The 139,533-nt window shown below is 41.2% G+C and overlaps 13 protein-coding genes, 1 long non-coding RNA gene and 1 pseudogene across 24 annotated transcripts in view; 8 read left to right on the top strand and 7 right to left on the bottom strand.

Moving 5' to 3' along the window:
• LOC145658025 (uncharacterized) overlaps positions 1–21,528 on the top strand; it is a 27,473-nt gene extending 5,945 nt beyond the window's left edge. Inside the window, exons 2-5 of the long non-coding RNA XR_014123993.1 lie at positions 19,039–19,208; positions 19,559–19,654; positions 20,315–20,530; positions 20,652–21,528. This is a non-coding gene — a long non-coding RNA (uncharacterized LOC145658025). The remainder of the gene's footprint in view (positions 1–19,038; positions 19,209–19,558; positions 19,655–20,314; positions 20,531–20,651) is intronic.
• Positions 21,529–25,765: 4,237 nt separating this feature from the next.
• On the bottom strand, positions 25,766–30,962 carry hscb (HscB mitochondrial iron-sulfur cluster cochaperone). 3 transcript variants are annotated; one of them, XM_027010609.3, is made up of 6 exons: positions 30,542–30,962; positions 28,245–28,341; positions 26,971–27,060; positions 26,531–26,675; positions 26,161–26,208; positions 25,766–25,988 (listed from the first exon to the last, which is right to left on the bottom strand). In XM_027010609.3, exons 1-6 carry the CDS (start codon positions 30,877–30,879, stop codon positions 25,894–25,896), a joined length of 813 nt encoding a protein of 270 aa, XP_026866410.2. In that variant the 5' UTR covers positions 30,880–30,962; the 3' UTR covers positions 25,766–25,893. The 3 variants fall into 3 exon arrangements, with proteins under 3 accessions (XP_026866410.2, XP_081571290.1, XP_081571289.1); XM_081715164.1 differs by lacking the exon at positions 30,542–30,962 and adding an exon at positions 29,377–30,498; XM_081715163.1 differs by lacking the exon at positions 30,542–30,962 and adding an exon at positions 28,769–29,350.
• Positions 30,963–31,008: 46 nt separating this feature from the next.
• imp4 (IMP U3 small nucleolar ribonucleoprotein 4) lies at positions 31,009–39,050 on the bottom strand. The gene is made up of 9 exons (XM_027010615.3): positions 38,688–39,050; positions 37,440–37,548; positions 37,223–37,306; positions 35,912–36,021; positions 35,656–35,788; positions 35,382–35,536; positions 32,875–32,969; positions 32,576–32,649; positions 31,009–32,200 (listed from the first exon to the last, which is right to left on the bottom strand). The coding sequence occupies exons 1-9, from the start codon at positions 38,688–38,690 to the stop codon at positions 32,088–32,090; spliced, it is 876 nt and encodes a 291-aa protein (XP_026866416.1). The 5' UTR covers positions 38,691–39,050; the 3' UTR covers positions 31,009–32,087.
• An 83-nt stretch (positions 39,051–39,133) lies between these two features.
• LOC118241974 (uncharacterized) lies at positions 39,134–42,191 on the top strand. Its single transcript, XM_035529704.2, has 5 exons — positions 39,134–39,242; positions 40,785–41,075; positions 41,240–41,329; positions 41,511–41,530; positions 41,687–42,191. The coding sequence occupies exons 1-5, from the start codon at positions 39,203–39,205 to the stop codon at positions 41,723–41,725; spliced, it is 480 nt and encodes a 159-aa protein (XP_035385597.1). The 5' UTR covers positions 39,134–39,202; the 3' UTR covers positions 41,726–42,191.
• Positions 42,192–43,279: 1,088 nt separating this feature from the next.
• On the bottom strand, positions 43,280–53,624 carry rabl6b (RAB, member RAS oncogene family-like 6b). 5 transcript variants are annotated; one of them, XM_027010612.3, is made up of 18 exons: positions 53,492–53,624; positions 52,897–52,962; positions 52,485–52,795; positions 51,760–51,894; positions 50,840–50,887; positions 50,347–50,376; positions 49,619–49,671; positions 49,377–49,468; positions 49,088–49,228; positions 48,851–48,956; positions 48,195–48,298; positions 47,114–47,517; positions 45,993–46,155; positions 45,588–45,797; positions 45,004–45,325; positions 44,607–44,790; positions 44,384–44,442; positions 43,280–43,985 (listed from the first exon to the last, which is right to left on the bottom strand). In XM_027010612.3, the coding sequence occupies exons 3-18, from the start codon at positions 52,615–52,617 to the stop codon at positions 43,785–43,787; spliced, it is 2,385 nt and encodes a 794-aa protein (XP_026866413.2). In that variant the 5' UTR covers positions 52,618–52,795; positions 52,897–52,962; positions 53,492–53,624; the 3' UTR covers positions 43,280–43,784. The 5 variants fall into 5 exon arrangements, with proteins under 5 accessions (XP_026866413.2, XP_026866412.2, XP_026866414.2 ...); XM_027010611.3 differs by having other exon boundaries at positions 52,485–52,962; XM_027010613.3 differs by having other exon boundaries at positions 50,353–50,376; positions 52,485–52,962.
• A 9,191-nt stretch (positions 53,625–62,815) lies between these two features.
• tcn2 (transcobalamin II) lies at positions 62,816–70,798 on the bottom strand. Its single transcript, XM_027010620.3, has 10 exons — positions 70,554–70,798; positions 70,385–70,458; positions 68,758–68,938; positions 68,325–68,494; positions 66,949–67,101; positions 66,441–66,613; positions 65,794–65,968; positions 65,433–65,613; positions 64,196–64,314; positions 62,816–64,009 (listed from the first exon to the last, which is right to left on the bottom strand). Exons 2-10 carry the CDS (start codon positions 70,440–70,442, stop codon positions 63,948–63,950), a joined length of 1,272 nt encoding a protein of 423 aa, XP_026866421.2. The 5' UTR covers positions 70,443–70,458; positions 70,554–70,798; the 3' UTR covers positions 62,816–63,947.
• Positions 70,799–70,910: 112 nt separating this feature from the next.
• Positions 70,911–74,899, top strand: ccdc117 (coiled-coil domain containing 117). The gene is made up of 6 exons (XM_027010621.3): positions 70,911–71,054; positions 71,629–71,801; positions 72,180–72,230; positions 72,423–72,698; positions 73,212–73,355; positions 73,595–74,899. Exons 2-6 carry the CDS (start codon positions 71,662–71,664, stop codon positions 73,842–73,844), a joined length of 861 nt encoding a protein of 286 aa, XP_026866422.1. The 5' UTR covers positions 70,911–71,054; positions 71,629–71,661; the 3' UTR covers positions 73,845–74,899.
• Positions 74,900–74,954: 55 nt separating this feature from the next.
• Positions 74,955–89,963, bottom strand: si:ch211-102c2.8 (uncharacterized). Of its 4 annotated transcripts, none has more exons than XM_035529757.2 (30): positions 89,865–89,963; positions 89,451–89,552; positions 89,187–89,244; positions 88,739–88,848; positions 88,041–88,101; positions 87,537–87,659; positions 87,284–87,453; positions 86,942–87,047; positions 86,142–86,240; positions 85,456–85,540; positions 85,112–85,268; positions 84,870–84,953; positions 84,423–84,535; positions 84,032–84,224; positions 82,739–82,864; positions 82,284–82,409; positions 81,871–82,056; positions 81,644–81,706; positions 81,466–81,561; positions 81,231–81,332; positions 80,561–80,719; positions 80,110–80,217; positions 79,584–79,816; positions 78,883–79,009; positions 78,684–78,767; positions 78,341–78,552; positions 78,018–78,044; positions 76,758–76,833; positions 75,853–76,071; positions 74,955–75,566 (listed from the first exon to the last, which is right to left on the bottom strand). In XM_035529757.2, the coding sequence occupies exons 3-30, from the start codon at positions 89,239–89,241 to the stop codon at positions 75,492–75,494; spliced, it is 3,375 nt and encodes a 1,124-aa protein (XP_035385650.2). In that variant the 5' UTR covers positions 89,242–89,244; positions 89,451–89,552; positions 89,865–89,963; the 3' UTR covers positions 74,955–75,491. The 4 variants fall into 4 exon arrangements, with proteins under 4 accessions (XP_035385650.2, XP_081571285.1, XP_081571286.1 ...); XM_081715159.1 differs by having other exon boundaries at positions 89,451–89,548; positions 89,865–89,929; XM_081715160.1 differs by lacking the exon at positions 78,018–78,044.
• A 1,706-nt stretch (positions 89,964–91,669) lies between these two features.
• Positions 91,670–93,382, bottom strand: paxx (PAXX non-homologous end joining factor). Its single transcript, XM_027010660.3, has 7 exons — positions 93,153–93,382; positions 92,982–93,042; positions 92,841–92,890; positions 92,549–92,733; positions 92,428–92,475; positions 92,211–92,301; positions 91,670–91,965 (listed from the first exon to the last, which is right to left on the bottom strand). The coding sequence occupies exons 1-7, from the start codon at positions 93,245–93,247 to the stop codon at positions 91,917–91,919; spliced, it is 579 nt and encodes a 192-aa protein (XP_026866461.1). The 5' UTR covers positions 93,248–93,382; the 3' UTR covers positions 91,670–91,916.
• A 4-nt stretch (positions 93,383–93,386) lies between these two features.
• dph7 (diphthamide biosynthesis 7) lies at positions 93,387–96,386 on the top strand. 2 transcript variants are annotated; one of them, XM_035530169.2, is made up of 10 exons: positions 93,387–93,478; positions 93,673–93,831; positions 94,035–94,168; positions 94,252–94,339; positions 94,458–94,552; positions 94,640–94,797; positions 94,982–95,054; positions 95,182–95,247; positions 95,320–95,492; positions 95,642–96,386. In XM_035530169.2, exons 2-10 carry the CDS (start codon positions 93,691–93,693, stop codon positions 96,082–96,084), a joined length of 1,371 nt encoding a protein of 456 aa, XP_035386062.1. In that variant the 5' UTR covers positions 93,387–93,478; positions 93,673–93,690; the 3' UTR covers positions 96,085–96,386. The 2 variants fall into 2 exon arrangements, with proteins under 2 accessions (XP_035386062.1, XP_026866460.2); XM_027010659.3 differs by lacking the exon at positions 93,387–93,478 and having other exon boundaries at positions 93,492–93,831.
• Positions 96,387–96,727: 341 nt separating this feature from the next.
• mrpl41 (mitochondrial ribosomal protein L41) lies at positions 96,728–97,774 on the bottom strand. Its single transcript, XM_027010623.3, has 2 exons — positions 97,643–97,774; positions 96,728–97,281 (listed from the first exon to the last, which is right to left on the bottom strand). Exon 2 carries the CDS (start codon positions 97,279–97,281, stop codon positions 96,874–96,876), a length of 408 nt encoding a protein of 135 aa, XP_026866424.2. The 5' UTR covers positions 97,643–97,774; the 3' UTR covers positions 96,728–96,873.
• Positions 97,775–97,776: 2 nt separating this feature from the next.
• On the top strand, positions 97,777–111,768 carry pnpla7b (patatin-like phospholipase domain containing 7b). Its single transcript, XM_027010636.3, has 36 exons — positions 97,777–97,858; positions 98,588–98,629; positions 98,777–98,851; positions 98,970–99,054; positions 99,175–99,257; positions 99,371–99,459; positions 99,569–99,709; positions 99,821–99,980; positions 100,117–100,197; positions 100,328–100,456; positions 100,621–100,701; positions 100,819–100,954; positions 101,049–101,144; positions 101,251–101,303; positions 101,444–101,599; positions 101,741–101,818; positions 102,090–102,295; positions 103,082–103,213; positions 104,087–104,210; positions 104,288–104,401; positions 104,495–104,570; positions 104,662–104,811; positions 104,913–104,976; positions 105,085–105,253; positions 106,002–106,184; positions 106,477–106,595; positions 107,906–108,062; positions 108,147–108,263; positions 108,841–108,910; positions 108,997–109,113; positions 109,325–109,473; positions 109,853–110,005; positions 110,096–110,212; positions 110,439–110,523; positions 110,604–110,749; positions 110,835–111,768. Exons 2-36 carry the CDS (start codon positions 98,591–98,593, stop codon positions 110,907–110,909), a joined length of 4,005 nt encoding a protein of 1,334 aa, XP_026866437.2. The 5' UTR covers positions 97,777–97,858; positions 98,588–98,590; the 3' UTR covers positions 110,910–111,768.
• A 199-nt stretch (positions 111,769–111,967) lies between these two features.
• On the top strand, positions 111,968–120,370 carry LOC145658024 (uncharacterized). The gene is made up of 8 exons (XM_081715158.1): positions 111,968–112,544; positions 112,752–112,844; positions 112,968–113,090; positions 113,212–113,437; positions 113,968–114,131; positions 115,865–115,987; positions 116,088–116,258; positions 116,476–120,370. Exons 1-5 carry the CDS (start codon positions 112,503–112,505, stop codon positions 114,021–114,023), a joined length of 540 nt encoding a protein of 179 aa, XP_081571284.1. The 5' UTR covers positions 111,968–112,502; the 3' UTR covers positions 114,024–114,131; positions 115,865–115,987; positions 116,088–116,258; positions 116,476–120,370.
• A 4,843-nt stretch (positions 120,371–125,213) lies between these two features.
• Positions 125,214–126,617, top strand: LOC113577782 (leukotriene B4 receptor 1-like). Its single transcript, XM_027010648.3, has one exon. The coding sequence runs from the start codon at positions 125,258–125,260 to the stop codon at positions 126,149–126,151; it is 894 nt and encodes a 297-aa protein (XP_026866449.2). The 5' UTR covers positions 125,214–125,257; the 3' UTR covers positions 126,152–126,617.
• Positions 126,618–130,906: 4,289 nt separating this feature from the next.
• Positions 130,907–135,387, top strand: LOC118241989 (uncharacterized; annotated as a pseudogene).
• Positions 135,388–139,533: the final 4,146 nt, after the last annotated feature.

Genomic DNA, 139,533 nt, shown 5'->3' with positions numbered 1-139,533 from the left:
TAATGATCGCAATTGCAAAGATGTTTACGAAAAGTTATCACCCTTCCCTCCAACCATGTGATGTCTGAACACCAGCCCACTGATCCACTCATATTGCAGACAGTGGTCTAGCTGTGACTCCAAAGCGCAATCACTTGCCTGCAGTGCTAGTGACAGGCCTCTTTTTTCTCACATTGTTTTTCTCATGCAGTTGATAATTACTGTTGTCTGGAGGGGTTAGATGGTACAACTGGTGCATTCTCAGGAAATAGATACGTCCTCTGCATGTGGAGAGTCAGTAGATATGGGGCTCCGGATCAAAACTGCCCTGTGTCTCAGTGTGTAATGATGTGTGAATAACGTGTGATCTCTCTTTCTCTCTTGCTCTCTCTGGGGCTTTTTGTCTCTGAAAATAACCACCCCTAAAACACTTTCCTACCCTCTTTTTCAAATAATTTCTCTGTTTTCACAAATCATCACAGGAACAATCTCCGATATGCATGATTATTGTGCGCCAAAATATGAAATGCATTAATGGTCACATAATTACTGGACAACACAATCATTTGTAGATGACTTGTACAGCTACACTCGCCTGAGTCACAAACAAACCAACAATGCATCATAAAGTGTTTTCAAAAAATACGAAATGCACATTTTGTGCCCGTTACAACTAATAACATGTATCTTGGGCATTAGAGAACTGTGGTTTAAACTGTTACATTCAATTTTCTCCCCAATGACTTTAAATTTCCTCATTTTATTGTGTAGCCCTGCAGCCAAGACAGGCTATACATGATGCATGAGAGAGAGAGAGTGAGAGAGAGAGAGAGAGAGAGAGAGAGAGAGAGAGGGAAGTCATCATGGCGGCAATTGTAGCATGCACCGCCACCAAAGGTGACATGGCGAGGATTAGCAGTGGGAGGGGGGTTAGCTGGAATAACCCCACCACCACTACCACCGCTCATGATATCTACGTTATCACAGTTTCCCAAGAAGCTTATAGATGGCAGAAACAGAAGGATAGTCTATATCTGGAAGCCTTACAGCTGAAAATAAACCACGGAAGTTAGCATGTTGTTCTTGAGCAGTCGGCAGAAGGCCCCGACGACCGCAGGCAGACCGTGATGGATTCGTGGCGAGGTTTTCTGGAGGGAGGTTTTCTGACTGTTTTCTCTTAGAAAACATTTACAAACCACCTGATACAAATCAAGGTTTTGTGAAGGTTCCAGCAATTAAAAGGATTTCTATGACCTGTCAGTGCCTGTAAACTCAAAAGTCTTTACTGTGATTATGTTGAATGCCACCGTGTTAAAGGTAAACGTTTTTATTGTAATTTTATTTTTCCCTACTGCTTTCCATGAGATTTTGATTACCTTTTTTACCTATGACTTGCAAGCAAGCTGTAGTTAATGACTAATCATTTTTACTCCTCAGTGAATAACACTATTGTCACAATCCATTTAACAAATTGTATTTTTCTATGCGAGGAAGACTGTAAAGCATTAGCCTCCTGCATTCTGTTTGCGACAATATAGCATTTTTCCCCCCGCTTTCCTAACAACAAGTAGCGACGTGCTGTCCTGTGCGTTATGCAAATTTCCTGCAGCCGTGGCAACCCGAGTTCCCTGCGTTGACAGGCTCGGCAGGAAGCGATGCTGCGTGCGGCCTCACTCGTCTGATTAATCACAGCGGTTCCTGCTCATGCCAGCCAAGTCACAATCATATCACTTATTGTATAATAATGAGTCCTGGCCTGGGTCTAGAGGTTAAACACCCATTTAGACACCGATAATGTTGGCATGAGGGGGACACTGGCACTTGGGGGAGGCAGTGTAACGGAGCTGAGGATGTGGATGTGCTTCAGGTAAAGGCCATGGGCCATGCGCAAGGTGTCACTGATTCTTATTTTTGCCAGCATGCTGTCAAAACAGTGCTCGTGCACGGAGGTGCAAAACCGAAAAATGAGACAACCTCTGCTCTGCAGTTCCTATAGTGTTTCAAAGAGAGGAAATCTAGCATGGTGTTATCTTTGCTGGAGAAGTTCATGTTCTAAATGGAGAATGCCTGCCATGATTTTGGATCACCCTGTTGGTTTTTATTCAATAATTCTCCCTGCACAAAAATGCAGGCATCTGAATCAAAATCCTGGGTAGAATCAAAATTCTGGTTTTTAGAAATAGCTAGATAACCTCTTGAACAAGAAGAATGGGCTTGTACTAAACAATTAAGTATTTCATATTCACACCAGCAAAAAATGTAGCGTTTTCATGGAACGTGAGGAGTTTGAACATTTTCTGTACAGGCAACTGCCCAATCTCACAGAAAATGATTCTGACAGGTCTTGATAAAGAAAACTCCCAAACCTGGTGAATGTATTTCCGAAACAGCTTTACATTTGAACCAAACTAGAGTTCGTCACTCTCTAGTTGGTTCAAATTTAAGCTGTTTTGGAAATCTCAAACCACACAAGAGAGGGAGAGGCAACAGGTAGTTGTTCTCCCCTCCACAGAAGCAGTGTCACTCAGTACTGCTGCTCCATATCAGCCGTGTGTTGACGCATTTCACCTCTCGATTAATGGCCACCTCATTTTTCAGATTTTCTTTCTTTTACATTTTTTGTTTTGGTTTCCTTTTTGATCCAAGTGTCCTAGTGTTTCCCCAGTGTGTCATGAATACATAAACGAGGAATGCCCACACACACTGCCCAATGCAGTCCGGAGGTTCTTCAGCCACTTCTGCCTCCGACACAATAAACAGGCAGGTGTGACTGGGACAGAGCCTGGAAAAAGAGTCTCCATGAGACAGGAAATGGAATGGTTTTTGGCACTGTGACTTGGCAGCACTTCTCTGCAGTGCTACAGGAGGGTTTGGGCCGTCACTAATAAATGACCCTTAAAGGAGCCAAAGGGCCCACCCACTCCTGAATTATAAATTACTTTGTTCTCCTTCATCGGAGCCCATGCCGGGTCCTGTGCTTTTTGTTTTATGAGAAATCTGGTTTATTCACAGATGAGATTTAAACTTCTGCTCACACTGCAAACAGGAGGATTGTTTGCATTTTGCTTGGCATGGGGACTCTCTTTCAACGAAAGCAGATGGGAGAGAGGAGGAACTCCGAATCAGAACTGATTGTGAAACTGTGGAGCATGTGGGCTTTAAAAACTCTAATTATGTCTCGTTAGCACTTTGCCACAAGAGAGATTCTGAGGTTTTGTTTTGCTGTTGTTTGCCGAACTATGGAAAATATCTTGTGCTGCTTCCCATCCACCCTACTTTGACTTTTTATTATTTTATTATTTTATAATTTTATTATTAACCATTATTAGATTAGTTTATGGCAAGAACATTGGGAAGAAAAAGATGACAGGTGTGTTCCAGGCCCATTTATTCATATGTAACTAGTTTCAATGACTTTCAAATTGTAACTTGGCATAGTATATGAAGACACACAGCGTTTCATTACAAAAGAGTAATTCCCACAGAGCCACTGATGGACAATTCAGCAGCAGTGAGATTAGTAGGCTTGCTGTGGGAACTCCTACGGGATCATCGGTAGCACTGAAAATGATGCAACTGGGAGAAAGCTCCATCCCTCTTATGTTGGAAACACTGGCTTTCAAAACAACCCACGAGGATGAGGTTCCAACCAAACCCAAACAGATAAACAAAAGCCACAACACAAGAACAAACATGTCTGCCTGGAAAATTCAAGGCTAGTCTCAGTGTATTTAGGCAGATCTAAGTGAAAACAGAGGTTTTATAATTATGTAATTGGGAAATGAATAGTTCTGCTCTGCTACATTAATTGATAAATCTCATGTAACATTTAGTTTACAGAAGTGTTCTAACTTTGCGGGAGGTGTATATGAGGCCCTGGGTAGACTTTGAAAAAAAAATAATGACAGAGAAAAAATATGATGGCCAGTATGGTATTTTCAAAGGTTATGATGCACTTTGTTCAGCTATTATTTTCACTGGGTTTATTGATAAAAGGTTGCACTTGTCAAGGATAACCTGTCTACAGACAGATCCCTACCCAGCACGATTCAGCCTTCGCTCCATCAGCGAAGACGAGACAAAGTTCCAGCCAAGGTACTGTCTGATCCACACAGCAAATTAACCCCATCCAAATGCCCAAGGAAGACCAACAAAGCTCACTTGTCAATCCTAAGTTGACCTATACTTGAATAGCGAGTGTAGCTTTCTAGAATGTTCCAGTAATGGCAGAACAGGTCACGATCAATAGTCAGAATCAGTTATGACTTAATTGGTGATCATGAAGAAAGCTGAAATAGAACATTAGCAATTGAAATAATTTCCTCCAGTGCGTCATTGCTATGTGTGGCCTTCAGAACTGACAGAGTTATGAACATCATTTCATCCTAATACAAAAAATGTACAAGTTTTCACATAAAGATGAATCCAAATTTAAAGATATTTTCAGGTATACATTGAGATTAAGCATATTCACTGTTAGCAGATGTGACATACTTCTTCTTGCATAGGTCTTTTTCCAAGTCAGGTTGTCTTCCAGAAGAGCTATAATATACCAGAGAGAAGAAGGCTTGGCCTGCCGTGTCATCATTCTGTTATTCTGCTGTGATTATTTACCATTCCAACCCTTTATTAATGCGCTCATTTGAATCAGAATATGAATTAGCACATTTATTATGTGTACACAGTAGGAGGAGAAACATAAGTCAGCCTGAGGGGAGCATCCACTGTGACAATACACAAACACATGGGCACAATTACAGCGAGGTTAAATTTAGACAACACAGACTGTATGCTCTCCTTTTTACACTGTTTATTTATTGCTACCAAGCCCAACAAGCACGAAGCTGAAAAATCAGTAGTACACAGGAAGCCTGAAAATCATGAGGCAAAACACCCGCAATGTCAAATCCCCCACAGCAAGGTTCAACCTATGTGGTCGAGGGCTAGGCTTCCTGCATGAGGTCACACCACCTGTTCCAGTATCACTTTATGACAGTCAAGATACAGTGATTTTTTTTCACCAAAGCCCACTGCTAGCCTAGTGAAGAAGACTTCTGTAGAGAGAGTATGTGGTTGCCATCTGGTTCCCAGAGGGGAGAGAACATCCTGCCCAACCTGCTGTCCTGAACTGCAGCACCAAACAGGACTCAGATTCTCCCCTCCCCTCTGTACAAACTCACCACACACTCAGAAATGCGACTTCAGAAGCACCTTGTAGGTGTACAGTTAGGTAACTCATCTGTTGCTATTTACAGGTTGTATTATAAATCTTCTTTCCCTACCTGAGTGGTCAGTTTCTGACCAAAGGCTCCTGTTGGCTGGATATTTGAGGGTGACACACCATGCTCAACCCAACAGACAAGAAAAGAAAGCCTAAGCTTAGCCTGATAAATCTGTACCAGGTGAAAATTGACAAACAGCTCTATATTCTGTTTATGTGAATTTTAATAATATCAGGACAAAACAAATATGCCTATACTCTGTCAATGTTAAAGTTATACTGATATAAAGTGTTTTGACAACACTTTATATTACACCACCACTGCTACAGCGTATCTATACCATTAAACACAGTGTAATATTCTACGTATAAATGTGCTCCAATGCATTGATACTTAGTACTCACCCTATACGCTTTTGCTGTGTTTGTAAGTTGATGTGTCATATACACTGTTAGAACAAGTAGCCTGTATGAAACATTGTGGTGGAATCTGAGTGTAAAGATCAGACACGAGACCCTTATGTGATCAGCAAGCATTACTGAAGCAACTGCTTAGTTACGACATCCAGGGGAGATTTAGAGCCCTGTTTCACTGCAAATCAGTCACAAATACTACTACTAATAGTAATGATGATGTAAATACATAATGAGAGAGAAAGAAGTAGAAATTAGCTTTGGGAATAACAGCAGTGCAGTTTTATTACAGAGGGTCGCTATAATATATGTATCCCATTGGCAGTCCACTCTGGTTCCAGTAGCAGCTGGTCATGAAGGGCTAAAGCAGACCCATTGTGGTATGAAACATAATGAACAGAATGTAGAGACTTTAGTCTATTTTGGGTGCAGCCTTTCTTGTTCAGCACTGTGTAGGGTAAATCACAGTGTTGGACTTAATAGGAGATGGTTTTGATTTCTTGGATACAAAAGCCATAGCAGTTTAACTAACACTGCCTCCCTTTCCGGCACCTGCAGATAAGCATTCCCCCAAACTCCACCTGGCCATCTTTCTCTCTCTCTCTGTATCACAATATGGAAACTTTACTTGCCTTCCCTGGCCTGTCAATTAGTGTGAGTGAGTGTGTGAGTGTGTGTGTGTGTGTGAGAGAGAGAGAGAGAGGGAGTAGCTCAGCAGTGTGTGCACTCATTAGCTAGGCTAGATGGTAGATAGAAAGCAGACATTTGGGAGGAGAGTGTAAATTTGGCAAGGAGTCCTGGAAAGAGTCCTGCAGTAACCTATGATTCACAGAATCAGCACCAGGTTGATAATGGCATCCACCACACTTTCAACTCTCAATCTGGTATGTAATGGTGAAGAACAATCACGATCTCATAGGTTGAAGATTACTGTGAGAGAAATGAATAGCCAATAATAGGTAGAAATCTGAGGGGATCACCTTCTCCTTAAGGCCTTCTGTGGTGATTGACACATTAGTTCTCAACTGGACTAATTTATCAAGTCATTTTGCTCATCCTGAATTTGCGCGTGCAATTTTAATTACACCAATGACAGGTGAATTTTGCCAAACTTTTTTGTATGATCAGGCCCTGTATCTCTCTATCATTTTCATTAATATTGCGTATACTTCTACCACATGCATCCTGTGGGTTGCCACCTGTATGTATACGCTCTGACATAGCTACCATAACCCTGGTATTGTAACATGCACTGTAAAGGCACTAAACAAGACAAGGTGACAGATGCAAGTGCAAAGAGAATTTAATTAAACTAAAAGTGTGTACAAACAAAACCAAAAATATAAACCAAATACGAGGCAACATGAAATGAACCACGAATAGCATACAAAGCATATAAAATAACCAACAAACAGGATAACAAAACACAGGGCTTAAATACACTAACCAGGTCTAACAAGACACGGGTAATCCAAAAAGGGGCAGAGAACTAAACAAGGAGGCAGAGAAAACCAAAACCAAAAAAGGAAGCACATGTAACAAAGACCAGGAAAAAAACAAAACAGAAGGGAGAGGGTGATCGTGACAGGTATACTAAAAGCTATGTAGATCTCCAAGCTCGTTGGTTTCTTCGACTCTCTGCTTGTGTAGATCACGGGTCCCTAATCGAGCAAAGGATCTTGCTATACACTGTTGGCTAACTAGCACCCCCTTGAAGTCATATTTTATGAGGGCATGAATCACTATGTATTCATAGGACCATTAGTGGCCAAGTTGTCTTAATTTGATTTGCACAGAGGAAAGGCTGGTTTTAGAACTATGGGATTTGTCTAACATGCCAATTAGAATAAATCAGTAAAACATGCATATTCATTTCAAATCTACATATTTACATTGCCTCCACGCTGCTGTAACCCTCATGCTCTGATACACTAATGTTAGCATGTGGCTCAAAACAGGCCTATGATGGAATCATCACTCAGCATTTCACAAACTGCTACCAGTTTCTTTTTTTCCTTCTTCCATCCCCTCTCTCTCTCTCTCTCTCTCTCTCTCTCTCTCTCTCTCTCTTGCTCCCTCTCTCTCTCCCTTCCTCTCTTTCTCATGCCCCAATGCTTTCCTTATCTCTGGCTTCCATGTAGTGGCTCCAGCCAAGACAAACACAGGAGCTTAAATTTCGGTTGGCCAGCTGCCTCGCCCACTCACCAACCCAAACATCACCAAACGCCCCCATCTCCCTCTACCTCTCCACAGGTTAGCAACTTCTGGTTGCCCCAGAGCATCCTGGCAGTCACAGGCAGACAGCAAGGTTATTGATCATTAGCCTGAAGCTTCCTAAAGATCAGAAGGTTGCAGCAGTATCAACACCAGCAGCCACATGTTGGCCCTGGTAAGATTCATCTATATAGTTGATCTCATTTCAAATATACTACTATAAATAGACTTAGTACTGAATACTAAATAAAGCAGCATCAAAATCACATGACTTTTCCTCATTCACTCATTCATCTCTAATACCAAAATTAAGATATGAGACTATGCATATGGGCACTGACTCATCAGAGTGTACAAAACACAAGCATGGCAGGCTAATCTGATGTTGTGTGTTTGTACTTTTGGGAATCTAATTAAAGGCAAAATCAGGCAGTCTGTTCTTTTTTCCCAATGGCATCTGCAGCAGAGGAGTAGACACAAATGAGTGTGCTTGTGTTCATGGCAGGGCTGAACTGCACATTCACACCTTTTTCTGCCTCAATCAAAATACAATTAGGCCTCCCACACCAACAGTAATGCCACCGCGCTCTATACCACACACTCGAAAACCTGGGTGTGCCACTGAACATAAGTAATACACAACAGAACTGTGCTTCTTTTGAAAGTGCAAAATGATTCATTTGTACATGTCAACCCCCCCCCCCCCACTCCCCCACCCCCCGCCCCCAGAGTCTGAGTCTCTATTGCCACCCAGAGGTCAAGGGAGGAATTACCAAGGTGGAGGGAAACAGTTAGGGCTGCTGGTAGATGACTGTGATTGGCCAGATGTCTGATGGAATTTGTATGTTGAAGTGGAGAAACAAGGCAGGTCTGGGTGGCCTGGAAAGCCCAGCAGTAAGGGGTGCTGTTGGCACCCCCCTCAGGCCATGGCTGGGCCCTCTGCTCTAGAAGCTGTGGGACACCAGATGGTCCCAAGAATAAAGAGTAGATGCGCTGGGCCTGGATCTCAACGGCCTGCCTGACACACGCAGTCATGCATGCTGTTTTATCAGCTTGTCGACAGAGACAAAGTCATTATCCCTCAGCTCTGTGGAAGCTGGCGACAATTGATTTTTTGGAACATTACACACACACAAACACATATACATACATCCCCTTATCTTCTGCACTCACCCTGTCCGAGGGTGCAGAAGGCTGGCTGTGACCCCCAACAATTATCCCTGAATGTCTACTTCTGCTTAGAATTTTGACATGATATAGATACATTCACAACTCGCCCAAAATCCCTGTGTTTAGTTCTGTCTTTGAAAAGAAGAAACGACTTTTCTCTAGCTAAAGCGACCTAACTCCTGAAGCTGATGCTCAAAACAATTCTCATCAGGCCTCTATCAGTCCAAATTTACTGATGCAAGCACTGTTACTGTTACTGTGTGCACTGACAGCAAGACTGACAGTGTAACTTATCTAAAACAATAAACAAAATGAGAGAACAACATAGGAAAAATATTCTCGCCGCAGGCTGAAGGGTTTAATCGCGCACAGAGCTGGTGATGATGCCTTTTTTTTTACCAGTAATATCCATTTCTTTTTTTTTTTAGATTAAAATCACTGAGCAACCTAATTAAAGTCATTACAGCTGCAAATGACATCAATTTATTGCTACATTGCCAATTTGGATAGATACAATAAAATTAATTCTGTCCGTCCAGCATGACACGTTTTCTGGGAGTCACCGTGGTAAAGTGATCACCACACCTGAACAGTGCATCATTTCCTTACATAAGAGAGCATGCTCAGTTTTAACCATGCCGCTGCCGAGCCCGGAATAGAATGCTGGGCAGAATATCCAGTATGTTCCATCAATAATTAGGAGGACTCGGGCTTGTCTATTGCATGCTTGGGAAGAGCATGAAAGTGTGGGCGTGAGTGAAAAGACGACACAGCAAAGCAGACTGGCTCCAAACCCAATGATTCAGCCAGGCATCACCGAGGAGGATTCATTCGGGAGAAGGGTGGAGGGTGGGGGGAGGCAGCAACTTCACAGCAGTCTTCCAGCGTAATGTGGTGACGTAGTCTTCTCGCTTTCGTGTCAGCTCGGAGCCTTCCTCTGAGGTGGGATCCTACAAGGTCATTTTAGGGGTCGATGATGAGCTGCTTGCGCAATCCTAACACAATCCTGGGGCTCGGTGTTGACGAGCTTGCACAACCCCTATGCTGCTCTCTCCCAGTCTTGCTCGTTGGCTTGTAAGCACTCACAAAGACTTGATTTAGTCATTAGTATGCGAGTGGTGTAGGGTAATGAAATGCAGTGTGACACGCCAATTTAATTTCAGCCCATGAGTGACTGTTGGATGATCTTCCCTCAAAGTTTAAATATTAAATTAGGATTTTCTCTTCTGCCTTTTTTTCACTCTACTTGCCTCCTTTTTACTCTCCTTTCATTCTTTCATCTCCAGTCTCCCTACTCACTCTCCTCTTCCTCTTCTCCTCCTGCTATGAACCCTCGATGTCTCTTCATCTGTCCCTGACTACTCACACCAACCCCCCACCACCCCCTTGCTCAGTGATCTGCAGCTTTTATGATACTTTAGGATACTGTAACAGACATAAAGAACATGAATGTGACAGCTCAGTGTTGGTTGCTTTGGAGTAAATAATGTTAACACATATGTTCTCTTCTCTCTCTCTCTCTCTCTCTCTCTCTCTCTCTCTCTCTCCCTCTCTCTCTCTCACATACACACACACACAAACAGACATGCACATGCATGCACACCAACAAGAAGCAGACTTCCACAGCATTGGTGCTCAACAAAACAGAACAGCACCTTGAGGAATCTGTGCTGATTCAGAGGGCCACTCATGTCAAGGAGGCAATGACAGACCCTAGCAGCAGCCATGATGTCTTTTCACCAGCTCCTTACACCTGCCATGGGTTCTGAGCACATGGATGTTCGAGGTGTGTGGGTGTGTGGGTGTGTGTGTGTGTGTGTGTGTGTGTGTGTGTGTGTGCATTAGCAGCTTTGTAACTTCACCACATCCATCTTTCTTAGAACAGGACAACTGTAAAACAGAAAGGGAAACAGAAGGACAGCCAAGGAAAAATGCAGCACTCTCCAGAATGATTAGCACCCTGGATAAAGATGAACTAGGGGTTATGGTTATGGAAGAAAGCCTTTCTTGTTTACCAGCTTGACCTTACACAGAACATATTTTAACTGAGGTAAAATTATTTTTTAAAAATCAATTCTCATTTTAAAAATTCCTTGACATATATTCCCATTTTTAGGTAAAGGATGCTTGGCTGAATCATTGGGTTTGGAGCCAGTCTGCTTTGTTGTATCGTCTTCTCACTCCCGCCCTAAGGTCAGAAACCTGATAATTAGATGCCATCTCAATGCCAACAAAATAATTTTAAGGCTTGCTACCATAGAAACCTGGAGTTTGCTTAACATCACTGGAATTTTTATTGGAATGGATTTTATGGTTAGATAATCTCTCAGCCCACAGGTGGGTATGGCATAGAAAGAGCCAAGGTCATGCATAAAAGAATCCAGTCTTCACTGTACAGATTAGAAGTTGTTCATCATGATCACCCTATGATTATTTTCTTCAAGAGAGCCTGGGACTTTTATTATGGCACCTCCAAATACACACAAAAATGATTTTATCACAGAATTTTGCAGTTGCCTTTCCAGTCCCCTGACATAAACCCCAGTGAAAACATTTGAGTTGGGTTAAAGAGGAGACTTCACAAGCAAGGACCAAGGAATTCTGGATGATCTGGAAACATTTTGTTTGGTCTCAGATCCCTTAATATAGGAATTATATTCAATGCTGGTAGCTTGGTAAAGGGAAATTCTAGTAGTAGAAGTAGTAGAAGAGCCCTGTAGTACAACCAGCTCTTCAGCTCATGCCTGTGGAATGGCTTTCCCAGCATGTGACCCAATGAAGCCTTTAACATGCCAAAGGGATGAGACCCAGTCCAAACACCACGTGAGGAGGCAATTCTGTGTCCAGGACAAGGAGGCCTACCAGTCAGCATGACACACGTTCCCGAACTCTGTGGTAATTTTGGATGATGATGATGATGACTTAATTAATCCTTGCAAAACTTTGAAGTGCGAGCAGAGGTTTAAACGGCTAAAGTAAGACAATTTACTGCCAATGAAGCAATCAAAAACAAGTGCCTTTGTGTGTCTGAATGTATGTGAGAGAACAAAGAACTAATATTTAAAGGTGTAGGTATATTAATTAGCTGAGTTTAGAGAAGCGTAGCTCCATTGTCTTGCGCTCTTTCACCCAGCTAATAACTGCAGAGCCAGTGCTACCTTTAAAATGACACCTCGCCAATTCCATCGTTCTGTCAACAGATCAGATCTGTGGGTCGCGAAGGTCTCCATTTCCCATTCATTTACTCACTCGGATTGTTAGAATGGAACAGTGGCTTGTGGAATCAGACAGCGGTAGCCTGGTGTGACATCACTACAGCTGACAAGAGCATGAGACGAATCGGAAGAATCAGGCCAGCAACACAAAAGGTCAAGAGGGCGTGGCTGAACCAGAGCTGCTGTAATCAGCTACAAAGCCGGAGAGGAGAGCGAGAATATTAATATTACTGGAGAATGCCTTCTCCAAATCTACTGCTTTCTTTGACTTTTTCGGATGGTGAAAGATTCATGTGTTATGATTCCATTAGCAGCACTAAGTGATAGACAGGTTGAGTGTCTGAGTGTGTTATCAGAAGCTATTAGAAATGTGTATTCACTAAATAGAAAAAGAAGGTCCGTGTTAGTGCAATATCAGGAAGTGTGTGTGTGTGTGTGTGTGTGTGTGTGTGTGTGTGGTAATGATAAAATGTTCAAATTTCGAACGGATCAGGAAGCACTGACTGAGCAGTTAAACAGCTAGCCACAGAGATTTTCTCCAGCCAAGCTTTAACTCTGTATGCCTCAAAAAATATGCTTTTATCCACAAATGGCACATGAGATATGGCTGACTTCACCTGCATCAAAAACAGCCAGAGCTTACACAGTTCAGATAAACACTTGGCATTTGCAATGCAGATCCACTGATTGAAAATGAACTCTCTGCGGCAAATCCACATTACAAGGAAAAAGGTAGTGTGTTCATCCATTCCCTCTCAGAGTGCCAGGGCTAGTCTTTCTGGTGGAAGTGGCAGAACACCTACTCCCTCAAACATTCAGGGCACATTCCTCTCAGAGCAGCTAAAAGGGTTGGGGTGGCTTCAGTGCTCCAGAGCAGTAACAAGCCGTAGGAGATAAAGGATTTATAGCAGTGCCTCCAACAGTGCTCAACATGATTTGGTAATTGTAATCATACTCCGTTCTTGGGCAGTCACAGTGCAGGTCACCAAGTCATCTGATAATGTTTAAATCCTCAATGAGTTGAATAGCATGTGTTAAGGAATATAACTGCCCAGTACATTTCAGGCACCACTGTCTTATAATATTAATAATATAGTTCTTTTTTTTTTCTTTCTATCCACCCCATGGATAAGCCAAAGTGTGTTGACCCATAACTGGAGGTTTCTAAGGATGCATCCTTTGGCAGAACACAGTAGGGAATCACAAGGCAACTCTAAATAGCTCACAGGGATATATGATGGGGCAGCATGGCACGGCCTTCTTCTACACTTCCCACGGATCTTATTGTGGGTAAATAAAGCTGCTGTTTTAGTCTCTGTTAATCCTAAATTTGAGTTCTCTGTATTTTAAACATTTCAAAATTTGTCAAGGCAAATTTAACAGCTTACCTTCAACCCATTTAATCTCACTGGTAGCAATAGTGACAAAAATTATGGTTTGATTTTTTAAGATCTAAAAGAGCTGTTTATGTGTTTATTAAAAAGCAAAGTTTTAATTTACAGTTTCCTTGATTTCGTTTTTTATGCAGGTCACATGACCAAAACTATTTATTTCAAGCATGTACCTCAAATTGGACATTTTTACATCAGAGCTCAAAAGAAAGGGTAAACTATGTTATAATACAGATACAACTACCATATTTGGTACATATAAACCTCAAAAGGTCTACTTTTGATATTTTAATAAGGTTATATTGTCACATTTATAGACGTTCTCTTGCGGGATGGGTCTTGGACACGCGCACACAGTGGGACCAGACTTGGACTTCTAGAAAACTGGACTAGACATTAAATGCTTATGTTTTCCTTTCTTTTTTTTTTCTTAAAAAGTTGCTACTATTGTGGTGACCACTGTCAGCCAGAGGAGGATGGGCCGCCCCCTCGCCTCTGAGTCCTGGTTCCTCTCAAGGTTCTTCCTCGTGTTCCAGGGAGTTTTTCCTTGCCACTGTCGCTTGGAGGGCTTGTCACTCGGGGCTTGGACATTTGTAAAGCTGCCTTGTGACAACATCTGTTGTAAAGCGCGCTATATAAATCCATTTTGATTTGATTTAATTTGACATTTATGTCATGCTGACAGGAGATGTAAAAATGTTGCCAGTCACAATTGTGCCAAATTACACAATTAGTGCCTCATTGCAAATATTATATAATTTAATAATATGCTAAAATATATTAAAAATATAATTTAAATAAAATATCATTTGCATGGATTACATTGCTGTTTATGCATTCATAAATAAAACAAATGTTATGACAAAAATGGCAAAAATTGATGTCTAGCTACTCAGTGGCTATTACATTTACATTTACGGCATTTAGCAGACGCTCTTATCCAGAGCGACTTACAAAAGTGCTTTGTCGTGGTCATGGTACGGCCCCTCCCCCCTCAAATGTACGTCTGTGTGTCTGTGTGTGCGTGTCCGTATTGCCACGCTCTCTTGTGTTGTGCACCTGATCCTTGTTGTGTGTAATTGTCATGAGTGTATATAAGTTTCGAAGTCGCATCATCAAAGTTGTCGGTGTTTGACCCACGTGGTGTATTTGTGTGTGTGTTGAGTTGTGCTTGTTATTAAAACGTATGTTCTGTTTAACGTGCCTCGTCCCCGCATCCTCCTTAACCCGTTAAACGTCACAGTCATTGAGTCACAGAATATATCCTAGCCAGTAGAGTAGGTTAGAGTCCAATAAATCTTAGATTTTCACAAAACATTTTTAAAAGGCATACTGTTTGTATCTTGTGCCTGTTCAAGGAGCATAATTCATGAAGTAACACAGATGGAAATAAATGTGAGATTAACTGCACTATAAAAGAATCACAATGAATCCACAGACCACACTTTAAATACGTTTGGCAGTTTCTGTTTAATTCACTTGCACAGATTGTAAATCAAAATGATAGTCCTGTGTATAGGACAGTTTTAGACTAATCATTTCACAGCAGAATTGAAGAACTTCCATCTTATTACTACCGACTCACAACCTTGACAATGGCGCATCATAGGAAACATCAACAGTAGCCTGATTTTGAGGCTATGGAGCAGCAATAAGAGTTCCTTCCAGGAACAGATGCTACCTATTCTGTCAGGTGCCATGTCTAACCTAATAACTCGCAGACTTCAGAAACACACCTCTCATTGGGAATACACAGTGCTTGTAATCCAGTTACATTGTGAAGTAAAAAACCATGTCCACCCTTCTAAGTTACTAGAAAATGGGTGCTCTTATTACAGTTAATTAAGGTGTGTTAAACATTCAAAAAGCAAAAGGCATTTTGGATTAGCTTGGATTTGTTCCAGAAATAAATTGGTTCATAGGAAAGAAACTGTCAAAGCTCTTTTAAGCTAATCAGTAGTGAGACAATGAAGTGAGTAGCTTGATATGTCATTCAAGCTTGCCAATATTATCTGATTCCTTTAAAAGATTATTCCTTTAGTAGACAAGCATCACTGTCACCCACTCACAGTGCAGATGGACATCTAAGCACCACCAAATGAATTAACGGCATCAGTTATACTAGATACATAGGTTCCTATCAAATCATATGTAATGTATCAAGAGTATTAAAAGTGTTGATAAATGAGCCCTTCCAATGAAAAACCATATATCAGCCATTTCCCCTTTTTAGTTTTTGATTTTGTACAACCTTTCCATTAAAATGCTAAAAATGCTTTATTTTGACTTACCTTACTTCATTCATGTGGGCATCTAAAAATAAAACTTGCAATAATGCTTTTATTGCTTTCATTTTGTAGAATGCAGAAGAATAGTATGAAGATATGTATGGTTTTTCGTTGCAAGTGTCCGCTTCCACGCTGACCACTTCCTTAACATGTGGGGGGGGAAAAAAATAAAAAATAAAAAAAAAAAAATCGGTGTGGATCTTTTAAACAATACTTCTTACGTAATTGTACTTATAGGAGAATGATGGTATTAAATGTATTCTTCAGACAAATGTAGCAACTGTAACATCAGTAATGACGACTTAATGTGTTCAGATACATACACTCTACAAATATTTATTCAAATATGATATCCAATTGGAGTCATGATATTAAATGTATCTTTCACAGGAATAAAGCATCACTATACCAGTGATCAAGTTTAAGGTTATAAGATATTATTTGTGAGGTGTATTAGACACTTATCAGAACAGCTACTCATTTACATTTTGTTTTTTGATAATAGTGTATCTAAGTACTTTATAAGTACTTTATGCAGAATCCATAATGCAGGTCTTACACTTCACTTCCTTGTTTTTGTTGATTTCCTAATTTTCTACAGCAGCCCTTTTTAAGTGCTCCCATTATTTTCTGTGAAGTACCTGTAGGGATCTTAAACTTGACTGAGAGCAAGAATGTCTGACCAAGCAATTGCATGCTCTCTCCTTAGAAATTAAACCCTCTGCCTTGTTGGAAACTAGGCGATGTTCGGCCTTCATAAATATTTAACTGTGTAATTTTGAGCATCTGGGATCTCGTAGTATAATCTTCACCTTGAGTAGGGGGCCATTCCCCTTGTAAACTCAGATCGAATGCCTAATGGCCAGACACTTGGAAGGAAACCCATCCCAATAATCGCAGGACAATGTAGTGAATTTTCTAGCGTGACGCGACAGACGCTGTCTGTTGCAGCCTGAGCTCAAATTGCCATGTGATTTACGCGGCCTGTAAAATGAAGCCAGGCCAGCTAAGGAGCACAGGATTATATATTACCACAATTACAGTGTTCACATTCCAGCAGTGGCCTTTATCTGTAACACAGGTCATGATCTAACAGGCAGCTACAATTGGCTACCAACAGTCTGATCGACAGCAAGAGGGGAACTAGTCCATCCCTCCCACCCGGAGAGCAGGGTCTATTATGTTCTCTGGGTCTCCCATCGACGACAGACTGTGATAGGACAGTAGTTTTATAGCTCTCCTTGTTCCAGAACCATCGAAGAGAATAAATATGTTCACAAAAAAAGCAGGCCACCAGGCTTACATATACTCTTTACCTAAGATATTCAGCTGTGCTCTTAGGAACCCTGGTCAGGTTTCTGACCAAACTCCTAACGTAGCAGTTTAAATCGGCTGCAGTAGACCTCACTCAGGATTCTCAAACTCGGGTGCAGCAAGCGGAAAAAGCACTTGGGAGGAGTGCTCTACCACCACCACCATGTCCATGAGCTAATGAAGCCTTCCACATCTTTAAGCCTCCAGTTAACCGAATAAAAATGACTTCCCCTCCGTCAGAGCGGCATGTTGTGGACTTGCCCACTGCAGCTGCTGACGGACCCGGCTTATGGACCCCTGCTTAGTAGATGGGTGGGGGTTGGGGTGGGGGGTTAGGGGCAGTATGGTGGGGAGACAACATATTGCAGCCCAATTACACTGGCATCTGCCTGCAGGTATATTGAAACAACACTGGCCTGGTTTGGCAGATATTAATGAGAGATGTGTTCAGAATTATGCTGACCCACAAAAAAGAGAACAGAAGCTGTTTTTTTTTCTCACAACATTATTATTGTGAGAGCAGGGGGTGGTGCTTTCCCTACAATCATCACATGTTTCTGGGGCTTAATGAGTTAGACAAATACATAAAGGAGGAACCTTTATCTCAGGCTTTGGAGAAAACTTTACCATCACTGCTGGATTACAGGAAGTGCCACCTGTCCACTCTTATGATGTAAGGATAATATAACGTTTTTTCTTATCAGATAACTACTGTGTTGTAGGATCTCTCTCTGCCATGCCTTTGGAAATGTCTGTGTTTTTCTAGTCAAAACCTCTGGAGCTCACCTTCACTCATAAAGCACACCTACCTGACATGTCTCTTGGCTTCTTCAGAAGTACAGCTTCTGTGGTAGTACGGCAGACACTCAAGCAGCTGCATCTATTCGAGTAGACTCAAGTCGTCTGCTGGATTGAGATGCTACTAACTCTTGGTAAAATCAAAGGGAATAAACACCTCCTCATGGGGATCAAGTTCCCTCCTTGAGCCCAGAGAGAACCATCTGGTTGAGAAAAATTACATTTTCAACAAGCCTCTCCTTCAACATGCTACTCACATCCCCATAAACCTCATTCCACAAGCACATGGGGCAACAGGCCTGCAAAGTGCTGAGTGCACGCCATAGCCAGGGGCATCTGTTCACTCAGACTGGCTGGCTTTTCATGCAGCCTACAATGGAACTAATGATACTACTTTAACACAAGCTCTTGAACTCTCAAAACCAACTTTTCAGTAGGAACTCCCCACAGACCAAGCAACCTTGAGTGAAACTCAATTACATTAGCACCAAAGCATGCTGATTGAGTACTTCTACAGTGGTAGCTATACAGACCCTTGGTACAATTGGTCTGTACAAGATGAAGTTCTAATCGCAGCACCTTAGTGGTTGTAGCTGTAATTGCTTCATTAGTTTCTATTCAGTCGGAGAAGTGACGTTCATGTAAAATCAGTCCATTCAGTTCAGTTAATACCATTCTTTGCAAAAGCAGACATATTGTTAGACAGTTTTTGTGTAGCAAAATTTTCTTGTGCAATTCACATTAATGGTGGTGTAAAGCTTTCTGCAAACATTATAGCAATTTGCAGCTGTTACTACAGCTGTCCTGCAATAATCATTAGTATTAAACCTTAGTTCATTGCTCTGTGCCAAGAGGTAAATGGCTGTGGTGAACCTGTCTTAAGAAAAATCATCCATTACACATCCTGAGTATTTCCAAGGAAAAGCTTAAAACTGGAAAACTGTTATGTTCAATAAAGTGTTAAATATTTTATATAATCTCTCCTTTGACTGAATTACAACATCAGCAGTGTTTGTTCACTGTTTTTCTTGTAGGTTTTATCTATGTCCTGGACAAAGAACTTTCTCCCTGTGAAAAACGCCTTCACAGAGATGAAGATGTGCTTTGAAGGACCCTTTTGAGACCTTTTTCTTCTTCTCTCGAGTGAGGGTCCTCAAAAAACCCTTTTTGTAAACAATTCTTCAGAGAAGCCTCATCCCTCAAGGTGAGTAATTCTCAATGATTCTTCACAGAACACCCCACCTTCACCATCACCACCAAAGAAAAAGGACATATACTCCACAGACACAAAGAGCACACCGCAGAGTGAAGGGAGCCTGATCTATTGAGCTTGCCAGCTGCTGCAGCCTGGTGCTCTGACAAGTGCGGCTCAGGGCTTGCTGGAGTCCAGACTTCAGCCCTCCACTGCCTAGCCTTTCCCTCCATCACTACATTTAGTGCATAACACACAATCCACGTAAGCCTTTTATGCTGTCCAATTACTGCAGAGTTAGGGGGCGTAAAGACAGGGGAGGAGAGTCCCATTAATCTGTCATGGTTTGATCTTTCCTCCAGCCATCTCAGACAGGGGATTAATCTAAAGATCAGTTCTTGCCAAATTACAGATGGGAGTTCAAAGACAGATGGGCCATCTGAGACATATACAACATGGTGAGATTTTTAATTTTTTTCTTAAATAGTGATAGGCACGACTGTAAATGCAGGATTGCATGTGATTTTATATATATATATATATATATATATATATATATATATATATATATATATATATATATATATATATATATATATATATATATATATGGCAGCCCATAACTTCAGGCTATAGTTGTACTATTTCATAAGCCACTAGCCACAGACAACACAAGTCAATCACAATTCACATTTCTGCAGGGCCTTCAATTTGGCGACTGACAGGATTGAGTTATGTGGTCAGTGTCCTGTCAAATGCAATAACCGTGGTAAGGCCAAGAAATATCCAGAGATGTTTTCCCTTCACTTCAGCCATGTGTCCTGTAATACATCAGCTCAATTCCAACCAGAGGCCTTAGCACAATAGGAAGCTTTGCTATGATCATATTCTTCTTGTGGGTGTGTGTGTGAATTAGAGTGAGAGGCAAACAAAGAGAAAAGGACAGGAAGCCAGAGGGATACAAAAAAAAATGTGTGTTGGTGTGAGTGATACAGTGACAAGGTAAAAGAGTGTAGCTTTCTTTAAAACGCAGGTTCTGCATCAAAGTTTGAATGGATATAAAATTACCCACCATCTATTTCTCTCTTTCTCTCTCTTCCTCTCTGTTTCACACACAGTGAGGATTAAAAAGAAATCACCCTGTCCCATCTAGTCTGCATTCTTATCCTCTCCTATCAGTCTCAGAGAAGAGCAGGATCGATAAAGGTGCGATGACTACAAAATCCATAATCGGCTTTTTTTGTGTGCGATTATTGTTCGGCAAAGTTGCTGGCAGAGGATGCGGTTGCCATGGAAACAGGAGGCCCGTCAGAGAGGTTGCATCGCCTAAGCAGGTGAGGGGAACACAAAAGCAGGAGCATCATTATCCCGGCGCCGTCCACTGGGGGTGGGGGGGGGGTGGAGGATGCGTTGATTGATTGTGCAAAAATCAAAATGTTTTCCATTGGTTGCCAGGTCGTAGGCCCTCAGCCCTGCACATCAGAAGGCTGTAGAGACAGTGCTCCAAACCCATGCATCAGATGTGTTGTGTGGGTGAGCGAAGCAGACCCATCCAGACTGAAGGATCAAAATAAATACTATCAGTGCATGATGATGAGATACAAGACAATACAAGTGTATTGTCCGTCAGCTTTCTGTGTTACCATATCCATTCTTCCATGATTCTGTCTTTCATGGATAGTTAACACTTCAGTTAGATTTGTCATTAGACCTGAACTGAGCAACACTGCCTTGATAACTGTAGCTTCCCATGGTGTCACTGGCAACACGCATAGGTATCTGTGCACACAAGTACACAATTTACTCGATCATTCCAAAATAAATTACTAACTTTGAAATTCAAATTTTCAGACATAATCTCATGTCTTTCACAAGAATACCATGACCTGTACCTTAAGTCCAGCTAAAGAATAACCCCCCTCAAACAAGCCCCTGTGTTGGTCAAAAAAGCTCAAATGTTTTCCACATTTGTTTAGTCTATGGCTAGTAACAGACAAACCTCATTGTGAATGGAGAGAAGCCCTTAACAGTAGCAGTAAGTATAAAGCTAAATCAGTATCCTAAAGCCCAACATTCTTCTTCAAACATGAACAATTTAAAAACCAGGGCCTGTCAACCTTACATTTTCCTGTAAACACAGTCCTTCTAAAACCTACAACACACTGACCGAGCGTCCTCCAACAAACATGAACAGTTTAGGGTGGGTTGTTGGTTTTGGAAAGTTCAGACAAGACAAATAATCCAGAAAGAGAAAGTTCTAAAGACCTTATGACAGAAACACATAGGTCCTGCACTGCAACGGTTTACTGGCGTTGAATGTGGATTCAGTATGCTCGGAGCTTAAAGGTTATGAACTGACACTCAATTAAACAATTAAAATTGGTCCTCACCTGAGAAAAGCAGACAACTTAATCTCATACAGATATCTCTAGCCTCTGACTAGCCAGGATCCAAAGATTGCTGCATATGTGTGAGATGGGTCGTGATATGTGAGTTTGCTGTAGAGAAAGTAATCTGTCTCACTCACTACTTTGTCACGTAGGTGGTAATTTCAGTTTACTGGACTACACCAGTCCACATATTCAATATTCCATTTTATACCTGTTCTATTTTAGATGTATTGAACAATTGCTATAGTTTATCTTATTTAAGTCTAATATACTCCATGTACTCTATGTGTATCCTTAGATAGTCCAGTGTCTTAGTGTATTTGGTTTATGTGCAGTAACAGTACAAAAGGCTCAAATGTGGAACATACTGTTCCGCAGTCTGAAATAAAGTGAAGCAAACTGAACCAAGAGGCCTGAATCTTGTGAACTAACAAGAAATTTGTAGTTGCAAGTCATGTCATTAAGCAGAGGTAAAGGAAGGATCTCTGAAAAAGTCAAAGAAAGAGCCTTCACTGTGAGTAACAAGAGTATGTGCTGGAGATGGAAATAAAGGTTTCGTGGGATTTGAATTAAAAAAAATCTATTGCAGTTGGCATATTGGATTATAGACCTTAATATGATAAATCAGTTTGTTTCGTATCCAGAGGTAATAACATGTATGAACAGAGATCAGAACACTTGAGCATGGCATAGAATACAATGATTATCCACCTATTCTTGAGAGAAAAGCTTTTACCAGAATGCTGTCTCAAAGTCTTCCTTGTTCCTTGGTTCTAAAACAATATCTGAGATAGGTAGGTATATTATATATATATATATATATAATCTGATATGCTAGAAATTCAGTGCTCTTCCAATCTTTCATTAACATCTAGAAATGCATTCCCAAAGGCCACACACATTACATAGGATGAGATGCTTCCCTGTTGTGTCTGCAGTAATCTGATACTTTCGCAAATACTGCAATCTCTGTCATCGTGTTGCAATTTCACTGCCAATTAATTCGCTTTTGAACAGTGTGTTTCCAGCATCAAATTGGATCACACTCTGGGCTTTGTTGGGTGTAGACAGCTTTGGAATAATTGTTAATAAAGCTGTGTGAAGGCACAAAAAGCACCTTTAAAAATTAAAGGATTTATGTATTTTCAGAGAGAAGCACAAAATTTGTTGTGATTACAATCATAATGACTTCACCAAGTTCCATTTCTTTCTTTGAGACTTCGGCCTGCTGTAAACCAGAGGTGCCCAGCTCTGGGCTGGTAGATGTACCATCGTGCAGAGTTTAATTCAGACGCTGCCTAAGCAACTTTGATTCAGTTAATAAAGGCCTTAAGGAAAATCTGAATATAGAGCCAGGTGCTGGAACTAAACCATGCAAGGAAGTAGATCTCCAGGACCAGAGTGGGGCACCTGTTCTATAAATAAATATAATATTCGTATACAACATATTGCACCCAGGTAATTAACTGGCGAAGTTCCTAAGATAGTCAAGTGCCTGGTGATGGCACACTAAAAGAACTTTTGAATTAGAATTTAGAGCTCAAAAGCCTGGAATGCTAAGGGTGATGGAACCTGTCATTCTTGAGACATGCTGTCCTGCCCTGCGCTGCATTCAGTCCCGCCTGAGTCTCATTTCCCAGAGTTCCTCCTGCTGTTCTCATATCAAAAGCTTAGAAAAGTACTGCAGTGAGGTGAACGCCTGCAGCAATACGATGTGCAAATGCAGCAACGCACTAGCACCACCTAGTTCTCCTGATATGGATGTCTCGTTTTAAAAATACAAAAGCAGATCTTAATAAAGAACAAAGAATGCGCCAAATTAAAATCTGTGGACAATGTCAGTCTAAAGTATACTGTTTCAAAACCAAGAGGAGACACACTCCCCAAGCTGCATCTGTTATCTGCTTACGTTGCTTTGAAACTTCTGTGCCTCCAATTAAGGTGGCTATTGCTGTATCCCAGGATTAAATCATGCATCCATATCCTCGATAGGCATCTAAGAAAATACAGCTACAACCACTGAAGCCACACTAATACATTATACTTATGCAATACATAAAAAGGTTATTTTATTTTTTTATATATACTGTTATGACCTTAAAATAGCAAATACTCATGTACGTTATAATAATGTCCACAACCATTAATGGCAAGCTTCAAACAAGAGCAGCACTGTGACATTCAGAGGATAAATCACCAATTAACATTTATAAGACCGGAGCTTTGGTATAAAGAGAGCCCCTTTTATCTAAGCTAGTCATGGTACTGTGCTGTAGTTTGGGCACTGTTTGACATTTATATAGTTATGGATTTTATTATTTACTTTGCATTACTTGAGGCTTTTTCACATTTGAAGTTGGCAGGCAGGGATGAAAAACTACTTAATATTCAGGTTGGATAACTTTCACCCATGTTTGTGGTGTAGCTAATGACACATGGTATACTGAGTCTCACATAAGGCAGTAACGAATACAAAAGTAATGCCTGTTGTGCAATGCAATAATAATAGTCAAACAATTGCTTTCACAATTGTAATCATGTTTCGCCGAAAATAAACATGGTCTTAAAGTCATGGCATGGAGCCAGCAGGAGAAACCTAACCGTGCGGACTGCCATCTACAAACACAACTTCCTGCTCTGCGTCCTTCTATGCAGCCCCAGTCAATTTCTCCTCTATGCAGTGTTTTTTTGAAGCTCGTTTTTCCCACCTCTCTCACACTCTCATTCACGCTCATACGCTCTCGCTCTTCTCCAAACTCAATTTCAAAGTCTCCGTGGAGACTGTGGTGGCGGTCAGGATTGGTCAATCACTTTTTCTCATTAATTTGGCAGGGTGGTACATGTCTCCCAATTATTGGATGAATAATAAATAGGCCACATCCCTCTACCTCCCTCCGTCTGTCTCCATCCAGTCTCCATCTCTCTCCCCGCAGTGGGCCGGCAACGTTTAATTCAAAGCCAATCTACATGTATTAAGGAAATGGTGTCTCCTCTGAGGAAAAACTCGGGTGCGTGACATTGTTGTTCGGGACTTAATAAACAAGCAGTCAAGTCTTATTACTGCAAGACGTTCTCAAAGCAGTGCTAGAGATGCATTACATGAATTCTGTTGGGATTCAAAAACACATTGTTGTCTAAGCTGTTTTTGTAAATGCGAAACACACCCCTTCAAATTCATTCTCCACTCTTTTGTTTGGTGATGTACCTTAACTTCTAGGTTAAAATCTAGTTTAGTATTTGATTTTGCTTAAAATCCACACAACAGTTCACTTATTAGAGGCCATGTTTGTTAACACAATTTCTTGCAAAATAATTTCACAGCTCTAAAATGAAAGAAGCTCAAACCAGTCTAACTCTGATAATGTATATTATTCCATGTCATATGTGTTAAGAAGCAAATGTAAATCCATTTCGGTGAGAAGGTCAACCATCTGTTTGCCATTATCTCTACTGCATCATTTTCAGGCAACATGGTTCCCTCTACAGCTTGAGTGAGGTATTCCAGTGTACCCACACATATGCAGGAAAATGCACACACACACACACACACACACACACACACACACAAAAACCTTGCTTCTCTGCCTTAACACTGGAACACAAACATTCACAATCACAAACACGGTCATAAATCCTGAATCAAGTAAATGGATTATTACATAATTTAGTTTATTCCCCACCCTAAGCGGCAGTACAAACTGGCGCAATAAAGCCATTTTGCTAAAGCGGTATCTAATAAGAGCGCGATGTTTAACTGGTTGTCCAGAGTAATGACACAATCTAGCAAAACTTGCTCCAATTACAGCCAATGAATCAGTTTACATTATAGTACAATAAGACGCATTTATCACAGACACTGCAAAGGGAAGACAGAAAACTGCAAGAGTGAAAGCTTAACTAAGAGGGATCTTTTTTTTTGTAAGGCTGTGAGCCAGCAAGATTCGGTGACATTTTTGTGCATCCAAGTTTAAAACAAAAGAGCTAAAATACACAAGGCATATATGTAGATAACATCTACAGATGGGGTCAATGGTATATTAAATGGCATTTACCAGATGGAACACAGTTCCATACAACCTTAATTCAGTCAGGCATGTCAAGCAGTGTGACTGAATTTCATGTTTGGCTCCATTACAGCAGGAGTTTTTTGTTTTTTTGAAGAAGAGGAGGAGAATAATGCACTTTTAAAAAATATGTTTTAATATAATGCATGTTCAAGTTTAAAACGACATGAAATTTAAACTGAAATCCCACCATGCTTTGTGTATGAAGAAGGAAGTGTGCGATAACAGTCCTTCGACGCCCCCTCACAAGCTCTCCGTCAGTTGCTCTTTTACCTTCTCCTCAAGATTGCTGAAGTATTTCATTCGAGCCAGGAGCTCTTTGGCTGACTGCAAGTCCCCTGCGGAAAAAAAGTCGTGAGATTGTCACAAAAAATAAATAAATAACCATCTTTCCACAGCGTGTCAAGAAAACATGCGAGACCTTCGCTTGCTCCCTCCTTTAGCAGCAGCCTTGGCAAAGCCAGTGTCAAATTTGGGTGGAAGGGGGGTTGGGGTGAAATGAAGAGATACCTTTGTTCAGCGCCGCATTTATCTGTTCATTCAGGTCCTTCAACGCCTCTGGAGACGGAGAGAAAGGATGGTGGTTATTTACAGCAGAACTGCGTGTCCTTGCGCTAAGAAACGGACACGGAAGCAGTGAGTCAAGGCTTCCAACGTGCAAAGAGCGCGTGCAACTTGTGCAATTGAATAACCCAGCCTACAAAAATAAGGACATCAAAACAGATTTTTAAAAAAAATCTTAAACAGCCTTGGGCATTTCTGTAAAAATACTTCAGGCCTTAAGAAGTCAAATGAACAAGGTCTATGATACATGAGGAAGCAATGTTCACTAGCTGGTTCTAATGTGCCATGCAGCAACAGTTGTTGGTTTCCTACTCACCTCGCACCGATTGGCCTATGGAAGCGACCTCTTCACGGCTTTGGGTCTCCCACAGCTTCTCGTTGACCTTCATGACCTCTAGGAGAAAGGCAGGGCTGACCATGGAGTCTGTGCCCTCCTCAAGATGAACTCCTTGCAGCTGTAGCTGAGGGTGATCACGCAGGAAACAAGTTGTATCTGAGGAGCAGGTGGGAGCTAAAGCCTTTATTCAACTGCCTGTTCACCATTTAATAACCTTTGGCTTCTACGATTTCGTTATTAAAACCCAGCCATACGAAATCCCTGACTAACAGATGAGTTCAGCAGTAACTACAGGAGGGTGCCGTACTAAGATTTCCCATTTATAGCACTGTAAATAAGTGCATGGACACAGCACAAAGCTCGTCAGTGCTAAATACATAGGAGAAGGCTTATATGAAATTAAAGGCTGGTCCTCTTACCATGTAGACAGCACGTGTAACAGGTTTCTGAAGAGTACTATAGGCTTTGTTTACCAAGGCTGATTGCAGTTCAGAATATCCTTGTTCTGTCTGAAACAAAGAATCACAAAACCTGCCCAAATTACTGCCCTCCTGCTCATTGTGTTCACCTTCTTAGCTGGCAACATACTGCCACATAAAAAAGTCAAGCCACATGGTCAACACATACAGAATGTCAACAGTGAACTCATGAAAAGCAATTTTCTGTTATAATTTCACACTTTACCATTCACAGAATGTGATTTACCTACAGTCAGTCAATCCCAAGCATCACAGTAAATGAACATGACTTTGTTTTGCAACAGTCCCTATGGCGTGCAGCCACCTTCTCCATTCAGGAATCCTTGGCAACGTCGATAATTGCATTTTCTTTTTACCCCTCCTCAAATTCTGAAGGTTTGGATAACAGCAGAGGTACTGAATGTTAGTTAGCTGTCTCAGGGAGTACAGAGCTGTGCAGGTGACAGGCAGAATAAGAGGAAAGCATTGGGGCGGGGGGTTGGTGCTAGAAGGCTTTTCAGCCGTCAGGCTTGGCAAGCCCCAGAGAATCCACATCGAGGCACGGGAATGTTGCCGTTAAAAAGCATACCCCCCAGTCTTGTAGGAAGACTGCACTGGCTTTGCTGTTAGGTTTTTTGTTGTTTCTAAAAAATAAATAAATAAATAAATTGGAAAAAAAAAACAAAGTGCTGACCTGCACACTCTGCATATATAGAAAGCAACTGGAATTAGGACACTAAAACAGGAGATCTGGGACACCAACAGTGCAACAAAACTGTCTTCACAGCTTAGTGCAGATTGGCTTGAAATACACGCCTCTGACATATGTAAGCAGACTAATATTCTAAAAGGAATAAGCATCAAATTAACACCAGTACCATTTAATGTGATGCTTTTGGAAGTGCTAATGTGGACGCTGCAAAATTTGGAACTGCATACAGATATTTATGACTGTCGCTTGCAGATTCTGCAAGTTTGAATCTTCCTGTACTGAAGAGTTTGTAAATGCAAATTATATACAGGTTCTGTAGTGTTCATGGAAATGATGAATTGCTATAAATTTAGCTCCAAAGTGTGTTGTCTTAATAAATAAAACATTTCGCTCAACAAAAAAAATAAAATGTTCTGAGTTCTCTGCAGCCTACCATGGCGCCACTAGAGGTCACTAGTGTTCTGTTTAATCTGGGTTAAAGTCATGGAGTAAAAGTCATAGCAATGCTTGAAAAGATAAGTACCAAGGACTTCAGGCTGAAGTTGTCAGGATGTAGGGATTTCTGAAGCTCAAGATACCGCTGCTGCAGTTTCTGAGTGTCCAACGCAAATGTCTGATCACTAGTTGAGAAAAGCAAAAAAAAAAAAAAAGTTACAGGTTGCACAAGGCAGATGTTGAAAACTAGTGTCTGGTTGGGCCAAACTGTAGCTAAAGCCAACACCTGGACTGTTCAGCCAGTAATCCATTCCCAGGACTATCTAGTCTGTCAAACAACCCAAACAAAACTACCCAGGAAATCAATGTTGCTATGCTAAGCAGCTAATCATGGCCACACAGCACGCATTTCAACAAACTGAATGTATTGTATGGCTCTTGTGTTTTTAAAAACACAACAGGGCCTGCGAAAAACACACTGTACAGCACCATACATATAAAGTCACTGAACTTTAAGAGCTTACTGAGTTTGTAAATCATGAACCACAAGGACCCAAAAGGCCAGAGGAGTGTGTATAAAATTATTATATATCTATATATAAAAGTGTTTACCGCAAGCTTCTCAGTTTTCGTCTGTAAAATCCCTCCATCTTTCAACATTTTAACAACTTTGAGGTTACATATCGAAGCAAAGATTCATCAGTTCTCATTGAGCAACCTTCCACAGCCTCCTCTAATCCCAACTGCAGTGTCTGGAGACTCACATGAGCAGATGACCCTAAGGGCCAGTGTTCTGAGGATTTGTCTAACCTTGTTGAAATGTACGTAAAGTATGTCGGGCCTACATAGCTAAAATCTAACTACTTCGGGCGATTTTGATCTCCGTGTACACTTATGGATTCTCAACAAAGGAAATAACACTGCACTTGGTTCAAACAACAACAACAACAACAACAACTACTACTACAATAATAATAGATGAAATAAAGCCGAGTTAATATTACAAATACAGTAAGGCTTTACAAATGTATACAGTGACTACATGGCAGTGAGAATGAATAGAATTGACTGTAGTATCTTATCTGTGCGGCAGAAGAGTGGCACAAGGAAACTTTCATGACTTGAGAATGTAAATGCATCTCTAGATTCTGGAAATTCATAGCTCAGAAAATTGGCAGAATCCTCAACATAAAACTAAAAAGAGATCTGGGTTTATTTACCATTGTTGCATCAAACTTCCTCACAACAAATTCTGGCTAGCAAATGACTCCCATCTGTTACTTAAGAATATAAAGAACTATTTATAACACTTCCTCCCAAACTATGGTGTAGTGATAAAGATAATGACATTTCGTTTGTGAAAATGTCGAGTCCTTTCAAAGAGTATTTGCCTTCCAATCTCAAATATTATCGTAACCTTTCATCCCAAAAGGTTAGTATTCTTTAGAGTGTAAGGCCCCAGTAGACCCACAGGGTGTGTAATTTGTAAAAAAAAAGAAAAGGCATCCAAAAGGACAGGAAGAGCTGTACAAAAGGTCATACATGGGTCAAATTATGACGTCTGGGTGTTTTTGGGACGTCTGGCTGACTTTTCTGACTCAAGCGTTCTCTTCGTGTTCTTTTGGAGCCAGGCCAACATTATTATTTAGCATTAACATTACTTAGACTATTATTCACGTTAGCTACTTGTACTAGACTTGTAGATAGTGCGGGGAACGGGTGAGCGTCACGTAGTGACCCATCTGTAATGAAGAGGTTTACATAGGGTCACTCTATAGGCATCTCCCAGAACCGGATATGGAAAGGACAGAAAAGGAATACGTGGAGATTGAGTGTCGAGGTACGCTAAAGACAAAAATGTAGAAGTGGCAATGAATGTCGGCCCACTTCGAGCACTGGGGACGGGGATATGCATGTTTGCCTGTGTACATGTTTAGTGTGAACTGTCGTTCAGTTGCGTAATCTTCCAAAACAAACTGTTCCACAGAACATTAAAATAAAAAATAAAAATCCCGCACACACACCGACAACACCACACCAAATATGATTGCTATGTCTAAAAATGCATCCAAAACCTGAAGCGAAGGTGACGTGCGCATGCGCAGCACTGAACGGTCCGCTGGCTCGACAAAACACCTGACCTAGAGGACTATGCTAGCTAACGCTATAGCTACACAACCAGGTGCAGCCACGCATTCGCGCTGGTTAGTTGGCTTTGCGTTCTAATACCCATCGGACGGTGTAGCAAGTGCACGTTAAACACGAACTAGCTGTTAATTAGCCCCCCAAATATGTTTATGCAACACATAGCTTATAGACCCTAGCCCCTGGGAGCATTTAGCAGACACGTTTAGCAACAACGCTGGCAGATATTTAGATACTTACCAGTTGAAAAGCTCAAAATAATTAACGTTCTCAATAGGAGGTTGTATAACTTTACAAGACGAGCAAAAGAACAACTGGCGAGAAGAGCCGCAACTCCAACAGTTTCTTACTGTTGAAGACGTACAGAAATTCCTCGTAGAGTTCTTGGAGTGCAGGGTCATGTGGGCTTCAAGTACTTTAAAATCACAAACGCCAGTGTTGCGCCGCATGTCTTTGCTGCAAAAGTTGAAAGTTTTTTCTGAAACGGCACTTGAATACAAGGCGGTACAAACATTTAGTAGGCATGGATCACGTCTGTGAGACCAGCACAGTGCCCGCAAGCTGTTCAGCGTCTGCATGTTTCTTAGAGCACAGTAACACACATGGATGGTAGAGAGCAGCGTTAAATACTTGCAGTTTAGCTATGGCCGTTAGTTTGAAATAGTACTTCCGGTTACGAGTTGGAAGAACGACGTCAAAATAAAGGCTTTAATCAGAGGTCTAGTTTTTTTATTAGTGACGGCAGTTGGAAACTTACACAATGTCAACAGCTCAATAAAAAAAGGTTCACGTTGAACAAAACCCGAGTAGGAAAGTTTGAATTAAAGTGTAACCTTAACACTGCATAGACCAGCTATCAACCTACAGCGAAAATAAAAAAAAATAACTCAGTCCACATTTCTCTGAGTGTTGAATTCATTTTAGAATGAAGGCAAGTCAGTCCGACTGGCAGAATGAAGTCTGATGAAATATTGATCATGAATGTGTTACAAATACCTCAAAATTCTCTCAGAATGCACATCAGTTAACTGCATACTCCATTGTGCTGAAATGACATTGGCTGACAGAGCAGAAGCCATTGAAGCCAAAAAAGCCAAATGACAAAAAAGCCTTTACTGTCCATTTACCTTAGAGTCTTATGGTATTTCTTTTATTGTTACTTTCAGTAGCAGAACACACACATGGTCCATTATTTAAAACAAAAACAAAAACAGTGACTATCAAAGCTTGGTGTTTAAGTGTTACTGACAATATTCAATAGCTTAGCATGACAACTACAAAGCACTCTGTGCTTTTGCACCACCATGTCTGATCAATGTATGTCATCAAAGTCCTGACAAAAAGATTAAGAGGAACATCAGAATATATGAATAAATACTGAGTGTGTGTGTGTGAGTAGCACAGGCTCTGTGTTGGTCCTTTGATCTGCATATCCTTTATGTATGTGCAGTGATCAATCCCAGTCCTAAAGAGACTATGCTGTGAACAGGGTTATGTTCTGGTTATTTTTATGTCATTCAGTGAGTCAACTCTATTACCCATCAGAACTTTCCTAAGGGTAAGACTGTAAAGTAAATCCTTTGCAGGTTTCCAGCACTACCAAGAAATTGGCATCAATTCTGTGTACCCTAAAAATATCCATGTGCTTGTTTTTGTTTTGATTAAAAAAAACAACAAATAAACAGTTTCTCCCTGCACTGTACTCTCACTGAGCAAAAATTTAAAAAAGCACCAGCCAGGTGACAAAGGCACATGTTCATCTCGCCATGTCCACAGCAGGACATGTCTACTCCACACTCAGGAACCTCCGCTTCTTGGCAGTACGCGTGTACGCATGGTGACGCCACTCCACGTCCGCAATGCTCTCGTTCTCCAGGGTGCCCAATTTGATCATATACACTGGGAACAAGACGGAACACACAAAACCACGAGTGTCAAACGGGAGATCTACATTAGGACTTGTGCACAAGCCAGTGTTATAGAAACACCAACCAAAACAAACACACAAGGGGTGGGGGGGGGGATCTACTAAGGCTTGCTAAGAAGATGTTGGTCAAGTTGTATAACTTTACAGCTACTGTGTAACATTATAGCTTCAATGTAGATTATATAGCAATGAATGAGGCGCAAAGATCTACTGAACACACAAGTGGCCATTAACACAAACCTGGATTCTTGTTGTACTACCATCAAACAGGTTTTACTTCAAAAAGTGAAGCTGGGTTAAATTAGTGGAGCTGTGTAATTTTTACAGAGGAATAAGGAGTCACTTACATTTCATTTCAAACCTTGGTCCAACTTCTGTTAATTCTATGTTCTTGTGGTCAGTCTTCTTGTAAGTGTGGTGCCTGTAAATATTTAAATATTTTAAGTACCAGTTTAAAAGATCAAAATAAATTGCACTCATTAGGAGGTTGCATAATTTTATAAAAAGGAAAATGTTTACATCAGACAATAACTACATTTTCAAATTAATCTCCATAAATTAATACCCAAGGAAGGATATTTTCAGAACTGAAAAAAAAGATTAATATAGAATTTGAACATTAAAGTGAATAAGTACAGAAAATCACCTAAAAGAAATGAAGTCATCCTTATTGGCAAATGTGATTACCCTTTTGCTGTCCTCTTTGGGTACAGGAAACAGGTATTTTAAGATGCTGCACACCTGTGTAACAGAATCACCAATACCTTTAGATGCAAGACCACCACAGTGTACTAATATTCACCTATAGACAGCAGGAAACCTAAATGATGGATTAGTGAGTGCTGGAGTGCTCTAGAATGTTCTCCCCTTGTCATATTGGTTCATTTGGTTCAGTAGTTCTGGTTTTAAAATGTTTAAAGGCTAACTGCCTTCATTACAATGTTGCTGTTTGTGCTTCAGTAATGTCTTTAAGACTAACCTCGTATTTAACAAAATTAGTTATGACACCAAATTTTGTATTACTACCCACATTGGTATATGCACCATAGGCACTTAAAGGAGCAATACATCATTTTTACCACCAAAAGGTAGCAAATAATATTTATTAAAGGGATTATAAAAGTACAGCTGACATGAGATGAAGAATCAAATTGCATTGTAGTCCTCAAATGAAAACGTTTATGCTCCATAAAGCTGGTGCCCCACTTGGAGAAGGCCTTGTTTAAAACAGATTTAGTACAGAATCTCAAACATCCAGGCCACTAAGTGTATAATTTCTTTTTCATGTGACAAATAATTGGAAAAATGACTTATTGTTCCTTTAAATCAGCAGTAGGTAATACTTAGAAAAATAGCACTAATATTTGCTAAAACTGTCACTATGTCCTGACAGTAGTACATGAGACAGATAAACTTGGGGGGCAGGGATTTTTTTTGGAAATCACCCTAGGTGCTCCTACTCCTCCTAATGCCATTTGCAAGAATCCACAGTGAATCAAAATGAGCGATCCGAGCCAGGAGGCGTGTCTGACAATGTCAATCACTGCTAGCATACACACATGCTCTCACTCAGTCAAGAGCCATCAGCGAGTGGCTTCAGGAGCTCTGCAAACGCAATGGTGGATAAACAACCATCAGCAAAAAACCCGCCCACACCACCATACACAACAGCGAGAAGTAAACAGATGATGACAAATGAAGAAATACGAGCTAAAAAGAAAATCTTAGACCAAGCCCGAGATAAAACAAGGATAAATAATTTCAGAGGTGGAAAGAGCTAGAGGATGTGGAAAGATTCAAAACCAATTTAGCCACATTTCTACTTGACAGTGAGCTAATTACTCCCTGTATGATGTATTTTTTTATTCGACTTGTGGAACACACGTAGTGCATTCTAATTTCGCTGTGATGTTACAGTCAGCCTAACATTTAACTTGTTTCTGATGCTAAGGCTACTGTTTATTGTTGCTTTATTTGTATGTTGCTGAGAATCTATTTGATATATGTGTGTGTGCCTGCCCCTTCATAACTAAATGTTCTCACAAATGAGAACCTTTTACCTTTTATTTAGCACTATTCATGACAGTTTCTGTCATCAAACTAACACTTAAGCATTTAAATAAGTGTGTTAGCCATTTTACCAAAAAGACATTGTAGACTTCTCATGTATACAAGACTTATTTGTGCTTGTTTGTTGGCCAGCAATATTTACATTTCACACTGTGGGGAGGGGCTTTGAAGTTGAGGCTGGGGCACAGTGAGGAGGAAGATGGAGGGGCCTTGTAATTGTACTCATCTAAATTTTTAAACGAAGTCCTCTTCCCATTCTTACCGAATGCAGCTTTAAACCATATTAAAACATTGTTATTTATGTCCAGTAGATGGTGCTGTCGCACCATCAAGGCATTTTTGCCTTGATTCCTGTTTAACATGCCTATCTCACACTAGCTGGCAACAGCATGTGTGTTAGATTAGGGCTGGAGTAATCTCTGCAGTGCTTTAGCTGTTAAATAGGCTTCAAAACAAACAAACAAGCAAGCAAGCAAACCAGCTAGCTAACATTCACCATATATATATATATATATATATATATATATATATATATATAAATAAACTGATAACTAAGTGACACATAGGGTCTGGCAACCATTTCCGTTGGTTGGAGCTAGCGATTGAGTTTTGTTTATGCTCAGACGCAAATTTAGTTCGCTTTGACACCCTTGTCACATTTGTGTGACACACTTCTCCTATTTCCCCTTTCCTTCACTGTGTTACAACTTCCTTCCTTGTTTTCTCAGCTTCACCATAGACGAGGTTCTAACCTACTGTTTGTGCAGTGGTATCGCTATCGTCATTCTTTTACAGTTCTCTAGTGTAAAAGGGTAAAATTCATTACAGGGGCAGTTATACTATTTTTCCTTCTAAAGGAAATGCAAAATTGTGGACAAATTTTATCATGCGTAGTTATGGTGTGCATCAATCAGTTTTCTCAAGGTTTCATTTTAATTCTCATATCCAGAAAGAAAAAAAAAAAAAAAAAGTGATTTTAATATCAAACCAGATGTGCATCCCTTTGAACGCGTCTTAAATCGTCTGCCACAAGATGGCTGGTGCATGTCTTGCTGTTTGTGTCTGGACATAGCAGAGACTCACCCGCCGGCCCAGACGCGAGGTGAAGTTGTGAAAGACGAGGTGAGGGAAGGCCTCAGACATGGTTCCGATGTCCGGGACATCATGCCTCATCACCACGTTGTACAGAGTGAAGTAGGCGGTGGGTCCGAAAGGGAGGTGGCACACCACCAAGCCATCTGGGGGAAGAAGCAGCATTCGATGCGGGACTCAAGACATCACGGCGCTGAAGAGATCGGTGCAGGCACCAGACCTCCCAGGTGCCCATACACTCAGCAGTGCTGATGGAGTCTCCTACCAGGTTGTCCCCTGGTCTCGTGCACTATCACCAGGTCCGTGACATCATTGGCCTTGCAGGCATGAACTAGCATGCTAACTTCATGGTTTCCTCTGTTCATGCGCTGGGCCCCAGGGAACATAAGCTTCACTTCCTGTGTAAACACAGTGGGGAGTTATAGTGATACTACACTAACCACTAACCACTGTTAACATGCAGAGCTGTAAGACCATAAACAGCGTAAAGAGATATCCAGTTAATTACTTATTCAGCACACCTTGGCAAACATCTTGAGTCTCGAGCTTGGATCTCTGGAAGTTGTGACCAGGATTTTGGGGTCTTCAACTCCGGCCCACTTATACTCATCATCTATATGGGAGCTAACGCCTGATTCAAAGAGAAGGAGAACACTGTTAACACCCAACACTCCCTTACAGATATCCCTGCATTGGAGGCCCTGTTTAGTCTCTTCCAGCTTGCACGTTTTGTTGTGGAACAGGTGTGCTGAATATGACCTGTCCAATACTGAAATACGTGCTTATTCTGCTTACTTACCGGCTTGACTATTGCAGTTTCATCCTTCCTGGTATTTCCTCAAAATTACTCCAAAAACTGCAATTAGTTCAGTATTCTGATACTTGTATTATCACTCTTCCCCATCCCTTGGCCATATCAGCCCTTCTCAAAAATCTTCACTGGCTTCCCATATAGACTCCCAAAGACAATAAGGTACTCCTTGTCACCCACGAGGCCATCCATGGATTGACCCCCTCCTACCGCTCTGACCTTGAGTCCTGTCCCCCTCCCTCCACCCTGACCCCTGCATTCTTCTTCTGCTGGTCTTCTCATCACTTCACTTCTCTCCCCACACATAACATCTTCAAATTCATCAGAGCAGATTTAAACCCCACCACACACACACACACACACACAAACACACACACGTTCATCTTGGACCACTCATAGGCCCCCTCTCCTTCTGGCTTCTCCCCCTTTAAATTTTTTAATGTAGCCTATGTACTTATGTCTGTCTATTGTGCTGTCTGATCCCTATAACAAGTCCTTGAGTTTTTAGAAAGACGCAGGGACATGTGCGCGCGCACACACACAATGTCTGCTGCTGACAGAGATGTATAATTTAGCAACCCGCAGCAGAGACATTTTTGTGCCTCTGCACACGTTTACTTTGACATTGATATTAAAAGTTTCATTTGGTTTAACAGAAGGTACTGACAGCAACTGCACACTTCACAAAGCCGTTTTTATTTGGGCGACAAAGGAACATGTTTAATTCATGTCAGCACTTTGGAAATCAGCAGAGTGCCACCACAGACCTAAAAGGTAATGACTCAAGTACCCACTTAAAATGTAATCAAATTGAAACAGCTGTGGTAAAAGTAGCAGCTGCTAAGACAAGAAAACAACATCATTCACCACATAAACATTATGGTGGTGATGGCCCAATTTTAAAGCCCTTTTTCACTCCAGAATACCAATAATCAAATGGCCACGTCCTTACTCCCTTTGTGGAAATCACTGAAAACTTAAGTTTCTTCAGCAGAGTGCAATCTGTAAAATGAAGAGTTACCTTCTCCACCGTCATCATCAAACTCTAAAAGCTTCTGCAGCTGCAAGGCCTCTTTGCGAACCTCCGTGGGCAGAAGACGATTCTCTGGGGGGGGGAGCAGAGCAGAAAGTCAAACCTCAACCCAAGTAACATCTCAAACAGGAGAAAAATGAGGCCAGCGCTGTTAGGCTTTTCCGATATGCACGTGGGGAGCACAGGGGCAAAGTCACTGCCGCACCGTCTAATGCGGATTTGACCCTTTGTTTCTTCTCCTCTATGGAGCGCAGCCGGTCCTCCTGGGCCTTCCTGTACAGATACTCCTTCCTGAGCCGAACTTCACGTCGCAGCTGTCACACACACACACACACACACACACATTCCGTTCAAATTAGCTGATTTACGTGGGCAAAGATTAAGCCTGCTCAGGTGTTATTAAGCATTATAACAAGCTTTAAATGAAGCGTTACATGAGCAATTTATTCCAGTACTGGGCTGAATCTGGAAAACCAGGTATCAGATTTTTCAGGTGACAGTTTGAGCTCTGCGTGCTGGAAATACAGCAGCCATTCTGCGTCAGAGAATGACAAAAATGATCAGTGACAAGTGACAAATTTTCCTGCAACTACTCCAATAGCCGGAATGAGTGAGAGATATGCATCTTAGACATCTTTGTAGTGGACTACACACTTAGATTGTGCTGGCACTCGAACAGAACTTTCTGTAGCGGATAATAAGAGATTCCACATAAGGCCACGGAGCATTTTTGTTTGCATACTTACTACACTTTATGCATTAAATTTGCCACTTTATAACAGCGAAACGTTAGATTTTTTTTCACCTGCGCAATACGTTTTTAATGAGGCAAGTGTAAAGTCTGCATAAAAACATTAACCATTCCTTCGCATGTTGAAAACGCCTACCTTGATAATTATCACCTCTACCAGAATGGTAAAGTATTAGGGCATTTAGAAATTCGTCATTTTAGCGCCGCTATTTAGATAGTAAAATGATTTAAAATGTAAAGCAATTTGAAACATGATTATTTCTACTGCCAGTAGAGCTGATTGCAGCGAACGTGGTGGAGAGCATTTAATACAACTGACAATTTGTAAGATTTTGAAGACTGAACTCTAAGCGGAAACAGAGAAGCTTGCTTAGCTATGTTAGCTAGGTATCTCTAAGCATTTACGGTTTCACATGCGAGTTTGCGAAACAACAAACATACTTCATCTTTGACTAAAATGAGAATGTAACTTATTGCTTCTGAGTCAAAACTCGCAAAGCTCGCAAAACAGCTAGCGATTAACTAACTCTGAATATATATTTAGCTAGCTAGGTTATCAACTCCTCTCTTGCTCGTGTGGCGTTATAAAGGCAATAAGATATCTAACATTCCAAAAATGACTGTATAGTTTGTAAGTAAACTAGAAGCCTTGATGAATTAAACATGATGTACGTTAGTTAAAACCAAAAATATTCAACATACCATTTTGTAGGTATTTTTTCAGATCATTCACATGTGCTACACAGATGACAACAGCATCCGAAGAACCATCCACTAACACGGCTTCCTATTGGAACCCAACCTCGAAGAACACGTTACAATATTGTCAAAATAAAAGTAATGAACGTACTGAACAACCATGTCCTATAACCTAATAAATATGTCCAGTTGCTTTTTGATTAAATATACAAACTTGTTGACAGTGTACATATATGTAAATAGGTGCAAATACTGCCACAAAAGAGTCTAAAGGAAAAATAACACTTAAAACAAGAAGAAAATAAAAACGAAAAATGCATTAAAAACATGATGTGTTCAACACGTTTCTTTAGTAAGAAGTAATGTCATGGGCTTCACAGACTGGAATAAGATAAAAGTACACATTTGAACGTCTGTGGCTGGTACTTCCTGTCATCATAACTTCCTAATATTTCTTCACTAGTTCTAGAAATAGGAGCTGATGTATATTCAGTTCAGTGAGTCTTCAGTCAAGTATAATGTTCCTATTAACATCTACTTTGCTGTTAATTTCCACAGGTAAGGACTGCATCTCTATAGGGTACACATTATGTACCATATACCTATATTATGCTTCAGTGTCTGTGTGAATGGGAAAAAAAAAAAAAAAAAAACTGTTGTGTTATGTGTGTTGTGCATGAACTATGTAAAAATACAAGGGAAGCAGTTTTTCTCTATTTAGCAAATATGTATAGAGCTACTCCAAACATGTTAATAAACACGGTATGTATGTATATATACATATACAATACACACAAACACACACACATTCACACCTACATACGTACAGATATTCAAAATTGTAGTGAAGTACATAAGGTTTCCAGAGAAACAGGAGGTTTTGGACAGAGGTCTTTTATCACCTGGAATCATATGTATGTATATACAAGTATGCATATGAGCATTTGGAATAAGCATGAAAACTGGAAAATTAAAACTTTTTTAAAGCTGAATAAGGTTTAGTTTGTCCACAACAAATATACTTGAAAATACTCTTGGAGATCAGTATATATCAGATTTAAAATGCCATTCTTGGAATAAAAATAATTCAAAATAAAAATATTTTAATACAGTAAATGCTTTAGGGAGTTATCTAAACATGCACAAGGATTTCTATTAGAAATATTTGAACTCGGGGTAACAGAAAACTATAGCAACCTATTTAAAAAAGATTAATTTAGAAAACTTAAGAGCTCTTTGCACATGTAACTCATGTACACTTGAAAAGATTAAACACAAATTATGATGGTCAAATTCTATATTCAAACTGTAGATTGCAGCCAATGAAACTACATTTCTTGAAAGGTCTTGAAAATAAAAATGAATACAACAGCCTTTCTTCAGCTTTTCCTACCATTAAGAACAGGAAATATCAACCTTTTAAAATATTTGGTTTGATATACTTGAACAGCCTGATAGTACTCAGGCTGATTGTAGCACACAGTGAATATATTAGAGTAACTGAACAGTAATACATTTATGGTGTTTTGACTCTTTACTGCAGCACTTTTTTTTATTTTTTTTTTTAACAAAAGTTTATGCTAAATGGGTGAAAAATGGTTAATGTCTTTGTACTTTGTAAAAACAAATATCAAACAAAGAAAAAGAAAACAAACCATCACGATCTAATTCACTACATCTTGTCCTTCAGAAATAATTACTCATTTTTTCCCAGTAACATTTCCTTATATCAAATAAATAATAAATGAAAAAGGGTTATAATATAGTCTAACAGAAAGACAGATAACAAAAAAAAAATCATTTCCTAATATTTGCTAATTTAGCAGCAAAAATTGGTGTTCTTTTACATAGAGAGAGACAGAAAAACAGAAGAAAATTAAAGTTACTAACAAATTTCAGGTTTTCTTCTTTGTCTCAAAATTTATTTTGAGACCCTATTAGTCATGCTCCTAAACTACACAAGAAAGAAGCATATAAATGAATAAAAAAGCAAATTTGTCCAAATGTCTTTAAGAGCAGTAATAATTAATTTTCTTGTTCATGGACGAACATCCATATGAAGGCTTTACATAACTCATTACTCTACACCCTTTTCCACAGGTGTGTGTGAATCTCACTACCAGCAAACGTTGACTTGCCCATACAGTTCTAAGGATAAAAGCCTTTACAGGGTGTGGTGCAAGAGAGACCCCAAAGACCACGACTGCTGCACCGGCTTCGCCTTCACCGCCAAGGAAAGAAACTTGGAAGATGGGAATATCCGTGTGCAGGACGACGGCAACGCCTTCAGCATCTCCGTGGCGAAATTGTCAGATGGTGACGGGGTGTATTGGTGTGGACTCAAGAACGGTACCAACATTGTTAAGCTGGCTGAGGGCCAACTCTACACCAGTGAGTCTATGAGCTCTTTGTACTTCTCTTTAGGTTTGCTTTAAATTTCTTTCGTAGAATGCTCTTACATGCATGGGTAATTAGGCCCTAGAGCCAGTCAGACAGACTAAGCAGTCAGCGGAAATGATGTCCCAGCAGGTGATGTGGTTTTGATTCCCTTTTAGCCCCGCCAGCTTTTGCCTGGTACGTCCTTCGCTGGGTGATCTTCTTCCTGCTGTTTGCGGCAGTGGTGGGGACTTCGGTGTATTCCAACAGTGAGTACTTGGTTGTTGATGACTTGGTGAATACTGCAAGCTTGTGTGCCTGCTCACGGAGTGATGCTACAGTGCCTTTTCGTCTCGTGGGTTAAAAGTGGACATGCGTTGGCATGCCCATACTTCCTGAAAACACCTATGCATACCAGAAACTAACAATTCAATTCCCCTTCTTTTATAGGGAAAGACAGACAGGGAGAGGTAAGTTCCTGAAAGTCGTGCATTCGGCAAGTTTTCCTCAGTCAACAATCACAAATTGATATGATTCTTAAGGTTTACGATAAGCTTCTTTCAAATCTACCTAATCACCATTTGTGTTTGATTTAAAATATTAATCCTAATCTGTGCATGTTTTAGATTGACAAAGTATATGCAAGTGTGGTCATGGAAGGCTGACTGAAGACTGTTCAATATATGCAGGCACAACTGACAATGAAGCACAAATCAGCTCAGGATTTTCTACAGAATCATTTAAAAAAAAAAAAAAAAAAACTTTTAAAGTCTAGTACTAAACTTCATCTGTCTGGAAAAAATGCGCCAATAAGTGACTACAAAAATTATTGTATTTTTTAGGTAAATATAAAGGAATAAATATTTGCTCATACATTTGTCAGTGAGATGAAATTGTTTACACCACCTAGTGGAGAAAATATTGTATTGTATAAAAATTTTGGTACAACCTTACACCATCTGGTGGAGAAAGTATTTTCTAGAAAGAGTATGACTAGATCTAGTAAGATGGTCTAATCATATCGCTTTTGTTATTTTATGTTTAGACTTTGATCAGCAAATCTTTGTTCAGTACCTTGTGTAACTGTACTTACCACAAGCAATACTGGATAATAAAGAAAAACACAGACGATCTGGAGGAAAATCCTCGCTATATTTCTTTTTTTTCCTTTATATTTCTCACAGTTTATGGTTGTTGGGGAGTGTGTGTGTTCCAAGACAAAAAATACCTTTTGCTTTTAAAAGTGCTGAAGCCATTATCTTTTACATGGGTGGGTTGTGTTCATTAATTGCTGTTAAGTAACTCAGAACTGAATTTGAGATGCATACAGCAATGCACTCTAAATCTGAGCTCGTTACTGCAATACAAATATGGAGTAGCACATTTTTTTCTTAGCAGTCATACACACTATTCACAACATAACCTAAAAGTGGCAAACAATTTTAAAAGTACGATTTAAAAAGATTTACAGTTGAAGAGACGAGTTCATTGCACTTAACGTTTGGTTTCAAGTGAAAGGTAAATAAAATAGCAATAATACCAATATTAAACACTACTAATAAACATAAAAGATTTTGCAGCAAATCTGCTAAACATCTAACTGAAAAAGTGAAACTCACAATGATGCTATACTGTGCTAACAAGGGAGTGAGGAAAGGAGTCGACCAAAGATTATCGTCTATTGCAACCCATTCAATCGCAGCTGCATGGTGAGGTTCTTTATGACCTGTGTAGTTGGCAGGAGGTGCAGTAGTGCTTCAAAACTAGTAGAACTGTGTGTGTGTGTGTGTGCGTGCGTGTAACTACGTGTGCAGGGCATGCAGTCTCATAGCATCCTCAAAAGACTGAAGAGCTATTTAAGTTTCTTTTGAATATGCGGTAGCTAACAACCTGAGAACTACTCTGGACCTCCTGGATTTCCATATTAGATATATTTTACTAACCTATGTTAAATGTACATGAGCAAGCAACAGAGAAACACAGGCCAACTCAGTTATAACTCAAAAAAAGATTTTCTGACTGAAGCTTGGAGTCATTTCTGAACAAGAAATACAACGTAATTTACAAAGACCTAATTTATAACCTGCAGGACGTATTAAGCGTTACATCCCAAAATAAGCCACTCAAGGAACCAATATGTTTACACAGGTGGTATACAGCATTTTACCTACGCAATACACCAAAATGAAATGTACAGAAAATAACCTGGAGTCATGCACCAAGGTTTGAAGAAACACGCTCTTTACATAAGGACAGTTTATACATCAATGCACTTTAGAGCAAAGAACTGTGGTTTGTTTTGGGAGTGACTATGAAAAGATGACATAAATGAAGCAAAATGTTAAAAAAAAAAAAGGGTGGGGGAGTAGGGGTTGAGAGGATAAGGTAGATAATCCAGCAGGCAGGTAGCCGGTCAATTTCAGGAAGTTGTTCCATGCAGGACGCAGCAGTGGTCAGTATCTTCACTTATTGCAGTTGGAGTGCTGGGAAAAATCTGCCCTCTGTGGTGTAAAAGTGAAGCGAACTAACATTTCCTGTGTTTCCAACAATAATATTCTCTGTCTCTCTCTGTCTCCCTCTCTCTCACACACACACACACAATCACACACACAATCATTACAAGCCGAGTACTGCGCTGCTATGAAACGCCTTTGTTTGCCAGGGGCATGCTGAGGCGAAGAGCACAGATACACACTGCGTGGCCTTCTGATCCCGCGTAGTCCTCTAAAGCTCCTCGTAGTCTCCCTCCTCCCTGGGGACAGACCCTTCCCCTCCGGCCAGGAAGGCCTCCAGGTCGTCCAGCTCCCCTGCCTTCTTGCTCCGGGACTTTTTCTTCTTCTTCTCCTTCTCCTCAGCAGCTCCCGTCACCTCCTCTCGCTCCTTTTTCTTGTGTTTGTGCTTCTTTTTGCTACTTTTCTCTTCATCCTGGAGGAGAGTTAATGATGCTCCTTATACACAGCAGGGCAGAACGTGGGGATGGGACCCTTTCACTTAGAATTTGATTGTTAGATTGACTCTGGTCATAGGTGCTATAACCACTAGCCTTTACTGTTATACTATGGTACAACTGCATTGAGTACAAAACATAAAACAAGAGAAACCCATTACTGACTGGTACTGATACAAACAACAACAAAAACAACAACAACAAATTCCCTCCACATGCATTGCCAAGGGATAGACAATAAAGATACTAGAACCTACTGCACATAGTAGTCTGAGGCCTTAAAACAGGAAAATGACTGTACTAATAACCAAACCAGAGATCACAGAAGCACGTTCTGATTCTGAACAAGTGCACAGAAAGGTTTCACTTATTTTACCTCTTTAGTCTTCTTTTTCTTTTTCTTCTTTTCCTTCGCTCCATGCCTGCTTTCTTTCTCTGCAAAGAGACAGAGCTAGCTCACTTTCCAGCTCATGAAACGTGGGTAAATTCACACCAGATCTGACTGCACTCATCGGTGACCTCAGCATCAGTGAGAGTATGTGAGGGCCTGCACGCTGAGGAGTGGGGGTGGAAGTCTGAGCGCTGCACTGTGGACTTGCCATCTGGCTCCTCACTGCTCTCTTTGCTCTTGGCCGTCTTCTCTTCGATGCCCAGGCCGAAGAGGTCGCCGTCGTCCGTGACCTTGAAGGAGCGCAAAGACGGCTTCAGAGGGTCCGTGGTCTTGACAGGGACGAGGTCATCATCCGAAAGGTCAGAGAGGTTGGCCCTGACAGGAAAGGCCTCCTTCGGGAACAGAAGATGGCATGCAAGAATTCAGTAAATCCCCAGAACAGGACACCAGACCCACTGAGTTACAGCAGAATGAAGACAGCGTGTCATTAAACACACGCTCAACATTTCGAAATACCCCAAATTCTCAAAACTTTTCCTGAAAAAAAAAAGATTATACCCAAGACGCTCAAAATAAAAGAGCCGCCATGGGTGTCGTCATCATACCTTGTTAACCTTCTGCACATGCTCCTCCTCGCTCTCGAAATCGGGGTCGTCCATGACAAAGGACAGCATCTGCTGAGCAACCGGGCCCTCGGGGTCTGTGTCAGAGGAGTCGCCCTGAACTACCCCCACTTTCCTCCTGCCGTGCTGGGCCGCTCGCCCCACTGATCCCCTGGCCTCTGCAGACATCTGTGTGGGCTGGCCAGGGGCCGGAGTGAGGACAGCTGACTCAGCCCGTCTGCTGTCAGTCACCTTCGGCTGGAGTGAAGGTGCAGCTTCCAGGCATTTGGGTGTCTCCACTAGTGTTAATGAATTCAGATCAGCCCTGCAGAAGAAGGACCATTTAAAAATGGACCTTTAAGAATACGGTTTCCTAGACAATGAATAAGTGCTGTATTAAAGTATACATATACAAGTTCTTCTTCATGGAACTTCTGTTTAGATCTAGAACAAATCTGAAAAAGAGTTTAAAAGTCTAGAAAAGTGGCTTATTGTGATGATTCTGTTACGACTAGAAAAGAAATACGTTTTCCTGAAGGAAAAAAAAATATTGGCGATAAAACAATTGTAAGCTGAAATGAGCTTACAGATTTTTGCTGGGTACAAGCTCCAGAGGCGCATCCTGAGCTATGGGAGGCGGGGCCATCTCTTCTCCCTCATCGCTGGATAATGTGATGTCCAGATGTTTACCAGTGTCAGAGGCTCTGGTCTCCAACCGGCTCTGCTCGGCATCGTCAGGATCCAGATCATCTTGGAATCCTGCGACCATGGGGTTGCCCCCTTTCCCTTCACCGTCACTGGCCGAGAGAGAGAGAGAGACAGACAGACACACACACACACAAACATGCACACAGGTTTAGAATAATTCTAAAATAAACAAATAACCATAATCTGACTGCTGCTTTAAAGAACTAGAAAAACAACCAAAAAACCAAATAGTGCATTTGAAATCCTAATTTGGATGCGTTAAGTCAACGCACGGTGTGTCCTACCTGTCGCTGTCCAGATTGGCTGCCTGCAGCTGGGTGTCCATGCTGTGTTTTGTGCTGGAGGGCACACGGTCCTCTAGGAAACTCTTATCCAGTCCCCCGTCAGGCTCAAAGTCGTCCACACTCTGAACTGTGCGTGGTGCTTCTGAGGCTACTGACTCCACCTCTACGCAGAGAATAAACAAACAACAACAAATAAATGCACAAAACCATGGAGTACAATAATGGCTGCATAGGACACATGTTTTTAGCTTAACATTTCAAACCCCTAGAGCCGTTCATATGGCTTAGGATATCCTATAGAGAGGTTGGACTTCACACCAGCACTTACATTTTCTATTGCTCTGAGATTCTTGTCCAAGGTCAGGTGCAGTAAGTAAAACAATACTGTGTATATCTTCAGTCAATATAGTGTATGGTCTGTAAGGCTACAGTAAACTGCATTATCAGAGGTTCCAATGTCATTTCTTATATGCCCAATTTTGTCATTTTGAAATGCAATTGTAATTTTGCAAAATTTATTCTACAGGTCTGTCATTCTTTATAAAAAGCTATAAATTAATAGGTATATGTTTTCTCTCCCCATGAGTTGCCGGGGAGATGGGATGGAATACCCACAGAGGCATAACGGGAAAGGATCTTGTGATATACAGCTGGAAAAACCTCATGATTTTCACGAGCACAAAATCCTTCTCATTCTTTAAAGTATTAAAGGATCTAGCCCAAAGGAAGCACAATCCAAGCGTATGTGCGCGTGCGCACACATATATACATCTGAACTCTCTTCTGAACTCTCTTGAAACGTCTTAAGACCCCTTTACCAAAAACCAGGAGTATCAAGAAACAATTTCACACATCTCACACAGAACTCAAGATCAGACATGCACTATTAAAACAATGAGTTACTAAACCACAAAGCTATATTTATTGTGTGATGTTCAGACTTGTCTATGCAATCTCAAAAAACAACATTTTTCTGTATATATCTAGATAAGAACTGAGAACAATGGAAAACTGGCACGGTGCAGGAGAAAAGCATGCACAACCATGTACCAACATCTGTTGTTATATTCCTTAGACTGCTGCACTGCTTCCCTCTTGCAGCGAGTTTGCTCCGTACTCACCCGGTACGGCTGCTGGGTGTTCCGGGGCAGGGGTTGAGCCAAACAGCCTGGAGATAAAGCTGCGTTTCTGGGGCAGCTGAACCGGAGAGGGGGCCGGCACGGGGGCAGGAAGGGGAGCAGAGGGCAGGCAGGGGGCGGGCCTCTCCGGAGAGCGCGCTTCGGGGGCGACGGGCATCTGGCCCTGCGGGAGGGGCGGTGGAGGGGGTGACGGAGAGGAGGAGGGGGAACGAGCACTCTGCAAAACTCCCACGGCAGGCTGCTGGGGCGTGCCAGGGCTGGAGCTGCCCGTCGAACTGCCGCCTGCCACCACCACGGGAGACTGGGAGCCTGAGGAAGGACTCTGGCCGTTGGCGGCGGCAGGCGAGGTGTAGCCTTTGGCGCGGGACTCGATCATCTCCAGGAATCTGCAGAGTCATTGTGAACATGTTCTTTATCTGAAAAAAAGCTGCTGACAAGTTTTATAAGAACTGTGGTACAAATCAATAAGAACTGTATCACAATCTTCAATTAAAAAAGGACCAGGGAAATAAGGGCCAGGAGGAATTCTAAGGCTTCGGTGCTGAGCACAGTTAATGCGACGACAACTTTAAATACCAAGATTATGATCTCATAATAAATTAATTCCTTCTAGTCCGCTGAGTTTTGCCCCACTCACCCCTTTGCCTCAGTGCTACAAGCGCAGCTGCCTAATTACCGGCCCTCAGATAGTGTTGACAGCGTAAAGTAGATCAGCTTGAGCAGTGCTGCTGGCTCCCAAGTTACTCATGTTGTGGCACGCCCCTCTGAACTTGTCTGCTAATCACCAGGCCCTTTAAGAGTCGCCTCAGTCATGTACAAAGCAGCGATTCTCCAGCCCAGTGCCAGCGGTGCACTTTTTTTTTTATGCATTTAACCTGCTTTAACCCACCTGACTCAGGCCATCAAATCCCTGATAATTAGCTTAGTGGAGTCAGGGCTGTTGGGAGTCTTTGTGCAAGCCTGGGAAAGGAGAGGACTGCTTCTTGAGCACGGAAACACTACACACAGCAGTCGTGGCCTTGCCGGCCTGGAAATAGAGATATGGCTGGCTGAATATGCTTACATTTCATAGTTCTGATCCTCGGTCTCCTGCTGAACTGTGAGCTCCTCCAGAGTGGCATCGATGTCCAGCTGATTAGTCTCCAACTGGCGTAACAGCGTCTCTCTCTGCGCAAGTCACCATGAATAACGGCCACATTAAAAACCAGCCAATTATGCCAGCCCTACAATCCCATAAGCAAGCCACTCTGCGGTGGACTATCTACACCAGGTGAAACAGTATTAGGTAAAACAGTACATTATGTAATGACGTGAACCAGAGAGAGGGAGCTCTGTTAGTGATCTAATTCAGTGGTGTCAAACTCAGGCTCATGAAGGTCTGCTCAGCCAGTGCAGATCTTTGTAATTAGCTGATGAGTAAAAGTAACAGGAACATTAAACCGTGGACCACCCTCCATGACTGGAGTCCAACACCCCCGATCTAATTGCTGCTTGACATTCAAGAGAGTTCAAACAGCATACCTTCATGAAACCTTACACGGGGGTTACATGACAGTGAACCCTGTCTATGCTGAACTGTCTAAATACCCGCTTCTCAGTTTCACAGAAACATTCTAAGGAGTCAATAAGAAAGAAAGACTTTATGCATATCCTGCCATCTCCCTGTAGTGACATTGCCCAGTTATTACCTAGTCACTCCTAGAGTGTGGTTGCACTCACCTGAAGCTGCAAGAAAGGAATGTTGAAAAATCGGTGCAAATATTTCAGGCCGAAGCCATTTTTCATGGACGATTCGGCGTAGTGTATGTAGGAAGAGCCCGGCGGCCTGTTTAGGGCAGGAGAAAATTTGACAAGAAGTGGAGACTTTAATCACCTTTGTGGAGGACAGTACCTGGTGACAATAGGAAACACTTTTAAGTATGAGCATCGATAGGCACACAGGCGTGGTCTCCGCACCTGTTAAGGCTAGTGATGAAGTCTCTGATGTCATCAGGCAGGATTACCCTGTGCTCACCCATGTCTCGATGGTTACCCAGCACGCACACGGGCATGTGAGTTGGAACCCTGGGCAGCTCCCGCAAAACATAGTTGTAAGTCCTGCCCCCCCCCCCCCCCCCAAAAACCCCACACAACACACACACACACACACACACACACACACACACACACCCCCTCCCATGTTTTTTGGTGCGTGTATGTTACTTGCAAAACACATATGGATCTATACAGGGCTGAGGTATTCTACCATTGCTTTGTAATGTCGAACATCATGATGACGCCATTGCAGTTCTTATACACGTCCAAAAACTCGGCATCCAAGGCCATCTCATTCTCAGACTGCAAAATTCCACACATGAAAAACCAAATAAAATAAATTTAGGTCACATTAAATCTTAAATACCACTTAAACCCATTAAACGTTAATTAAGCAGCTAGAGGCTGATCTCGGGAGCAGGTTTGGGGCATGTTTGTGGCAAGCAGCCTCACCTCTTGGGGTTCATTCTCCAGCTTCAGGGTTTCACTCCACTTTTTACTCTTGCCTGGGGAAAGAATAAAAAACCAAAATCCGTTACAATCAACAAAGAGGTGGAAGGAGCAAGGGAGAGTGGTTTCAGACAGCAGTGCAAGACAGCACCAGCGGTCCTGCTCTGCATTTCACATGAAAACAACAACAACAAAAAAAAATAAATTAAAGTGAAGTCTGTGCAGGCAGCTGCTTGTTGGAAATGCATAACAGTACTGAGGTTTACACACAGCAAATGACGACGAGAATGAGCAGCATGCAGTCTGCAGTCACACCAATCCCTACTCACAACCATCACAGGAAAATCTTACCTGAGCAGCAGGAACACTGGTTTTGGAGGGACTGTATTGGATATTTTCTATATATGTGTCAGTCAATAAACGTGAAAACTGTGAGTTTCAGGCAGGACACTGTGTAACGTTAGTCCGATTAATAGGAGCCTGTGCAGAGTGCAATATCGTTGGTGTGTTTCAACATATTGCACACTGTCAGAGACCTGAGGTGAGATATTAGGCTCTAGCTGTCAGGCAAATATGACCAAGACCTGAATCCATCTGAAGTCACCGAGAACATTGCTGGCTATGTTTGCACTTAGATTACACCACACAGCACAAAGGCATTCATACCCATTAGACACAAAGGCCAAACCACAACCTAATGCCTACAGACTCTATGGAGTAGAGTTTCTCACCTATACCTTCAGGAAGAGGGATTTTTTGGCCTGGTCGCACAGTGGAAGCAGAGCAAGAGAAACAACATTAATACACATGAGGTGTGTGTGAGTGTGCGCACGCATGTATGTTTGGGGGAGGGCAGCCAGTCAGTCTGTATGTGGGATGAGGCACCAAAGTGAAACAAGACCATGCTTTAATCATGCATTTGAATGGATGGAGTTGTATGACAGCATGAGGTAGGTAAGCTAGCTTTTACACACTCATCTACCATTACTGTGGTCAGACGACAGACCAAATGTCTGACTACTATACATACATTAATAAACATGCCTATTCTTAAAAGATTGCAAAACTAGAACAGGCAGAATATACAAACAATAAATGTCAATACTGGACTAATAAGGAACTAATTCAGTCAGTCTATGGCAAAAATGCCAAAACACTCGGACTGGGACTTTAATAATGGCTTAAGTGCAGGACAAACACAAATGCAGATGGTGTGAGACTCACCTTTATCCACCACATCCCACACTTCCACCTTCACCACGTCATCTGTAGCTGTGGAGACAGTAAAGGAATGAGAAATCCTGATTCCAATTCCAAAAACAACAAAAAAAGCCTCGTTTTCCCATTTCTTTCTTTTTAAACAGGAATGCACAATTGTTGTTTTAAATTATGATGACAGTCGCATTTAACATCTATAATTGAGAAAAATGATGTTTGGTTACATCACTTTGACAACAGCGGGTTAAAGCTTTTATAATACTGATAATGCAGATTGGACTGTAATTGGGCCTTTGCCAGGGGGCTTGCGACATGCCTTGGCAAATAAATTATTTTTTTAAGCAATAGGTTGAAAACAAATAAAATTAACTATGTCTTATTCAAAGAAGGATAGCAATTCTTAGAATACATACGTGGTTACTGAAGGCCATGTCACATGATTTGCAGGTGACAAAACTGTACCACAAAGGCACATAAAATGGAAAGCTGTTTTGCAACTAAACATAGAATATACTATATGTATAAAGACCCCACAAGAGCAGGACTTTGACTTTCAAGCAGAATCTGTAAAATGAGATATTTAAAAGTTACTGATCTATTCTAGTCTAACAGGCTAGCTAATAAGGTGTAGACCTGGCCTACAAAGAGCTTATTTACCTTGCAGTGCACCTATTCCATCAAATGATTGAACAATTATGCAAAAGGAGACACAAAAACATGACATATTCTAATCTGAAACAGATAAACTGTGCTTGTTGACTGACCACAAGTTCATTGATAATAATTACGTAGGTCTGATATAAACGGTATGATCACATTGCATCAACAGTCACGGCGATAGGCGATGGGAAAGAAAGTGAGAGCAAGGACAATAAAAATCCAAGTGTGAGGTCTTGCGATCGCTGATTTAAAAGGCAACTTCTTACTCTTGTAGTTCCAGTGGATGCTGGTGACTTGGATCTCCTGTGTGGGGATGTACTCTTCCTGGAATTTCCCCCCCTGAAGCCGCTGCCATAACGTGCTCTTCCCCGTGTTCCTGTCCCCACGGATCACAATCTTCACTACACCAAACACACAATCAACAATACATGAGGTTTAAGGAGCATGGAAAACAGACTTACTGTGTCCTTAATGAAAAGTCAATCGTTTGGTGGTTTGGGTGCATTCAGAAAAAATGAAATGGTTGTCTGAACACATTATAGTATGTCCACAGTGTGTGTGTGGAGAGTCTATGGAACAAGTGTGTGCAGTTAAGTGTGTCATATTGAACACTTCTAGGACATTCATAAACAATGGCTCCTGTAACAACTCTACTTGCACTTCTGTACTCATTGAGAATGTAATTTGATTTTGTGTTTCACTTGCTTGGATGTACGAGGGAAAACCCAAACCGGTGAAACATGAGTACCAGTAATAAAATTTCAATGAGAACATCATGGCCCAGTTTTTGTTTTTTTCTATGGCCACAGGTTAAGCTAGTCTGTGGAAGGGGATTACCCACACAAAATCATTTTCACTCTATGGCATCTAGATGCTGGTCTGTACTAGGAAAACTATTCCATACATAATTTTCAAAACTGAAATGGTGTCCTATCTTAGATTATCACAAAAGCCTCATGCCTGAGTGTGTCCTGACAACAGTGCGACTTACTGTTGTATTGCACCCCTTTGGCAAATCGTCTCTGCAGGCTCTGGTTCATGGACTGGAGACCTGCAGGAATGTTCTTCTCCTTTTGCTGGACAAGTGGCTCTGAGCCAACCAGCTTTTTCAGAGCAGAAAACATCTTCACAGGAGGTTGTTAAACTGAAGTTTCTCCAACAGAGGTTTGACACTCAAGGAAAGGGTCGACTTCACCCCAAACTGGCTTTTACAGCCTTAGAGGAGCCATATACAGACTTATAGTCATCAGGATATGCTGATTAAGCATTTCTTTGTGCAAGTGCCATGGTAACATCTGTTTCCTAAATCAAAAGAAACAGAACTCAACAAAGAGCTTATCTTTATCTTTTTAAATTAAGGGGTGACATAACCTGTCCAGACACCAAATTAGTGTTTTTCACACCGTGTCCAAACTTCATCGACCTCAGATGAGAAAAACTATGAAGACAAAGCAGGCAGTTACACAGACCTGTAAAGACAACACAATCTGGTTACTTGGAGGATGACACTTCCTGCTCAGTATCATAACCGGTCTCTTGAACTCTTTTTCAATTAAACATTACATGGGTATTTTTTGCAGAAAACCTGAAATGACGTACGAAGTTGATAACAGACTCCCCTGCCAGGTAAATACACCACTGCACTGCTGCAGTAGGCTACAATTAAGAGTGTCTACTCCTAACGTTAATACAAATTCGAACTGTTCTTTCTTCCAGTTTCTTGCAAATAAATTATTATTAGTAATGAAATCAATATTTTTATATATATTGGATTAAGATAAATAGGAGGTTTTGTACAGACAAAATTATATAACTTCTCCAGAATCGAACGTTTATCCAATAACGCACTGTAATTAGCTAGTTAGCTAGCTATCTCGCTAGCCATCCTAGCAAGCGAGATAGCTAGCTAAGGCTAGTTGGCTCGGTTGATTAGCTAACGTTATGCAAAGTCTATTTTTGTTAGCTATACATCTGTCTATAGAGTAATGTTGTACTTACTTTGAGATCATAGTTCATTCATTGTAAGCACATCGTATTAGATTTTCCCTTAACAAACAGCCAGCCACATCCACAGCGTAGGATACATTACGGACACCTCACCATGCAAATTCCTGTAGTCTTAGGCGCAAAAGAAGTGTGAATCACGAAACCACTAGGTACGCGGCGGGTGTAAACACGTCGATGGCCATTTCAAAAAAGTAGTAAGCTTTATCAAATATTAAAATTCCTAGTGGCGAAATATTTCGTTTATAGTTAGTATACTAACATGGGACCACCCTGTGCAAATCACTTTGTTGAGAAACATTTTTAACAATATACTGGACCTGTACACTTAGTATTTCTGAGATACACTGATGGCATTTTTGATACTGCTATATGCACATTTGAAGAGCTCCAATTGTTTATTTCTTCAAAGTTCCACCCATCACTGTAATAATATACATGGAGTATAGAATATCCTATTCAGTATAACTCTGAACATTCTGGTTTAAATGCCACTATCCCTTATAAACCAACAGACTCCCATTCCTATTGACAATACAAGGCCTACAGAAACTCCATCCCTTACTAACATCTTAAGCACATTTACAGTGAGAATGAAGACTTTCTCCAGAAAAAAAAGGAAATCTGTGAATATTGTGTGAATAACTGGATTTCTTAAGGAAGTCACAGATGATGTCTCTGCTCATGTTTTACCTGTTCAGAGAACAGATGCGCCGATCTATAAATAATCTACTTTTTAGACGACAAGAATTCCTTTGGTGTTCACTCATCATCCTACAAATAAAAACCGTGGCTATTGTATTTAAACTCTTTAATACTATACTTAAATATTATACTATAAATCTTCAAAATCCTCCAGGGTAATGCAGACTGAATCCCTTTTTACAGATCCTCTAATAATATCCTACAACAGAAACATCAAAGACATGTGAAATAAATGACCATTCAGATAATAACTGTGGTACTGTAGTCTGCAACTGCTCTGGATGTGCTACATGTAAATTTATTAACACAACCAATCAAATAACTAGCATAAATGGATCAATTGTCATCACCCACACCTTACCCGGCTTTACGTCAGAGAAACCAAGAGAAGTTTTGCGGATCATTTTGTGGAACACAAACAGACTGTTTTTCCTCACTATCCAGCTAGTTGTTTTCTTTTTGTATGAATTGCAGGCAATAATTAATACTCTTGCAGCTGCTCAACAGATAATTCAATGAAATGGCATAAAGTTGTATTAGCAAACAAAATTAATTACTAATGAACAATTTCAAGTTTGGTTTATTTGTCACGTACATAGTCATACACGGTATAACTCGCAGTAAAATGGTTTGAGAGTGATCTGTCCAAACTGAGGGAAAAGAACAGGGGTACATAAGGAAATCTATATCTATCTATCTATCTATCTATCTATCTATCTATCTATCTATCTATCTATCTTATATATATATATATATATATATATATATATATATATATATATATATATATAACTATGTACAATATATGTATAATATGTATATATACACAATGTACAATGTATATGTGGATATCTGGATATATGTGTATGTACACAATGTACAGTTCCAGCTTACAAATGTACAGATTTACGGTCACATGGTGGTGGTGCTCCCCACAGTTTATCAGTTTCCCTGATTCAGGGCCCGAATGGCCTGTGGGAAGAAGCTCCTCTTCAGTCTCTCTGTCTTGGTCTTCAGGGAGCGAAAGCACTTCCCTGACCTCAACAGAGAGAAGAGCCTATTGTTGGGATGGGTGGGGTCCTTCACAATCTTCCTGGCCTTTGTCTGGCACCGATTGTAATAGATGGTCTGCAGGTCAGGAAGTTCCGTATGAGTGATGCGCTCTGCTGAATGCACTACCCTTTGGAGTGCTTGTCTGTCCTGTTTGGTGCTGTTCCCAAACCAGACTGTGATGTTCCCCATGAGGATGCTTTCGATAGTGCAGGTGTAGAAGTTCCGCAGTACCTTGGAGGGCAGTCTGAAGTCTCTTAGGCGTCTGAGGTGGTAAAGATGCTGACGAGCCTTCTTTGCCAGGGAGTTGGTATGGCGGGACCAGGACAGGTCCTGCGAGATGTGATCTCCAAGGTACCTGAAACTATTTACTCTCTCCACCGTGGTTGCACTGAACCTCACAGGTTGGTAGTGCCGCTGCTGCTTCTGTCTGCAGTCCACAATCAGCTCCTTTGTCTTGCTGATGTTTAGTAGGAGATTATTTTCCTGGCACCAGTTTTCCAGGTGTTTAATCTCCTCCAGGTAGGCCCTCTCATCATTGTCCGAGATCAGGCCCATGACGACGGTATCGTCAGTAAACTTGACAATGATGGTGGAGCTGGAAGTGGCTAGGCAGTCATAGGTGTACAGTGAGTAGAGCAGGGGGCTTAGGACACAACTCTTGAGGAGCTCCAGTGCTGAGGGTGAGGGTGGATGAGACACAATTGCACACCCGTACTGATTGTGGTCTGTCTGTTAGGAAGTTGGAGATCCAGTCGCCCAGGGATGTATGCAGTCCTAGATCCTCCAACTTAGCAGTGAGTAGGGAGGGGATGATAGTGTTAAATGCTGAACTGTAGTCGACAAACAGCATTTTAACATAATTACCCCTCCCTTTGTCCAGGTGGGTCAGTGTGGTGTGGAGCAGATAAAGATAAAGATGCAGCTGTTTTTTTTATTAGTTACATTTTTCCTGTTGTTTATGCTGGCATGTCACGTCATCTCCTAGTCCTTCTTTTCCATCAGTGTAGTCTCCTATCCAGATCCTTCCTCTCCGGAAGGAAAAGGAAGAACGCTGCTGTCTTCACTTCCGGTGCAACGGTTCTCCTCTCCGGCTCCGCTGTCCTCCTTTGTGGAGCTGCAGTGCTCTTTAATGGAACTAGTGTCCTGTCTTTGGAGCAGCAGACCTCTTCTTTGGAGACCAATTCCTCTTCTCCGAAGCTCCATATCGTCTCTCCGATGCTGCATTCCATTTCTTTGGCGCTAGAGGCCCATCCTGTGTTTCCTTCATGGTATTTCTCTTTTCTTTTTGTGTTTCAGCTCTGTTTATAGGTGAGGATTAGTTTATTTAATTCTTTTCAACTATGGGACAGAATTTAGAAAAAAATATGAGATCTCATTTCCTACTTTTGTATGAAGAAATAGTTTGTTTCCATCTAGCTCATTCTCATAATTTCTCTTATCCATAAACATTATTTAATTTTTCCACATTCAGCATTCCACATTTGTGTGTCAATGTTATCATGGTCTATTGTGGTACTCACCCAGAAGTTTGCCTTATTGTGACCCAGTGAATAATGTGGTTTTCCTGGTGCTTTTAAATAATACTTACTTTTACCTTCATTCTCCTGATAAACTGGATCTCTCTTTCTATAGTTGATTTTTCACCTTTTACCCAATGTCCCTCTTTGGGTATTTTTCTTTTTCTCTATATATTTCTCCTTCCCATTCACAGGCTGATGTATGTTTATAAATTTCATTCCAACTATGGTGCTTATATGACTGGAGTGACAATGCGTTCATGAGATGCTAAATTGTCATAAATTCCTATTTTGATATTTATTAGCACTTATTTTCAGTATTCGCCCAGAGGCTGGTTGATAGCTATATGCATATTATCTATGTCATTAGGCGTTAGATATTTAATGGCTTCAGCCTCGAACTTCAACATCCATAAACACCTGATTTGCTGTTAAATAATTAAGGCATATTAGTAGTTATGTTGATGTCATTTCCTACTATAACATGAACTAACATCATAACTATGTACAGGGTTATTTCAACAGATATACAGTTATGATTATATGATTGTATATCATACTGTCCCTGACTGAATGTGAAAAAGCTCCTTAAAAGGTCTCAGACTCATCACTCATCATTTTATAATAACTTACAACTATGTTTTGCGGGAGCTGCCCAGGGTGCCAACTCACATGCCCGTGTGCGTGCTGGGTAACCATCGAGACATGGGTGAGCACAGGGTAATCCTGCCTGATGACATCAGAGACTTCATCACTAGCCTTAACAGGTGCGGAGACCAGGCCTGTGTGTGTGTGTGTGTGTGTGTGTGTGTGTGTGTGGAGTCTGGTTGTTTTCCCTTCCAGGTCCAGTTCCATATCTCGCCGCTTCATGTTTGCAGCCAGTCACGAGACAGGACTCCGTCCGCCCCCGGGAGAGAATGGCGGATCAGGGGGAGGGGCTGGAGAGGAAACAGCGAGATTGGTTAGGAGACGTGTGTGTGTGTGATAGTTCATCATAGTTGACCTGCTGTATGACCTTTTTGCTTCCTGTTTTCACTTTTCTTTTGTCTTTGCACTAATAGTTAGTTTGCAGTTGTATATTTGCACATATTCCACTTTGTCCCTTTTTGTTGCATGTCCACTGGTAAGCAGGGAGTGACTGCCATTTGGTTTGGGGTGTGGGATTGATCTGTGTTTTCCACTTAGGGCATAAGTGTAGTTTTGTGTGCGTCTTTTGTCTGTGTAGGTTTAGTTAGTGTCACTCCTGTCACACTGTCTCTTGTATATATCACGGTCTTGTACAATACATCCGGCTAGCACCGAACAATTTTGGTCTGTTGCGGTCTGATTTAATTTCCACTACTCAATTGTCAAGCCCTTTTCCTCACATTTCCTGTTATGGCCTGGAGCGCAGAAAAGGTCCTAACAAGATGTACAGGTGTGTTAGTACCATGAGATCTGATATTTATTTTTTCACTCATGCAGAAGTGTGTTGGTATTGACCTCGGTCTCGTCCAGGTGAGTGTACACAAGCTCATCCATGGCTTCCAACTGAGCTTCTGCACTCATTATCTTGAACAGGTGTCTTCCAAGTGAAACATTAATAAATATAAACAGATTTTTTGTTTTAGATGCTATTAATTTAGATCACAACCACAGTGATTCATCACATTAACTCATTTTTAACAACAGTTGTTCTTTTCACTTCTGTAGAGTAATATTAAGTAATATTTCCTGATAAAGCTTCATTTGCTGCCAGTGAAACATCAGATGTTAGAAATATGTATATTACAATAAAGATATGTGATGGTAAGATGAAATTGAGTCATGGTAAATGACTCAATCATCAGCAATTTTATGGCCAATCTGTGATCTAGTGAGTAATTTCCATTACTCATTCAGAAGCTGGTCACTGATGGCCAACATGTCTGTCAGGTCAACCTGCATTAGCTCTGTGATGGCTTCAGCCTGAACTTCCATGACATCAATCACCTGGTTTGCTAAAAATGAATTTAAAAAAAACAAACTCGAAGTCTCAGATTCAGCACTCACCATTATATTCAGAGTTTCTTCTCCAGAAAGAATAAGATTTTCAACAAAACATGACTAAAGATTTTATATTTTAGGATGAATGTGGCAATAGTAGATGTGCAATCTTGTAGTAGAAAAAGGTCTGCTGTGTTACAGTTCTAGTTCAAGTTTGGTTTATTTGTCACATACATAGTCATACACAGTATAACTCGCAATGAAATGGTTGAGAGTGCTCTGTCCAAACTGAGTAAAAAGAAAACAGGGGTACATAGAGAAATATAAATAGTTCTGCTGTGTTACAGTATCATTTTGTCACAAATTGATATTAAATGGATGTTTATATATATATATATATATATATATATATATATATATATATATATATATTATATATAATTTATTTATTTATTTCAATCTTTTTACAACCAAATAGGCCACTGATAAATTTGCATGGGCATAGTGATAATAGCATTGCCAGTTTAGGGAATTATTATTATTATTATTATTATTAAACAATTAGCAAATTACCATAAGTATTAGTGAATTTTTAACACTTAAAGCAATAAACACCAGAATGCTACCTAGAACCTATTAAAATAACATGCTAATTAAACCTTAATTAGATTTCTATGAATTTAGGTTATTAATCTATAGTCAATCATTTTTACAGCAAAGTAATGACATGTTTATTGTGCTTTATAATGGAAAATGAAATTATGAGAGATTTTATATACACAACAGATGTTCAATTATGTTCTGATATGGCCAAGAAGATGCAAATCGTGTAGAAGTGTCTAATTTGGACTTTACTGAACTACAAAATAAAACTTTAAAGGAACAAGGTCTTAAATGATCCCAAGTGACCCTAAAATATGGTGTTACCATATATTAATTTGCTCACTCAGACGATGGGTGCTCTCTGTCTCAGTCTCATCCATTATAGCTTCCTCCATCTCGCCAGTGGTACCAAAGTTCTCTTGTAACGGAGTTCTTCAGTTCTCCTGTGACTCTCTAGAAGCATTCTGAAAGCTGGCAGATTGAGGAGCTGTTGGCAGGTCTTGAACATCAGTCTCTTCCTCTCTTTGGTGACATCTGGTTTGCTTTGCGTTCTTCAGCTTCTTTCCAAATCCACTATACGTTCTTTTTCCCGCCAGATCCTCCATTTTCTTAGATTCCACTTCTGCTTCTTTTGATTTTCGTAACTCCATCTCTCTTGGATTTTTGCTCCTTATTTGTATGTAAATTGATAATCATCCTTGATGCCTCCAGCGTACAAGCACCAGAAGCAGCTCATTTTTGCAGCTGTCCTCTTCGGCATCGTTACACAGAATGTTTTAAAATGATACTATGCATGAGATATTTATATCTGGGCCATTATGGCTTGAGGTGACACCTTTATGAAATCACTTCAAAGAGCGTATACTGAGATATAGAGCAGAATTGCAGGTGTTCAGATGTGAATGCTGATTCATAATGTGCAAATACAAGTCATACTCTACACTTACTCACATTTTTTTCCTTAATATTTTCTTAATATTCAATTTTTTTTTTAATTTTGTGCATGCAAGAAGGGCCAGACGCGTGCAAATAAGTCAATAGTTTAAGCAGGTAAATCCAAAAATCAGAGCCAGAGAGAAACAATCCTGAAAGCAACCAAATACTAAGGGGTCATCCAGAACTAGGTAAAACACAGGGAGTTCAGGAACCAATGAATAACACTCAGAGAGAGAGAGAGAGAGAGGGGGGGGGGGGGGGGGGGGTGTTAAATACACAGGGTAATGAGGACTAGCAATGCACAGGTGATACAAATGAGAAGGTAAAAACCAAAACAAGAACTGGAACGAGAATTGGGTAAATGAACCAATGACATGCGACACGGAGACCACAAAGACAGGGACACTAGGAGTGGCCAACCATGACAATTACTTTTCACTGACATCTGTAATTGCTGAACAACATGGGTGTTTATCTATTAGCGCTAAAAACTCTTTTTAAGACATGGCGGAATAGTTACTGACATGTGGCAATTCGGACGAGATTAAAATAACCTGGTACGTTTGCCGATCGTTTTATAGTAGGTAAAAGACGCAGGAAGAACGCGCAGTCCGTAAAAAAAATGACTTGTCATTTCAGATTCAGACGGGATTAAAATCACTGAGGAGCATATGTAATACATAAGGCATACAGTTTAAATTGCAACATGTTACGGGTGGCTGGCAACGCCAGCGTGCTGCCACAAGAGAGAAGCAACGAGCTGGGATCTAATCGTTGCTCGTTAGCCTGATCTCGTTCAGGTGGCCCCACCCTATATAACAGTTTCTCAAACGCCACTCTGTCTAATCGTTAATCGTTATTCTCAAGTACGAGATTCTCCGTTTGTCTTTCTCACCTGTTCTATGAGGGACCGTCATCCCTTGCGTTTGTCTAAAGTTGTTTCTTCTGGCGAGGTTTCTACTTTCTTTTAGTCGTTTGTCTTAGCCCCAGTTGTGTCTCCTCTCCCAACCACTGAGTTATGGCTAGAGTCTGGTGGGTGTTCAGTCCCTGGACCTGGCAAGTCTAGAGGTGCTTTGAACCAGTTGTGGGGTTTTTTTTAGTTAGAAGTTTCTGGGAGTTTGCTCACCTATAAATCCATCCCATCAGTTTGTGTGAGCTCCCAGCTCCCTTCCTGCCCTCTGACTCTACATCTCCATCAAGCACTCACCAAGTCCTTCTCCCTTTCACAGTAGTGTAGTGGGTAGAGTCGTCTACCCTTAGTCCTCCACTCATTCGGTTCAAACCTTCTCCCTTTCACAGTAGTGTAGTGGGTAGAGCCGTCTGCCCTTAGTCCTCCACTCCTTCGGTTCAAACCTTCTCCCTTTCACAGTAGTGTAGTGGGTAGAGCCGTCTGCCCTTAGTCCTCCACTCCTTCGGTTCAAACCTTCTCCCTTTCACAGTAGTGTAGTGGGTAGAGCCGTCTACCCTTAGTCCTCCACTCATTCGGTTCAAACCTTCTCCCTTTCACAGTAGTGTAGTGGGTAGAGCCGTCTGCCCTTAGTCCTCCACTCATTCGGTTCAAACCTCCCTTTCACAGTAGTGTAGTGGGTAGAGCCGTCTGCCCTTAGTCCTCCACTCCTTCGGTTCAAACCTTCTCCCTGCTACTCGATTTCCTTTCATGTTTTGCATCTTTTCTCATTTCACCTTCCTTACTCAGCCTCATCTGCATTGGGGTCCATCTAGGAGGTCCTACCACCAGGGGTGCAGGCTTTTAGGGTGCTTCACCTCTGATCACCATAACAGCACTACTGCCACATCACAGCAGCCAATACTAGTGTAATAACCTTTCAAAGAAACATGCAAAAACAACAACAACAAGTGATTCTGAGTGGGCGTATTACTGAAAAGTTATACACAGCGTGTGATCTAATTAAATGAATTCAACAGAAACAATACAAATCTACTAAGCCAATACTATTAAATCTAAGACTAAAAGCAACTATATCTAGAAGATAGTGTGTCTCTAATCTAAAAAAATATTTAAAAAAAACCCCAGAATGAGAGTAAATAAAGTAGCTGAACAACCTCTAATTGCCCACACTTATACACAACAACGTAACTACACAGTCGTAATTTACACTGGGCACAATGGGAAACATGTCCACATCATTTTGTGAAATGGCAGATTTTATCTCCATCACTTGACATACTTTTTTCAATAAATATATAATCTCTTTTAGTCAGTAAAAGACGTAGGCTATTATGTTCTTAATAACACAATCCGAAATCGCGGTAATATTTTTAAATAACAGTGCTGATACTTATTGCATTGTTAAATAAGTGTTCAATGGCCATAAAACCTTCCGGGAACCTCTTTCCTTATGTCCAAGCATAGATTTCTTGCGTGCCCGAGGACTTGATTTCTTAAAGAGAACACGAATCTGATGAGCAGATGCATTGATTGCACTCGGTCCGCATTCTTTTCCTTAGCCCTTTTCAAAGCAAAGTTATGCCCATTGTCCTAGAACAATTCCATAACGAATAACGTGTTCATAAGGAGTACAAGCAGGCGATTTATTGATTCTGATCAGTGACAATTGTAATAACTCTTCAGCGGCATTGACAGCGGCAATTGTATAATTTCACTCATTGTTATTTAACAGATAATATAAGACAGCAATAGTTTTAGTACAAAAGGAAGGTTCAGAGATTTAATATTTGACCCTTTCTTCAGATTTGGGTCTCTTTTTTTATATACGTGAATACCACACTTGTGAGTCTGGCTGAAATAATCTTTGCCTCCTGTAAATTGTATATTTGTTAAATAGATAGCATAGCTAAACTAGTATGATATGCTAATTTTATCTATGTAACAGTGGTCGGCTAGGTAAGTGCATTAATGACTTCAGGAATGATCTACCTTTCTAGTAGGTACTTTTCATGCACTGCCAACTGGGGTTCTCTTGCTGGTAAATTAGGACAAGATTACAGAGTTGAGTAAAAACGAACAAATTCACTTAATGTGGACAGCTTTACACGGTGGGCTGCTGCATGCCTGGAAACGAGGGGGCTCTCCATGAGTGTTACTACCAGTTAGGTTGTATCTAAGCCAGTCTACAAAAAGCTGCATGTGTAACTGTGACCTGAATGTTAGTTAACTTCAATGTGTCATATGTATCTGTGACAGCGTGTCTTGATGGTTTGTGTTGTTTAATAAGAGTTACTTTTAACCTGCTCACTTCTTTTAAAACGGAGAATGCACAGGTTCGGCATTCTGCTTCATCTGCTACCCAAAACATCAATGTTCACTCAGAATGGCCGTGTAAGAACTAAATAAGGTCCCCAATCAACTTCAATTAAAACAATAATGAGATCATAATTTGCATTGTTTACTTTTTGCTTTTGGTGGGCCTGTGTGCATTACGTTTGACTTGATATGGCATTTGGCTTACCATTTCTGACCAATTCTTTCTTGCACACCTTTCTCATGAAAACAGTGCAGAAGGGCCCACTTCCTACCAAAACTAATCTGATAAAACACTAAAGCACAAAGGACATTCTGATTCGTATTACTAATTAGCTTCTTGTGAACCTCCCAGGAAACACCACTGAGGTTCTTGACATTGTTATTGTTAAAATAAACTAAACCTGTCTTTTCAAAATCCATCGTCATCAGGCACCGCTTGGAGCTCTCAGTAGTCAATGTTCTTGATTGTGATCTTCTGGTCTGCATCAATCTTGTAATCCCCCATGCCTAGTCAGAAAAGTGTAGCTTTGAGAATGGATACAATATTTCACACTATAGTTTAACTTTTAATGCCTCAAACAGGTTTGTGGCATTATTACTATTAATGTAGTATGTGCTAATTTGTTTATGAACAGGCCTGTATAGACTGTGTGTTTATACATAAATTACTGCGAGATGCTGTGTGTTTCTAACCCTCTTTCAAAGCATTGCCATCTGAAGAAATCTTCCAGTATCTGCGGTCAGACTGACGTGCCCACTCCCCGTTAACTCGGCTGAGGAAGGGCCCCCACAGACTCTCCTCCTTTTCAAACCTATAGCACAGAGGGCAAACGAACACAGGTTCAATGGAATATCACTGACCGAGTTTTCTTTAACAGACAACACCCACCACAAGCCCTCTAATTAGCATTCAATACCGCCAGTCAAGTTTGTTAACTTCCGTAACTGCTACTAATATTCCATCTTAGGAAAAGGTCAGAACATGAGTACATCAGTGCTTTACCTAACACAGTAAAGTAATATTTTACCTATGAATTATCACTTTTTCAAAGCCCCAGAGAGCATTACATAAAAGAATTGTGTTAGCTAATGAGTTCTGACTTCCTAAACAATATGGGCAAAAACACTACACTGTGATTATATTACTACATACCACAACTGTGATATGCAATTATAAAATGCACTCATGAATTCTTCATGGTTAAAGACTGGCCTGAATTACTATGACCGAAATTATTTATTTTTGTGGAATCATCTGAATTGTGTGATTCACCCGAAATTGTTATGAATTTGGCCCAGCCCACTAGTTTTACCCAGACCGAGATCACCTTCTCCTGAGTACCACACCTGTTCATCTCCATCTGTTCCCTTTTAAAGACTCCCATTCTCCCAGACCTCTTTGCGATGTATTGCTATCCTAGTATGCATGCCAAGTGTTCCCTTCTCCTGTTGTATTTTCTGGCTACTGACCTCTGTTTCTTCCCCAGACTATGCCTTGCTCCCAGTCCTTTGTTTGACTGTGGTCTCTGCCTGCTGGTTCTGACCTGGATTTGACTGACTACTCTCTGCATCTTGATCCTACAAACTCCTCAAACAGTCCCGACCTGTATTGCGATCCCATGAAAGTCTTCCGCATTTGGATCCAAACCTACCCGTGTCCTAGCGTTCCTGACAAAAACAGATCTGGAATAGATCTGTCCGATATTGGCCAGGATGCTCACAACCATAGACTCTTTATACAATATCCAGCCTACGCTCACAACAGGCTTCAAAAAGATCTGTGCTTGTTTAGCCTGATTGATTATTTTGCTTATTGAAACCATCATCACAGAATTCAGTATTACAAAGTTCAATACCCTTCTAGCTTTCATTTACTGACAGTAAAGTTAGCATTTATAATTTTTTTTAAATACTCAAAAATGAGACTAACGTGAAGCCTATCTGCTGATCCTGAAGCAGTGTGAGGGCCTTGAGTAATGAGGAGCCGCTGGGAACGTCTACCAGGAAGTCTGAGATCAAGCCAGTGGCTTTCACCACCTCCACATGCACATGCACAAGGACGTTGGATTGAACTTCTGGTTGGACAGGAAGGACATTCCAAATGAGAGAGTCTGTTCAGGAAAAAAAAAACAGAGTCAGAAATGAAACAGACATTAGATTAGGTTCACATTAATCACAAGGCACTTTGCCAGAGCTCTCATGGATTTCCCACTATGTTTCCATTTCTATTTGGCAATGTCACTGGTTTGAATTGGTCTGCTGGGGTTGTGGGTGCGGCTAGTTGTCCTCACCGTCTTCGTCGTGGCAATCCTTGCTCTTCAGATCAAGGTAGGAGCGCTGTTGGAGTGCTGGCAGGATCTGGGAGATGGCCATAGGGTTGTGGTAGGTGCCCTTCCTAGCATCCGCCCTCATAGCTTCCACAGAGTTGGCGTGCTCTTTCACGTAACTGCCCATTGCCAACAAGGCCTGAAATATGTAGGGGAGGTACTGATGACATTCTGCTTGCTGAAAACTTTGTATAAATATTCTTAGCTCCATGACATGGAGGGTATGCAGTGAGAAATGCTGGGTGCTGGTGACAGAAGCTGTCCCGCTTTTTTTTTTTAATCAGGATGCATTTTACAATTTTATTCTTCAAATGCTGGATTTTTGTAGGTTTTAGATCAAAGTAATAATAACATAGATAAAGTAATACACCACAATGTCCGTATTTTCAGTTGTTAAACTCAGAAAACGAAAGGAAAACTCAAAGCTACTCAGGTATGAAACTACTTAAGCTGCAGTATTTACACTCTATGAAGTGTGAAAATGACACAGCTAATAGTCTCTTTCCATCCATTTAAATGCATTTCTGATCTGACCAGTAATGACCGAGAGGGGCCCAGAGGAGCACATTTACTGCAGAGAAATCTTGACACACCTGAACCCCACCGCTTACCTGAACAGCCAGTCCGGTGCTGAACTCGTTACCCATGTGGCCGTCGGCTCGCTCAGACTCCAGAAGCTTCTTTTTGATGGTGGCCAGAGCCTTGTTCAGCTCTGCCTCATTGTTCACTGTGGTTCTAGCATCTTTCAGGCATTGCAGGGCCATCCCTGCCATCGCATGTGAGTCTAAGAAGCGTAAAAAAGGGATTCCTGCTTATAAACTGTACTACATGTCCCTATAATTAAAGGCATCATACAACAAAAGAACATTTTAAAATGATAGATTCAGTATCAAGTTGAACATTCTAGACTAGAGGTAAGATGACCTTAGTATTATATGGCTTTTCGGTTTCTGTAATGACACATCACACTTACATCAAATGCACAACATATATATTTTAAACATTTATGTGGGGTGAAGCAGAATCTCTAAACACCCAGGGGTGAGGGATGTCATTGCAACTTAAATACAATATAAAATATGTTTAAACTGTATAATCTGGTAAATTTGATAAACTCACCTATACATAAGGAGACATCATGCTTGATTTGCCCATGCTGGACAGCGTGGATGAGCTTATGGCTGATGTGGGAACTGACCCTGACGCCACTCACACACAGAGCCAGAATACCCAGAGAGTACTGGTAGTAGTTGGTTTTGGGTCGTTGCTTAGCTGCGGAAAAGAATAAACAGAAAAAAACCTTTGGAACAGTGGAGTTAACAACAGTAAAACATGAAAATGAATCAGTTTATTTTGCTAGTGCTCCTCCCAACTTGTAGGACTGGGGTGGATCTAAGAACGAGATGTGTGCAACAAAACATTTTAAATTAACAAACATTATATTTTGCTTCAGCTCTCGAGGAGGCTGGAACCGAAATGTAACAATGAAAACGGGGCTTTCTTAAATATGAGAATATTTATTATTATCTTTATAGTGCTATAGTGACATCACAGCACATTTTCTTTTACGTAGTCCGCAGCGGACCCGATGAAACAATTCTCATATACCTCACCGCACAAAGTCCTGTTAATACAAAGGTCATGGGTTGAGTTCCCAGAGAATTTACATGCTGTGTACTGAGCAATGTATACAAGTTGCTCTGGATAAGTGTCTGCTGAAAGTGTAAAAGTAATCAGGTGTATGAACATAATGTCATGTTTAATTACCCTGTGTAGTAAATCTTTTGCTATCAAACACTTTCTGAAATCTATAATCCCCTGATATCACCAGAAACATGGTAGCTTCCCTACAGATATCTTTGCCAAGTTGATAATATAGTCCTTCTTTATTTATTGTTTTGGAGGCTTTTAGGTTTAAGGCTTGTGTTCAGGAAGTGATTTGTTCAGTCAAAATCATTCCACTTTTTTTAGCCCTGAAATCATTACAGTTTTGTTTCAGCAATTTATTTCACATCATTGTCCTGGTCCAAGAAGAGGCACCACCCACTTTCTTGAGCCATTTGGTTCGAAGAGGCAGTTAATGTTTGTGTACACTTCAAAATGTATCCTGTGATGTTGATAGCAGTAATTTCCTCAATACAGGCTCATGAGTACATGCTATAACGTTTCACAGATTAGGTGGTAAGCTCTGAATCATGCGCAGCTCCATTTCTCTCCCTTTCCAGGCACTCTGGCACATGTTAACTTGAAAACATTTGTCACTGTCCATCTACAAACTGTGACAGCTGGAAAGGGTAAAGGGAAGTGTTTTTTTTTTTTTTTTTTAATTAATCTATGACTACTGCTGCTGTTGCCAACCTGATCTTGTATAAGGGATTGAAAAACTAGACAGATTCATGAGATATTTAAGGAAACACAGATCTTTCAATGTTTGAGGGAGAGAGACAATATATAACAACAAACACCAATAATAATAATAATAAAATATGACCCACATGCAATGTTCCTTTTCTCTGTCTCCAGCTCCTTCTTGAGGTGTGTGAGCAGGGGTTCGCTCATCTCGTTCACAGACAGCGTGAAGCTGCTCAGGTCTTGGCAGGAAGCCTTCAGTGCCAGCACATACAAGGCCAGACGGCCCACAACCGGTTTCATGTCATTGATAGAGCTAAAAAGAAGTGATACAAAACCCATCACCACACACAGGATTATACACCAAGATGCAGAGGGGATTCTGTTTTCATTAGGGATGTGAGGCATTGCCTCATCACTGGCAGATGACTGCTTAAAGTCACAATAAGGGGCACTGGATACTATTATTCAAGTGATATCGAGTACCAAAATGATACGTACTCATTAAATAGCTTTCTAAGTGGGAGCTTTTTTGGGCATAGCCAAGTGTGACAGAAACAGCATCCAAGAGCTGTTTACCTCTGAATGTCATCATGCAGTTTGGTCTTGAGCTGATTGAGGTTCTGGCTCTCCTTGAGCAGGTTGTGGTGGGTGGACAGGCGCAGGGCGATATGCACACTGGGGTTGGGCAGAGAACCTGATGCTTCAGTGGATTGCAGGAGCTCCTTATTCAGCTGGAGGAGGAGCTCGTCTCCTGATGCTGCGAGGGGGGCAGTGGAAGAGGAAACCACGAATAGAAAGTAAGACACATACACAGAATCTCTATTCAAACAGGAACACTGCAGTAAAGAGCAGACTGGGATGGGCCACAGTCATGTGGACAGAGATGCCAACATGCTTTTTTCTCCCTCTTTCTCCCCTTTTCACACCCTTTTCTCCTACTTGGCATGAGAAGTAGCTGAGTCATATAAACAGCCAAAGTGAGAGTATTTTGCTATGTCCTAATAAACGTTCCCTAAGGATTTACGAGTGAATGCTCACTATAATGTCAATGGGTTCATCGACCTCTCACATATGACTGATTCACACTGCTGGTTCAGCAGTACAGCAGTCCATGGTCATTATTCTTAAAAGCAAAGTACAGAGGAAAAAATGTTTCAGCCCAAAAGGGCTCCATTATTGCAAAATTGTAAGGCACGGCAAGTTTATTTGTATAGCTTTTATACACAGTGGTAATTCAAAGTGCTTCACATAAGATATAGAATAAGAGAATAGCAGATTTATTATTAAATCTTATTACATCCTGAGATCCATAACCTTGGGAAGGTCTTTGCCAAAAAATTAAAATAAAATGTTACAAATACAATTTATTAAAATAAAATAAACATGAACTATAATTTGATTTCTCTAAATTAACTAAAGATTAAAGAGATAAAACCTGAATTAATTTAAGTATGATTAAACATATATAGACTAAACAGAAATTAAAAAAAAAGAAAACTGTGCTTAAAAGTGAAAAGTGCAGTGCTACAGGATCTGAGGGAACAGTGCTTAAGCTGAGCTGAAAGACTGGCCAAATGAGGAAACTTTTAGTTTCAACTTAAAAACATCTAGTGTATATATGTTATGCACTCTTGATATCCCCTGACAAATAGTACCATTCAAAGACAGCATATAGCTGAATGCTACCTCTCCGTGCTTAGTTTTTACCTTAGGCAGGACGCATCTACTTAGTGATGTGCTCAAGGCACTTACAAAGAGAGCTGAGGGGATTGTAGTTGTCTGAGGACTAAGTAAATCCAAATGTTGTCTGCATAGCTGTGGTAAGATAGCCCAAAATCTTGCATTATTTGGCCAAGAGGAAGAGGATGCATGTAGTTAAGAACTCTGCACATTTATACAAATGCCTTGTACAAACTTTGACACAGCTAACAAAATGAATTTAATATACTGAGTGCGATCTAACCAGGCTACATAAGTCTATGAATGCAAAGGTCATAGGATATTTTAAATCTGTAATTAAATATTTTACCTCATTTCACCAGTAAACCAGTTTTTAAGTAACATAATTGTATTACCATCTTAGACTTCAAGTACTGAATTAGATGAGTTTCCAATAATGAATTAGTTGCTCTGAATCACATCTTATAAATACAGAATTCATAGCGTCAGAGAAAAATACATTTAATGCAGTAATTTTTAATACCACATGCCGTCTTTCCTGCTGTCAGAGCAATCAGCGCCACCGCAACAAAAAGAATCATGTTCACTTGGGTTGATCTACAAAAGAAAATCAAACACTAAGTATAGTACAGGCGCTTAATTGGTAGTAAACCCGGGAATAACAAAACAGACTTATTTGTCCCAAGACTTACATTTCCTTCGCACACCAGGGCCACAGAATGGACGACGGAACTGTAACACTAGTGTCTAACACAAAAGTTAAACTTATCTCCCATTTATCACATGACTAGCTAACAAAGGCGGAGTTAATGGAAATGGACATGAAAAAAACAAGGGCAGATTTTAGCATAAACAGACGTCTGTAGAATTATTGTTATTGTTTTATCTTCGCATGTTACAAGCTTCTGCTATCTGTATAACGCTACCAAGCTTAGCAGAAGGCTACATTCAAGAGCGACCGATAATATCCATGTATCTGTGTTTGCCATGTGAATTTGTTTACATTTGATAACGATACCCGGATGAGGAGTACTAAATTAACGGACTACAAGTCCCACGTTTACATGCGTTCTCGCCAGAAACTTCTCAGTTCACGCAGACCCACAACTGTTTTGCGTTCAGCGTCACATTTTCATAAGCCTCACGTTTCTCTTAAGCATTGGAACTAGCTGGGTTCGTAAACTGCATGAACGGTAAGTGACATATTCATGGCATTTACACGCGAAATAAATGACTACTGTTTTATGTGATATCGATATCAGGGTTAATCAGAGCATGTCTGCAACTTGCATCTTGCATTCGTCATTTGGCGATGAGCGTATTATGGCCCAAAGAGTTCAAAGATGGCTAGCTAGTCGGCTAAGTTTGGTGGTTGCACCGAAGCAGGGACTGTACTCTGCCTAGATGGCTAGGTTAGCTAAGTAAATGACAGAAGGATATTATCGAAGTTATCTTGCCGGATAGTCGCATTTTATGCATTTTCACAAGAACACGTTCTGACGTAAAGCCCATAACTGTGACACGCTGTTTTCACTAGCTCACTCACTGACTTGCATGAGAGCACTTTGTTGTAAACTTAACTATGCAAAAAAGTCGAATATTAACCAACTATATGATGTGATATAGCCGTATTGGTTAGCTAACATAATGCACTTTCATTAGCAGTAGGTTGCATCCTATCTGTAAATGATGTCCTTCATTTTTATAGACGTTGTGACATGCGGTGATTACTTTCGCCTATGTTGTATGTTTTTGCACTTTTTACAGCTCAGATGTAAGTGTCAGCGGAGGGGATCAAAGATGCACAGTGCCAGCGCTGGAAGCAGTGATCTTGGGTATCTGCCCTCAACGTACGGGACTCTTCCGCACTTAACTGTCCCCGATATGGGAGTGTCGAAGGGCCATCCCAGTGGTTCACGCCATCTTACGGGGACAAATTCGTAAGTAATGTTACAGGTCACTCAGTGGCCATTGTTCAGGTTGCACTAAGGTTGCTTTGAGCTAGTCGTGTTGTGCATTTCACTGCAAGAGTAGATATATGTACCAGGGCGTTGTTGATTAGCAAACGTGCACAGAGTTGTGAGTTTTTCTTCAGTTTTTAACTCTGTGGTGTTGTACATTGCCTTTATGCAATTTTCTAGTGCTCTAGTGTTACTGTTGCAGTATCAGTAGAAACGATAAAGGTAATCAAAGATGCACAGTGCCAATGCTGAAATGTTGGCTTTACGTGGCTATGTTGGTATGGCAGCCTTGCTTACAAGTCAGATTTATATGTGATCTGAAATTAACTGGATCTCGTGTCCTCTATTTTACCTCAGAAGCTGGGACAGAAGATGTCAGAGGAAGCACAGGAGAAGGACAGATGATGAGTAAGCCACTATGATGTATTTCTATATTATATATAATTTGGTTGGCTGGTAAGTCGGTGTGCTTCTGTAAAATTTCTTTCTGCGTGGCTTTTAAGGTTTTTACTTCATGCGTTCTGATTTGGTCTGGTTTCTAGAGTGTATGATAACTGGTGCTTACCAGTGTTGCTGATTGCGATTGGCTTCCTCTTCCAGAGGCTGCAGTGCCAAAAGGCAAAAGCTGATGGAAGTGGTGGGATCAGACCCTTTGGAGAACATGTGCCACAAAGCCAGTCAGGGCTGGAAAGTGGAGGGAACCTCCTGTTCCCCCTCATCCCAGCCCAGTCCTACAGCTCTCATGTCGGGTCACAGCACGCAGGACATGGGCCAGGCCTTCCCATCTGTCTCTTTAGCCCCAGCCAGGCTGGAGAACGAGGGCTGCTGCATGGAGGTGGAGGCGGCCCAGAGGAAGCTGCAGGAGATTGAGGATAGGTGAGAGATGGGCGGGGCCAGTGAGTGAATGTCGACACGTGATCACTCTTTGGCTTGTAGTTACAGCTAATGGAATTCAAGATGAACACAAAACACCTTGTTATTAGTATGGATTTGGATGGATTCCTAATGTTCTGTTATCTTAATTAGGTTTGTGTTTAATCAGGGTTATTAGGTTGTTTTCCTCCAGGGACATTGTGCTTTTAATTTATTCATAATTTAGAATATCAGCTTGTTAATACTGATTATCTGGGTGAAACTGTTCAAATAAATAGGAACATCCACAAATAATAATTAAAAAAAACAACAAACAAAATAATTCACTCACACATTATGCCAACACTCTCAATATCACGGCTGTAGCCGTAGCCTTTCACCCTAGGCACTAGTCTTCTGTTTAGTGTTGCTCCATAATCCAAAGCACCTGAGCCTTTGATTACCTGCCTGGGAAATGGAAGAGAAGAGAAAATGATTGTTAAATGTTTCTGTGTGTGTGTGTGTGTGTGTGTGTAGGATCACTCTGGAGGATGACAGTGACGAGGATCTGGACGTGGAGCCAGTGCACCGTAGACCAGTACTGGTGCTATCCGACAGCCTGAGAGAAGGGCTTCAGCGTGGCCTCTGTGACATTCTCCCTCATACAGTAGCACAGTCTGTGTGAGTGCACTCCTGCATAGTTACTGTGTTAGTCATAATACAGTCATAATGTCACCTCTCAAAATAGTACATTCTGTGTTAGGTTTAACATTTCCAGACCAGTGGACACCAACTTGTCATTCTCAAACACCAACACATCCCAAATGTTCGATTTTTGTGCTGTGCGTGTTTGTGCGCGTGTGCGTGTGTTTACTTGCAAAGGGAATTGAGTACTCATTTTGTCGTCTTTGTCTCTGCAGGAGCCGCTCTTGTATGGAGTTGGTGCTATGGCGCCCTCTAGAGGACCCAGTCACTCAACAGCTGAAAGACTCTCTCCAAAGACAGCAACGCAAATACCCTGTGTGTAGACAGACACCAACGCCCACACCTACTTCGAGCACCCCCCTTTCTGAACAGCCGCAGCCCAAAAGGTCAGTGGAACAGTCCTTCAGTGGTCCCTACTGCCCCCTGGTGACCTCCAGCACGGTGGAGGAGGATATGGAACTATAGACATTTGCTGACTTTTTGTACACTGTTGGGACAAACTGTGACCTAATAGAACAGACAACAGTACTGGATTGCTTCATCTCTGCCAAAATGAAGCATTTTTATGAAGCTTTTTTTCAAGGTATTGAACTACAAAGATGAGGTGATGGGAGACGAAATGAAATGTGATTTTGATGCCACTTTTTTTTTTTTTTTTTCCTCCCAGTATTTTGGTCATCACAGAAATGAATTTGTGCAACAGGGACCATAATGCTCTTTCATGTAATATGCACATAGAAGCATGGTCTCACAGCATGGCTGAGTACTCATTTTCAGCAAAACAGATTTTAACATGTTAGGACCATAGAGAATACATAGACTATGCCTGGCAGTAGTACATTGCAACAACTATCACATCTTCGCTTTTGTCTTTAGACTAAATGAAGACCTCCTTCCCGCTCCAGAATGAGTATTACTCCTTACTGATCTAAGCTTAGCTCTTACTCATTAGCCATACGTCCAGACAAAGATTGTTATACATAATGAGTGATAATTATTTGCTTGATAACGTCAGCAGTGCTGTTCCTCAGCAACGTATGGGCTTTATAGACAACATAACAGGCTTTAACACTCATGCTGGATGTTGTGTGACCTTACAGTTTATTAAATGCATGGTCGAAGTGCATTAGCTGCATTGCTACTGTACAATTTTTAGGTTCAGATGCATTTGGAAAAATACATTTGGGGCATGAGTTTCTGTGTGGTATGATATATGCACCATTAGTTACATCCTCACCAAATGATCTAATGAGGTAAAAGGCAAGCATTTATGTAGTAGGTGATGTACAAACTTGGTACTTCACCTTTGGCCTACAGTAAGTGCAAATCACATAGATATTCATTTCATTCCTCATTGTTTTCCTGTTTTGAGGGTGGTGGTTGTGGATTTTTTATTTTTTTTTGAGGGGGGGGTGTTTATTTTGCTTACCTGAACCACCACCATGACAAAAGCATTAATGGCCTGTGTAAAAAGTTCTATGTTTTTCCTTTATATATTAAAAACCATAATGCTTTTTAAATGTAGTACTTGTGTTTATTTAGCAAAAACACGCTCTATAAAAATACTCAGCTAATTTTGTTACTATTTTTGATGGTCTGTAATATTTGGTCCAAAGGGGAAAATGGAGTCTACAGGTGGAGTCGTTGCTAAGGAAGGGATCCTTCAGAGACTCATTATGCAGTTATATGTGAGCTTTATTAAAACTGGAAGCTGCATCTGCCACAGTTTGGCACTGTTACATTTAATACAATTTTAAGTTAAGTGATAAGCTCCACTTCTAACATGGGAGTGCATGTTGTTAAGGCACACTGAAGTGATTCTTGTGACAATGTAAATGTGCTCAGTCGGGTCCATTCATGACAGACCTAGTCACACTAATGCCAGATTTTTGTTACAGGACAGTGAAGACAAAAATGATCTGATCTGAATCATTAAACAGTAAGGGTTTTAACTCCATCACTCCTTTTACCACTCATTTGTTCCCTCGTTCTTTTATTTTCGGTCCAGCTATAAAACATCTGCAGAAAACGATCTTCACTGAAAAATGAGCAACCTGACGATCTCTGGAAAAGGCTTGGCAACGGATGTAATATGGGGTCAAAGTTCAAGGATTAGCATTCATAGGCATCAGCAGGGTGTTGTTCTTGGAATGTTGTTGTGACACAACTCTCTGGTGCTGGGCCAATCTAGAGATGAGCGGAAAACCATGTGAAAAACTGGAAAATGTAGCTATTGTAAATGCGAGTTCTTTTTTAAAAAGTTACAAACAAGATTTTTTGGAAGGGAAATTATTTTACTACATTTATTTAATGTTTAGAATAATTTAGAATAGAATTATTAGGATTTATTATTATAGGAATAGAATTAGTTATAGCACAACCACTGAACCAGTGAGAAAATCTTAAAATCCTTATTACTACACTCTTGTATATTTGCCTACAGCATAAGCAAGCCAAGTGGAGGTTGACGTACCGTCTCCAGGTAGGACCCGGCCAGGTCCATGACCTGTCTGCCCTGGATTAGGCATGCAGGGCTGGGTGTGCGTATCTGGCTGTCAGCCTGGAGCTGGCGGATACGGCACTGGAGGTGGCGTAGCAGTTTGTATGAGGTCAGGTCTTGGCTTCTGGGTGTGTCTGGGACACTAGAAGAGGAAGCGGAGGCCGGGTGCACATCTGTGTTGTCACAACAGTCCTGGAGCAGGACAAGCAGAACAATGATAAAATGCATATGTCACACAATATGTAAATTAACCATATATCAGTCCCCTCCCACACACTCTTAATGGTGACAATGGGCTGTTAATCTTGTGTGCTTATTGATACCAGACAGGACAATGTTAGCTAGAAGTAATTAGCCAAAATTGTTTTTTTTGTTTTGTTTTCTGTTCTGGTTATGTATGAACATAACCAGAACAGAAAACAAAACAAAAAAACAATTTTTCAATGAAAATTTGTAAATGATTATAACATTCTAGATGAATATTATATAAATAATGCAATACTTAAAATTGAAAAGTATTACTACACTAAAGAGTCTGTTTGTGCAAGCTATAGTTTGCAAACATTAGCTCAGGGTAGGCTTAAAGTAAAAGAGATCTGGCTAGGGTTAACGTAAAGTACACCAAAATTCTATCCCATGCTTAAATCAATTCCTTACTCTAAAAGGCAACCACAGTTGTACAGTTGCGATTTGCTTTACACGGTCCCTTTAGCACAATAGCAGCTGAAATCCAACAGTTAGCATTCACTGCCAACAAACATCAACATCAGGGAGATTTCACTTTAATTTGTGCCTCTGAAACTGGCTCCCTTACACTGGACATTATGGTTATTCTTTTGTTTGATATGACGTGTACATTGCGTGCCCGGGGATTTTACCCCAGTCACGTGTCTCGTTTCCCCTTCCAGCTGATCCAGCCTCCTCTGTTGCTCTGATCTTGGTCTGGAAGTTCTTCTAAGCACACAACACATAGTAGTGCCAACTAAAAAGAAATGGTCATGCGTGTTCTTGGTGTTTCGTACATGCGATTACCATTAATATGCTGTCATAAGAGCATTCGTAAGCATATTAATCTGATAACAGACAAATAAAGAATATGTAAAAACATGAAGTGAGATTTCTCATCAAAGGAGGCACAAAGGAGGTAAAATCATGACTGTTACAAGCAATAACCTATAAAGTTCAGACAGTATGATTATACAACAGCTTGCAGGGTCTTTCAAAAATTGGATATATGGATAAATTATGTACATAATTTACTAACAGATAGAAAATGCTGAAACATTACAATGGAAATAAAGGTTAGGTCACCAACACCTACACAAACCAGGACTTGTAAATCAAGCAGCAGGAAATAAGGAACAGCCAAGAGTAGGGTATATATCACATGTGAACTCCAAAGATAACATGAGTAATCAGGCCATACACAACTAAGATGAAGTCAGACCTACAGTTGCCAGAGTGTTAGAAGTCAGTCAGAGATGCACTAAATGAGTTTAGTTCAACAGACACTTACATGAGGTTCTACAGCAGTTTCCCAATTTACTCCTTAGGGACCTCAAACAATCAAAAGCACATTTTTGCTTTATTCCAGCATTCAGCACACCTATATAGGGTATTTCAGTGTTCAGACTGTGGGGTTTGGGCACATTTGGAGTTAAGAGTAATAGGGGGCTCGTCTGGTGTCCCAGAGGACTGAGTCAGGAAGCACTGCACCATAGCAAATTGTTAGTGTCTCAGAGGCCTAATAGATTAGTCTCTAAAACTAATGGATTGAGTTATCACAATAACCAAATTGCTGATGAAAGTTGTTTTTGTTCCTCAAAATCTAACAAACCAATTTAAATACAGTTTAAGGATTAAAGAGGAGCTGATCCTGGGTCAGCATGCTGATGTCTGCTACATAAAAGGTCTAAGGCTCTAACACTGGAGTGCCCAATTGTGGTTCTGGAGATCTACCACCTTCCAATAAAGTTTAGTTCTCACCATAATTTAACACACATCATCCAGTTATTCAAGGTCTTTGGTAGTATTTGAATATTAGAGGTGTGTTCAAACTGAGTTATGCTGGGTGGTAGAGCTCCAGGGCCAGAGACATGCACCCCGGAACCTTTTCTGCAGGGCGACGCTGCTCTTACCTTCTCCTAAACCAGTCTACCTTCCATCTGTTGGCAGCAAAGCACAGGCATGAGCAGCCGGTCCCTTTAAGTGTCATATCTACTCCTGACATTTTTATGATATGCCGTCGATAGCAGCAGTTTAAGTTTGTGTGGTGTTTGTGTTTCATTACACAGAAAACACAATAAACATTCCTTGGACTCATAAATTGGGAGTATAAAAGTGATATAAAAGTGGAAAATGTCATTCTGACCTGAACAAATTTGGCCACAGATCATGTGTCAATGTATATATATGAGATACTCAACAAGAGTTGGTGTGTGTGTCTGTGTGTGTTCCTCACCTCTCCAGCTCAGAGGTAAGCTCCTCCTCAAACCTGTGGGCGAGTCGTGCAGTAGTCTTCTCCTTCCAATGCGCCACGTACCTCTGCACCTGCCTGAGCTCTTCATCTTTAGCCTTCAACTGCTTGCGGAGATTCGCAGCCATGCTGCCACCATCATCATCATCCTCATGCAGACGTAACCTGCTCACACAGCTCAGCTCCTCAATATGCTCCTTTAGAATGAACAATACACACCCACACACAGAATCACACACCATCAGGCGAGCAGGCAGTAACGCAAATGGTACTAGCTCTACATCAGGGGTGTGTGTGTGTGTGTGTTTCAGGCAGGAATGGCTCACACCTGTATGAGTTTCTCCTTTAAAGAGTCTAGAGCGCTCTCCTTCTCTGCTGTCAGTTGCTCTCTCTGCAGACGCAGATCTACTTCCTAAAACACACACACACCCCTAGAACTTTGGATTGACTGTTGCTGAATGCATTTCTGTCTAGGCTAGAAAAATGTGCTAAATGTATGTATGTGTGCATGTGTGTCCTGTACCTACCTTGTCTGCACTGAGCTGCTGGGTGGTGTGCGTAAGCGAGGTGATATTGTTTTTTAGGCTGGTGATGAGGTCCTGGAGAGGATTTCTGAGCAATTGCAGCACCTGCAGGGTCTCACTCACTGTACCACTACAGCAGTAACACATGCACCCACAAACAATGACATAGAATATACCTTCCTCCGTAACTTTATTGGAAACAGCATCAGAATGTGGAAGAAAGGTGATTTAAGTGTCTTTGATTGTGGCATGGTTGTTGGTGCCAGACAGGCTGGTCTTTCAGAAACTGCAGATCTACTGGGATTTTCATGCACAACCATCTGCAGGGTTTACAGAGAATGGTCTGAAAAAGACCATTTAGAGTTTACAGAAAATGGTTCAAGAAAATATCCAGTGAGTGGCAGTTCTTTGGGTGAAAATGCCTTGTTGGTGCCTTTTCTTCTAAAGCTTATCAAAAATATTTGACCTTTTTAACATTTTTTCCAAGTTAAAACCTCATAAACCACACATACACACACTCACACAAACACCTTTCACCTTTCCAATGCAGCTTGAATTGTGTGGGCACAATAACTCAATTATTTAAAAAACATTTTGCACATAGTTTCACATTTCGCTTTATGCACTACTGTTATAGTTGCATTACAAGACTCTTCAGAAAATGCCATGTGCAAAAGTGGGTTTTTACAGGTCTTCAAGCTCACCTGTGTGAGAGGGGTTTAGTGTCTGCAGGTATGCCATTGGCTCTCAGCAGCTCCTGTAGCCACACACATTCCATTCGTATATCCTGAGCCCAGCTCCTGCTCTGCTGCTCCTGCCTCGCCGCTGCCCCTTGGTGGCACCGCCTAGACTCCGCAAGCGCTGCTTTGAGGTCTTGGATTTCCTGCTCTGAATGCTTCACGCACTGTTTCAAGAGCACGGCCTCGCTCTCAGCCTTCTGTTTACATTGTATCACAAGCAAAGAAGACACAATAGCCTGCTTACCCCAGAGTCAGCCCTACATTTGAGTTTGGGAATACTGGACTTTTGTGCCTTGGTTATGGGGCTCAGCTTGCCCCAGGTTCTTATACACAGGTTTAAGGCTAGGTATTTAAAAGTATTTTAATGGTGAATCACCCGATTCAACCCACGTTAGGGAACCAGGCTATGTATGATTCAATGGTTATTAGTGTAACTGAAGGCATGTGGAAAGGAAAGCAAGCCTCTTGGGGAAGTAAACCGATTGCTCACCTTCAGCAGGTGGGTTCGTAGTCCCTCTAACTCTGCCTGCTGCTCGTCTCTGAGAGACTGGAGCACAGCTGTCTGTGCAGACGCCTCCCTTTCCAACTCCTCTACACGCTGAAAGAGAGAAAGCAAAGGGGAGGCAGAAATAAATAAACAAGTAAACAGAAAAACAAATAGCTAACCAGTGGAAATAATACTAAGATTTAAAAAATTGAAGTAAAAATCTGACATTTAAGGAGGTGTGCAAAATCACCCAAAAGACCTCTAATTAAATGTCAGATCTGTTGGTTTTGAAACCACTCCTGAAAGAACAGATAGTGAATCATATGGTGGAGTGTGTGGCATTTAGGGCTGCACTGTTGTATTAAACAGAACTGTGTGCATCGGAGCAGGGCAATGGAACTGGCAGTGGGGGTAAAGAATGCTGCGAGGGTCATGGAAGGGTCCTGCTCCTCACCCTCTGCAGCTCCAGGGCTTTATTCTGCAGAGTCAGTGCAGTCCTCCTCTCTCGCTCCACCTCCTTCATTCTCTCCTCCAGTATCCCATGCTGCCCTCTGAGAGACTCTGCCATCTGCCTCTCCCATTTCCTCTGCTCTCGCGCTACTGCCCTGTTTACCTGGATGCAGGTCCGTAGCGCTTAATAGTTAATTACAATGAAATTTCATCCCCAAAGCTCTTTAGCATTTCCTTGAGTTTAAAGAAAAAAAATAAAAAATTTAAAAATTAATTATATATATATTTATATATACACACACATATCACAAACTCATTTGATGAGATGTGGGGCAGAGAACATACACAGATACATCAAAGAGGCAGGTCAGTTTGTATCCACTGATGACGGTTCACATTTACTTTGGCCCGCTACCATATCTACATTAGCCAATTATCAAACCCTTTATGAGATAAGGAACCACCATTGTAAACCGTTCTGCACATGAAGTAAGTTTTTTTATTTGGTAATAATGTTGCAAAAGAAGAACCGCAAGAGGTCACATTTTAACCAAGTGGGAAAGAGGAGTAGAGGAGTGTAATGTTACAGATGAAGTTTCACCCTCCCAGAGCAGAGGAGGAGTGTGAGGGCTGACAGGGAAGATTATTATGGGATGGTGGTGGGGAAAGGTAACCTGCTCCTGAGTCTCTCGTTTTAGCTCCTCCTCTCGCCTCCTCAGCATCACCTGCTGCTGCTCTAGAGACTCTTGTAGTCTTGCTACCTCCTGCCCCTTGATCTGGGAGATAGAAACAGAAAAAGAGAGACAGAACGAGAGAGAAACAGAGAGGTGGAGAGGGAGAGAAAGAGGGATTTTGCTTTATAACTGTGTGCATACTGTATAGCTTTAAGTCAGATGTGTGACCTCTGACCTTGATGCAGTTGTGTAAGGACTCAGTGCTGCGTGTGTGTGTAAGAGCTTGGTCCCTGAGGGCTGCTACTTTTGCCTCGTGTGCCTGATGATGGACCTGGACGCATACACAGTTAACCATTACCGTACATACAGTCATGTGGTGTTGAGTGCTGGTGTGTGTTCTGTCTGTGTTGTACCAGCTGCATCTCCTGCTCGTGAGCCAAAGTCCACTGAGACCTTAACCGCTCAATATCCTGCTCCTGCAAAGACACGAATACAAGACATATAAAGGACGCTCTTACCTTCCTAAGAGCTGATTACTTCAGTCTTTCTGTCTCCAGGTTCCAGTTCAGCCATTCAGTTTTTTATTTCCCCCACACATGATGTTATAATTAAAGAATGTCCAATGTCTTTTCGCAAATACCTTTTCTTTTTGCAGGTGTGCAAGCTCTGCAGTCAGCTTAGTGCTGTGCTCCTCTCGGTTGGCCCTGAGCTCCTTCTCAAGGGAGCTTTTCTCCTCTTGCATATCCAGCAGTAGCATCTCCTTCTGGGCAACCATCTTCTCGAGGGCCCCCACCCTGCCCTGCTCCACCCGTTCAATCTGCACAGACTGGGTAACACATGCAAAGGCTGGGAATGAGCCAACAGATTGAAGGATTGATACAGAACAGACAGACAACAACAAAAAACAAAACAAAACAAATGAAAGCTGGGGAACAGACACAAAAAGGAAAGAGACAGACAGACACAAACAGTAAAAAACAGAGAGAAAAACAGAGAGAAGCAGGGAAATACAGAGACAGAGAGACAAAATAAACGAGAGAGAAAAAAACGAACGTCCTGCAGTTCTTCTCTGTGTTTGTCAGCTGTAGCCAGCTTCTCCTCCAGATGGGAACATCTTTCTCTTAGTTTTCTGTTGACCTCTTTCTGTTGCTCCAAGTCCTGTGTCACCTCTTCCAGCCTCTGAGTGAGGGAGCGAGAGAGAGAGAGATCAACCATGTGTCTGACTAGACAAGGTGTCAAGTGTCTAGGAGGATTAGCAAGGATGATTTCTGAATGAGAAAGTGTGTGCATAAGAGAGAGAAGGGGAAAGAGAAGGAGAGAGGAAGGGAGACAGAAGAAGAAAAATGGGGGAAAAAAGACCGAAGGAACCAAGCAAAACTTGCTTGTGTTAATTATAGTTTAAAAATGAAGACTCGTTTACTCTGATTCCACCATTCAGTAAAAGAAGAAACAAATTCCTATCCCTAACTCCAACCCTAACCCTGGCACCAGCTGGCTGTGTGGGGTACCTCCTGCAGGCAGTCCAGTGTGTGTCTGAACCTCCGCTGTTCTGAGAAGAGCTCCGATTTGGCACTATCCACCAATCGATCCATTTCCTCCCTCTCCAACGCTGCCACACATCTCTTATTTACACACTAAGAAACGAGGAAGAAATGGAGGAATGGAAGAAAGGAGGCATGAAGGAACGGTGGAGATGGGACAGATGAGTATAGATAACAATAACAAAGGAAGCCAAAAGATCAATTTGGGTGTGGTCTCACAGTGAGGCACTGGACACCCAGCATTTACAAGTTGTCAACTAGTCACCAGTCACCTACCTTTACACAAATTCTTTCTTGTGCTTTATTCACAAATCTACTTTTGCAGAAATCCTGTGTTACACTGTATTCACACTATTGTGCACACAACGGTTGCACAGAGCATTTTCTACAGATGTTGCACAATTGATTAATTTGTCAGTCTGAACAGATGAATACATTAGCAAATCTTTTAAGAAGGTAAAAGTGTGTACCCCTCCCCTTCTTGAATGAGCTCGACTTATGCTCCTTTGGACACGGTACAATCGGTGCCCTTAACTGCATTTGTACTTCAGCTTATTCACTCAATCATTCATGTCAGTTAAAGTAACGCTCATCAAAAGGAAGACTACAAGTGACATGGCTCTGGGTGCGAGCTCTGGCAAACACTGCTCCTTAAACTGCTATAGAGATCAACAGAAAGCATGGGTATGAACAACAGTGTCATCAGTGGCAAACAAATCAAATCTCTAGACTATAGTATGAAAAGGGAAAACACTGTAGCAGGAAGAGTGGAAGGGTAGGGCAAACTTGTCCTTTTTCCTAAACTGTTTTGCTCAAACTTAAAATGCTGGGGCCAGTGGCAATGTTGCTGTTTCTGTCAGCTGTTTGTGATTATTAGTTAGTGTTTTTAAATTTTGCAGAAGTAATACAATGTTTCTTTGGTGTCACCAAAGTGCATATGATCTTGTTACAGTTTCCATAGTGCCATAGCAGGAAGTGTGAATGGACGCAAACACAACTACGACTACTAATAATAATCCCACCTATTCTAAGATCTGGTCTTGCAGACGAATTTGCATGTTCAATTAAAATGTAATTGCTTATTGAGAATTAAAGTAGTCAGTTTCAGATCATTCTAAATGACACCTACTGAGATTAAAATTCGATGACTACCAAGCCAGGTCAAATTAGTAATACAGGAGGCAATGAAATTTACATGGGATTGTTAGATTGTCTCTTTCTCTTGGTTTCAATACAGTGAATAAAGCTGTATTGTGTTACCCTGTGAAGGCTGTCGTCATAGTAACATCCAGTTATATGAGGGCTGGAGTCATAGTAATGGGTGGTTCTGTGAGGGCTGGCACCATGGTTACAAGTGGTTGCTTGTTTTTGTAAGGCAACCTGGTTCTCTTGCAGATCCCTGGCCTCCTTAACACAGGAGTCTCTCTGAACCTTAAGCTTGTGCTGCTCACTCCTACAGCACACATGCAAAGACATGCTCACACACACACACACACACACACACACACACACACACACACACAACATACCCAAAAGAGAGATGGTCAACTCAGTTGTTGTTATATTGTGCAATCAACACGCTGTCCTAAAGTGTGAAGAGAGCAATCGTGCAGAGAAGGTGTGTGGATCTGTGGGAGGGAGTGGTGTGTACCGGAGGACTTGAGTGTGTGCTCTGCTGTGAGACAAGCTGATGTATAGAGTGTTTCGCTCTCTCTCTGCCTGTTCCAGCTCCACCCTTAGACTCTGCACCATCTGCACCACAGCCTGGGGAGAATAAACCGCCTTACAACACACACACCTCACCAAGCACAGCTTACTACTACACACACAGCTCATCAAATGCAGCTTCTTACTGCACACCTCACTGAATAGTGTTACACTAAACAAACACACCTCATCGAACACAGCTTTACAGTACCCACTACACACATGCATCTCTCACAATCTATGGATTATCAAATGTATAAAGCTACATCTATATTTAGTGTGTATGTAACATACACTTGGCTTTGAATAATAAGGAATGAATAATACAGTGAAAGCAATGTTGGAGCATGGAGTGTGTGTGTGTGTGTGTGTGTGCTTGTGTATTATGTACTGCTTTTTTCTGGTGAAGTTCAAGAAGTGACAATTCTGTGTCACTACAATCCATTCTAAGCTTGCCATCCTGTTTCCTTTTGCTCTGAAACACACACACACACACACACACACACACACACACACACACACACACACACATTAATAACATGTATAAAATAAAAACAATAAAAAAAACACCAAAATCAAGATTTCAGTAGCTCCCAGTTTTTTAGGGCCCATGTAAGAAGTGCACAGTCTCACAGGCGTAGAGGGTGTAAAAGATGTAGAGGGTGTAGCGGGGGTGGAGTTGTTCCTCTGGCTTTGGTTCCTTTTCTTCCTTCGCTGAATGCTGTTTGGCACGCTCAGCATTCTGCAGTGTCTTACACACTCACCCTTCACCTCCCCTTCATCATCAGAGCTAACACACACACACAGAATGAAAGAGCAAGAAAAGAGAGAGCAAGACAGAAATAAAGGGAGACACCAAGAGAAAGACAGACCAGCATACACAAAGAACGACTATTTTTGGGACTCACTTTTATTGATTCAGTTTGTATCCCAAAGGTATCTGATAATAAAGATTCCATGCTGATTGTAGAAACTACCTGATCATTTGATCTTCATGCTGTTGAGTGTGTGTTAAGTTGGGCCTTCCCACACGTGATCCATTCTGACCCAACCCTTCCCATACTGTAATGTTACATAAGTGGACAGAGAAGTTTAATTGCCATGCTTGTAAAATCCTATCCAGATTCATAAAACATTGCTTATGACCTGTGTCATATATAACTTGGCTCCTCCACATGAGTAACACTCACTCAGGTCAGAGGTCACATTGCCTGCCTTCCTTCTAAAGCATGTGACACACAGATAAAAGAAGGTTGTAGCATTTCAGTGTGTCAAAACCACATTACTGGGCTGCTCTTAAACCCAGTCACAAGCTGCTTCTCTCCAGCTTCAGTTCAATCTGAATATTATTCATGGATTTTGCATCTTCCAAAGAAAATTTGTCATTTTGTTGCAATCAATGGGGCAGGAGGTCAGGCAGTAGGTGTTAAGTGTCCCAGGTGGAGCTGCTTGGTTAAGTCTCTTGCATGTTTATTACAATTATGATTATTATGCTTATTGCATCACTTATATGTTTAATACAAAATTACCTATGAAAATTCACACAGAAACACAGAAACATTCCACAAGTGCACTTGTACCCATGCACAAATATACATACATGCATGCATACACATACACAAGACTACACGCACACACGCACACACACACAAACACAAACAACCTGTCTTGTTGTCCAGGGTATGCCTTTGAACCCGTTCCATGCACACAGAATCTAGATCACTGTCTGTGGTAACCAAGTCCAAACTCCTCAGGGGAACTCCTACAGAAGCATGGACAACAACCTGCATCATGCTCTGAGTTAAACTAGTTTTACTCTAGGAGCTACATGCTAGGAGTCTGGGTATGAGTATTTATGCACGGTATTCACAGTAATGGGCAGTGGTAGCTCAGTGGTTAAGGTGCTTGACTTGTAATAGGTAGATCGTGGGTTCAAGTTACCACTGTTAGGCCCCTGAGCAAGGCCCTTAACCATCAAATGCTCAAATTGTACTCAGTCATAACTGTAAATCATCTGGGCTTCAGTAAGAAGTACAGTATCAGTGGTCAAACTGTCACACTCACTGTATACATATCTCTCAAATATGTTTTTATGTCCCTATAGCCCCCCCAACTGACAGAAAACATTTTCACATAAAAGTGATTACTGCACCCTTCTAAATGAAAAGCAGGATTTCATAAAGGTACAGTTCAGGTTTCTATTTAAAGCATGCCTCCTATAGGTGGATAACTGTCAGTGCAGCTCAGTTAATAGCCGGTTCCATTACATCTGTTATTCTGTAACATCCAAGCAATTAGTGACCAAGCAGACTGAATTACTGAGTGTAGTCCCAAGCAGGCCTGTAGCCTAGGTCAATCCTGGGCACAAGCTCATGTTATGCTAAACTGAGACCAGTCTCCACCTCCCAATCCCCTTTGTCCTAACCTAAAACATCACAGGGAACGGATCTGAGATCAGCATACCCGCTCCATTTGCACTTGGTTCTGGGACTTCCAGCATCACATCTCTGAATCTTGAGCTGAAGTCCTCAGTGCACACACTCTCCTCTTCTGCCTCCTGCCCTGCTACCTGTTAAGATGGTTTTTACCATTATTATAGTGTTTTGCACTTTTTTAGAAGGTTGTTATTTCTGTGTTGAAAATTACACTTTTTAAATTATTTATTTTTTATTTATGCTTTATTTGTCATTATATTAAGACATTTGTTATTAAATAATATTTAATAACAAATGTCTTAATATAATGACAAAATATAAAGGGAATAAACATAAATTCACAATAAATGACTGACACACACACACACACCCCATCGGTAGCTCCCAGCAGTCGTTCCAGTCTCCAGAGACATTGCTCACTCCTGGAGGCCCCTGATCCTGCAGCTCCCACTGTCTGCCAGGAGGTGGCAGTAAATAGTCCAAAATGCTCATTGTGTCCTTCCTGCTGCCCTCTTTCCTCTATTCTGTTCCTAATGGCCTCTATAACCGCAGAAAACAAGCAGTAATTCAGCATAACAGGTTGCCCTGCTCCCAGGGTTGGAATACTTATTGGTCTGTCTTACCTGTGCACTTGTCCAGGGGATCGGAAATTGACCCATCGGGCGTGGAGACTGTTTTATCAGTGGGAGGGTTGGTAGTGCCCAGGCCAGTGTCTTTACTCACAGACTTACTCCTTTCAAGATGCACTGAAAAAAAGGAGAGCAAAATAGAAAAAAGAAAGGACCATTTAAAAAAAAACCAGATGGTATATCCTATAACAAACAAAATAATGCTAAATTAATTTAGCTCATAAATGTTTATTTTCAAAAAGTAATCGAAACATGACATACTGCAGAATTTTCAGAAAACAAAAGGCAGTGTTTCCAATCACAGCCCTCGAACCGCAAGCTCAGCATATTTTCTGCATAGCAACACTCATCTCATGAGTTTCACACCTGCTTGGTAAGCTGAATCAGGCTTGTTACAAGGGAGAAGCACGAAAACATGCTGAGCACGGCACTGGACCCCATGGCATGGCACCAGCTATCGACATCTGCTTATATGACCCTCAGATGCCCTGGGCCTACCTGCGTGGAGAATATCCTCTGTCTTGCCGTTTCCTCCATTTGTTTGGCCATGACGTCGAGTCTGAATACACAACAGAGTTTTAAAGAACTAAATTGTGTAATTAGGGCTGTGGAATTCATTTTGTAGTAATTATCTTTAGTCTCACCCACTAAAAATGAGAACTCTTGCAAATGTACAAGTTAATATTAATAAATATGTTGGTCAAATGATCAGATTCTCTGCTGGTGTCTATCTGGTACAAAGGAGTGATGTAAGATAATATCCTTCAAAAGGATCCTCATGCTAATAAAATTCTGGGACTGAAACAAATTATCTTCTGCATGAAAGAAATTTCTTTGATCATCTTGTTATAGAGGGGGGTGTCGTGCACAGGGTTAGTTCAGGTCTTAGGAACCAGGGGTATTGTGTTATTTCCTTAACGGGTTAGTACGAGGCGAGTCAGCTGTGTTGGAACAGCATAAATGTGAATATGCATGTTTATTGGGTTCCCAGCACCTCAGTTGTGTATCATTTTCACTTTAGTGTTGAGTTTGTTTGTTACTGTGTGATGTGTGAAGGTTTTTAGAGCATCAACATTTACCCATTTAAGTATCTGTAATGCACTTTTTCAAAGGTCCCTCCTCAGTTTGTTAAGTTTGTAAAGCTGGTACAAGAAGAAACAAATGACAAGTATTGTCTGTGTGGCCTCCTCTCTGACCTGCAGCTGACTGAGCTGATCATCGATGGCATCCAGCAGGAGATCGCAGTGGTCTCGGCAGAGAACAGTTGTGCCGAGATGAAAATCACTGGCCTCCTCTCCTTCAGCATCTGAAAAGAGAGAACAGGCAAAAAAGATAAAGATGCATCACTGAAAAGGCACTCCGTTGTTGTTGTGATGAAAAAGCTTGTGCTTCTGGTCAGCCTTTAAAACCACAAACTAGTGCAGCACACAATACTTACGTGGAATATTAACAAGGAGGCATCATGAATTATTTTAAGCGGTTATGGAACCTTAAACAATCGTGCCAGTTCTTTGTATACAGACAGCCCCTTTAAGCTGATCTAAAACCAAACTTTTTAAAGCTAAGATAAAACATATGCACCCACACCCACACCCACAAGACTGATCCAGACTTAGAGTAATAGGCTGAGGTAACCATTCAGACCAGTACAGAGCAGCTCATCTGTGTCATCAGTTCCTTCATATTTTCCATCTTCCATTACCTACAATATGTAAAAAATAAAATAAAATATTTTTAAAAAGCACATTACGAGGTGAAGCTACGAAAGCATGCTGCTGAAACTTCCACTGCATTTCTCAACATTAACTTACAACTTCAGACAACTTATTTTACCCAACGAACTTTCATGTAGTGAATAAATATTTTAAAACTAATTAAAGGGTAATTAATTCATTTGTTTTAGCTAACTTGCTGAAGCAGGCAGTTGGGGGAAGCTGGTCCGACTGTTGATGGCCTGTTACCCAGGGAACAGTAAAAGGGGACCCGCAAGAAAACGCTACGGGATCCTGTCTACAAAAAAAAACAAAAAAAACCTCATAAATTCCACTACCAATTAACATCTGGGTCCAAGAAAATGCCTTAGAGTTCTATAATGTATCGTGTTAATACTAGGCTACACCTTGAAAACAAACGTTTACAAGCTAAATTAATGTGCACAGAATAAAGCTGAATGAGTGTGCATGTTTAAAAGCTATTTCAGCTATTTGTTGCTGAGTTCCGTGCCGTTAATAACACCATTTATCGCATTATAGCAGCATAAAAATAAATAAACAATGTTCACGTTTGTTTTGACCCAACAAATCATGATAAATGTGTACTCACAGTCCGTTTGGGTCTAGCTAAAAGCTAAATGAGAAGTCCAGTTAAGGTCCCGCGACGCCTGAGACAGGACTGCAAAAACTTGACTGACATTTACCCAAGCACGCGCCACAGCTCCCTAGCAACCAACAGTCCCACCAAACGCCCCGTGGCTTCGAAGTGGGAAAAAGCCTCTGGTGGAAGATGCCAATTTCAAAAGGCAGTTTGTAATCTAACGCACTGGCATACATGTTTACTAGCAAGCCACACGTTGACGCCTGCAGACATATTTAGCGGTGGAGCCAGAATTGGGGTCAGTAAAAATCTTGGGGTGACAGTAAAAAGGCTATAGGTTAGAGCATATAGGAATTTCGGGGTAAGCAGGTTGATACAGAGGTAAATACACTATATTATAGTGTATATTAAATTGAAGACTGTTTAATTCCTTGTGGATTTCCCCATAAGATCACCCAAGAATAATTCGCCTATCAAATTTCTATTCGAATGCTGTATTATTATTATTAGCAAAGGTTCCTAAGTTTACTAATAGGAAAGGAGCCTACATTTTCAGTCTGTGGCTGCAGCAAAAAAGCCTAGATAGTCTCCAAAAATTGCATAAAACATATAGAACTACAAATGTAACCCCAATAAAACAAATTGCAGTATCTGAGCAATCGCGCAGTACAAAATGTCGCCACTTTGTAAAATGTAAAAACAACATGGGCATATGAACGTTAACCTAAATTTTGTTGCTCAACTAAAAAAGTATTTAATTAATTAAACAATATCACACTCGAACTCGTGATATACTGAATATCAGTACGGCTGTGATTCGGCCGAGTGTCGAGGATAATATTGCTTTTATACATTTCTACAAGCGCCGTTTATTGTCTCACAGTAATAAGCAATAACATATTGTGATTTGTTTGCTTATTTAAGAATTTATTTGGCTCCGCAAACAGAAATAGTATCACAACTGGACTTAGACTGGACTACTGCAAGCAACGTAGAAACTTTGAAAGCAGCATGTTTGTACTCTTAAAGAACGATTGTAGAATTGAAAATGACCAGAAATTGTGTATAACATATTTCATAAACGTAAAACGATGAGTTATGGTTTTACAAATATTGCTTTCTGGAGGCCACACTATCCCAGATTTGACTGACCCTCTGTAGCCCAGTTTCAGAACTGTGGCCACTCACCAGTGTATCACCACTTGGCTGTCTGTTCACCTGTGTCCCATTTTCCTCTAAACATCCTGTTTAGTTATACTTCTCATTTTCATGTCTTAATATGTCGGTCTTTGCTGTACTTTAGTCTTGGTTACCCTCCTACTTGTTTCCCCCCCTTACTGTGTAGTCTTTTTGTATTGCGTTTCATTTCTAGCTTTCCATTTAGTTAAGCACGACTGTTGGATTAACAGTTATTGTTGCACTCAAATCCGGCATCAACTTCCTGGCACGCTTCCTCTTTGTCTTCAGGTTTGTTCCTCCCCTCCTCAGTCGAAAACAAAACAAAACAAACAAACAAAAAACATCTCCAACAACAACAAATAAATAAATAAATCCTGCTCAAAACTGGCGTTGTATTTTCTTGTAAAGTGCCCTTGAGTATATTGAATGGAACTTTTAAAAATGTCATTATATTTTCAAAAGACATGGATGTGCATATATTTATTTGTCTGTGGAGATTTTCTTATCCATTTCAACTTAACACTGTAACAAACCCAACTTTTAAGCTTCATTCTACTCTTGTGATGAAGTGTTCAAGTTCTATAATATAAAATGGGAGGAAAAATGTTTAATTCTGCACATTACAAAGTCACTAATTTAGGAATTTAAGTGTTTATTTTAGAAATAACATTGTATTACAGTCTTAAAATCACCATCATAATTCATTAGATTCATAATTCATTTAAAAAAAACCATCATAATTCATTAGAATAGTTCCATAGAGCTTTAAAAAACATTTGTATTGTTAATGTTACATATTTAAAAAATAGTAATTAGCAACAGTAAGTGATAGTGTTGGTGGATTAAAACTGGAACATTCGTGTCATTATCAGCATCAGGAGATTACATGTCATCTCCATCATCAAAATCTACTCCTGTAGCAGCCAGCTTCCTGCAAAATAAAACAGTAAAAATGCATGCGTCATAAATGGATCATAAATATTGATTCAATCGAGGGCCTAGTGTCTGCAGGTTTTTGCTCCAAACCTGCAGAAATCCACTTTTGTTTACACTTTTTCTACATTTTTTTTTTAAATCATGAAAGGAACCCAATTAGTGAAATCAGGTGCTTCTTTACAGACCTAGCCCAAAACACTAGACGCTCCTAATTTATAACTCATCATTAGAGCTAGTCACCTTCTTGTCCCTGGGTTGATCAGTGAATCTCCTGGAAGACGCTTCCTCACTGCTATTGTTGGGCCACCGTGGTGTTTCCTGGGTTCAAATGCTAAAATGGACACCTAGCATTATTCTCAAATGGTTAGATGTGGCTAAATATTCTTTTTACAGAACAATGGAACAAATCCACCAGCCCAAAATAAAAAAGGATTATGAAGGTGGGGCTACCACATACCTGTGCTTCTTTTCTGAAGGCTCTTCATGGGGCTTGAAGACTGACCCCCTGTTAGGGTACAAAAACAAAAGTTCAACTGGCTTTTTGTTGCAGATGCTCACACAGCAAAAACAAAGTTTACCTGTACTGTTCTGCTGCATAAGGCTGCCTGCCATGCTGAAGAGCAGTTCCTTGATCTGTGTTCTTCCCTCGAGATCTGGGAGTTTGGAAAATGACACATTCGGGTCTGTAGACTCCGAGCCTAGGGTAAGCACGGCACTGTCCTCCTGCAGAGAGATGAATGCATTGCCATTCTGGCATGCACTCCTGTCCCGGCACACAAGAGATCGGACTCAGAGCAAGACAGAGGGAAAAGCGCCTCAACGAGAGAACATCCATTCCATATGTTCGTTTTGATAAACAAGCTGCCTTACTTAAGCTTCAGGGCATAATCCTCTGTTGACTTCAAGAACGTTTTCTTTTTCTGCAAAAATATCGATTATTCTCTTCATTTAGATAGACGGGATAACGTTGAATATTGTTATCGTTAGAACTCCATGTTTAGAATAACTTACAAGCTGGGATAGCATCTCTTCTGAGAGATCTGCTTTCCAAACATCTTCACCATTGCTCAGTCTGTGACAGAATTAATCACAGGTGGTGAAAATACACTGCATACATTTTATAAGGTAGCTATAATAACCCTCCCATGACGACAGGCGCGCTACTGTGCTGCTTTTACTCACCCAATGTGTATTCCTTCTGGCTTCTTTTGCGTAAAACAAACATATTCGGATTTATCGTTCTTGTCTATCAAAATACAGAGGACGGCCTTATCCATCCTAGAGTAACAGGCCAACAACAGAAACACCTATCACTAGTGTAACAAAAATTAGGCTACATTGACTGACAGTTTAAATGTTCTCACGGATTTTAAACGTAGAAGTACCCGGAAGTTAATGTTACTCCTTAGCTAGGTACTTCCTGATTGAAGATCACACGTTGGGGAAAAAAGTGAAGGAAAAATACTGTCATAGCTTTGTCATGAATTTGTAGTATTGCAGTTGCGGGAGTAAGTAATGACTTGCTGGTGTTGTCTTTGGGGCGCAAACAGGAGGTCATGCATGGGGCGTTGGCGCTAACTACTTAGAAGCACATGTTTTTTTCCATGTCCTGTAATCCCTCCGATTAGAGAGACACTAACTAACGGTAGGTTAGCTTTTCTGGGTCGCTGCTGACGATTAACAAGCAAGTTTTGCTCCATAGTATGCTTAACTTGTTCATATGGATTGGAACTCCCGAACCCGAAGTCTACAAGTGTGGGACACCGAGCTGAGTGCGGATACCGTGGAGTGGTGTCCACTGCCTCAGTGGTCCCACCTGCTCGCATGTGGAACTTACCAGCTCCAGAAAGGCGAGGACAATGTGAGTAACGGCATAGCCTAGTTATCTAGCTAATTTACATGATGTAGTGAAGCTCTTAATGTTAATGCAGTAATTTGTCAAGTAAAACAACTGAATTTAACGTGCCGCTGCGCTGAATGCCAAATCGGTGGATTACTCAAGATTTCCCATGTTGACCCATTTTCTGATTGTCTTTAATTCTTCTAACGTCCTTTTATTCGCAGTCAGCAGCGGAATGCGCGACTCCAAGCCGAATCGGTCGCTTGTATCTATTCCAGTTTCGTTCACAGGGATCTTTTACCCCACCACTAACTGAGATACAGCGAATCGATACTCCAGCTATCCTAGATTTAAAATGGTAACTTTTTAAAATGAGTTCAAATAAGTCTACGAATTTCTGCTGCAGATTTGTGGTGTTTAATTTACATTGGTGCACCCCAGGTGTCATATACCAGTGCTCGAGCGCCCTCTGCTGGGAATGGCTACAGCTTGTGGAGAAATCCAGTTGCATACGTTCATCGAGACGCAGGTGTGTTTTTGACCCTTGCTTTCTGTAAGCCGTTTGGAGACTAATAAACACATTATCCTAATAACTTTCTATACCTACGCATTGATTCTATTTTTTGTCTGTCATCTCTGCTGACTAGCACAACAGCTGCGGTTTGGAGCATGTGCTAAGCACGGAATTGGGTCCTGACAGATTAGTGTTGTCACTGGATTGGTCAACAGGAAGAGGTGAAGGGTAAACAGCTCTAAGCATTAAAATGAAACCTGATATATATGCAAATATGACTGGCCTAAGATAAAGTTTCTAACTTTTTGCTTACAGTATTGACCCACGTTTGGTGTCCAGTGATTCAACAGGCTCCCTTGCTGTGTTGTCTCTTGGGGAGGCCAGTTTGACTACTGTCTCCCAATGGAAAGCTCATGACTTTGAAGCCTGGATCTCAGCTTTTAGCTACTGGGATACACAGCTAATTTATTCTGGTAAATCAGGAATGTCATTTTTGACAGCTATTTAGGGATTTTTCTGAGGGACAGATTGCCAGATGGTCTGACATGTAGCATCACATTTCTTAAGTCATTCTCCATCATAAAATATTTTTTTTAAAGTATATTAAGTAATTTAGTTTGTCCTTTTAATGCATGTTTAACACTGCTGCTGTTTTAGGTGGTGATGACTGCAAACTTAAGGGTTGGGATCTGAGGATGGGGTTTGATTTCCCTACTTTTGCCAGTAAAAGGTAAGGGACTGACTTTTGAAAAAGTCTCAAGCACCTATCACATTCTTAAAAATTTTGTTTGGATTGTGATTCCTAAATGTTCCATTATAATTACTTACATCATTTTCCCTAAATGCTTCATTTACAGGCATTCAATGGGAGTGTGTAGCATACACAGCAACCCCCACCGAGAGCACATTTTAGCCACTGGCAGGTAAATCCTCTTTAGTCTCATTAGCACTGTTGACACTGGTTGACTCTTGCGTGACTTCCCTGTTTGCTTCAGTTATGATGAGAATGTGCTTCTGTGGGACGAGAGGAACATGCGACAACCCCTCAGTGAAACTGCAGTGGGTGGGGGGGTGTGGAGACTCAAGTGGAACCCTGTTCACAAACATCTGCTCTTGGCTGCATGTATGCACAATGACTTCCACATTCTCCATTGCCAACAAGCTTTGGGTAAGCACAACAAAAAGCCATTTGTTTTAAAGAAGCCTTAAAAATCTTGCTTGATACAGAGGCTTGCTATTGGTTGCAATCCTGACAAAGGCTAAGTGGTTATTTCTTCCCATCCATAAACTGCATTCTAGTTCTGTTTGTCTTAACAGATGGAAGTGAAGGACCATGCCCTATTCTGGCGTCCTACATCCTGCATAACTCCTTAGCCTATGGAGCAGACTGGTCATGGCTTCCTCTGAACAGCTCAGCATCCTCCTTACCTCAGGAAGCTGCTCCGGTTAGTGTGACGTTCCCAGACCTTGGAGGTCACCTTCGGATCCAGTATGAATCCCCAACTGCCAGCTTCGACACCTCCCTGGAAGATGACTTGGGTCACTACATTCCTGACCACACACCTCCACCAGGGAAGAGTAGCCCCCCGGAACCTGTTCCTCTCCCTAGCACTGGCGAGAACTCAGCCCCCCTATCTTGCCTGCTGGCCACCTGCTCCTTTTATGACCACATGCTGCATGTTTGGAGATGGGACTGGAGTCCAGGGAAGACTGAGGAGGAACCTGGGGAAGAAACAACTGAGCCTCCTCCCACTTCCTGAGCGTTGATCTTTGAGTGGAAATGCTCTTAGAAAATAGGCTAGCTGTGGAATGTTTGGAGAACGCATCATTTGGAACTAAATATGACTTGGCTAATAAACAATATCCTTAAGCACAGTATGTTGTAATACTGTACTTAAATAGGCAATTTTTGGGTTGCATTTATGGACATTTTTAGAGAATTCAAATTTAGTCTTTCTGGTCATTTCCCCCCTCTGTTATTGACCCCGTTACTTTTTTTTTTTTTTAAATAGTTATGTAAACAGGGAAGCAAATAAAATATCAAATGTTTTCTGTAAAATTACTTTAAAAGGAGCAGTCAATCTTTTACACCTTAAAACAGCTGACATTTATGAAAGTGAGTTTTATAAAGTATAGCTAACAAGATGAATCGGATTGCTTTATACTTCCCAAGTAAATAAGTTTAGGCTCCATAGAGTGGTTCCCAACATGGAAGCAACTGTGATTAAAATAGATTTAGCACAAAATCTTTGACATACGCAGGCCACTGCGTGTCGATATAAAGGCTGTTTCATAATGTGAAGAACCATCACTGGAAAAATTACTCGTTACTCCTTTAAGTCGTCCATAAAGTTTAACCCAACTAGCGAACATGCTACAGGGCTCCAGAATAACACAAAGTAACACTGTAATATGAGCTGTATTTAAGTCACAACAAAATTGTTTTGCATATTCTGTAATGGCCAACTGTTTCAGCGGTATGTGCCTAGAGGGTGTATTGAGCCTGTAGAAACGCAGTTTCAGAGTCCAGTAATCATTATAACAAACAGTTAACGAACAAAATTTTTTGGATACATTTTAAACAGCTTTCCTTCTTGCGTTTTCTCTAATCCGTATTTTTCCAGTTGTTCCTTGTCAAACGTGCCTGCTTCAATGTCCCTTTCGATCTGTGGCGCAACCACCTGGGCGAAGAGTTCTTCCGCCGTCATGCGTTCTTCCGTCCCCGCTGGGGCTTTGAAGGACACGTAGGGTCTCAGGTTAAATCCTTCTAGATTGGGTACCACGAACTCGGGTGTCATTTCGCGTACAGGTATGAATTTCCTGCTGGATGTTAGTATTCCCGTGGGCATAGCCCCTCTGCTTTTATAGAAAGTGTTGGGGCCCCGCTTGCTCGTGAACTCCGCTGTCCGGTCTGCTCCGCGGACCAGCCCTCGCGTCAGTGTCGACAGTACCCCCATCTGTATGATTTAACGTCTCATTTAGCCAGCCCAGAACAAAAGCGCACAAATCCATATATTCCTAAAGCTGTGCTAACTGGCAAGTTCAGTCGCCTAACGTCGAGAACTCCCCTGACCCGAGTTGGCTCACAGCTAACAAATACGTACGTGCAACTTTGCTAACTAGCTATATTTTTGCGATGTATGCACAGCTACGAACGGAAAAAACCGCACCGAGCGTCTGAAGTAGGTGGCTACGGCATGTTGGCCGGAGGGAAAGCTCTGCACAATTATGAATACTAACCTTAGCTTCACAGACATCATACAACAAGGCTTATTCAAAATGTTAACGTTACCTAGCTAGCTAATTTTGAACACTCACCTTGAAAAGCGTGCTTTCAAGTGGGATATGGCTGAAATATTACCAATTGGGTATTTTCAAAGAAGTGGATGGTGATAGGTCAACTCAGCGCAACGCAAACCAATCAGAATATCAAATACTGGTACAGCGTTTCCACCAGTCTCCGAGTCTGCCTGACATCGTGTTTTGATTGAACCAAGTTTGTCGTTAACAAAGGGAGGTTTAGCAAACAATTTAGTAAGTAATATACAATTCATTATCAGATTTCAGTGTAGTCTTGCACAGTGGCGGATCAAAGAGTGGGCGTTATTTGTACAATATTATATCTTGTTGCAGCTGTTGATTTATAGGACGCGAGTGTATCTGATTACAAGTGCTTGCTGACCGACGTGCTTTGTAAACAACACCGAGATCACAGCTGTTTAGGAAATTTGAACTTTGAGACATTTTCTCATATTTAAAAAAAGAAAACAAAAACAAACTTTCCACTTAGCACGTCTCTAATAGACCAACTGTAGTGTAGTTCTTTGTTCACCTTGATTCAGTCTTCGGTTTCCCCTTGTTAGAGAGCAAACATGGGGTTGCATTGGATGGGGATTGGGTCCCGTTACACTGGACTGTGTCCTGCAAAATGTTGGTGTTGTGGAATCCACTCGCCCTGCAGCACGTCCGGTTTAATGATCCTGGCAGTCGCTTATTTTGGATTTCAGTTATATGCAGAATGGGCATTGCTTTTCTCTAGTTACAAAAAGAAACATGAGAGTGTATGTGTTGATTTGTCTGTGCTACTGTAAGCCTACATCGTCAAATGAGTTGACTTATTCCATACATATTTTGGCTTATTCTACCTAGTTTCTGCTCTGCTGCAATATGGACTGATGGGAACACAGTTTTATTAATTAGAATGATGTAAAAAAGCTTGTTAATCTAATTATTTCTGAATTGAAACTTTTTTTTTCTATGCAGGAAATGTATGACACAGAAGAGGATAGGTGCAGTATATACCCAGTAAGAATTATCAGTATATGGTTTTAATCTTGCTTATGAAGACCATGTCAATATGAGCATTTATACAAGTGCATTTGGCTTTCTGTGGGTGGGCCTGATTAAGCACCCCTGAGCCTCAGATTTAACAGTGATTGTTGTGTTTGGTAGGCAGTGCTGCCTTATGGAAGTGATATCAGGGCTTGGGTGCAGCACTTTGTGGAGGACCAATTGCACACCACTATGGTATACATGCATGTTTGTTTTGGATTCACCTGCTTGTATTTTGTTTTTGTTTTTTTTATACAGACATACCGTCTGTTTTTTTCAGTAGTGCCAATGCCTTTTGTGCTTCCTCTTTCAGTGGAAGGGTGTGCTGATTGGAATAGCAGTTGCAGTCTCATTCATTAGTGTTATTATATTCTTTGTGTACAGAAGATACAGAGCAAGTAAGTAAGCCACAATGATAACTGTTGGCAAAATCTTAGATCTTGTTTATCAAATTTGGTGTAATTGTCATATCTGCCATCTGTTGGAACCCCTTTATTTTGTGGCTCTGTTTTCTTTAGAGCAACAACAGGCTGGAGTCCCTAAATATCGTTTCAGGAAAAGGGATAAAGTGATGTTTTATGGCAGGAAAATAATGAGAAAGGTATAACTTCCTGTTAAAGGAAGTCTCCAGAAGTCTTTGTGATGAACAATAAATGCATTAAACACTTTCCTTCTGACATGTAGCTGAGCTGCATATATGTTTTAAAAATTCAGGTGCAGACCTTATCTTCACCAGCAAATTCAGGTCCAGTATCTCAAAAGCGAACCCGAAAGAGACCCAAAGTTCTCTCGATAGCACGCAAGTATGTAAGCCATTCTCTCTTGTGGCATGCAGTGCACACAAGCACAGCGATTCTTCACCTCAACCAAACTGGCTCCATTACTTTTGCTTTACCTGCTTTATCCAATAAGGATCCTGCGCATTCGTCGGGAACCGCCCACCCTCCAGCCAAAAGAGCCACCTCCTTCCGTCTTGGAGGCGGACTTGACTGAGTTTGATGTGCAGAACTCTCACCTGCCTTCGGAGGTCCTGTACATGCTGAAGAATGTCCGGTGGGTTGCTTCATTTCTTCCCCCTTACGTTTTGGCTGAAAGGATGGTTGGCCTCTAAATGGCAACACCATACAGAATGTTGTGAGTCCTGCTCCCATTTCCTCTTACCAGGGTTCTCGGTCACTTTGAGAAGCCTCTGTTCCTGGAACTGTGTCGCCACATGGTATTTGTGGAACTGCAGCAGGGGGAGGGCCTCTTTCGGCCCGGGGACATTGACGACAGCATCTTTGTGGTGCAGGATGGCTCCCTGGAACTCTGCATTCATGAGAGTGTAAGATCCAGGCCATCTGAAATTCACTGCTCCGTCTAGTGATCATTCTTTGGTATTGATAGCACATGCTTGCCTAACTCAGCAGATGTTTGTTGCTAGGAACAATTAAAAAAATCTTTATCTATCCTCTTTTCAGGATGGCACAGAACTTGTGGTTAAGCATGTGTTGCCTGGAGATAGTGTTCACAGTCTGCTCAGCATCCTGGACATTATCACCGTAATATTCATCATAACTTTCTTACTGTGCAAGGCAGTGTTCTGGCACTGCAGTACAAGCATCTTCTCACCTGCCATATGTACACCTGACCTCATTTTCACATCTCTCAGCCTGCTTTCATCTTGCGTAGGGATACCCGGCTCCCTATAAGACCGTGTCGGCCAAGGCTGCAGCTCCATCCACCGTGCTCCGTCTCCCCGCTGCAGCCTTCCAGTCTGTGTTTGAGAAGTACCCAGAGACTCTGGTGCGCGTTGTTCAGGTACCTTCCCTCCCGCAAGGTCATACGCACTCACAGCGAAGGCCATGTGTATTACCTCGTCACCATCGCAAGACTAAACGCAGCTTGAATTAAAGGTAGGAACAGCGTTGATGATTAAACTGCGTGATCCTGGGAAAACTCATGCTCCCTTCTTGCCTGTCCAGATCATCATGGTGCGACTGCAGCGTGTCACCTTCCTTGCTCTGCACAACTACCTGGGACTGACCACTGAGCTCTTCAACCCGGTCAGAACATATAGAACTCTTTTCAAAGTGACATATTATTGCCCAAAATGAACAGCTTTAAAAGGCCAGCATGACCTTTAATATTTGAAGGGAATACCTGTCTGCTGTGTGTCTCAGGAGAGTCAGGCTGTCGTTCTGGATACTGTGGCCGGTGTGCTGGGGGAGGGCAGTCTCGTCCGCCCCCATCGCAGGCACTCCCACACGGATGAGGAAGCAGCTGCTCACGGAAGTGCGGAGACTCACGCCGATGCAGGTCTGCCTGTGCCGCTTATGTTCTCTGAAGGCCACAGGCTCTGTTGGAAGTGATGTTGGGGAGTATCGTTGTCCGTGTTGATTTAACCTTGCAGGTACGACTCCAGACGATGGTGTGCTCAGGCCGACACAGAGCCCCTCGGCCTCCGTCAGGAAGTCCCGCTTTGTGATGGACAGCTCACTGTCAGGCAGTGAGACAGACCACACACTGTATCAGCTTCACCACATTATCATGTATTGTTTGTACATAGTGTATAGAATAGTTGTAATATGGTTCCTGATGTTTGGCTCCCTCAGGGTCAGGGACAGGTGACCTTAATCAGGTTCCCTCATGCTCAGGTGCTTATAAGGTACTGTCGCATTTTTTATAGCCTGGGCAGTTTTCACCAGGTGCACTGATTATAATAATAATAATAATAATAATAATAAACAACAACAACAATTTGTTTAAAGTGTTTATTTTTTCCTTTTATTATCCACTATGTTGAAGTCTATTTTGAAGAAGTCTGTGACCATGCAGCCAGCTCCCTCTGCGGTGTACCACTTTTCGGACACTGGGGGGCACTGCGGCCATGTTCACCACAGCAAAGTCAACGCGATCTTTCAGGCTGCTAAGAAAGACCTGCTCAAAATCATTCAGCTTCAGGCAAGGCTTTGTTATGGATGGAATAAGAAAACAAACAAACAAACGCGCAACAACAACAAACAAATTACAATTATGTGAGTTTTAGTGTCCAGATAAAGTTTATGCTTTATATTGATTCCTTTCTTTGTTTTTGTCTTGCAGGACCCCAGTCTTCTGGAAGGGAGAGTAACCCTGAGGCAGGTCCGAGCTGGGTGTGTTGTAGCAAATCAAGGAGACCAGGTCTGTAAAGCTATTCAGAGCAGTGGATCACTCACCCTCAAAAACCTTCACTGCACTATTTGAAAAATGCTGTCTAGGTGCTCTATGCAAGCATGAAAACCTGAACATTTATTTGCAGTCTATCTTGCCTGCGTTGCTCACAGTAATAGAAAGCAGTGTACATATCCCAGGAAAAAGCATGACCTCCTTTGAGATCTTCTGCCAAACATATAGCCTCCCCCCTGCCGATTACACCAGCCTCTTTTGCACCTTAACGTCGCTGTCTTGGCAGGATGTGAGCATGCAGTTCGTGATCTCAGGCGCACTGCACGTGCACCAGCGGATGATCGACCGAGATGAGGACACGTGTCTGTTCGTGACTCACCCTGGGGAGCTGGTGGGCCACCTAGCTGTGCTCACCGGAGAGCCACTTATCTTCAGCGTGCGTGCCCACCGTGACTGCAGCTTCCTGTCCATCTCCAAAACGCACTTCTATGAGTACGTGACCACACATGCACGCGAGCACATGTGCACAAACACATATTTCATGAACACTGCTTCTTGCATTAGGGAACATACTGTATGTTAACATGTTTTTTTGGCAGGATAGGGCTGGAACTAGCTTTTCTTTGGCTCTCTGTATTTGGTAGAGCTTGGTGTTGATTTGACACTTTGTCACTCTGTTGGATGTGTGCATGAAAGACCCCTGAAGGTATTTAAGGATTTCTCCATGGCAACGATCTACATCCAAACACCTGGCTCTCCCACCAGCAGTCAGCTCGTCTTAAATGAAATCTCAGCAGTTGCCTTACTGAGTGCCCAGCTAATTGACAGAAATGTCATCAGTTGTTTGTGTGAGATATTGATTTGGGATTTTAATTTTTTTTTTGTGGTGGTGGTGGTGGTCTCAGGGTCTGGTGCTGACAGAGGATTTTGTGTGGGTAGCATTGTGTGTACTGAGTCCTTTACCATCTGGAAGCTTCTGAATGGCTAAAGCCTGTAGGGCAACCCTGCCAGAAGCTGTTCCTTGATTAGGCTGCATTGTTCCTAGGAAAATAAGAGCAGGTCATGTTTGGCTTCCTCTCAGAGACCGCATGTCGTTTGCGGAACTGCACTTTGAATCCACTCGCCCAGTCAATTTTGCTGTGAAACATTTCTTGGTTTATTTGAGTGTATATGTATTAAGTATTTGCCCAAGTAAGTGTGTGTGTGTGTGTGTGTGTGTATGTGTGTGTGTGTGTGTTAACTATTCGATGTCACTTACACACCCACCTTCTTTTGCAGGATCATGCGGGTGGAGCCACGGGTGGTGCTGTATGTGGCTCACACAGTGGTGCGCAGAGTCTCCTCCTTCGTCAGACAGATTGACTTCGCTCTTGACTGGATGGCAGTGGAGGCTGGAAAGGCCGTTTACAGGTAATGTCTGTCTGGCAGTTCTCTCTCTCTCTCTCTCTCTCTCTCTCTCTCTCTCTCGCTCACTTTTTCTTTTTCTTTTTCTCTCTTAATCTCTCACTCTCATTTTTTCTCTCCTAATCTCTTTCCTGGCAGTCTTACACTTAGTCATCCATTTCAGCGTGTCTTCAAACATCAGTATCGGTTATGCTCAAATCACTAAGACATTTATGTTCTTCCTTTATGTTCTTCCTGTGTATAACACTACTATGTATGCATGGGACAAGTCTAAGGCCACTTGAAAAAAGAAAAGTATGCTAATATCTTCCCATGGTATATGCTTCCAAACCTTTTCTTTTGTTGAGGGAGTTCCACTCTGGCCAATCCCAAGTGTTTTGTCTGAAGGACTTAGTTTTCTGTGGGTTTTTAGTTTTCGTTGTTTGATGTCATTATCATCCTGAATGTTTTTTGCAAGTCATACATTGAGGAGAAGTCAGGGAACCAAACCTGTGTTGTTCTCACAGGGTATTAATAACTTTAAAATAAACTTCTTGCTGTACTAGCATTTTTAGCTTTCATATGCTATTAAGTACTACATGAATAAATGGCTTATAATTTCTTGGCTGGCCTAAGAGTTTTTCACAGTAATTATTATTTACTCTTTGGGTTGTTACATGTGTCCATCTGTTTGGATGCTTATTAGAAACATCTTGTAGATGTACATTCACAGACTGCAGCTCATCTGTTCTCATTTATGGCTTGTGGTGGTCTACCAAGTCTCCATCTGTATACCTGTAGAGTGCACCTGTAAGACAGGTGTACCAAGTGAAGTGTCCAGTGAGATTATATAGACATCTTTTAATCTGCTCACTCTTTCTCTGTCTGTCTGTCTCTCAGGCAGGGTGAGAAGTCAGACAGCACCTTCATTGTGTTGAGTGGGCGTCTGCGTTCCGTCATCCTGAGGGATGATGGGAAGAAGGAGCTGGCTGGCGAGTACGGGAGGGGTGATCTCATCGGAGTGGTGAGCGCCGTCCCCTTACCATACCAACAACAGGCTACGTGGCCTGGTGTTCAACCTTGCCTGCTGCCTTTCTCCAGGTGGAAGCCCTAACGCAGATGAACAGGGCCACCACCGTGCATGCAGTCAGAGACTCTGAGCTGGCCAAGCTGCCCAAAGGGGCCCTGAACTCCATCAAAAGAAAATACCCCCAGGTTAGATAACTCCAGTCACTGTATTAATGGCCGGGTCAGGATTGAGTGAATGTAAGGCATCCTAAACCATAGAAGAACTCGATGCATTGATAGGTTGTGACAAGACTGATTCACCTCCTCGGTCAGAAGATCCTTGGAAACATGCAGCAAGTTGGTAGACCTCTTTCAGGTATGTAAAATGCAGGAGAGAAAAATCCATACGTGTGTGTGTGTGTGTGTGTGTGTGTTAGTAATGCTTCCACTCCTTGCTGGTCCCATAGCTCATAGCCTGGGCCTGCACACCTCTGGCAGTAACTGGGATGCAGGTAACCCTGCCTCCAACCTGTCCACCGTCACCATCCTGCCTGTGTCGGATGAGGTGCCCATGACTGCATTTACCCTGGAGCTCCAGCATGCCCTCAGTGCTATCGGTAAGGACACTTTATATAAGATTAATGGCCATGGTTAAGGATTGATGATGGTGCTAAGTGTATTCACTTTCCCTGCCTTCATGACAACGACCCCGTGTCAGGTCCCACTTTGCTCCTGACTAGTGACATCATCAAACAGCGCCTGGGCACTGCAGCTCTGGACAGGTGAGCTGTGAGCTTGATTTTTCACTCGGTGCGATTCAGCATGGGTTTGACTCGATGTTTTATGTGTTGTATGATTAACGTCAATCGCCTGATCCTGTATCATCCCAGTGTGCACGAGTATCGCCTGTCCAGTTGGCTGGGCCAGCAGGAGGACATCCACCGGATCGTCCTGTACCAGTCGGATGGCACACTGACCCCCTGGACCCAGCGCTGCATTCGGCAGGCCGATTGCATTCTCATCCTGGGGCTTGGGGAGATGGAGCCCACTGTGGGAGAGGTAGATGCACCACATCTCAATACACTCAGCTGACACTGAACTGGACATGACTGAATGAAGTTCTTTACAGCTTGAGCCCCAGAGAGCAATAGAAGCTGATTACCAAAGGGACTCGTATGGCATTCATGCCCTCCTTACTGTGATTTTTCTTCAGGTTGTTGATTTTATTTTTCTTGTAATCTCTCTACAAGAAAGGTGACCAAGATAAAAATTTGTTAGAAGTTAGACAGGATTATTAGTGGTGCGTAATATTGAATTACTAAGGAAAGTAATGGAGCTGAGAGAAGGGTGATTATCAGTAATCCACAAAGCAAAGACAAGTGTGTTTTATATATATTATCAAATCTTGGCCTTGCATGGTTCGCTTTGAAAGTCAAAATCTATCTGTCTCATTCTTTCTCTTTCTAATTTTACTCACTTAAACTTTATTGGTGTGATGTCTTAAAAAACATCATAATGACATTTAATATAATAAGCAACTGTCAGATTGGAGATTAGTGGCAGGAAATGACTGGCTGTAGTAGTCATTTTAACCACATGCATACATTCACCAACCACTTTTTCAGGAGCATTTATTTGTTTGCGTTGTTTGGCGACTGCAGCCCATCTGTCGCCAAGAACACCTCCTATACACCTATAAGATGTGCCTCTAAGAGAGTGCCTAATGAAGTGGCGATTGAGATTGTGTATGTATTTAGTGGTCTGGCCCTGCACCTGCAAACCTCCAACCCCCCCCCATCTCGCCCAGCTGGAGCGGATGCTGGAGGGCAGCGCAGTGCGGGCTCAGAAGCAGCTGGTGCTCCTGCACCATGAGGACGGGCCTCCGCCACGCGGAACAGCCGAGTGGCTCAACATGCGGAGCTGGATATCCAGGCACCTACACCTGTCGTGCCCACGCCGGGTCTTCAGCCGACGCAGCCTGCCCAAGCTGGTGAGCATGCCAATATGCTAAGGCCACCTGCTTATGCTAACATGCAACGGCCCACTGCCCAATCTGGTAATTGCCCGACGTTCTAAGTGTCTACCCTCCTCACTTTCAGTTCAAGACAGATGCTTACACCAACCTAAACATATAGTATGGGCAGCCGTCCTGCTAATCTGTAGTTAATATCTGCGATAAAAGCGTGAGCGGCGCGTTTTTGTCGATAAGCGCAGACATCTGGTGAAGCGGCAGGTCGGCGAGTTTATCTTGTCTCTGTCTTTTTCTGTGTTGCACCTCTCAGCGTGAGATGTACCAGCGTGTGTTCGAGAAACTTCCGGATCGCCATTCCGATTTTTCCCGCTTGGCCCGTGTTCTGACGGGAAACGCCATCGCCCTAGTGCTGGGCGGAGGGGGCGCCAGGTACGCTTCCACCCTCCCTCCACCCTCTCTGTTGATGCATCTCCCCGGCGCCCATCAGCCGTTCTGCATACAACACCTGTTGTCAGCATTCATCTATGGAATTTAAAGCACTAATAAATAAAAAGCATATTCATTAATGGCATGTTTATTTCACTAATGGTTTCCCTGTATTTTTCCATTAATTACTCTAACTGTAGTTCTTCACAAAGCTTTCCTATTTTCTTTTTCCATTTGTAGTATGATTTCACTCAGGCTTTGTGATAACCTGCATTCAGCAACAGTTAGAAACTCTTCATGGTAGTTGTGGGGTTTGCATCCTGTGTGTGTGTGTGTGTGTGTGCGTTCTTTGCTGATAGTGTTTCTGTTTGTCTGCTCTCTGTCTGTGCCTCTTCCTTATCAGACTGTGGAGCTTGTTAAAGGTGGGTAAAAAGATCCTGGCATGAAATTGCATTTTTTTTAAAAAAATGTTTTAATGTGTTGTAATTTTCCATCCATTGATCTCTCATTCGTCATCACACTGACAAATTTGTTTTCATATTCTTACAATACTTTGATAATAAAGAGGCATTGTTGCACATGTTCAAGTTAAAAATAAAAAAGCCTGACTGAACAAATCCAACTTTGAAGAAGCATTTTATTATCCTGCAGCATAATGCTAATAGACCACTGAATCCATCCAGTAGGTGTCATGCCCATATTAGGAACTCTGGGTCTAACTTTTTCTTTGGAAACAATTATGCTCTTTTCAGAAATACCCTCTATCACATCCTGTGAAAATAAATTAGAAAAAAATGTTTCAAATCCTACATGTTTTCTCAAATGTCACTGGATTCTCTGAAGATCATTAGGCAGTGGAATTATGAATATTGCTACATACAAGATAAAGCTACTGTGCATTAAAATGATATCATTAAGTTGTTTGAGGTGGACTATATATCACTGTGGCTTGTCAACCTTTTCTAAGAGCAGTATCTTATTAAAAGAGGTGAAAACCACTGGTTAAGTTGAGCAATGTAATTTGAATGCAGGTCAGCTTTAAGGGCTTGTCAGAGCAAGCTATGTGAAGTAGGGAAAGATTTATGGTGTATCAGTGAGCACCTGATGAAGAAAGTTAGCTAACTGTCTATGTTACCTACAAATAGATTCAAGCTAAATAGGAGCTGGTTTGACAAAATTGAAGTTAGACTTTTCAAAGTGAAAGAACAACCTTTAGACACAGAGTATCTTATGTGGGCATAAGAACATGGCACTGACATGACTTCAGTGGACTATGTCACCTGACAGTTGACTGAGCTCCTCCACCCCAACAGAGGCTGTTCTCAGGTAGGCATCATTCGGGCTCTGTGTGAGGCTGGCATCCCTGTCGATCTGGTGGGCGGCACTTCCATTGGCTCCCTAATGGGGGCGCTGTTCGCTGAGGAGAGGAACCACAGTCGTTTAAGAGTCAGGGCGCGGGAATGGGCCACGGTGAGATGCTGAACTTCTCAGAACACTGCTATAAACATTATCTCTCTGAAGTTAGGGATGAACAATTGGTTTCTCGTGCTGTAGGAGTTTGGATCAGTGTTTAAGAGGATCCTGGATCTAACATACCCGGTCACATCCATGTTCACTGGGGCCTCTTTTAACTCCAGCATCAGCAGCATGTTTAAAGACAAACAGATCGAGGTGAGAATGTAGTGTGAAGCTCTGCCTGTGACGTTTCTCGGCCGGCTGCACTCAAGGGGAAGCTTAGGCTTTCACCCTGAAGCGTTTCCTGAAGAGGACAGAGCTATTGCCTGATTGCTTTGTCTCAGCTCAGTTTATGGCTGTTTCTGTACTGTCCTGTCAAAAATATTTATACATTTATTAATTTTGTTTGTTTATTTATTCATGAATTGCCTTCTAGGCATCATATATTCAAGAAAAAGATTTCAATAAGGAATACATGGCACTAGACATGACTATAGCATATATAAAGCATAATTTAAAAATGAGTGCAATTATATAAATAAATTATTAGGCATAACTAATTTGTCAGTATAGTGAAGGGTTACCATAGCAATAATAAATCCCTTACCTCTAGAGTGCTTATGTTAAACCTTGGGATGTGTACCTTGAAAGAGCTCTGCAGATACAGCATTGTAGAATTCCATGTGATTCCATCCCATAATTCCCTTTTCTAGAGGGACAGAAACCTTATTCATGATTTTCAGCCTAATTCTGTCTCCATGTCATATTTGACCTGTTTTCCTTTTTATTATAGGACCTCTTGATTCCATACTTTAACATAACTACAGACATCACTGCATCTTCCATGAGAGTGCACACAGATGGTAATTGCATTGACTCATTGGACTCTACCATTTCTCTGTGTCTCTTTTCAGCTTTGAGCTCATTTCTTTCTGCGTCTGCCATTCAGGTTCTCTGTGGAGGTATGTGCGTGCCAGCATGTCTCTCTCAGGTTATTTGCCTCCTCTCTGTGACCCTAAAGATGGACATTTACTCATGGATGGTGGATATATCAATAATCTGCCTGGTAAGGTTGTAAACATATTAAAATGTCCATCATGCGTTTCATAAAATGTGTGCATATGAAACACAGTTTAAATGACAGTATTAAACTTCCACCACTGAACTTGCCACAGGGGTAGGTGGGGTTGGTATGTGTTTAAAATGCTTTTGGTGTGCATAGAGGCTGGTTTCGGCACAGGTACACTTATCTTCTCATGTGCCCTTCCTTTCTCCAGCTGACGTAGCTCGCTCCATGGGCGCCAAGGTGGTGATCGCTATTGACGTGGGCAACCAGGATGAGACCAGCCTCACCAACTATGGTGACTCGCTGTCCGGGTGGTGGTTGTTGTGGAAACGACTGAACCCCATGGCAGAGCGAGTGAAGGTTAGCTCTCTGGAAGTGGCCCGTGCAATTAATAATGCAGAGTGTAACAGGCCTCCATTAGTCAGGCGCACTGATAAAAAAAGCTCTTGGTCGGTGAGCCTTGACGATGGTCTGCAGTGTTTATCTTTGCAAGTCTGTGATGGTCTGTAGTGTTCATCTTTGCAAGTCAGGCTGTGAGCAGAGACGCAGTGGCAGCCTGATGGCTGTTTGATGATTTGAATCAGCTCTTTAGGAGTGAGCTGTGCCCCATTGCCTTTCCTCCTTAATTCCAAGAGTTTCTGTCCTGCAGGTGTTTGGGTGATGAATGGTAACATGAAGTATGAGTCTGGGTGGACAGTGATTTGTAAGCAGAGTGATGTAAGATCCCCCCTTTCCACAGGTGCTGAATATGGCAGAGATCCAGACACGGCTGGCTTACGTGTGCTGTGTGCGCCAGCTTGAGTCAGTCAAGGAGAGTGAATACTGCGAGTACATCCGGCCCGCCATCGACCGATTCGGGACTCTAGACTTCGGCAAGTTCGACGAGATTGCCGTGAGTTGTTGCCCCGCCCCCTGGACTCCTGCTCCCCCGCCCCAAATTTATGGTTGATCCCTCGACATTTCCACTCCCCCACTTTCAAAGGATGTGGGCTACCAGCATGGGAAGACGGTGTTCGACGTGTGGTGCCGTAGTGGTGTGGTGGAGAAGATGCTGAAGGACCGACACCAAGAGGAGTTCCACAAGAGCAGGAGCACGAACGTGAGGCACTGCAGGCTCTCCTTCACAGCTTGGCATGGATCCAGCTGACTCCACTACGCCCTGCAACATTTGGCACATAGAACAGCTGATAACCTAACCAGAACTACGTTATGTTTACATTGTACAAATAGGCTAGAGCCTACCACCAACTAAATCATGAAACAAGGTGAAACTTACACAGATTTTCTCTCTGAAATGACCTTTGAATGAATGGTCTTTTATGCAGGTGGTGACCTGTCCAAATGCCTCCTTCACAGACCTGGCCGAGATAGTGTCCCGCATAGAGCCAGTGAAGCAGGCCGTTGTGGAAGGTGAGGAATGAATTTGGCTCTCCCTTACATTCAGAGACAACCTTGTTCTCACACACATCTGTTACCTGTGCCCTCCACAGAGGAATCGGAGTACCAGACAGACTATGAGGATGATGTGGTTCTGTCTGATTTCGACCTGTCCAATGCCAGCAGTGAGCATGAGCATACTGAGGAAGAGGAGGAGCTGCACACGGACGAGGAAGAGACAGCAGACACAGTTGATACAGTAAGAGGACCTAAGTGAAGACCATGTGTTTTATAATAGCTCTGGTTATGCTTAAAATCTCAAGGTGAATTAATGTTTTACACAGGATGAGGAAATCAGGATTTCAAGAAGACAAAGACGACACCGGAAATCCAACCAGACGAGTCACATTACTTATTGACCGGAGATGCTTCATAGTGTTGTTCAGAACATAGTGTTGTTCATGTTTTTTTGCAGATGTTCTCTGTGATGAGACGAATCAGACTGTAGTGTCTTACATAATGACAGCGAAGTTGAGAAATTTGATGTATTTTGAATTTTAATGTTTCCTGCATCAGATGGGATACATAACTATTAATGAATGTACAGTCAGGGGTTTGTAAGCTTGGGTGTTTCTTGCTTTGTTGCACACAACTCATGAAGGACTTAATAAGGAACTGCAGCTGTAGAACCCTTCAGTGTGCAGTGCTCTGGTCTTTGCTGAAACTGCATTCCTGCCAAAAAGCAATATTGAACTAAGGATCAACAGCTGCATGTATATACACACACACAAACAAATGCAACACAACACTTACAGCATTACTGTATCATTTCTTTGAGTACAAACATAATCTGTTCAACCACAGAAGACTGTGGTCAGGATACAAATTTCTTTTTTTCTAATGCAAACCTTTCAAAACAATTATCATATAACATTTTTAGACGTTCCCTTTTGTTGTGTTTATATCCATGACCATGCTGAAGAGATAAACAGTACTGGATTTCAACAAAGGATCGTTATTTGTAGTTGACAGTAAAAATATTGTAGTTTCATTATTAACAGACATTGTGCAAAATATAGCCTGGTCATCTTAGCGACGTTATCTACCGGGTCGCGTGGTGGGGCTGATATTTAACCATCTTACTTAATCTGGGCATATTTAACTGTTTCCTGTACTGTCAATATGTTTGTTTAGCCACATGGTCCTAAATTTATCATGGAACTAACAACGGCTTCCATCACAGAAATAGAATGTGTTGTTGAAACTAAACTGATTCGAAGGCGAATGCTTCCGTGTCTTCGTTCCAAAGAACCTGTCTGAAGAGTTCTGTTTTTTGCCTCGTGACGTTAACCATCATGACGGACGACCAGTAGTAGAAAGGACAGCTTGGAAAAACTCAACGGCTCAGTTCTGCGACGATGAGTTTGCTGGCGGTTCCACCTCGTTTGCTGCCTCTCCGGCAGCAACGAGTTCGTGTACAAAAACTAGGTAAACACATCCAGTTTTATTTCTGAGCAGACGAGGTCAGTTTGGTTCAGTGCGGGACGATTTTGAAAATAACAAGCCAAGTTTTTTACACCAGGATCTTCTGTGGAATGAGTCAGTTGTCAGTTGGTCTCTCACTGTGAAACTAAATATGCATATGGAAAAGTGTGTGTGTGTATGTGTATATATATATATATCAGAATGGAGTTCAGATCCAAGCCGAATACGATGCAGCGAATAGGGTCATGCTGGACGGCTAAGGAAAGGCCGCTCGTGATGAGTGCTTCAGTGAGAACATTATCTACACCCCGAGCAACTACTGAGGCAAATTAGCCTTTTCTTTGAAAGGAGATATGGACTAGATCCTAGAATAATAGATATACATGTGCACATTAATGTAGAGTGCGGTGGACGAACAGCATAGGAGGCTATGTCTACTAAAAGCGCAGCACAACGAGCTAAAGTTTATAAAACGGAAAAAAGAGGCTCGACTGTTGGAACTGCAGCAGAATGTGAGAAGGCTGGAGATGGACACAGGGCCCAGCAAGGAGAGTGAGAAGTGTGTGCAGGTAAGCAACTTCCACGTATAAAAAGAACTAATCGTTCAGAACCATGGACAGAGGCGAAATGATTATGGCCTTTTGTAGTTTAGTACCCTTAATAATGACAATGTTAGCAGTCTGCGCTTGATTCTCAATCACAAAAATGTTGGTATCGTTGAATAACATGGATTACATTAGTGACCCTCTGTGTGTATTTGTTTGTGTGAATGCCAGCTGGAGAACATCCTGGGAAATGTCAACGTGAAGGTCACAGAAGCAAAGAAAATTAACAACACTTACCTCAGAGTGCGAGAATATCTGCAACAGGTCAGTGGGTGCATGCACACATAAAGAAAATCAATTTTCTTCAAACTCTGACCTTTTATACCTTTTCAAAATTTGCCACTGAACTAGTCTTATGAAGCTATGTGCTATGCATATCTGTGGCAGGAGGTGAGAGAGATGTCCAATAGTTTGGATAAGCTGCAGAAAACCATGCTCAGGGGTCATGCGGAACTCAGCAAAGTGGCTGTGGTGTCAAAGTCTGCCCGCACTGCTTTGGGCGACACCAAGGTGGGCCTCGCACATGGCTGGACTGTTCTGAGCAGCTATCAGCCATGCTGGTGCAACCCTGCATTTGACCTTTGTCACTTCTGATGACTCCGCCCCTTCCCTGCTCTTCCTGTTCCTGCAGTTCGAGCTGTGGCAGATGGAGCAGCGGGCGGAGATGGAGAAGCAAGCCAAGGAACTGAGAGATGCAGAGGCACTTCTTGTCTCTTGCCCTGTCCTACCCATAGGGGTCTCTCCAGAAAGGCAGACTGACTGCCATGGAAAAGCTGATGGAGATCTGTGCCTATCTGCTCTGCCTGAAGAGCATAAGGCCAAAGCCAGTGAAGATGAGCCGAGGGAATCTGGAGGAGGTCAGGTCCTCTCGGCTGATAGTATAGAAATATGGCCACAGACCCAGTGCTCTTTTCTAGGACATAAATGATTTGAAAGATAGCTGTAAATGTCATTGTAAGTGCACTGATTACATAAAAGTTTGAAGTGGGAGAAAAACATTCGCTGAAAGGATGTCATTCAATGTGACTTACTGTGTGTTCCCTAGTGAGTCAGGATCCCATGGCCTTGCTTGGCATTTCCCAAAGTATGTCCAACCTGATTAATTAAGGGCATTAATTGCTTAAAAGTCAGTCTGAGCTGTACTGATATAAAGGTAACTTCTTCCTATACACTCGTTCTAAATGTATTCTTGCACAAAACAAAAGTAAATCTTGCTTCTTTAAATCCTATACCATAAAGTATAAGATCCATATTGTACATGTTTGACAGTTTTCTGTGTGAGGGGCTTTAAATATATTTAATTTTGTCTGCTTATTCTAATGTAATGGCCAGCAGAGCCCAAACAGTAATACCTGTCCTGTTGTCCTGCCTGTGCTTGCTGTTGTAGAAGATGGAGAAACGTCTGGTGTTCCAGAAAGCTGCGATAAATCTGGTGCTCTCTAAAATGGCCAAGGCTAAGAAGCTGGTGGAGCAAAACCAACAAGATTTAGCGGTAGTGGAGCTCCAGCACACCCGGATCAAGTTCAATGGCTACAGCAGAGGATTGGAGAGGTGAGCCCTGAATAGAGCTACACACAAATCCATACACAAAGCTATAGACAGAACTATATGACATGCAGTATACATGGAGCTTATACAAAAAGCTATACAGAAATTTACACACACACAGCACTAAAATGTCATTCTGACATTTACTGGAAAACATGAGTCAGGTGTGATGGGTACCTGACCTGATCTGACCTAACATGTCATAACAGATAAAGCTGATAAAATGAACACTCCCTCTAATGTTAGTAATGATCTCAGCATTTTGTTGCCTGCTGGAGAGTGCACCAAGGTCAGTCAAGGGATAGTACAGTCATACAGTCATATATATACCATATGACATAATATACTGTGTGAAGGAGCTTAGTCTTGCAGCAACTCATCCAATATAGTGAAGCCCAGCAGAGTGTAGATAAGAGCACGGGGAGCAATACTGCACGCTGCTTTTTTTCTTCCTTATGTGAACGGAGAGCTATTACCCACTGCCTCCATTTGCAGACACATATCAATCTGCCATCACTCATGCAGACAGTGATTGAGTTGCACTGAGCCATCCTGGTGATCTCCAGCCTGTTTCTGGGATTGACATCATCCGTTCCCATAATCAGTTCCCATCAGCAGCTCCCTCTCCAACTCATTCGGCACACAAGTGGATGCAGGCACCAAGCAGCCCCTCCCTGGGCGAACATTAGCAGTGGTTGTAGTGGTATACTGTTCAGAGAGAGGCCGAGAGCCCACGCTGCACTGATACCTGCAGGCGGGGTGAGTGGGCGGGGCTGTAGCAGCAAGACGCAGTGTACTGGAACTCTCCTCATGGCCAAGCCCTGATCAACATCATAGTTGATCCATATTGAGATGCATGCCTTGCTACTTCTGCCCCTTCCACCTCCAGAATTTCATACAATTAACGACTCCCCTGGCGACACATTCAATACAGCAGCACTCCATTTTAATGCCTTAATCTGATAAAACACATGGACCCCACTGCATTCTCTCTCCTTTGTCTTTTAACAAAGTTAAGGAGCTGTCTAGGATGATATAAGGAGATATGACTCCAGACAGAATTGTAAGCTAGTTTTAAGTGGTGCTATCAATTGTATCATATTTGTGCCATGTAGACTGCTGCTTTTATGTTGGATTTAAGAGGACACCTTCAGGGGTTAGCAGTGATAAGTGAGGGACATTGTTGGGTGACTGAGCACTTGATGGTTTAAAGGTACGAGCAAATAAAGGTGGGGCTTGAAGGAGCTGTGTGCCGAGAGCAGGAGCAAATCAACCGATGAGAGCACAGGCTGGCCGAGTCTAAGGAACTGCTGCAGATCATAGAGGAGGGCATCGACAACCTCAACTATAAAAGGAGCTGTTTGAGAGTAAGGCTATGAATCCACCAAAATGTAGTACACTAAAAAAAACTGACTTGTCTAATTTTTATTTACTGTTTACTTGGGTTTACAAAAGGGCATTCAGATACTCTTCTCAGCCATGATACAGCAACAGATGAAAAAAGCCAGCCAGCCATTGAGTTCATAATTGTGTTTATACTGTTGACTGATAAATTGGTAATATTTCACCAGGCCTTAGGCCTACGGCTCTCACAGATCTGCATGATGGTAGGGATCATGGTGGATAGGATAATTTTAGGGTTCAGTCTAATCTCCTTCAGGGCTTTACATTTCAATCAAGGAACAGGTCCACATCCGCCTTGGCACTTCTTGCCTCTTGCCCTGTCCTACCCATAGGAGTCTCTCCAGAAGGGCAGACTGACTGCCATGGAAAAGCTGATGGAGATCTGTGCCTATCTGCCCTACCTGAAGAGCATAAGGCCAAAGCCAGTGAAGATGAGCTGCCGGACTCAGGAGAAGGTCAGGTCCTCTCGGCTGATGGTATACTCTTGGCTGAGTTATAGCATTGTGCTCTTGAAGCCCACAATCGCTTAGGCTCACCAAGCTGTTCTCTCAGCAGATGTGGTGCTTCCTAGTGCAGAGCACCATGAAGGAACCCAGAAACTACAAGATTGTCAGCAGACCTGTGCACGACAGTGCCACGATCTTCTAGCCCACTGAGCCAGACAACTGGGTCGCTTAAGTCTTAAAACTAGCATTTACCACCATCCATCAAGAGTTGCTGTATAAGGTGATGGTCTGTATTTGTTACCTTGAGTGTGTGTGTGTGCCCGTGTGTCTCACTGAGGATTTCTTACCTCTTTTTCTTCTACTTTGAATGCTTGCCGTAACCTGGACTGTCTGTTGCTGAGGTTATGTGATTGACCTGTTTGAGAATTTCCTAAATCATCTCTCTTTTTCTGTCTTACTCATTCTATATTTTTCTTCTCCCTTCTTTGCCTCGGAAGACGAGGACCCCCCACACCCGCGGGAGGATATCAAGCACCTCAGCATCCAGTTTATCAAAGACTACGAAAAGAAACTGAGAATGCAGAAGCGCCCCAAGAAAAGCAAAGGTCAGAAGCAAGTCCTGCCCTGCCCAGCTGGAAATAATCAGCCTAGAAAATAAACAGCCTGAGAGCGTAGATGTTATAGGTCTCCATCTGTGGTTTCTGAACTGTGAACTTTGTGCTTTTGAAATGAGCACAAGTGTCTCCAAGCGCTGTCTTGTTTTTAATGTGTTTGAGTTGTGCTGGATTTCATTCCATCACCTTATGGTGTGTAATCAGTGCCAGACAGCTTCATGTCTGAGCACTAGTTGTGAGCTGCAGTAATGCGATGTAGCTCTTGTGGAGAGGGTACGACAACGTGAGCGATGTAGGCAGGTTCCAACAGAACACAAATACTGCCTTTCTATAAAGAAAGTGCAGGTTCTCGAGTTGGAGCCGGTCCGGTTTCCCAGGAATGAGTGAACCCTGGAAAAATGGACATGCATTTCTACTCATTTGAAAGCTGAACGATGTATCTGATGTGGGCGTTCCCCAGCCCAGATACAGAAATTGACAGATGGCCTAAAAAACAACATGCATCACATCCTTGGTTTGGAGCAAATTTGATGACCGAGAATGAACTCCTTCAGTGGTTCCACATGGTGCAGAAGAATTGTCATAGACACCGATTGTCATAGATTATCAAAGCAAGACGATAAGCGCCTTTATTATTATGTTGTGAATGTATACAGTTATTAAGATGAAACTTACACTGAAATAGTGAATTTCTGAAACTGAGAGTGAGGCACTGCCTTTCAACCTCTTGTATCCTTAATTCCAGACCAAAAAATGTTTGGAGCCAGAATGGCAATGATTTTGCCGGCCAAGAGCCAGTTTTTCTTCTCTTTTTTTTTGCAGTGAAAAAGCACAGAATGATGAAGCAAAACACTTGGAGAAAATGAGGTCGAGCAGAGGGCTGTAGGGAATGGGGACACAAGGAGGTCATATAGGGAGATAGATCAATACAGCGCAAGAGCAGGACATGAAAAAAAGATGGAAGGGAGACGTGACTGCAGTGGGGGGCAGGCATTAAGTGGCTCAGCCCACATGAGAGAATTTAGAGGAAAAGAAAGACATGACGCATTGACCAGAGGAACAGTGCTCTGAGAGTCAGGCTCAGATGGACTGCTTTAACAAAAAGCATACACAGAGATTGGCATTCCAATAAGGATTAACTGACATGAGTATGGTTTAATCTGATAGGAAGTCAAGTCAAGTCAAGTCTGATTATTATCATATATATGATGCATATCTGATTTTTCCTAGAAGTTTAAATAGTAGACCCATCAAATGTAACCAGAACTCTTCAGTTCTGTTTGGAACACAGACTCACTTATGCATAGGATCACTAATTTTAGTGAAAGGTCATGTCTCACTCACCCATCTGAACCAGAATTTACATTTGCCTTAAAATCACACTGAGAGGTCAGTCGCCTGGCTACTAGAAAATCCATTATCCTTCAGCACAGTCCTGCTTTGCTCTTTAAGATAAGATCACTGTTTACATTTTCAAATCAGTCATTGCATTGTTTTCCTGCTACTTTGTGCTGCATCATCTTGATCACAGAGTCCCTGCTCCTCTGCTCCCCGGATTTCTCCCTCTGATGCCACCTCTTTTTGGGCCAACAGTAGCAGGCTCAGGTAAGTGGGTCAAGGACACTCACCGGCCTCAAAGCCGATTAGCCTCGTGGGTCATCAGTCACATGACACCTACACACCTCCTGCTGCAGGATTGATACATTAAATTAATATGGAGGCACAGAAATATAGCTGCTGTGATATTCTTTATAGGTCATGATGCCAGTGGCCATTGGCTACCTCTGCCTGATGAGATTAACATACTTGGTGTCTGCAGCCACTGGATAGCAGAAAAATCAGCAACAGTTAAATTAATAAAATATAACATGCTATTCTGTGCTAGACTGGTACTGTTTAATACTATGAAACACTACTGTGTTCACATTCTCCGCAAGTTTCACTGAACACAACATTTATTAAGAAGAAGTCCTTTTTAGTGACTTTGCATGCTGTTTCGTTGCCTCAGTCCCTTTTCCACAAACCTGATCTATCTTCCTGCAGGCGACATGTTCCCATGAGCTTATAGCTGCCAATCAATTTTGTTTTATTTAAGAGCATCATATCATATATTAATACCAAGCTATTTTGGAGCTTTAAAATTGCAGCGTGTCCGCAGAATTACAAAGTAAACCCAATTGTGATGGGATATTCTTCCCAGGTGCAGCGGCATGCATTCAGGGACAGTAAAGTACTCTGGATGGGTAATTAAACACGCCTAGTTTGGAGCCCATCTTTGCAGACATGCTGGATGGCAGTCAGGAGAGTAATTAAATGAAGCACGGTTTGGACAGCCCTGAGTGAGAGACAGCTGGACGAGATGCTCGGGGCCACCACTGGGCTTAGAGGTGGCCCTGAGGCAGAATCACAGTGAATGTGAGCAACTGCACTGAGTTTCCAGCACAGAGACCTTTCCCTTTCTCCCCACATTCTCCCATTCACTTCCCTCTGCTCCGCATCCCCTCTGCAGGGACAAAACTGACCTAATTGGCTGTAGTTAAAAAAGGGTGTGGGTGCATTCACGAGAGTGACTAGATGTGGTGTGGTAACGTTTACGTAGTTACCCTCAGTTCAATTGCCTTATGCTCAGTTTAGGAAACCAAAGGTTGCTTTGAGCCACATGTTTAAATTAGAGCCTGTCACATGGAAGAAGCATGAGATCTTTTTAAAGGCTTCCAGGAATACCACTAGACTTCGAGTATCTAAGTTGCTTTTGTAAGTGTTAGATTTGATTTGGAAGCACAGAGAAATTTTGAAGTGAAACAGGTTTGGGTTTGATCAGCTGAGGAACCAGGAACTTGATTTTATGTATATATACCTTTGTTCAAACCAGATTCTTATGTTTATTGACAACAGCCATAAATTTCAAATTCTAGGAAGTGATGCTCACTTAAATAGTGTGGGGAATGCAACAGAGACAGCACAGGCCAGAAAATGAGAATACAATACAGGCCAATCAACTAGAGGCTGAATTTAAGAACTTACAAATATGAATGTTGTTGCTTGATTGTCCTGATAGATTTAGATTTTGTATGATATAATTTGTTATAGACTGCATTTACAGTTTTTAGCATTTATCTATGCTATGTTTCTACTAATGAAAAATGCTTTTTATGAAGTTTGTTGTGTTCTGCTGTGAGAAGTTTGGTTTTCCACCTAGACATTTATAATGGCCCAAAATACATTTAGCATGTAAACTATGTTAGTCTGTACTTATTCACAAAAAATGTAAATACATATTCATAGCTACTGAGCTGTTAAAATGAATGACACTAGGTTTTTCTTTGCATTTCTTTTTCTTGTAAGTGCATTTTATCGACATGCTAGTTGGCGTGTACAGTGCAAGTTGTTGTTTTAAGTAGGATGTCACTTGTTTGCTGATTTGAGGTAAGGCACATAATAAGAAATCTGTGTATTTAGCGCCTCAGTATTTCGACAGTAATTGGTCTCCAGTAGCTTTTTGACCTTTTGAAAGTTTCTATGGATACAGCCAGTGTGAGTTACACAAATGTGCAAATGAATTTAGATATTGACTCAACGTGATCTACAGAAAACTGAAAAGAATAATTGTTCAAATCAATTGTCAATTTTCTTAGTTCAGCATCAGTATTAATGCCATTCAATCATTTTGTTATTCACTATGGAAAGAATGATGCTTCTTTTCACAGTGCACAAATTTGTCTTAGAAAAATAAAAATCACTAAACATCTGAACACATTTTGTTACTACTTAACAACACTGAAGGACCTTAAACACCTACTTCTCAGTTAGGTTACATTTTGACGTTTTGTTAATCATTTACCAGCTCTCTCTAAGGGGGGGGAGACGGCTTTATCAGTCTATATTTAGAGAGATCATAGGTAGACTCAACACCTAGCCACTGGCTGACGGGCTATTCTTGGGTACTGTTCGGGCTTGGGTGGGTGGGTAGTAATGTGTCTCGTGTGCGTCACAGGTCACAGGAGCTTCTAAAAACAGCTTGGAGAACATGTAAAGATCCACGCGACAAACACACAAGTGCACCTGCCACCTCGTAAAAACTCCAGCAAGCTCTTCACAGCCTGTTCTGGGGCCTCCATTAGCAGTGATAGAACAGCAGCTTGCTGTCAGGGATTGAGCTGACTGCAGGGCTGTGGGTGAGGAATTACTTTACACAGATTGCAAGCTGATTGCTTATTGCTTTCTGAGAGCTTATTATCCATTAGTATTACTACAAAAGTAAAATTACAAAGTATTACTCATACATTTAATCTCAAATCATAGTTACATAGTCTTGATTATCTGAAAAAATGTCAATCTGGTATATGACTACTAAAGCACAGTGTTCATATTTTCTGTCTTTAATTAAATGAGCTCATTAAATAAGTAGCTTCCTTTGTGACAAAGAACTAACACTCGACACTTTCAAAACCAGTGTTGCACAACTAGAATCTCAATGTTTTTCACTCATATGCTGAAAGCGAATGGTTTAGAAGCAATGCTTGACTTCCAAACCATAATGATACAGTGGTTCTAAACCATGCACTGCATACTTTCATGGTTTTAGTAGTTTAGATTAACCCTCCGCATCTGTTGAGACACAGAACTAATACCATTGAAACTGTCACTTTGTTCCAGAAAGCAAATATTATGTATTTGGAAACAAACAATCAAGATATATTGTTAAGTCTGATGAAAAGTAAAAAAAAAAAAGTTGATTTGAAGACAACTGTAGAATGTGTCTCATAGAAAATGAATGAAAAAAAAAAAAGATTTCTTCAGGTTGGTCCATGGTCCTGTGTCCACTTTAGCGATTTAGCATTATGTGTTGTGCACTTTATTGATTTAGCAGTATGTGTGATGCTTATTATTTAGTATTCAAATCCCCAAGCTGCATCTCAGAATGACTACCTTTGGAAATCTCATGTTATAGTATGAGTCCCAGGTTTTCACCTACAGAGCATGAATATGTCTTTTAAGATGATTTTTATCTGTTTAAGCCATTTCTAGTCCTTATTTTGCCTTTGATAGACCCATTGTGGTGTGGGGATAGACGTTTGTGTGAAGATTCATAAGTCTGTACAAATTAGTCATATTTTGTGATGGTGTTTCACTATCATATTAGATTGAAACACTCAGATACATTCTGTCTCTTAAAATTAGTAGCCTAACTACATTTCTACTGTAAACTCTGTCCTGAATGGAGTCTCTCTTATTTAAAGTAACACTAGTAAAATCAACAGCTCAGTTCACTGAAATGAGGAGGAAAAAAAACAAATGTATTTTTGTTTTTAGTTTGAATGTGGTCCCACCTCAAGGGAAACAAACAAACAACACCCCCCCCCCCCCATTTTTCCTGTTGATGGTGTCAGTGATGAGGTCATTATGTAACAGCATGTGCTGTGTACATCAGCATGAAGTTCTGTTCAGAAGAAATATTTTGGGTTTTTTTTGCTTTTAATGTTTTGCTTCACTGTTAGTAAAAATATGGTTTCACATGCCTGACGACCTCAAGGTTTGTCCTCCTTCTGTTACCATTTCAAACTCTCTGCATGCCTGAACCACTGGCCCAGTTTGGCATTACTAAAATCAATGCCCAGCATCCTCACACCATCCACGTCCAGATGCCCCATGGACTCGTCCTTTCTGCCCACACTGAGCCAAGTGTGGTTGCCTTTTGGGCAAAAACTCTGCCAGCTAGCTTTAATCTCCTTGTCCTCGCCTGCTCCTCCTGCACCCTCCCACTTACTTGTCTTCCAGCCAGCCAGCAGGCGACATTTAGGTCAAGCTGCTTCTGGATGAACACCCCTGGGACACCCATCAGGTAGATAATAGGATCTTTGTGTGACTCACCTGTCAAGACTGGGAGTCTGGGAATATTTGTGGGACGAATGGGAGGTATGCAAAATGTATTTTTCCATGCTTAGTTCTAAGGAAGAGGCAGTGCAGATCTGATTTTGTTTGGTGTATGCAGGGACAGGGGTGAGTGGTGAAGGCATTTCTGAGTGAAACTGACCTATTTTGGGCTGCTTTGTAAAGGTGCTGTTCTGAAGCACATGCTGGCACATTTTCCTGAGAACTCAAAGTGCCAGTTTGCAATATAGGCATGACATGTATGTATGCCAGGTATCTGTTAATTATCTGCCACCTGAAATCTCCAGAGTTTTTGCTCATTTTGTCCAGTGCTTAGGAAAATGATTCCAGTTCTCTATTGGATTCCGCTGACAGATTTAGACTGATATGCTGTGTTTCAGAGAAACATGTATTCCAGCAGGTGACAACTGAGCCAGAAATACAGTATGCTGGCAGGGGCACTGCGCTGACATCCATCAGCCACGGTCTCCACATCATGACAGAAGGCTGATTCAATTAAGCATTCCACCAATCCGATTAAAGACCTCGTTATACGCCTCCTACCCACTCTCTCCCTCTCCTGTCATGTCCTTCACACCTGCCCATCAGTCCTGCTTTCCATCTTCTTCTACCTCTCTATCTGCCTGCCACCCCATCCCTCACATCATTTCATATCACCTTTTTTGCACTCCTTCCACCACATGCTTCCTGTTGTCATGCTACAGTAATATTTAAATACCAATAAACCCATGAAACCCTCTGTTCCAGTTACAATTTTCCCATGTACTGTCCATCCATCCTTTTCACCAATGGGAAAATGATTTTTTTAAGGTACAGTATATCACTATTAGGAAAGTGAACACAGTATAGATCAATTTCCATTCCATAAATGTAATTGGATGCTTGGATTTGAGTGAGCTAAAGACCCTTTTCCCGATGTCACAGTTTTCACAGAATTTCTTTGTTTGTAGCCACCAAGACAAATGCTTCAGAGGACATACAGAGAACCTTCTAACAGCAACATGTACAAGCTGTTGATTATTGCTGTCAGTAAAGGTTCATGTAAATGTCAGGGATCAAGTAGAAACAAACATCTGTGGATTATAGATTATGAAGAGACATGTTTTCAAAGTTTTTGTTTTGCATGCCAAAAAGCAGACATTAATTTTTAGATAAACAAAAAAGACATAACAGAGAACTGAAATGCATGGTGGTGTTTGTATGTGAGGGAGATGAGAGTCTTGGAAGCAGACATGAAGCATAGATGACATAGATGCATGACGCATATCAAGTTTATATAATTGATATATTTACAGTTTATGATGGAATGATGCTTTTAGAGTATTTTTAAAGTGGTAAGATAGACCAACATAAACCCAATGCAGGGCGAATCAGAAAAAAACAGATGAGGCTGAAGTAAATCTGAAATTATTAAACTATTAATTTGTTTACTCATGATTTTATAAACCAGATGAACCCCACTCTTATCTTCCCCACAGTCATGAACTGAGTCACAACCTTCACCTGAGTCCAAGATAAATTAAATTACAGGCACAAAATATTGTCCAGAGAGCATCTGCAGAAGGACACAAACATCCTAATGCACAAATTCATTTCCAGTACACGTGGCTAAAAATACACTCACATATCAGTGAAATAGCTTTAACATTGCCTGCCCACATTGGCTGACATTAGACATCTGATGTGCACATTATGTACACATATACACGTGTATATGTGTATATCCCTGTGTCTGCTAGAGGATGAGGAGAGTAATAGCAGGACATTTTCCTTGTGCTTGTTCTTTCCACAAATAAGATCAGTGAAGCATTACCCACTATAGTGCTAACAAACAGAAGTTATGAGTCTGTTTTACTCTTCAATGAAACATGCTCATGTCAAAAGTGGTGCAGGCAGTCACCTCCCAGTTTCCAGCTTCCGTGGTTTTCCTGGCTTGTGTGTTTTGGTTCCATACCTTAGTTTCGTTTTCTCCACGCCTCGTTTGCTTGCACCTGTCCCTCGTTTCTAACTTTGGTTCATGTATTTAAACCCTGTTGTGTGCCTTGGTCGTGGCTGTTCGTTGAATGTATGTTTATTCTAATGGTTATGTTTCTCTGTACTCTGTGCCTTCGCGTTATCCAAGCCTTCGTGTTTCCTAGTCTCTGTTATAGTTAGCCTGCTTAACCTGTGTGCTTCCCTGCGTTTAGTTGTCGTCGCTGTTTGGGTGTAGTTACTCGAGTATCTTGGCCCTTGTCTCGTTTGTCATGTATCCCCGTACTCTCTGTGTCGGGTCTTTGACCCCGGACTGCCTTAACGACTTTGATTCACCAATACCATAGAAACCTATAGCACAGAGTTTTATATAAACGAGTGTAATATAGTAAAATATGAATGTTTGTTTTATTTTTTATATGTCTTACTGTAGCACATTGTTCTTATTTTTAGTTTTGGATTTTGAAATGTAGTTTTGATATTTATATTTTCCATTACACATTATAAACTTAAAACGTATTTTAAGTAGTCATTACAGTAAACATTTGTAATATTAATGCACTTATCAGTATTGTCATGCTACATTTGCCTGCTTTTAAGGGAGCATTCTGCACTTCATCAAGAACTGACAACTTATTTAAAAACAAAATGTTCCTGGCTATGGTTTGAGGAAGTGTGGCTTCAACCAATGTTTTTAATAAAGAACCCACAGGGTGCAGGTTTGTTTCACTGTCTCTCAGTATTTTCACTTCTTTAGCTGAAGCTGTACTGCTGTCACCACAGCTGCATCTCACCTTCAACCATGCAACACGTCAACTCTTCCAACAGCTCTGTGAGCACCCACAGCTTGCCTGAAAACCTGGTCGCCAGTGGTGTACTGGGAATGTGCTTTGCGCTCGGTGTACCAGGTAATATAGCAGTGTTGGTGCTTCTTCCTGGGTGGCTGAAGGGAGGTACTTTTACCCCAAGGCTGATGAGAAGTCTGGCTGTGTCGGACCTAATGACTCTGCTTCCCCTACCAGTCTGGATCTGGGCCCTCCTGAATGGCTGGGTCTTTGGCTTGTTTCTGTGTAAGTTTCTCTCCTATGTGGTCTACTGGAACATATACTGTAGTGTGCTGTGTGTGACTTCACTGAGCATGCAGAGATACATGCAGGTGTTGCACACTCAGACGTGGGCTAAGCTCAGACAGCGGGGACAGCATAGACTAGTGACTGGGATATGGTGCCTGAGTGCTATTTTGGCTTCCTATACTCTCATTCAGCGCAGTGTAAAGTCCGAGGAAGATGGAAAGCTGCACTGCACACAGCATTATTCCAGTGACATAGAGAGGGTGACTACTTTGCTCTTGGAGACTTTAGTTCTGTTTGGGCTCCCCTTCCCTCTACTGGTTTACTTCTATTGCCGTCTTCACCAGGGAGTTAAACACTCAACTTTCTTTAACAGTCACAGGATGACAAATTTGGTGGCCAGAATCGTGGTGACTTTTTTCATTCTTTGGATCCCAACTCATATTAGCAACATTGTGCTTGCTGCTGCAGTGTTGCTCGGGCATGATGGGTTGTTATGGTTTGGAAAAGCTGTCAGAAATATTGCTGGAGCTCTGACGTTCATCAGCAGCTGCGTGAACCCTCTTCTGTATGCCTTCTCTGCTCAGGTTCTCTGGCAGCACACACCTGGGTCAGAAAGTGTTTAGTGCCTCTGTGATGTGGAAGTACGATAGTGTGTGAGCTTTCTATGGCAGCCATAAATGATGGCACAAAAAAGGGTTCCTTAAGGATCCATTTTAAAATGTAATATTACATGTAATTTATATCTATGCATGTGGCATTATTTCCCTTTTTGCTAAAGTTGCATGTTTGAAAGTTAGTTTTCATTTATTTTGGCCAGTTCTTTGTGTGTAACCCAGCTTTCTGTGCAAATAAAATGTTCATTTTCTTCTGTTTTTAATCCTTTGGTCAGTTTAGCTGGCAATTATTACTACTGATTTTATCATTGCAAATTCATAAGGATAACAAGGTTAAAGAAGTGGTGCTTTTGGTGGAAAGTTTTTCTTATTTTGATTTGTATGACTAGTTTTGTATTTCTGTATTCTTTACCCATTTCTAGGTAAAGAAATAAATAATCCCATTTTGTTTATTCCATAAATAGTCTAATCTAACATCCATAAAGACCTGAAGCAGTCAAAATGAAAATTGTTTTTATTTATACAGTGCTTTTTACAACAGATGTTGTCACAAAGCAGCTTTATAAATGTTCAAGTCCAAGCCTCCAGTTGCCCCGTCAGAGGGGGATTCTGTCACGGCCCCCTCTCCTAGACCCCTCCCCTGCTGTGTTAATTGTCCATCACACTTGTTTGTAGTTATGCTCCTCGGCAGAAAGAGAGACTGGATTAGGCATGTCCAGGTAAGAGGGAGGGTAAATTAGGGAGCTATAATGTGCAATCATGGACTCCGGCAGATCTAGCTATGACAGCACAGCTAAAAGGAAAGAGCCAGAAGGAAACATGAGGGGACTCTGGAACATAAGCACTCCTCCACTCTCAGTCAACAAACATGAGTGACAAAAGAGAGGTGAAGTGACAGCATCATAACATCCCAGTTTACCATAATACTCAATGCCCATGCAACCCCAGATCTACACCTTTAACTAAGATGGGAAGTAGTTAAAATGTCTGACATGTACAGATAGGTTTTCAGCCTAGCATTAAATATTGACTGTGTCTGAATCTTGAATATTTACAGGAAGGTTGTTCCATAGTGTGGGAGCTTCATAGGAAAAGGCTCTGCCCCCTGCGGTAGATATTCTTATTCTTGGTACTAGTAAAGAGCTGCACCTTTTAATCTAAGCAGACATGGTGAATCGTAATGCACTAAGCATTCTCCAAGGTACTGTGGGGCAAGACCATTCAGTGCTTTGTGGTTATTAAAAGTATTTTATAATTAATACGACATTTTACTGGGAGCCAATGTAAAGTAGCTAAGATAGGAGTGATGTGATCAAATTTTCTAGTTCTAGTAAGCACTCTGGCTGCTGCATTTTGAACTAGCTTGAGCATCTTTAGACAATTAGTAGTACAGCCTGATAGTAAAGCATTACAGTAGTCCAATCTTTAAGTAATAAATGCATGGACTAGCTTTTCTGCATCATGTGAGGAGAGCATGTTCCTAATCTTTGAAATGTTACTGAGGTGGAGAAAGGCAGTCCTAGAAGTATTATTTACATGAGCATCGAAGAGACTGGGATACATAATAACTCCATGTTAGGGAAGATGTGATTGTGATACTACTGAGGTTCATTGAGTAATTAGAGAGTGAAGACCTAGCTGTCTCTGGGTCTAACAGAAACATGGGGTGATCACGAGGCGGATGCACATGCTGAGAAGTGTCATAGTCACAGTCCAGGGTCATAGAGCTGACACGTAGAGTCTGGGAATACATCTTAAACTACACGAAACAATACAATGACAAACTGGGAAGCAGGCTATAATAACGACACAGGCAATGATAAGAACAAACACTAAACATCACAAAACAAGTAGAGAAACTACGAGGCTTGGAACAAGAACAGCGGCTAGGATTAACACAATGATCAGCCAAAACACAAGCAACAAGGCAGGGTTTAAATGCACGTATTAATAAGATTTAAAAAGATACAGGTGCAACTCTTGCGGGGCAGAGAAAGCGAATCTAAGGAACAGAACCACAACAAGGAAGTTAAGCAAAACAAAGACACTGTGTTGAGTCCCATTCACCGTTTCACTTAGTTATGATGTTACCTTGGCACTATACATGTCCATTGTGTTTGCATGACTGATTATCAGTCACTGAGGTTTTGTTGGCTTTCTTTACTTCTTGTTTGTGCATATTTATGTTCCTTTTCCTTTTTTATTAAATCTATTCATAGACTCACGTTTGCTTCCTTTTTTTTCCTGAATGCTCTATGCTCATGATAATCTTCAGCCTCAAACTACACAGTTAACATTTTGGATGCCTAATATAAAAGAAGCATTTTGGATTAAACTAATTTTTTGACTGTTATACTATAACTCTTCACATTAATTTCGTGTTTCTAATTTTAGCAGTTTCTTAAGTGAATATATTGCTTTGTTAAAACTAAAAACCTAATGTTCCATACTAAACCTTTCTAACTTTCTAGTTTAGATGAGCTGTGCCTCTTGATAATAAGCATTAAACCAAAATGACCAACACATTGTAACCATGCAGCATAGAAATACAGTGGCTTTCTTTGATGGGGAATTGGCAAGATACTGGAAATATGCAGTTTGTAATATCAGAGTATGTTTTCTTATTTTCATAATTTGTAGATTAGATTTAAAGCTATTTTGTGAATAGGCATCACACAGTAGAAATAAGGTAATACTTTACATGAAGGTTGACTTATATAAATACTAAACACATTCATGAATGTTCCTATCAACAATGATGAACTATTCACATTTTACATTATAGTATATGTCAGCTTGAGAAATCCCATTCATGTGATATGTCAGTGTAAATAGCTGCATGAGAGTATAATGATACTTAGTAATATGTGAAATATTAACATCTTGGAGTTATTAATGCTTTTTACGTATTCACACACAAATATCTAAGAACACATTACAGTAATACATTTGCTATCTATGTACAAATACTCTGGATATAGGAACCCATTGGAGAAACTTGAATAGTTTATTCTTAATTTATTCATTTATTTATTTGTATCCTAATAAATTACTCTACTTTTGCTTCTGTCTTTATGCATGCCACTCTTACCCCTGTATGGTTAAGAAATTACAGGGTTGCCTTGGCTTTGCTGTGATTGTTTTTGCTTTCCTTAGACTGAAAATGTCCCCCTTTTTACCACATTTTACCATATTGTTTGTTTGTTTATCTAAATAATGTTCATTGTTATGTCCATTGATGTGAAATATGTATGGTTATTGCAATGTAACCATACTGAAAGACATTATTGAAAACATTCTCAAAGACCCTGCCCCAAACAAGAAGTGGGACAATTCTTCAGTAAAGGACGTTAAGCTAATGAATTGGTTGAAGTAATGTCTTTTATTTTTCTCTCTCGCGGTCAGAAAGGCCGATGCAGATCTTGTGTTTAGCAACATAGACTCGAGTGCCTTGGCAAAAGGAATAAACTGTTAGATGCCATGGACATGTCTGATCTCTGGTTGACACTGAATTTTAAATGGTCATGCACTCACTCAGAGGCCATGCAGTAAAGAACTGTACTAAATGATTAGTACATTACCTAGTACACAGCACATGCAGCTGTCAGGGAAAATGCTAAACAGAAATGTTTATTAGCCTGTCTATTAAAAGGTCCTTTCAGTCTCAGTCTGATATGTTTTGGTATGTTTCTATTAAGTAAGTAAAATGTATTGTTTAGATATGTGCTGTGTTGCACATTGTATGCTGCATATGACTTTGCACACTGCATGTGACTTTGCTGGGTACACAGTAAAACCTATGAGCACTGCACCCACAGATGGACACAACTTGGAGCAAAAGGACAGAAAACCTTTTATGTGGGACATGGATGCTAAGTGGATGCTTATCTGATTCCAGGACCTCCCCGGACCTGCTCTCCTTCATCACATCCATCTTAACTTACCCTTCATAAGTCACCTATCAACTGCCTTCAAGACCTTTGATTCTGAAAACAAACCCCTCTCGACCTCTCTGACGTTAGCTACTAACAAGTATTGATCATTTATTTTCTTTCTTAAATTCTGGAACATGATGTGTATAATCAATTATCACTCTTCCTCCCTCAGAATGGACTTGAAGATCCCAACCGAACAAGCTTCGAGTCAAAACACTGCAGAGACTATATTTATTTCCCAACTCAGTGTCTGGTCAAGCATCATTTGTAGGGCAACCATTGGGTAATTGCAAATGGTTGCACCTGTAGGTGGTTTGTGGCAGCCCACTTACATGTGGCTTTCCATTTCAGTAGGTTTCCATTGCATGACAGAGAGGTTACTCACAGTGCAGGACTCAAAGCTGAAAACACTCACACATACACATTCCACCATCATAATAAAAGATCTATTTCCTTCTGTTATAATAAATCTGTTGGTACACTGTAACCTATGATACTGTATATCCACTAGCCTTCCCCTCTGTCCTCTCCTAAAACATGACACCATGCTCAATATTGTTCTCACACTAGCAGTTATGAGAACTAAACATGTCTGCATCACTACATTTTCCCATTGGTACATCTCTTCCCGTGCGAAGCAGACGGGAAGCTGGCTGCAAAGACAACTGGAATTCTAAACTCTTCATCCATACTGAAGCTTATAAAGAACACATATTTGACTACAATGATACTCTCTGACTCTGCCAAGTCAGCCTACCTCTCTAGCCTCTTTAACACAACCAACCAGAACACTTGCTCTCTTTGTAGGATGGAGATGTAAAGGATAACCATGGCAGTGTAAGATTGATTGCTTGCAATCATCAAATAAAATACAGATTATGCACTACCTTTATATAATTTAATGGTTGAATTTGAATCATAATAACATTGTTATGGTACCATGTTAATCAATAATGAGTGGAATTTGAGGATAATTATTTGGGAAAAACAGCAGGCCAGTATTAACCAAAGGTTGATTTCCTCTGGCCTCTGATTTGGGATATTTGTACACAGGCTATCAGATCACTGCAGCACATCTATCTGTAAATGTTATTAGATAGACCCTGAATTGATGAACATTACCACAAAACCGTAGGTTTGTTCACTTTTCTTGTGCCACTCCCAGGTTCTATTCCCAAAACATACAACGGGTTTACATCCAGTTTAATTATGTCCCACCCCTCACCATCTAGTCTGAATAGCCTTACTTTTTCATGTGCAATGTATGCCCCAAAGTTACACACTGGGATCTTGCACATCTAGGCGATCTCCCACAATGCACAAAGGCACAGGAACAACAGCTTTGTTCATATTCTTATCTTCAGCTTTGCAGGCAGCAGCCACAATTTGGCTTCTAAACTGAAAAGATGCAGAAGGCCAGCTATTCTAACAGTTCACTACCCATCCACGATCTGCCACGATACACAGCTGCAAGTGGGGTTCCTGGTAACACAGAAGTGCTGGTGACTCTCATCTGGAACTTTTGGAAGGACCTCAAGCCTGGTTGTGTCAGATCTACTTGCCCTTCTTCCATTGCTGGCATTGATCTGGTCATTTCTGCATTGCTGGGTCTTTGCTTCTGTCATCTGCAAAATCAATTTCTAGGTATGCTACTGCTACCATTGCAGCAGCACACCGAGCGTGACTTTACTTGGTGTGCAAAGATACCTACAAGTTCTGCATCCTCACAGATGGGCAAAGCTTGGGGCAAGAGGACAAAGGAACCTTCTGTTTGGGATTTGGGTGTTGAGTGGTGTGATGGCATCATACACCCTCATTCTGTATGATGTAGGATGTATGACTGGAATGGAGCTCTGTTATAAACACTTTACAAATGGCAGTGAGCAAGTGTCTATTTCACTTCCGAAATAGTAAAATACTGACAAAGCTGCTCACCAGAATCGTGATGTTTTTTTTCTTCATTTGTTGGGCACCAACTCACATTAATATTGTCTGAGTCATCACCACAGTTCTGTTGAGCTCTGACAGTGTCTTGATGACTCTGACCCTGGGGGGTAAAATAGCTGGCGCTTTGTGTTTGGTAAACAGCTGTGTGAACCACTTCCTGCATGACGTCTCTTTTAGAGTGCTATGGCAACACTCTCCTAAGGTAGAGAAGACAAAACAATCATCACAAAATGCAACATCAGTGAATGTATGGACTGTCTCTGCCTGATGTTCCTTCTTTCAGTGCACAAATGTCCATTACATCCTAGTTTGTGTACTCTTGTTGGCGCAAACAAAATTTTTGGTAAAAATGTTGGCATTGGCATAGAGTATAATTTTGCCCATGACATCAACCATTACAATGTAATAGATTGTTTAAGCATCCATATAGAGCTTGACATGTTTGGGTTTAAAAAATGGTCATCATTAGCTCTGGCAATTTTAGGTAGTTGTGGTTGTTTTAAAATATTTAAAATGTACCTACCTCCTTCTGCATATGGTAGGTGAAATATCTTTTTCTTATATAACTCCTAAATTCTGGACAAGTGTGCCATATTGTATTATATAATTCTATTATATTATCTCAAGTATGATTTATAAAGTTTAATAGCATTTTTCAACATTAACTATTTTTAAAACTAATTCCACACTGCATGGCTATAACGGCATCCCGCTTGCCAGTAGACTCTAGCGGTAGATGTCGGCAGATTTGCACGTGGCTTTGTTTCTGTATTCGTTTGAATAAGTTGAACCACACTGTCTTATAACAGGTTAAGCACTTAACTTCTTTGTGACACTAAAATCACACTTGTAGGTCTTATATGTTTATATTTATAATTTTATTTTTCTACAGTGCTCCTCCATAACTGATCATGTGACTGATGATGAGTGGCAGTGCTGAGTACTCCAAAGGTTTATAGTCCACTCATCATCAGTGTAGACGCTGAATCTCATGTTCTCTGCATTCAAATCATATACTGATGAGTACTTACCTTAGTGTTTCCTGACTTACAGTACTAGACAGTGTCCCAAAACGGAGGACTGTATAGTATAAAGCCTGTATGTCAGGTGTGTTACATTGGTCTGGAAATGGACTGGACTGTGGGCACTCTACAATAAAACCATCTTTCTTTAGCCCGGCCTCCTGACTCCTTTGGGCAAGTAAAAATTACTCCAACGGAAAATCTATATGTAATTGATTACTATGAGTAGACTTTTTTTGAAAGGGGCACTAGTCTACATTGACTGGTCTACATATAAAAAAAATCTAAGCAATGTAATATATTAACATTTAGAAGGGTTACCAGCAGTGCATGTTCTGAAGGAGAGTGCTAATGTACCACAGCATATTGAATTTGCCACAGTGGATATTAGATTTATGAAATGGGCAAAATCTTATCAACCTTTCTCATGAATTTAGGATTATTTTGTTGGGAAAGCAGACCTTTACAAAATAACTTTAGCATTTTATACATACTGTCCCAAAGTAAACTCTCAGCAAAGACTTTAATTCTAAAGTGAGTATGACAGTATTCACTAATATTTTAGAATTTTAGAATAAAAATGTTCGAATTCAGACATTCACGTGGTTTGGCCAGCCATGTGCAGTAGGAGGACTTTCATTTGTGGCCACGCCTGCGCACACCTGTACTTCGTTTTGTCTGCGTGTATTTAAACTCACGTCAGGGTGTGCGGCGCAGTCGGTCATTGTGGATGTAATGGCTAAATGTAACGTGTTCGTTTAACGTTAATCGTTTGTAATATGTGAGTGCCGCTGTCGTTTATGTTATTAAATGTGCGTCCTGCCGCACTCGGGCCGACACACGTTACACTTGCTGTGTGTGGGCGAGTACTTATTGTGAAATTTAGTGCAGTGCACCAGTCTCCAGATGCAAAAGCTGCGTTTAATATCCTCCCCAGATTTTCTGTTAGCCCCATAGTGAATGAAGTAAGAACTGATGGCCAGAAAACAACTGAACAACCAATTTGGACCCATGAAAAGCAGGGGACTACATACACACTAAGAAAAAGGGATGTTCCAGAGGACTTTGGTGCGCTTGTGTCGTAATGTTGTTCAGTGGGTTTCACACTGCAACAAACCAAGTACATATATTTATTTGTGCAATTTTTGCCAACTGTAAACATTAAACTACATCACTGTGACGGCCCGACTGCCGCAGGGCTAGGAGCAGGATGCATAGACCTCTCTCGAAGCAGTCATTTATTAATGTAAGACATGAACGATAAACATTAAACACAGCTTTGAGATCACAAGAGACTGCACAAGCACCTGGGTAGCTTCCTGCGAAAGAAAGGGTCGAATCCTTTGTATGTTAGAAAAGAGGAATCTGCAAGACTGGGTTAGATTAGAAACATGAGCTGGAAATGACAACTGGTTGTCCAAAGTTATGTCCAGGCTACGGGCAGCTTTGGATGGTGATACCAGGGAGTCCTCAAAGGAAACAGTAGATCATGGTAAGGGTTGAGACTACCTGGGATGAACAGAAGCTCAGTTTTACTGCAGTTCCCCAGCAACCCATGTTCCACCAGAACACATGGCCACCAGTGCTGTTTCGGGGTTGAGCTTTGTGTTGGGTGCTCCTGCTAGCATAACAACATTGCTGATTCTTGTAGGGTGTTTGAAGGACGACAGCCTTACTGATGTTGAGTCTGGCTGTGTACTGTCTCTGCCTCCCTTGCTGGTCTGGAGCTGGGATCGTATGAACGGCTGGGTCTTCGGCTCTGCTGTGTACATGATCTTAACTGTGTTACCCACTTGTGCATCTTCAGCAGTGCATTGTGTGTAACTTTGCTGAGTTTGCAAAGATAAGTGCAGGTGATGTATCCTTAGAGATGGATCAAAGCAAGAGGAAGAAAGGGTCTTTTTTGAGCTGGAAGTGGATGGGAAGTGGGCCATTAGCTGTGAATGTTTTCATTCCGCCTAATGAATGTGTTCAGTGACCGAGGTTTCTTCACTCTTGGAAATCCTAACATTTGTGATCTGCTTCTTTATGCTGGATTACCTGTACTGTTATCTTCACCATGTAATCATTCTTTAGAAATGATAGAATGACAAAGTTGGTGATGTGAATCGTGGTAGCGTTCTTCACCTGTTCCAGTTAATGATATCTTATTTCTCTTTTCAGTATTCCACTATAATAAAAATCTGTTTGAAATTGTAGTTTTTGGGTACACAGTAGTTGAATCTTTGACATTCATCAGCCGTTTAAATCCTTTTCTGTACATTTCTCTCAGAGAACTAAAGGGAAGGAGTTCTGCAGTGGAGAGCGCTTAGGCCGGAGTTTTGCAGTGGAGAGCGTGTAGGCCAGGTGGGGAAAAAGGGTAACCAAGTGTGACAAGATTTCCCTGCTTCAACATAAGAACAGTACACTTGGTCTTGACTAGTTAACTAGTTGACTAGTTAATCTGTAAAATTTGCAAAGTGTAATTATTTAATTAAAATACTTATCTAAGCTGTTCATGGTATGTGATTTCTCATTTTCAATCTAAAAATAAATATGCTCTTTTCATGTTTGTCAGGTCTGTTTGTCAAAAGGATATTTCTCAAGTCTCAGGTAGGCTATATACATGCTACCATGACATGGCCAAATTAATCACTAGAAAATTAAAATGCTTTACACATTTTGAATGGTTGAACTAGTCACTTTCTGTACTTAACACTATTGTATAGATAAAATTCCTATATGACTGAATAAGAGAGTCCAGAAGGGCCTTGTGAACTGTAAGGTCAATTTGTGTGAGTAACTTTAATAGAAAGTTTACCAAGGTGCGCTTTTGGTTAATATATACTGGACCACTGTGACTAGTAACTGAAATTGTTAAAAGTACCTAATAGTCATACTTGAGCAAAAGTAAAGATATCATTAAGGAAAATGATTCATAAAAAGGTTGAAGTAACACATAAGGAAAATACAGAATTGTAGGTTTAAGTTACATGCATTACATGTACATAAATGAATATTAAAAACTTTAACCTAATCTGTCTGACACTTCTGTAGCACATGGAAATTACCAGAGACCGTAATTGCAGCATGATTTCCTGAACTTAGAAAATAACAAACTTGTTGACTCAGAACACACTTATAAGGAATGTCTAAGGGAAGTTGTATGGGCAGCCAGTAAATGTTTGTGAAACATGTATTTTTGTAAAACATTTAAAAAAGGATTTGTAAATTGATACGGAAATCAGTATAATTTGTTTCTTTGGCAGTGCCAATGATTTTTTGTATAACGAATGTGAGTGTAAGGAGGTTCTCTAAGAAAATGTATCCAACAAATAACATTACACTTATCTGTTTCCTTTTGAGATTTGCCTGAGACCAAGTCAGCTGTACGGCTGCAGTCTTTGGTCATGTGAACATGAGTACTTTTCAGTCTTCCATTTAGCCTCTTATTTCCTTGTTCTGTCTCTCTAATAGATTTTTTTAGAAACTTGCAGGTCTGTTCCTCAAACTTTGCTTGTCAATTTACATTACAGTTACAAAATCTAGCAGATGCTCTTGTCTAGAACAACTTAAAAATGTTGCTTATTCTGTTAGCATTTTGGCTTTTTTTTTCCTGAGCTCATATTTATGTATAGAGTTAAATGATAAACTGCAGAGTAAAAATGACCAATAAAAATGAAAACACAAATTCAATAGAATATCTAGAAGAATGCGTTTTAACACCCATTTTTTCCACAGCACTGTAGCAGTCGGCTCAGATCTTAGTTGTTTTCCCTTTTTAGGTGTACTTTCAACAAATCCTCTGTATGCATATAAGCACAGAAATCTTTTCATACAAATAAGTATGGATAAAATGACTAGGAGTGACATCACAATGATTAAACCCCAATCAGCTCAAAACCAAGCAAAAATAATCTAATCAAATTAGTGTGATTTTATCTGGGTTCTGTTTGCACTGATGTGTGCTGCACAAAAATAGTTTGTTCCTATTTTATTCTTACATTTGTGGTAACAGCACTCTCAGCCAGGGTTATATCTATGGATCTGTTGAAAGCAGAGTTTGTGCTAACCATCCCCTCAGACCTTAATCGATACTCGGTGTGAGTGCAGCATGGCTGGATATTTTTGGTGGATCACTCAGCTCAGCTGTGACACAGATGCATGTAAAAACTTCAGCAACATGGCTGCCCTGACTCACTTTAGCACAACACCCACTACCATACCACTACCATGACATAGTCACTGGTGTGCTGAGTGACCTGTCAAACAGGTGATACCCAGTTAGTGGTGGTGCTGTAGTCAGAAACTGATCATTGAACAGGGTAGAGGGTAGCTGACAAACTGTGCATGACAATCACTGTAATTGTACACAAGTATATAATGCACTGGAAACACAAACACTTATTGAGGATTAATTAAGGTCTTCCATGCATTATGTGTATTTAATTGCTGTCTTTGCCTCAAAGAAATCCAGTAAGATCTCACTGTAGGTAGTCAACAATTGAGCCCTTGCAACCAAAAACCATACATGTCCATTTACTGTTTTCCGCATTCTGCAAGATAAAAACAATAATGTAAAGCATTATTGTAAGTTTTATTTTTAAATGCCCACATGAATGAAGTAAGGTAAGTCTAAGGTCGCACAAAATCAAACTCTAAAATAACTTATTACACAAAAAGGGGAAACAGCTGATATATGGTTTTGTTGGAAGGGCTCAATTGCTGAATTGTTTTTATGGAATATGGAAGACCCAGAATAATGGCAAAATAATTGTTCCATTGCTTGGTTGGAAATGGATGCATTGAGTGATATGGTATTGTCTGATTAATCTAATTTATTGTTAAATCTAGAATGGCCTCACATCACATAAGCTTTACATTGGCCTTTATTCTTAGAAGCCCAGTTTCAGTGTAGCTCCTCCTTTTACTTTTGTTGTATTTTAAAAAATAATGTGAGCGGACCTACACATTTGCCATCAGGGACTGAAGGTCAAAAAATGTTTTGTTCTGAAGAAACACATTGGATGCAATGCAACACACTTAATCTAGGACATTGCATTGATGACCAAGGCTGTGTATACCACGGGACCACGCAATGCAACATCAATATGCAAACCTAATCCGATACCAAATGTTACACTGACCGCTGAAATTCTTTATCTTTGCCAGAGCATTTGGATTGAAACGAATGGATTTACTGTCTTAAAGTCCCTTTTGATGTGCTTTTGTATGACAAAATTATTCTTTATAAGGCTGCAATTATTTAATGATAGTTTAATTGTCTTCAAGTCTCATGGAAGACAAGCATGTAATGACAACTGACCCTGCTCCTATGTTGACTAACTAAAACTCTAGTAGTTGTTGTAGGGTACGGTTTTTTGTTGACTGTTCCAACGGTGGCTAACGCTAGTACTTATTGTTTATTGCACTGATTGTTGTCTGAGAGAGCTTATGTACTTTGCACTTCTAGACATCAGAATTGATCCCTGTATTTCAACAGTATTCTAGTTCAATGGTATCTTGGACTCTAACCTACTGTACTGACTAGGATGCATTCTATGAGTAAATGACAAAGCACTTTTGCAAGTCTCTATGGATAAAAGTGTCTGCTAAATTCTGTAAATGTAAATGTTTGCTTCATTCATACTTGCGGCTTCACGCACCAGACTTCCCATCTTGGGAGGTAGGTGCTTCAGTGCAACAGCCCCAAACCCTGCAACTCTCTTACAGTATTCTTGGAAGTATTACTTTTTATCTTTGTCTTTTTCTTGCTTGTCCTGCTACTCTTTTTTCCTGCTTTTACCCTATAGTGAGTTTTGGTGTTTGTTACCTTTAACAGAGTAAGGATGCTGTTCTTTATTTAAATGTGCTTTTCTACAGCTGACAAAATTTTCAGTATTCTCTATATAACATTTGCATGAAGATCAGGCTCCTGATATCTGTATGTTCCATATATGTATGGCTAGATATTACTGACCAGCTCAATATAGCCATGTTTGCATATACGAACCTTGACCTGTGTAAAAAAGCCACCAGTGTTTTCTTAACAGGAGTACCTTACATCTGTATTTTGTTAGGTTTCTTTTGGCTCACCTTTCCATACTCCTTGATTTTGTCCCAAATTATTGGATCCATTTCTCAGGAGCATTCTTTGCCCTATCAACTCTTTTGTTTTGAGTTCATATTTGTATGAGTCTTCAGATTAATAGTAATGACCTACTGAGTAACACTGATGACTTTCAGCAGTCAAATCTACTTTAAATTTGACGTATCTGTTTGATTCTCCTAGATATAGAAGCAACAGAATCTTTCTGTTGCTTCCTCTAGCTGGTTGTTCTATACATTTCACATTACCCAGGCAGTTTGCTCAGATTCTAATTATTTCTCAATTTCTTTATTAGAATACAACCAGAAAATACAGGAAATTTGTAAGCAGTATTAAAAAACAGAAAAAATGGGGGAAAAAAAACAGTGTCTATAGGCTTCAGTAGTAAGTATTTTGTGA

This window comes from Electrophorus electricus, chromosome 5 (assembly GCF_041902795.1).
Source record: "Electrophorus electricus isolate QZ-2024a chromosome 5, ASM4190279v1, whole genome shotgun sequence".
NCBI classification, from domain to species: domain Eukaryota; kingdom Metazoa; phylum Chordata; class Actinopteri; order Gymnotiformes; family Gymnotidae; genus Electrophorus; species Electrophorus electricus.
Note: the sequence above shows the minus strand (reverse complement) of the source record. Positions and strands in the feature narration are given on the sequence as shown.

Coding starts and splice junctions, on each gene's coding strand:
- hscb (XM_027010609.3), bottom strand. CDS start 30,879: ATGCAGACGCTGAACAGCTTGCGGGCACTGTGCTGGTCTCACAGACGT. Junction 26,676..26,970: donor TTACACGTGCTGTCTACATG/GTAAGAGGACCA, acceptor GATCACCCTCAG/CTACAGCTGCAAGGAGTTCA. Junction 26,209..26,530: donor CATAGGCCAATCGGTGCGAG/GTGAGTAGGAAA, acceptor CTCCGTCTCCAG/AGGCGTTGAAGGACCTGAAT.
- imp4 (XM_027010615.3), bottom strand. Junction 32,650..32,874: donor GATGACTTCATTTCTTTTAG/GTGATTTTCTGT, acceptor AAATATTTACAG/GCACCACACTTACAAGAAGA. Junction 32,201..32,575: donor ACCAAGGTTTGAAATGAAAT/GTAAGTGACTCC, acceptor TCTTGTTCCCAG/TGTATATGATCAAATTGGGC.
- LOC118241974 (XM_035529704.2), top strand. CDS start 39,203: ATGTTCCTATTAACATCTACTTTGCTGTTAATTTCCACAG. Junction 39,243..40,784: donor TTTGCTGTTAATTTCCACAG/GTAAGGACTGCA, acceptor CCTTTTCCACAG/GTGTGTGTGAATCTCACTAC. Junction 41,076..41,239: donor TGAGGGCCAACTCTACACCA/GTGAGTCTATGA, acceptor ATTCCCTTTTAG/CCCCGCCAGCTTTTGCCTGG.
- rabl6b (XM_027010611.3), bottom strand. CDS start 52,617: ATGTTTTCTGCTCTGAAAAAGCTGGTTGGCTCAGAGCCACTTGTCCAG. Junction 50,377..50,839: donor GTGGGATGTGGTGGATAAAG/GTGAGTCTCACA, acceptor CTGTGCGACCAG/GCCAAAAAATCCCTCTTCCT. Junction 49,672..50,346: donor CCCTCTTCCTGAAGGTATAG/GTGAGAAACTCT, acceptor TTCTTTCCCCAG/GCAAGAGTAAAAAGTGGAGT.
- tcn2 (XM_027010620.3), bottom strand. CDS start 70,442: ATGATTCTTTTTGTTGCGGTGGCGCTGATTGCTCTGACAGCAGGAAAG. Junction 68,495..68,757: donor CTGCATGATGACATTCAGAG/GTAAACAGCTCT, acceptor ACTTCTTTTTAG/CTCTATCAATGACATGAAAC. Junction 65,614..65,793: donor GGATTGCCACGACGAAGACG/GTGAGGACAACT, acceptor TTTCCTGAACAG/ACTCTCTCATTTGGAATGTC.
- ccdc117 (XM_027010621.3), top strand. CDS start 71,662: ATGCACAGTGCCAGCGCTGGAAGCAGTGATCTTGGGTATCTGCCCTCA. Junction 72,699..73,211: donor CTGCAGGAGATTGAGGATAG/GTGAGAGATGGG, acceptor GTGTGTGTGTAG/GATCACTCTGGAGGATGACA. Junction 73,356..73,594: donor CATACAGTAGCACAGTCTGT/GTGAGTGCACTC, acceptor TTGTCTCTGCAG/GAGCCGCTCTTGTATGGAGT.
- si:ch211-102c2.8 (XM_035529757.2), bottom strand. CDS start 89,241: ATGGAAGATGGAAAATATGAAGGAACTGATGACACAGATGAGCTGCTC. Junction 79,817..80,109: donor TACGAACCCACCTGCTGAAG/GTGAGCAATCGG, acceptor CAATGTAAACAG/AAGGCTGAGAGCGAGGCCGT. Junction 78,045..78,340: donor CTTACCTCTGAGCTGGAGAG/GTGAGGAACACA, acceptor TGCTGCCAACAG/ATGGAAGGTAGACTGGTTTA.
- paxx (XM_027010660.3), bottom strand. CDS start 93,247: ATGGATAAGGCCGTCCTCTGTATTTTGATAGACAAGAACGATAAATCC. Junction 92,891..92,981: donor AAGAGATGCTATCCCAGCTT/GTAAGTTATTCT, acceptor ATATTTTTGCAG/AAAAAGAAAACGTTCTTGAA. Junction 91,966..92,210: donor ATCAACCCAGGGACAAGAAG/GTGACTAGCTCT, acceptor TTTATTTTGCAG/GAAGCTGGCTGCTACAGGAG.
- dph7 (XM_035530169.2), top strand. CDS start 93,691: ATGGATTGGAACTCCCGAACCCGAAGTCTACAAGTGTGGGACACCGAG. Junction 94,340..94,457: donor ATACGTTCATCGAGACGCAG/GTGTGTTTTTGA, acceptor TCTGCTGACTAG/CACAACAGCTGCGGTTTGGA. Junction 94,553..94,639: donor TCAACAGGAAGAGGTGAAGG/GTAAACAGCTCT, acceptor TTTTGCTTACAG/TATTGACCCACGTTTGGTGT.
- mrpl41 (XM_027010623.3), bottom strand. CDS start 97,281: ATGGGGGTACTGTCGACACTGACGCGAGGGCTGGTCCGCGGAGCAGAC.
- pnpla7b (XM_027010636.3), top strand. CDS start 98,591: ATGTATGACACAGAAGAGGATAGGTGCAGTATATACCCA. Junction 99,258..99,370: donor GCAGGAAAATAATGAGAAAG/GTATAACTTCCT, acceptor TTAAAAATTCAG/GTGCAGACCTTATCTTCACC. Junction 100,955..101,048: donor GGAGACTCACGCCGATGCAG/GTCTGCCTGTGC, acceptor TTAACCTTGCAG/GTACGACTCCAGACGATGGT.
- LOC145658024 (XM_081715158.1), top strand. CDS start 112,503: ATGGACACAGGGCCCAGCAAGGAGAGTGAGAAGTGTGTGCAG. Junction 112,545..112,751: donor AGAGTGAGAAGTGTGTGCAG/GTAAGCAACTTC, acceptor TGTGAATGCCAG/CTGGAGAACATCCTGGGAAA. Junction 112,845..112,967: donor TGCGAGAATATCTGCAACAG/GTCAGTGGGTGC, acceptor TATCTGTGGCAG/GAGGTGAGAGAGATGTCCAA.
- LOC113577782 (XM_027010648.3), top strand. CDS start 125,258: ATGCAACACGTCAACTCTTCCAACAGCTCTGTGAGCACCCACAGCTTG.